Source organism: Leptodactylus fuscus, chromosome 3, assembly GCF_031893055.1.
Source record: "Leptodactylus fuscus isolate aLepFus1 chromosome 3, aLepFus1.hap2, whole genome shotgun sequence".
Taxonomy (NCBI): Eukaryota; Metazoa; Chordata; class Amphibia; order Anura; family Leptodactylidae; genus Leptodactylus; species Leptodactylus fuscus.
The window spans coordinates 8602458-8746636 of record NC_134267.1 but is presented as its reverse complement, the minus strand read 5'-3'; the positions used below and the strand labels follow the sequence as shown (position 1 = coordinate 8746636).

At 47.0% G+C, this 144179-nt stretch overlaps 5 protein-coding genes across 5 annotated transcripts in view; 2 read left to right on the top strand and 3 right to left on the bottom strand.

Moving 5' to 3' along the window:
* PRKCE (protein kinase C epsilon) overlaps positions 1-4082 on the bottom strand; it is a 273352-nt gene extending 269270 nt beyond the window's left edge. Inside the window, exon 1 of the mRNA XM_075267024.1 lies at positions 3076-4082. Coding sequence (XP_075123125.1) covers positions 3076-3423 — 348 coding nt within the window. The 5' untranslated portion in view covers positions 3424-4082. The remainder of the gene's footprint in view (positions 1-3075) is intronic.
* A 45975-nt stretch (positions 4083-50057) lies between these two features.
* On the top strand, positions 50058-78983 carry RHOQ (ras homolog family member Q). The gene is made up of 5 exons (XM_075267050.1): positions 50058-50512; positions 62280-62338; positions 67995-68159; positions 70503-70598; positions 78828-78983. Exons 1-5 carry the CDS (start codon positions 50371-50373, stop codon positions 78981-78983), a joined length of 618 nt encoding a protein of 205 aa, XP_075123151.1. The 5' UTR covers positions 50058-50370.
* Positions 78984-79232: 249 nt separating this feature from the next.
* On the bottom strand, positions 79233-93200 carry PIGF (phosphatidylinositol glycan anchor biosynthesis class F). Its single transcript, XM_075267049.1, has 6 exons — positions 93147-93200; positions 90734-90965; positions 90442-90533; positions 89126-89242; positions 88686-88794; positions 79233-79357 (listed from the first exon to the last, which is right to left on the bottom strand). Exons 2-6 carry the CDS (start codon positions 90959-90961, stop codon positions 79244-79246), a joined length of 660 nt encoding a protein of 219 aa, XP_075123150.1. The 5' UTR covers positions 90962-90965; positions 93147-93200; the 3' UTR covers positions 79233-79243.
* A 45-nt stretch (positions 93201-93245) lies between these two features.
* Positions 93246-102107, top strand: CRIPT (CXXC repeat containing interactor of PDZ3 domain). Its single transcript, XM_075267053.1, has 5 exons — positions 93246-93334; positions 96566-96631; positions 99034-99088; positions 100372-100475; positions 101304-102107. The coding sequence occupies exons 1-5, from the start codon at positions 93319-93321 to the stop codon at positions 101366-101368; spliced, it is 306 nt and encodes a 101-aa protein (XP_075123154.1). The 5' UTR covers positions 93246-93318; the 3' UTR covers positions 101369-102107.
* An 18626-nt stretch (positions 102108-120733) lies between these two features.
* LOC142196519 (GTP cyclohydrolase 1-like) lies at positions 120734-129726 on the bottom strand. Its single transcript, XM_075266479.1, has 6 exons — positions 129398-129726; positions 126090-126199; positions 125098-125153; positions 123299-123330; positions 122430-122514; positions 120734-120923 (listed from the first exon to the last, which is right to left on the bottom strand). Exons 1-6 carry the CDS (start codon positions 129669-129671, stop codon positions 120797-120799), a joined length of 684 nt encoding a protein of 227 aa, XP_075122580.1. The 5' UTR covers positions 129672-129726; the 3' UTR covers positions 120734-120796.
* Positions 129727-144179: the final 14453 nt, after the last annotated feature.

Here is a 144179-nt window from a genome sequence, read left to right as displayed (position 1 = left end):
ACCTGTTGCTACCGTACATCACAGCGGAGACAACCGCCATCAAGTCTACTCATGTGTCCCCAGCCTAAACCCATCCGGTGACTTCTGAATTGGGGTGGCCATTATAAACAGAAATCACAATGCAGTGCCAGACCTGTCCAACAATGGATCCTACCGATTTATAATGGGATCCATCAAGTATTGGTCCGAGCCAGTCAATGGCGGCTTGTTGTTATACAGATCAGGACAGTGCAGCTCCCAGTAATGTCTCCATATATTGAAGTCTATGGGCATCACTGCAGTACCGACGTAAATTGAACGGCAAGTGGACAGCACAGCATGCAAACATTTATGGGAGCCCGCACCGTCCCGGAGAAGTTGATCTGGAGTGGTCCAAGGTGTTAGAATAGGCCAGCAATATTAGAAAGGCTATAAAGAGTTCTCCAATTTAGAAAACTTATTTTTCTATACCCCATTATAACAGTGATAACATTGGTGGTTTTATTCATGATCCTCATCTCTTGACCAATACAGTGGTTACAAAGAGTGTCTACCCCGCTGGAGGACCCGACCTGTCCTGATTTGAATGGGCACCATGTAATACTTCATTTCACCCATAGTGGCGCTGCAGGGAAACTAAATACTTATTCCAATGTTTCCCCATTGATTAGAGCAGATTTCTTATGGTCCCAGTATACAAATATGAATTATCCAAAGCTGAGAACCCCTTTATTGTGGCCCCCAGATTTCTCCGGCTCCTAAAGTCGCTCATACTTCCTCTTTCCTGGATATCTGTATAACATGCTCAGGCACGTATAGTGAAGTGTGTCTATAGCTAAAGGCATGATGGGAAAAGTGTCTGACAGGTCATACCCCAAAAATCAGGGAAAGAAGTCACAAGGAAGAACGTAACAGCAATAGAAAGGCAACTATTGTCCATTAACCCTTTACTAGGAGACATGTCAGGGGTTAAATTTACAAATGGCCAGCCTTAAAGTGACAACCAATAATAAAGAGGGCTGCCACCCGGCTTTTCTAGAGTCCTGAATGGCAGACCAGTTGTACAGGGACTAATCACATGGATATGTATCGCTGCATAATGTTCAGGCACCTGGGTGTGAACCTCGTGGGAGTTGGAATGGCTGACATATAGGTTATCGCCCAGAGACACTCCATACAGGGTAAAAACAGGAATAGATGAGACCGGAGGGGGGATTTGGTAAAAAATAAATCTAAGTCTACGTTCACATCTGCATCGGAGTCCGGCAGAAATCTCCTTACAGGACTTTTTAGTCTGTAGATGTCTGTGAACAAATAATGGACATCCAGTGAACCCCATGATAGGCGATGGGGCGACTCGGGATCCACGGCTGGCCGTCATTTCAAAGACAGATTTTTCAATCCTGCGAGAGAACGGAAACTGATGGAGGAGAGAAGGTAGTGTGAATTGTACTTATCTCTACAGCAGTGAAATATAGAATGAAATCTAAATGATACATTGTATATAGTTATTTATCATTTCTGTATTATGTGTCATTTATGTTTCATTCTATAGCTGTCATTGTAACACAAGGTATTCTGTATAATACCAAAGGTGCCAAATTCCTTCATTCATCTGACCACAGGGCAGGGGGTCACAGTGGTTCACTTGTGTCCCCATCATGCTCAACACATCTTTACGAGGAGCAGACGGAAAAGCAAGAGAGCGAGAGATCTGTCATTACTTGACAGAAGGATTTCCTTCCACAACCAGGCTGGAGAAAGCAAACACGTTACCACTGGGCCACCGCCTGACCCATCACTGGGGATCACCCATGGTCATCGCTGACGTTCACATCTCCTGTCCTTGACTGACACAGGAACATTTATAGACAAACCTCTAGCAATGTGTGCCAAGAGGTTCTGCATCATCTGCACGTGCCTTTCATTCAACACAATACAACCACTGGTAAATACAGGTCCTGGAGTTTGTCATGTCTGCCACCATTATAGTTTCCATATAGGTTATCACTCAGCTTTTCCAGATTCCTGAACAATTCTGCTTAGGTATACAGTAATACTTCTCCTAACCCCTATCACTGCAAAAATAATAAGACGTTGCATCCAAAAGTGGGGGAATACTGGGCAAAAACCCTTATGGGAACTGGAAGGCCAACTAGGCTGGTAACCACCCAGCTTTCCCAAAAACAGATATGACTGTATGCAATTGATATCAACCTGACAGAGCAGGTGGACTGAGCGACTTCTAGTTATTTGTTTCAATTATTTTTTGTATAGGGCCAACATATTCTGCAGCCTATGCATTCATCTCCCCGATACTGGTGACAGGAGATAGAGGGTCAAGGTGGGAATAATTGGGGATGAATTGATGGATAGATAGGTGATAAATAGATATTATATAAATCGCACCAGATAGCAGCCCCAAAGGGTTAAATTGTGCAAAAAAGTTAGATAGATATTAGATAGATAAATTTATCAATTTGCTGACATTTGTGACCCCATGTCATTCCCTTTCTCCATTTCCCCAGTAATCCTATAGCTCCAATTCTCCATTTTTGTCACCCCCAAGTCCTATCGCTATGGACAGGATTTTTAGGAATGGAACTGGTGCAAGATTTATAATTTTTAGCCAATACTGTAAGGCTCAGACCTCAATCTGGCCATGCTGGGGAACAAACCCAACATCTGCATGAAGTTTGCATGTTCTTCTTGCATTGGCATGAGGTTTTTTTTTCCCAGGTACCCTGGGGTAACCCTTGCAAGGACATAAGATTGGGACCCCTGAGACCTTGCTTGGCACAGGGCTGCAGAATATGTTGGTGCTACATAAATAGACAGAGTACAACCCATAAGTGATGGTCAGGGGAGCCTTGGTGTCCCCTGTTGCTCTGCACCTCCCTCCCCCATGTATGTGATGTGTTGATCTCTGGGAGATGTGGAGTGTGCAGGAAGAAGAGCAGGGATGTGTGGCCGTGTCATTCCACACTAGAGGATTTCCTCCACACTCCAGCAGTAAAACAATAGCTCTCTGGACATGTGTGCGACAATAAAGCCTCCGACTACACAAGCAGCGGCTGTAGTCAGCATCTGTCTTACCCAGTCCTCAAAGTGCCGGCTCCCATTCTGCAGCAGGTCCTCGAACTGGATGGTGCAATTAGCCACAAAATCATCGTACCCTATGGGGGCATCATGAAAAACTGCCAGCTCGATCTTCCTGCCATTGCAGACATCAGTGGAGAAGTCATCATGCCAAGCTGGGCTGTTGGTCTTCTGCTTGGTGGAGGTCTGCCCTATCCTGGAGTCATCCACATTGACTGCAATGTAGGGGTCCAGCAGGAAGGTCTGGGGTCGGGGTCCCACCGCATGTCTCAGGGACCAAGCCGTGGGCTTCAGGTTCACAGCCTCGCAGATCCTGATTTTCAGCAAGCCATTAAAGACCACCATGGCGAGCGAGGGGTTAACAGGAGCCGATCCACCTCTCAAGTGTAAATCAATGGAGATCCAATGTGATCTGTTGCTCACTCCCACTCAATCCAGGGATTTCTAACGGAAAACAAGGAAAAGAAGGGGGGAGGCGTCCTCTTCTGCAGGCTGAGGCTCTGGAGATCCTCATGTAATCCCTGCTCCGGCCTGGTGAAGGGTGCTGTCCTCTACCTACCGTCTGGGATCATCCATGCAGATGTTTGGCTGCAGCCAGAAGCCTCCTCAGGCGTCCTACAGAGCGAATGGAGCAGCCGCAGTCCTCCACTGAGTCCGCGCACAACACGTACGGCCGGGGCGCTCACATCCGCACCAGGACTGGGGTCGTGCTCACATCCCCAGGGACGGCTCCAGCTGCTCCCATGCAATATACATGAGCCTGGGCTGGGCTGGCAGGACCTGTGGGCAGATTCCCTGGTGAAGGCTGGTGCTGCTGTAGCTGTTGGTGCTGCTGATGATTAGTAACACCCCCCCCTTCTCCTCCCCTCTCCTTGTAATGCAGGAAATGCACAAAAGACGTCACAGTGTGTGTGCCTGGAAGTGTGTGAGTGTGTGTGAGGCTGCTGACACATCCAGGCAATGGAGGCAGCTCTGCAATCCCTGGACAGGAGGCTCTCACAATATCAGGGCTAGCATTGTCACCCGGGAGGGGGCACAGACCTGGCAGCAGGGCACTAGCACTGGGCAGACACTATCCGACAGGTAGGCAAGTCAGGAATCACAGAAGAAGCAGAAGAACAACAACCCAGTGCTAATATTATTCATGTTATTATATTGTTACATTGTAATTGTTATATGGATACAACTGAGAAGACTAAGAAAATAGCAATAATAACAATAATATCAATAGTATCACTAGTCATTTATTATTATTATTATTATTAATAATGTTATTACTGTTTCTAATATATATATAGTTATATTTTGTGTGAGTCTATCACCAGACCCAGCACATCACCCCAGCCCTGCAGATAGATAGGTTACTGTCACCAGAACCAGCATATCACCCCAGCCCTGCAGATAGATAGGTTACTGTCACCAGAACCAGCATATCACCCCAGCCCTGCAGATAGATAGGTTACTGTCACCAGAACCAGCATATCACCCCAGCCCTGCAGATAGATAGGTTACTGTCACCAGACCCAGCATATCACCCCAGCCCTGCAGATAGATAGGTTACTGTCACCAGAACCAGCATATCACCCCAGCCCTGCAGATAGGTTACTGTCACCAGACCCAGCATATCCCCCCAGCCCTGCAGATAGATAGGTTACTGTCACCAGAACCAGCATATCACCCCAGCCCTGCAGATAGATAGGTTACTGACACCAGAACCAGCATATCACCCCAGCCCTGCAGATAGATAGGTTACTGTCATCAGGACCAGCATATCACCCCAGCCCTGCAGATAGATAGGTTACTGTCACCAGAACCAGCATATCACCCCAGCCCTGCAGATAGATAGGTTACTGACACCAGAACCAGCATATCACCCCAGCCCTGCAGATAGATAGGTTACTGTCATCAGGACCAGCATATCACCCCAGCCCTGCAGATAGATAGGTTACTGTCACCAGAACCAGCATATCACCCCAGCCCTGCAGATAGATAGGTTACTGTCACCAGACCCCAGTATATCACCCCAGCCCTGCAGATAGATAGGTTACTGTCACCAGACCCCAGTATATCACCCAAGCCCTGCAGATAGGTAGGTTACTGTCACAGCAATGTAGGCAGTGATCCACAAGGCAAGAACAACATTTGATTCAGGTGAACTCCAATCTATCAGCATGGCGGCTCAGTGGTTAGTGCTGTAGACTTCTAGCACTGGGGTCCTGGATTGGAATCTGACCAAGGGCAACATCTGCCTGAGTTTGTATGTTCTCTCTGGTGTCCTCCCACATGCCAAAAATATACTGATAGGTAAATTGGCTTCCTCTCAAGACAACTGACTGTTGGGGATGATTGTCTGTATGGCAGTGGAATGAAGTAAGACCAGTAAATACCAGTTGTAATAAATTATCTGCAATGGAGCTACTTACATAGGCATTTTTTTTTCTTAAACAATCCATCCAAGAAAAAATTGAGCTTGTCCTATGTTGGCGCTATACAAGTAAGAGAGATATATAGGGGCATAGTTCTTATGCCTTGCACACCAGTTTTCTGGCATTCAAGACATAAAAAGTTGCACTTCAGTTTTGCAAATCGTTACCTTATTTGCATCCTATTTGCCACTTCCACGAAGTGGAGGACTGGCAATAGCATGCAAATCTGGCATATGCTGAAAATTTCCCTCTAGGCGCACGGTACAGTAGAGGATGGGCCTCATTTATGAGTAAAAGTACACCTTGCCATAAATTAGGCGCATCCTCCAGTGACTAAAGGGTTATGAAAACATCAGTCTCCATAGATCTCTACACAGATTCGAGTTTATTGGGATCAGGATAAAAAAAAATGGAAGCCACGTGAATGCAAATTGGACACAAATAAGGATCCATCTGTGTTGCATGGCCGAAAACTGTCCATGCTCATGTGAATGTACCTTTATTCTGGCATACCTGTGGTATGGAATATATTAGTATCTCTATAACCAGTACTAATAGGACAATAATAAGAAGAAGGGCTCCTGCACATCATAGATCCTTGTACATGGAGGTTTAGACATACACCGTCCAGACAGGGCAGCACAGTGGCTCGAGGTTAGCACTGTTGCCCTACAATATCTACAGTATGTGGAGCGTGCATGTTCTCCTCTGGGTCCTCCAATTTCCTACCACATAGTCCACCAATGGAAATAGGGATCTATGTGAATGATGACAATCTCTGTACACCACCGATGCTGCTAAGCGCTGGAGTCCTGGATCTGAACATCGCCAAGGACAATATCTGCAAGGAGCTTGTATGTTCTCCCTGTCTTTTTAAGGGTTTCCTCCCACACGCCAACAACATAGGGAATGTAGATTGTGAGTCCTATATGGGACAGTGGTGACACCATCTGTTACAGCGCTGCGAAATATGATAGCGCTATATAGGTAAGATAAAGAAATGAATCATCTATGGAAATAAAACCATTACAATAGAAGCTGCAGACTAGGGAGCCTCAGATACTGTTTGTGCCACCATATTGGACCTCCATACAGCACCCTATTCTCCCCAGGTTATATGCCCCGGAATTTGCATCTGATGGATTTTTCTGCATTGTACATAATAGGGTTTTGTGTATGTCTAGTTTTTTTCAAGGTGCAGTTTGGACACTTACACAAGTTTTAAAAATAACCTGCACGGTCTCCATATCATGCCAAGTAGATATTGGCCATATATAATTATTATATCAGTAAGTGCTGCATCAATAAAATAATTACCCATATAATCAGTAGTAGAGATAATGACTCTTGCACAGGTCGTCTGCTGTTATCTCCCATCTGTACTAAGTAACAACTTTTTGCCATAATCCACATTAGTTGGACACCAGATACAATTTGCAGGACTGTGCATCAGAAGTGACCACAGGATCCCCTTTCGCTGGATCTTTTTCCTTGCTCACACCATTTTCTGTATATTCCCGCCACATTGTTGCACGAGAAAACTCTACAAGGTTGGCAGTTTTTGAAATCTTGGCCCCGACTAGTCTAGTGCGGATGACCGTGATGTTGGAAGTCACTGAGATTGCTCAACGTTCCCTTTCTAATGTAAAACTGCTGCACAGAAAACTTCTTCACTTACTGCACCCCGGGGTAACATGTCTAATGTCCATACAGGGGACCTCCAGTTATGGAAGGCAGGTGTCTCTAATAAAGTGGCCATTCAGTGTTTTAACTATTTTTGAGCCCTCTGGATGGACTCAGTGATGTTAAAAGTGGATGTTTCTTCCTGCCACGGCTTCGTCCGCCATCTAGGTCTATATTCTAGGATGCAAACACATGTGGGAATATTTTTCTTGCAAATACACAAAAGCAAACATTCATAGTAAAGATACAAACTGTCCCTGGACAGAAGATTGGAACTCAGCATATGGTGGCTCAGTGAGTAGCACGAGGGCTCAGTGGTTAATACAAGCTGTGAGCTCTCTCTGTGCTTGTGTACTAGTTCCGGTATATTCTGGCATCCTAATGTCACTTCTGCATGTCCAGGATCAGGAAAGTAGCTTAGAAATATGGAGATACATTGGAGGTCATGTATGAATATCAGTGATATTAGTAATAGTGATCATATTAGCTGCACAGTTTTGCAAGAAACTTATATTGATGACTAAGGCTACATGCACACGACCGAGTGTGCCGGCTCAACGGGGACTGATTGTAGAGCAAAATGTTCTCAGGTGACGCCCAAGTGTCAGTCAGCCCTCATTGACTTCAATAGAGCGGACCATTCTGTTCTGATTTCACAGGTTAGAACTTGGTCTACAACCATTGGAAAAGAACGGAGCATTGGACCCCCATTGGAAGAGCCTTAGTTTGCTCAGTCAAGTGCATGAGACTAAGGAATGTATTAAGTGAATTTGTATCTTGTAGAATTCACACCATGTTGGAGCCTTCTTGGAAGTATATATGCTGGGAATCTGTAATGTATGCCAATGTATAGGTATCCAATGCCACCCATCACTCATAGCACCCATTGTATGAGCGCTATACCAAACTATACCAGCACTACGGAGGGCAAAGGACAATCCTTTGTTATATTTCCAGAGACTGAAGCCCTAAGGACATGATCACCATAAAGGACCGAGAGCTTTCTTGGCACAGACACTGAGTATGGGAAAGAAACGTAAAGCAAACAGAACCACGGTCTTCTGAAGATCCAGAATTTCAGGTTTCCATCATCGTCTGGTTATAGATGGTGCCGGGGATGATTGAGAATAGGGAAGAAGAGCCGGACTCACCCACAACAATAAGATCCTTTGGGCTTTCTACGAAGACAAATACACAATATAATATACAGAATGTATGGACATCGTGTTTGCTGACTGGTGACGGCTGGAGTATAATAGTACTGGGGCATTCAGTATCCATAACCCTACAGACAACATGTAAGTGTGTGCTCACGTCTTACGCTGCTGTGTACACACTTGTCGCCGTTACATTTGCTGTACAGAGACTTTGTAGCGAGAAGGTTTGTTATTTTTGGAGCTTTGCCAGAATGATTGTAGAGAAAACAGCAATAGGATTCTCATGGCCGACATGACACTTGCGTCCTAAACAATAAGGAGAATTACACACATATGTGTATAGGGGACGCTTTATGGCTATTGGGATTTTTAAGGATCATCTCCAACACGAGTGTACATAGAAGTGACCACAGAGTCGATATCAATGGGGTCTCCATTGGTATAATGGCCTATGTTCATGGTTGTATCGTAGGTGTCTATGGTTGCACCTTCCAACCATCCCAGATAGAACTGGGCAGTCTAAGATTTTTGGTGCTGTCCCGTCGGCACAAGGGTTGGGCAGTACATCTTGGATTCGACTCTATAAGTATCCTCCTCTTATAGGTAGGGTTGAGTACAATGGTCAATATGGAAGGCATCAGCTCCCTTCTCCACCAGTCACCTCTGTTGTGGATTCGACACAGGCAGGCATTATGTAATGATGTCCCAGTGGGGAAGGGGGAAGGTAAGAAGTACGTAATCTTTCTAGAATTTTACTGTGTTGGGGCAATATGAGGCCATTATAATACGAGAACACAAAGTAAAGGGCATTATACTGTGTGTAGGCCACAGGGAGGGGCCATTATATTGCACAGGAGCCACAATGGGAACATTATACTGGGTGGGAGCCACGGGGGGGATGTTATACCAGTTGGGGGCCAATGTGGGATGTTATACTGTGTTATACAAGAGACATGATGTAATACTATTTGCCATCTACAAGGGAACATGGTATTGTATTGGGGCATTATGCCATGTGATGACTTTATAATGTGTGGGGCACAAGGGGACTGGGCTGGATCGAAGAGGGAATAGGTGGGGTTAAAGGTATGGCGTCCATGCTAGTGATTTTATCCCTCTTCCTGTCGTCTTCGTTCAGACATATGTCTTAATACATAAAATAACATTTTAATATTTTATCTTCCGGCCACCACATATGAGACTCAACCTATTACTGAAAGGGGTATTCCCACATTGCATACTCACCAGTCTTCACTGCTGTAAAATCTTCTTTCTTCCTGGTTTCTTGCATCATTTGGTGGGCAGGGTTTCACATACAACCTGCCGTTTAGCTCCGCCCCCAAATTTGTGTAGCTCCGCCCTTCACATAGTGTGATCCAATGGGGTGGCTGAAGGGCCTGTGATGTCATCAAAGGTCCTTAAACACTATATGCACAATATTGGACTATGAAGTACAGGCAGGAGCAACTCCATTCTGTGTTACATACAGAGACTGCCTGTCTCTGCCATAATGAACACAATTGAATTAGCTAGCCTGATAACTGGGAGAACAGAAGATGAGTTCAGAAATGAAAGCAGCTCCTCTCCCCTATCTGATAGCAGGGAGGTAGGTCACATGGTGCAGACACAGGAATAGCTAGATACACAGGCTGGCTCCCTGCACTTAGCCCCTCCTCCCTCCCCCCTGAGAGCAGCAGATACATCACTTGACTCATGAGCAGCTAAGCCAGGGCTGTGTCAACAATTAATTGAATAAAGTAAGATAGTGGACACACAAAGCAGTTTTGCTGAAGCAATGTATTTAGGAAAAGTCTTACATTCACATTAACAAGCAGTATAGATAGGATCCTTGTGATGGGACAACCCCTTTAAATGGCTACACTAGATGCCAGAAGGAGGCAAACTACCACATGAAGGTGAATAAAAATTGTATATTTATTAAATCACATGAAAACACATTATAACATACAAAAGAAAATTCAGAAGGGAGAAAAATAATACATCCAAATAAAAGTCATACAAGGTATATGGTGAGTTATTTCTCAGATTGGTCCTATATACATAGGTATAAATAATACAGGGGATGATTTAGCGATGCACACGTTATTTACTGACTACATAAATCTAATGCACGAAGCAAGAGGTTTTGTGGAATAACAATTCTTTGAATATTAGCAGGTAGTTATAGCAAAGTGTTACATATAAGGAAGATAAAGGCATAATCATACACCCAAAAAACAATTTGTAAGAATATATGGACCTTAAAGCATTGTGGATATACAGTGTTGGCCAAAAGTATTGGCACCCCTGCAATTCTGTCAGATAATACTCGTTGTCTTCCAGATAATGATTGCAATCACAAATTCTTTGGTATCATCTTCATTTAATTTGTCTTGAATGGAAAACCACAAAAAGAATTGTCAAAAAGCCAAATTGGATATAATTCCACAGCAAACATAAAAAAGGGCGTGGACAAAAGTATTGGCACTGTTTGAAAAATCATGTGATACTTCTCTAATTTGTGTAATTAACAGCACCTGTTACTTACCTGAGGCACCTAACAGGTGGTGGCAATAACTCAATCACACTTGCAGCCAGTTGAAATGGATTAAAGTTGACTCCACCTCTGTCCTGTGTCCTTGTGTGACCACATTGAGCATGGAGAAAAGAAAGAAGACCAAAGAACTGTCTGAGGACTTGAGAAGCAAAATTGTGAGGAAGCCTGAGCAATCTCAAGGCTACAAGTCCATCTCCAAAGACCTGAATGTTCCTGTGTCTACCGTGCGCAGTGTCATCAAGAAGTGTAAAGCCCATGGCCCTGTGGCTAACCTCCCTAGATGTGGACGCAAAAGAAACATGGACGAGAGATTTCACTGCAAGATTGTGCGGATGGCGGATAAAGAACCTCGACTAACATCCAAACATGTCCAAGCTGCCCTGCAGTCCGAGGGTACAACAGTGTCACCCCGTACTATCCAGTGTCAGCGTCTGAATGAGAAGGGACTGTATGGTAGGAGACCCAGGAAGACCCCACTTCTTACCCACAGACATAAAGCCAGGCTGGAGTTTGCCAAAACTTACCTGAGAAAGCCAAAACCGTTCTGGAAGAATGTTCTCTGGTCAGAGGAGACAAAAGTAGGAAAAGGCCTCAACATAGAGATTACAGGAAAAAAGAGAAGAAGACGCCCCCTACAGTCAGACATGGCGGAGGTCCCTGATGGTTTGGGGTTGCTTTGCTGCCTCTGGCACTGGACTGCTTGACCGTGTGCATGGCATTATGAAGTCTGAAGACGACCAACACATTGTGCAGCATCATGTAGGGCCCAGTGTGAGAAAGCCGGGTCTCCCTCAGAGGTCAGGGCTCTTCCAGCAGGACAAGGACCCAAAACACACCAGGTCAGCACTAGAAAATGGTGGTGAGAGAAAGCCCTGGAGACTTGTAAAGTGGCAGCAATGAGTCCAGCCCTGAATCCCATAGGACACCTGTGGGGGAGGGGGAGAGATCTCTTGGTGGCAGTTTGGAGAAGGCCCCCTTCACATCTCAGGGGGGACCGTGAGCAGGAGCCAAAGAAGAAGGGTCTAAGATTCCAGCAGAGCCTTGTAAGAAACTCATTGCTGGTTACCTGAAGCGGTTGTGCGCAGTTATTGTGTCTATAGGTTGTGCTGCCAAGTATTAGGCTGAGGGCGCCAATACTTCTGTCCCGCCCATGTTTGGAGTTTTGTGTAAAATGATCAATGATGTGACTTTTTTTCATTCTCTTTTGTGTTTTTTCATTGCAAGCAAAATAAATGAAGAAATTACCAAAGAGTTTGTGCTTGTAATCATTATCTGGGGGACAGCGAGGATTATCTGACAGAATTGCAGGGGGGCGATACTTTTGGCCAACACTGTATCTATCTGCAGGGCTGGGGTGATATACTGTGGTTTGGTAACAGTAACCTATCTATCTGCAGGGCTGATATGCTGGTGCTGATGACAGATTCACTTTAATAGGACTACGCAAGGACGCCCTAAAGGAATCTTTCGGGATAACTGTAAAACCCAGGGGTGGCCAGGGTACGGTGTAAAATTAAAGAAAGTGAGGCTTACCTACCCCTGGTTTTCTATTTGCGCGGCACATTCCCTGTTCCCTCCGATGCCTGCAATGTTCGGGTTGAAAAGTCCATAGATATAGGTGATCACTGTGGCCTCAAGAAACACAACATTGAGTTCCGGTGATGTATCAGCAGTGACATATCCTGGGAAATTTGGGACAAAAAGTGACCACCCGTGTGCGTCTTCTGCCTGCATGTCCAACTTTGCGTCCGGGTAAAAAAAATGGTTTCTGCATGGACAGGCAGAAGACGCTCACGGGTGGTCACCTTTGCAAACCTATTCAAGTGAATGGGTTAGAAAACTGACCTCTGGGTTTCCAACTCCTGTCCAGTTTCTCAGGGCAGAAGACGGAAGACGTTCGGATTACACAAACTGGATGACAAGCGCAGGTGTGACCCCGCCCTCATCTGTTTGTCTTCATTTTTCAATCCATTTGAAAAAGGTGCGGTGCTATATTTTGGAAGACGGCAGCCATGTGTATTTACAATGCAGGAAAATCCCTTCACAGTTGATGGTAACCAGTGTAAAAGAACTTTCCTAAAACTGGCACTGCGCTAGTTAAATGGTTATTCCTATAATGCAATGTATATTATCTTGCTAATAAAACCACAGACGCTACAAGAACTTTTTCTGAAACCGCCGTCCTTCAGTTTACGTAGCAGACTACTGACTTCCTGTTGGGGTGACCGCCATCACAGCAAGGTAACCACATGTACCAAAGTGGTCAAACTGATTGAAATCACACCAAAAAAAAACTCCATTAAAATTATTGCAACACATAAATGCAAGTCTTCTAATGAAGCAACTCGCTATCTCAGTGATGACAGCACATGGAGGGGGGGTCACCCAGTATTTAAGAGGACTGAGGAGGGTATGAGGTTTTTAAGGAAGGCATATCACACAGTCTATAGATAGAAAAGAACAGGGGGAGAGTAAATCGCACAGGCTGTGCATCTGTGTACAGAGGGAGGAGAGAATGGGCTGGAGGAGGCTGATCAGCGATAAACCAGGACAGGAATGAAACTGTGCAATGTCCTGGACACAAACCTCACATGTCACATGTATTACTGGTGGGGCCGTTTTAAAAATTGGTGGGTAGAGTGCAAAGGTTTCATAAGTGCCCCCCCCCCTCCATCACCACCACTTAGAAATGATAATTATAATGACCCCACATAGTATAATGCCTCCTTAGTGACCCCATACAATATAATGCTCACCAAACAGTGCAAAAATTCCCTCTCTAGTTGTCCCTAAAAATTCATGCCCCTCCAGTTTCCCCCATGGTATGGATCAAACAAAGAAAAAACACATAATACTCACCTTTCTCCTATCCCATGTCCTCTTCTCTCTCTACAGCTTCAGGGATCAATGGCTGGGATGTAACTGATGACACCAAATCAGGGCGCAGACTAGAGTTGTGATATGGTAGATACAGGGGGACAGCACTCTAAATGCAGGACCATCCCGCTGTCCCAAGGGGTCCTGGTGCCAGTATACAGATGACCCTATGGCTAAAGCGGACGCGATTATTGGGAGGAATATATTCCAAGGACAGAAGTCTGAAACTAGGAGAAGGAAGCAAAGTGTATACTAGGGAATCGAATAAGGATACTGTATAGTAACATATAACAGGGCAATTCTGGTGCAGGGGATCTCCCTTAGAGGAGGCCACCGGAATTATTAAGAGGCCAGAACCATTTAACAATTGTGAGGTATCTCCTGTCTGCGGAGGATTGGATTAAGATTGGCGTAAGGAATCTTCAGTTTTAATAAATTGTCCCCATTGTTTATGATCCATCATGGACCAGGGTCGTGCGCTATGAGTAACATGGAGCTGGGAATAAGCCCTAAGTCTCTCTTTGGAGCCAAAAGCCAGAGTGGACTACGGCAGAAGGGAAAAGGAAAAAAACTTTCTATATATTCCCCATTCCTTTTGTAGCCATTAGAGATAAGCGAGTACTCCCGTTTCGAATAGCACGCACCCATAGGAATGAATGGAAGCGGCCGGCACGCAGACTTTGCCGGCCACTTAACCCCGTGCATGCCGGCTGCGCCCATTCATTCCTATGGGTGCGTGCTATTCGAATCGGGAGTTTCAAATAGTACTCGCTCATCTCCAGTAGCTCAAAAAAACGCAACAAAATGCAACAAAAAAAGCAAGGTGGGGCCTCAGCCTTAATCCTGGAGATCGAGGCAATGGCAGAACAATATGCAATCCTTATTAACCTTTAGTTTGCTGGTTCCAAAGTTCTTGCTTTGCTCTATAATATAATACAGAATATTCACAGCAAATCCTATGTCGCCATTCGCCCCTGTCTGCGCAGGAGATTTCGCCGCTCGCTCGGCACTAACATTAACACCATTTCCATAAATATTTGTGCAGCTCGCAGCATTGCAGGCTCCACTGTGTATAGGTGAGAAGTGCACTTTGATCCTTCACAAAAATCCAGTTTCCCAGCTGATGCCGACTACACAAATGAGGGGACATGTCCTTTCATAAAGAGCACACGTAAATGCGTGTAAGTATGAAAGGAAAACCCTGCAGGCATATTAGTACAGCGACCGCTCTGCACAAGACAAATGAGCTCGGGTTTAGTTGCTGTTCTGTGTGCTGTCGCCCGCCTCCTGCTTTATACAGCAGCAGGGATCACATCCCACAGCAAATATATGTACATGCTGTATATTCTATACTGTATAATGGGAGTATGTGGATGGCTGCCTGCTGAACCTGTGCACCGTGCAAATCGCCTGTCACTATAGAAGAGGAAGTGCTGGCCCTGAGGAGTGTGCAACCAGAACCTGCACCCCTGCACCAAGATGGACCCTATGGAAAGGCAAATTGGGCAATGTACATGTGTATACATAGAGATAGAGAATGAAGGAAATAATGATTTGATCCCTTGCCGATTTTGCAAGTTTGCAAACTCACAGAGACAAGAACAGTCTATAATTTTTTGGCTAGATTCATTTTAACAGCGATAGATAGGATATCAAAAATAAAATCCGGCAAACTATTTCCCCAGTAGTTGGACACTAAAAAGCGTACCAGTTGGGATTGAACCAGATTCAACCAGAATTTGCAAAAAGTTTTGGGATTGACCTGAACCCAAAAGTTTGAGTGTCTCTTCAGACTCCAGAGCATAATAGGTGGATGCCATTTTTCTCCTCTTTTGGGCATCCTCGTGGTCTCCAGCAGCCCCTCGTTGTCCTCTTCCAGTCTCTTAGGTGACATCATGCACCCATGGACACCCCAGAAGAACGATTCTTACTATTTTCCGTTTACAGCCACAGGACCCCCATTCACTGGACGTTTTGCCTTGATCACACCATTCTCAATATATCCTCCATACCACTGCACCAATAAAACCCATGTGGTCGGCCATTTTTTTTAACATACCGACATGACCAATGACCAAGCTGTTTAAAGATGAATAGATGTTCCTGTTCTAATATAAATTTACACTGAAACAGTTCCATAGAAACCTTCCACAACTATGAGTGGGTATGGCTAAGACTACTCAGGGATTCTGGCTGCCACTCCTGTTGTGCCACCAAAGATTGCAGGGTCGCCTTGTCACTCTTTCACACGTTAGTGAATAGAGTTGCATTGCAATTCCAGGAATTCTAGTTGCAAAAAAAATCTAATATTGCACTACTTTTTTGCAACAGTCGCAGCAACCTCGGGTAATGAATGAAGGAATCACTGGGCAACATGGCGAACGTTGGTTACATGACGGGAGTTGTGGCCAAAATCCCCATGTATCCCTAGCCCAGTGGTTCTTAACCAGGGTTCGATTGCACCCTAGACCCTATGCACGGTTCATTTTGTGCACCAGTAAAAAAACATAGACCTATGTCTTGAATTTGGAAATAAACCATATTTGAGTTATCACTAAAGAAGGGTTCGGTGAATGTGCAGATGAAACTGGTGGGTTCGGTACCTCAAACAAGGTTCAGAACCACTGCCCTAGCCTTAGTGCCTCTATAGTAGCCATTCAGTGGCCACTTTATACTGCAATTTATTGTTTAAAGCTGCACAAACAAGACCAGTAAGTCAGGCAGAACTCCGGGGTGTGACGAATTAGTAAGTACCTAGGTAATCCGTCACTTCACTTACATTAGGATCACAATAGCCCTCGACTCTCTGTCGTTCGGGTCCAAGGTTACTCGTAGACACCTGCAGGTTCCCTAGACTATAATGGGGTCTGCAGGGTGTTAGTTGGGTTTCCACCGCTTACCGGAAGATTTTAGATGCAACCTAGCCTTACAAATTTGGCACAAGGTTGCCATGATAACAAACCAGCTTACCCTGGTCATACTCGTAAACGTTCCCCAAGGATCACAGATATCATTGTCACTGCTAGCGATTAGAGATGAGCGGAGAATATTCGATCCCTTTGCATAGTTATTGGTGTAATCGGTCGAATACCACGCGGTAAACATTCGATTCCCCTCCCACCTTCCCTGGCGCTTTTTTTTTTTTTTTTTGCACCAAAAACTATGCAGGGGAGGTAATCGATGGAATATACTCGCTCATCTCTAATAGCGATGTTTTCTGCATTAAAGGGGTTTTCCCATGGAAGGAAGTTATCCATAGGACTTGCAGATCAGCAGAGGTTCAGCCGCTCACACCCCCGCTGATCAGGAGAACAGGGTATATTTGTCCCCCTTTCTGAATGGAGGGGAGGTCGGACAGCGCGCTCAGCTCCATTTATTACAATGGACGTGCCAGAGATAGCTGAAGTACAGCATCTGCAAATAAAAATAGACATACTCACCTCTCCATGGCGCTTCAGTCTCCGCGTTTGCTCCTCTTTCTGTCCGGTGCTGAGACTCGCCATGCCAGAAGCAGAGAGGCTCGCAAGACCAATGGTAAGGAACTGGTAACGTATGTGAGTGACATCACCGATCCCTCTCCAGCAACCTGTGAGGTCACTGATTGGTCCCAGTGGTCATCTGATCTGTGAGTACCGGCATCAGAAGGTAAGGGGACCGGAACGGGACAATGGAGCACCAGGGGTAGGTAAGTAAGACTTGTTTTTTTTTTTTTAAAGGGTTAAAACTGTCATTGGCTTTCTGGAAATTGGGTTGAAAACCAATGCTGCCCCCATTCCATTCTCCATGGGACTTGTACGTGGGACTATTCTGCATCATTCTATGACAGGGTGCTACTTTCTTCCATGCAGGTGGGTTATTCGGGGACTTGGTGACTTTCTTTTGAGCCCCTCAGCTCGGTGAAGCCGTACAAGCAGATGTTGAGGAGCGGAGTTGTGACATTGCGTCGGCTGGTCTTCTCGCCTCAGGCGGTCGGGGAGGGAGTGGAAGGACGGCTCATTTCTCTGAGCCTCAAGTACCAAATTCTTGCTGACAAGAACACTGAAGACTAGATTCATTACAGTGTTATTGTTCTGCCATGTGAACTGAAGCCTGCACTAACTTGAGGCATGTCTTATTATATAGACAATACTGAGAATCCGCAGCCACTTACTCCTGGGAGGAAAGCTGGACTTGCTGATGACTTGACTGAAGCCTGGACTTTTACTGACGGACTGTGGAGGAAGGATTTATTCTATATAGTCCAGTCTCGGATGACAGCAACATCATCATTGCAATGGAAGGTCCGATCACATCTGGGCCCTGTACTTGCAATTTAGTAGGTCCCCCTACCAAAGGGGTAGGGAACGTACAGCTCTCCAGTTGTTGCAAAACTACAACTCCCAGCATGCATACTGGCTCTGCTGTTCTGGGAACTCCCATGGAAGTGAATGGAGCATGCTGGGAGTTGTAGTTTCACAGCAGCTGGAAAGCCAAAGGTTCCCTACCCCTACCCTACCACATACTTGTATATGAACAGCAAACAGGTTACATGCAAGAAGACAACTATATGTATTGTCCAAATGCAGATCTGTGATATCGGATAGCATAGGATCGAACTGACCCACCGGAGAGCAGATGACTCCTTATATTGACCCCTGACCAGATCCCATACCCCCTGCACAAACGGTGCATGGTGCACTGTACATCACTGTCCTACATATAGAAATGCAGCATACAGCACATCAGACAGCCTATGCATCCATATCATTACCTGGGTAGGTCACTATTTCACGAGCTGGAAATTTCCTCCATACTACAGGACTGCAAACTGCCAGTAATACTAATCGGATGTAGCAGAGCTGAGTGTGGGTGGAAATGTGGAGTATCAAAGCTGCGTGTGTGGAGGGAAAGGTGGAAAAACAGAACTGAGTGTGTGGTGGGAAAGTTGGAGGTAGTAGAGCTGAGTGTATACTTGCAGGGAGGAAACAAAATAGCAGAGTACAAGGAACATGCAAATAAGTTATTGGTGGAAAAAGAAAAACTTGCTGCAGCGCCACCCTTTGGAAGGTAACTCTGTATAGATCATTGCCTGCTTTTCTAGAGACATTGTCTGGAATTAAAGCAAAACCAGAATTTCTCGTCCAAAAGGAAGAGACCCATCTGCAGAAAGCGGTTTCAGGCTTTTTGCCTCTCATCAATGCAATGCTGGAGAGTGACTTGGCTCAGGGAGAGGTCATGGAGCTTCCGAAGGTTGGCACTACAGTAAGTTTTTCTTTTTCCATCAAGGATAATTTATTTGCATTCCTTTTCCAGAATTCCTAGTAGATGATGTATGGTCTGGCTACTCTACACATCACAAGGTGCCCTGCAAAGGCATTGATCTATAGCGAGTTTCCTTCCGAAAGGTGGAGCTAGAGTAAGCTTCCCTTTTTCTATCAAGGACTTATTTGTATATTGTATATTCCTTTCCCAGAATTCCTAATAGAGCATGAATGGTCTATAAGACTCTAAACAGCACCAGGCGGTCTGTAATGGTGACATCTCCCTAAGGAGGAGTGCAGGTAAATGCAATCATTTGTGTAAATGCTGCAGGCTTTCTGTATTGGTTTGCAAATGGAAAACCTGCCACCATGTAGAAGAAACAGCAACAAATCGACATGCTGCAGAAATTTTCCAACCAGAAATGTACCTACAGTGCAGATTTCAGAATCACATCATGTCACTTTCCGGCAATGTGAGGAGTGATAGTCACTGTCAAAGCTGCAGCAAAATCTGCAGGATAACAATATTGCAGATTGGTTCCAATAAAGTGAACTGTGTAATGAGCTCACATCAGTGTAAAGACTTCACGGAGACCTTCAGGGCCACTGAATATTCAGGCGAGCACCTAAATGTCCCAGATTTAGGAAACAAAGTCTCAGTTTGTGTAAGGAGAAAATACTTGTCTGATCCCGGGAATGTCGCTCACACATTACAGGGATTAGGATAAAAAACAGAAACATCCCCGGTCAGACCATGGTGTGGGATTGTCCATTGTCCATACTGAAGGAGACCAATGTGTGATACAACATATCAATAGGTGTTATATACATGTCATACAACACAGCAATACATGTTATATACTATTGTGTGATACAACATATCAGTAGGTTTTATACACCACAACATATTGATACGTGTTATATACTATTATGTAACACCACATAACAATCTATCTTATAGCAATGTGTGGTCAATGATATCAATACATGTTATATGATACAATATTGTCTATGTATTCCAAACAGAAATAATATGATACAGACAGAATGTAGTTTTGTGCCATTTGCTGATGTCACGTCCAGAGGCGGCGGGAGCTCTGTAGTGAGGAGAGAGGATTTCTATGTCCCACATGTCTCAGTCCTCAGCGGCCTCGCTCTGTGACTTTATGGGGTTGACAGATTGACGGCTGAGCTGCTGCGACTACTAGACACATCCAATTCACACTAACAGGTCACCTGTCATAAAGTGACATCTAGTAAAGGTGACATCATATGACCAGGGAACGTGGAAGTGTAACACCTGAAATCAGGAGGAGGGGGGACATATTCTATCTATCTATCTATCTATCTATCTATCTATCTATCTATCTATCTATCTATCTCCTATCTATCTATCTATCTCCTATCTATCTATCTATCTATCTATCTATCTCCTATCTATCTATCTATCTATCTATCTATCTATCTATCTATCTATCTCCTATCTATCTATCTATCTATCTATCTATCTCCTATCTATCAATCACTATCTATCTATCTATCTATCTCCTATCTATCTATCTATCTATCTATCTATCTATCTATCTATCTATCTATCTCCTATCTATCTATCTCCTATCTATCTATCTATCTATCTATCTATCTATCTATCTATCTATCTCCTATCTATCTATCTCCTATCTATCTATCTATCTATCTATCTATCTATCTATCTATCTCCTATCTATCTATCTATCTATCTATCTATCTATCTATCTATCTATCTCCTATCTATCTATCTATCTATCTATCTATCTATCTATCTATCTCCTATCTATCTATCTATCTATCTATCTATCTATCTATCTCCTATCTATCTATCTATCTATCTATCTATCTATCTATCTCCTATCTATCTATCTATCTATCTATCTATCTCCTATCTATCTATCTATCTATCTATCTATCTATCTATCTATCTCCTATCTATCTATCTATCTATCTATCTATCTATCTATCTCCTTTCTATCTATCTATCTATCTATCTATCTATCTATCTATCTATCTATCATCTTGTCTCATTTCTGAGTTGTCCAGACTCAGTAGATATCATTCAGACTAAATAATAAAATCCTGGTTTTCATCCTCGAGCATCGGACATCGCAGGTTGCTGGACTTCTCCTATAGGTGGTTGTTCCAAACTGGTGAGGGCAGAGACAGATCCAGTAATGTAAGTGCTGCATGCAGAATTCAGTGTACACATGTACCGTACTTTACCATAACCTGCTGCAGCGAGACATCTTATCACAGCACATAACAAAAAACCATTAAAAGATTGAGACAAGTTAAAATTCCATAGCACAGTGTAAGTAAGGTGGTAAGTGTCAAGCTGAACTTTGCTATATCTGCTAGAGAACAAGGTGATGGGGTGCTGGCCCAGGTATATTGTGGGAAGTCTATAGGGCGCCCCCACTTCTGTGCACCCCACTATTACAGCCATTTCGTATGGCTCCAAATGACTCCAGGAAACACCAGAATCTAATAAAGCTGAATGTGACAATGACATTATTCTAGATTTATAAAATGGCGAATTTCTAAAAACTCTATTTTGCAAACTTGAGCGGCGGTCGAAGACGTAATCCTAACCTGGGAAGGAATGGAGCCGATTTCTGGGGATGAAAGGGTTCATTGCAGAATTTCAATGCTGGTCAATTATTAGAAGTGCGCCTATGTTTCAGAATATAATAAAATGTTACACTCTGAAAGCCTGCCACTTATTCTTTGTTATCGAGCACAGCTGTATAACTTATGTGGGAGGGAGAGAAAAAACGCAAACGCAGAAGGGAATATGTGTTATATTGTAAAGTAATCCAGTTCTGCGGCTTCACGTGGCGCAGGTACCTGATGATTGGAACGCAGGATCGCACGAATACTTGGATTTTTTTTTTTTTTTAGCCCATGACCTTTATGTGCCCTGAGAGTTCTATAGGTTCTATTATAGAGAAACTGTGCAACCTAGTGGCAGCGACGTGTAACTGCAAGGGATTTCTGCAAGCGGAGGAGACCCTGCACTGAGCACATCTGCCCAGAAAACGCACCTTAGATACAAAATCTTACTCCTGTCTATTTTATATTATTGCTTTTTTTATTGTGCTCAAGAACTATGAGGTTGCATGTTGAGTAGGAATGCAGAAAATACTTCTTAAAGGGGCAGCACCAACATTATTATACTGTGACCCATCCACAGGATAGGCCATAGGTATCAGATCTGACTTGGTCCCGCACCAATCAAAGCTACTGCACTGGATGGGACTGGACAAGTTTCTATGCAAGTAATAGGTGCGGACCTGCAGTAACCACCACTATACGCAGGTATATACCTATACACGACTTCCAGCCCTGTCCATAACAGGAGGCAGCCGCATCTGCAGGTCGCTGTGGTGTTGGACCCCCAGATATCAAAGACTTTTCCTGAAGGAAGGTCATCACTCTTGGGGTCATAAAACCCCTTTAATAGCACATAGGACACATGAACATCATAGAGGTGACGTCTCCACTCAAAATCCCCTCTATGACCCCAGCTCAGTACACTTTATAGAGTTATTTAGGGTTGTTTTACAAACATAACTTATCCCCTATCCACAGGATCAACCACTGGGACCCCTCCGAGCGGGCCCCATACCTAGCTATTAAATGGACCCCACATCATATAACGCCCCTATACTGTCATCCACACAGTATAAAGCCTCCTTTAGCATAGAACGCCCCTTTAATGGTCCTTGCATCATATAAAACCTCCCTGACTGTCCCTCGCATGATATAACATTCCCTTTACTCACAGCACATGGTATATTGCCCCTTTATTGGCCCTGGCATGGTATATGCCCCCCATTATGGCTCCATACTTACTACACAGTGTATGGGAGCCATTTCTTGCTTCCCATACAGTAAGTGACCCCTTTACAGGGACTCACATGGTTATTGCTTCCCCAGACTGGCCCCTGAAGAGTGACATTACTCCGGCAGGTAATGGGTAATATTCACTCAGCCCTCCCCCGCTCCTGCCTAGGGCCCCCTCCACTTCAGCTCCAGGTTCTGCAGATGCTGTTCAAATTTTTTGGTGCATGCAAGGTGCGGCCGCCCCCTGCCAGAACACCAGTCTGCTCCTGGGCACCCCTGACCTAAAGACTGACAGCTCCCGGTAAGTGATGGCAACCAGAGAGGAGGACAAGTGCTGGGAAAGACACAACCGTGCCCTAGGATTGGAGTAAAAGCTGATTTTCTCTGCAGCAGGGTTGCACGTTGAAGAAAACAAATTGAGTGTTCACTATGGTAAAGCGTATAAGGGGTTTAGGAGAAATTTGGGTGATGCATCAAAAACTGCAAGTTTGAATCTGGTCTGATTGTAGGTTTCCATGTTCATTCCTATTGTCTTGTATCTGTTCAGAAATGGATTATAAATCATTAACAAGGAATATGTTTGCTTTCACACACCCATTTACATGGACAGAACGGAAACGCAGGTGACAGATGTGCAGGACGTCAGGGAATTGGAAAGAAGAGGCTGCAAGAGCTCCAGTGTTTACACAGGCAAGATGGATACTGAAGGCAAAGTGCGGACTGGAAAATGAGCCCCATTGTAACGGCCCCACCATATATTATATTGGTTACACAATATTGTGATATCAACATAATAGAGGACAATAAAAATACATCCAGGAGAGGAAACTAAGAGCAAGTTCGCATAGAACCTGCCTCCAAATCTGCAAAAATGTTGCAGATTTTGTTGCAGTTTTTTGAGCCAAAGCCAAGACTGGCTACAAAAGGAATGGGGAATATATTGGCTCAAAAAACTGCAGCAAAATCTGCAACAAAAAAAGCTGCGTTTCTGCAACGTGAGGCCTTAACTTTACACTTTGTTTCAAAAACCTGAAGCAGAATTTTTCTGGCTGACAAAAACCTCAATGTGAATTTACTCCTGTTAATAATGGCTATTACCATTATGCTCCCCCCTCCCCTATCCCCATCAATAGTTACCAAGCCTTCCGGTGTCTGTGGAACATCTTCTCCCCTCTTCCTCTCTGCTAGTAGTGGGCAGGATCACTACGCTAGGGAGACGGGGGAGGGGCTAGTAGTGGGCAGGATAACTAGGCTAGGGAGATGGGGGGCTAGTAGTGGGCAGGATCACTAGGCTAGGGAAATGGGGGAAGGTGGGAGGGGCTAATAGTGGGGAGGATCACTAGGCTAGGGAGACGGGGGGCTAGTAGTGGGCAGGATCACTAGGCTAGGGAGATGAGGGAGGGTGGGAGGGGCTAGTAGTGGGCAGGATCACTAGGCTAGGGAGACGGGGTGGAGTGGGAGGGATTAGTAGTGGGCAGGATCACTAAGCTAGGGAGACGGGGTGGGAGAGGCTAGTAATGGGCAGGATCACTAGGCTAGGGAGACGGGGGGGCTAGTAGTGGGCAGGATCACTAGGCTAGGGAGATGAAGGAGGGTGGGAGGGGCTAGTAGTGGGCAGGATCACTAGGCTAGGGAGACGGGGTGGAGTGGGAGGGATTAGTAGTGGGCAGGATCACTAGGCTAGGGAGACGGGGTGGGAGAGGCTAGTAATGGGCAGGATCACTAGGCTAGGGAGACAGGGGATGGGAGGGGCTAGTAATGGGCAGGATCACTAGTCTAGGGAGATGGGGGAGGGTAGTAGGGGCTAGTAATGGGTGGGATAGCTTAGCTAGTGAGACAGAGAGGGGGGAGGGGCAAGTAGTGGGCGAGATAATTTAGCTAGTGTGGAGGGGGAGTGTAATGGAGTGAGAGGGAAGCAGTGTAGAAGTTACACAGGAAACTGCACAGCAGGAAGCTAACACCAAATAAACAAAGGCAGAGGATGCAGCAGCCACCAGAGAAACCCAGTAATTACTCCATACACTGCTAACGGTATATGGGTGTACTTATTAACCCATTACTAGCACTAACAGACCTTTCTTTAAAAAAAAAAAAAAGATTTTCTGCCTGGAAAACCCCTTTAAGTTTTATTACTAATGTATTCTCTGGTCCTCTGAAGCCCTGAAGTTCCATATGAGGAGGGCTGCTGGGGAGGACAGAACTCTCACTCTGCTTCTCCCCTGCAGCCACTCCAACTCTCGGTGACGTCACTGACCCCTCTCTTTCTGGGCCACAGTTGTGTGCATTGCCTTTACATACACAGAGACACAAATGGGGCCAACATTGTACGGGTGCCTTCACACGGTGTAGCGCACTGCTCCTTTAGACATGTATACACGTGTCCGAGCGTGGCGCTTCAAAACAGAGCCCATTGATTTCAATGGGTGCCGATATACACACGCTACCCATTGAAATCAATAGGTAAAAAAGCCTCTGATTACACAGTGCACCCTTTATATACACAATGACCTGTGATACAGACGGAAACACTATTGTGACATGTCTACAACTGAGCATCGAGCACTATTGTGACATCATCCCCAAAGAAATGAGACCATCACACACATACTATTGTGATATCAATGCAATAGCTCATGAGCCTATAGATACACGTGTACATGTCTGTGACAATGAGCATGACCAAGAACAAACGTGACATCATTACGGAAGATAAACTATAAGGGATAGAGATGAGCGAACAGTGTTCTATCGAACACATGTTCGATCGGATATCAGGGTGTTCGCCATGTTCGAATCGAATCGAACACCGCGTGGTAAAGTGCGCCAAAATTCGATTCCCCTCCCACCTTCCCTGGCGCCTTTTTTGCACCAATAACAGCGCAGGGGAGGTGGGACAGGAAGTACGACACTGGGGGCATTGAAAAAAATTGGAAAAAGTCATTGGCTGCCGAAATCAGGTGACCTCCATTTTAGACGAATAGTGGATTTCAAATCCGGGTCATATGAGAATGTGAACTTTGTGACTATGAGACAGGGATAGCTGTACAGGCAGGGATAGCTAGGGATAACCTTTATTTAGGGGGGAATGTTATTAAAAATAACTTTTTGGGGCTCTATCGGGTGTGTAATTGTGATTTTTGTGAGATAAACTTTTTCCCATAGGGATGCATTGGCCAGCGCTGATTGGCCGAATTCCGTACTCTGGCCAATCAGTGCTGGCCAATGCATTCTATTAGCTTGATGAAGCAGAGTGTGCACAAGGGTTCAAGCGCACCCTCGGCTCTGATGTAGGAGAGCCGAGGGTGCACTTGAACCCTTGTGCACCCTCAGCTCTGCTACATCAGAGCCGAGGGTGCGCTTGAACCCTTGTGCACACTCTGCTTCATCAAGCTAATAGAATGCATTGGCCAGCGCTGATTGGCCAATGTATTCTATTAGCCTGATGAAGTAGAGCTGAATGTGTGTGCTAAGCACACACATTCAGCTCTACTTCATCGGGCTAATAGAATGCATTGGCCAGCGCTGATTGGCCAGAGTACGGAACTCGACCAATCAGCGCTGGCTCTGCTGGAGGAGGCGGAGTCTAAGATCGCTCCACACCAGTCTCCATTCAGGTCCGACCTTAGACTCCGCCTCCTCCGGCAGAGCCAGCGCTGATTGGCCGAAGGCTGGCCAATGCATTCCTATGCGAATGCAGAGACTTAGCAGTGCTGAGTCAGTTTTGCTCAACTACACATCTGATGCACACTCGGCACTGCTACATCAGATGTAGCAATCTGATGTAGCAGAGCCGAGGGTGCACTAGAACCCCTGTGCAAACTCAGTTCACGCTAATAGAATGCATTGGCCAGCGCTGATTGGCCAATGCATTCTATTAGCCCGATGAAGTAGAGCTGAATGTGTGTGCTAAGCACACACATTCAGCACTGCTTCATCACGCCAATACAATGCATTAGCCAGTGCTGATTGGCCAGAGTACGGAATTCGGCCAATCAGCGCTGGCTCTGCTGGAGGAGGCGGAGTCTAAGGTCGGACCTGAATGGAGACTGGTGTGGAGCGATCTTAGACTCCGCCTCCTCCAGCAGAGCCAGCGCTGATTGGTCGAGTTCCGTACTCTGGCCAATCAGCGCTGGCCAATGCATTCTATTAGCCCGATGAAGTAGAGCTGAATGTGTGTGCTTAGCACACACATTCAGCTCTACTTCATCAGGCTAATAGAATACATTGGCCAATCAGCGCTGGCCAATGCATTCTATTAGCTTGATGAAGCAGAGTGTGCACAAGGGTTCAAGCGCACCCTCGGCTCTGATGTAGCAGAGCCGAGGCTGCACAAGGGTTCAAGTGCACCCTCGGCTCTCCTACATCAGAGCCGAGGGTGCGCTTGAACCCTTGTGCAGCCTCGGCTCTGCTACATCAGAGCCGAGGGTGCGCTTGAACCCTTGTGCACACTCTGCTTCATCAAGCTAATAGAATGCATTGGCCAGCACTGATTGGCCAGAGTACGGAATTCGGCCAATCAGCGCTGGCCAATGCATTCTATTAGCCCGATGAAGTAGAGCTGAATGTGTGTGCTAAGCACACACATTCAGCACTGCTTCATCACGCCAATACAATGCATTAGCCAGTGCTGATTGGCCAGAGTACGGAATTCGGCCAATCAGCGCTGGCTCTGCTGGAGGAGGCGGAGTCTAAGATCGCTCCACACCAGTCTCCATTCAGGTCCGACCTTAGACTCCGCCTCCTCCAGCAGAGCCAGCGCTGATTGGCCGAATTCCGTACTCTGGCCAATCAGCACTGGCTAATGCATTGTATTGGCTTGATGAAGCAGTGCTGAATGTGTGTGCTTAGCACACACATTCAGCTCTACTTCATCGGGCTAATAGAATGCATTGGCCAATCAGCGCTGGCCAATGCATTCTATTAGCGTGAACTGAGTTTGCACAGGGGTTCTAGTGCACCCTCGGCTCTGCTACATCAGATTGCTACATCTGATGTAGCAGTGCCGAGTGTGCATCAGATGTGTAGTTGAGCAAAACTGACTCAGCACTGCTAAGTCTGCATTCGCATAGGAATGCATTGGCCAGCCTTCGGCCAATCAGCGCTGGCTCTGCCGGAGGAGGCGGAGTCTAAGGTCGGACCTGAATGGAGACTGGTGTGGAGCTATCTTAGACTCCGCCTCCTCCAGCAGAGCCAGCGCTGATTGGTCGAGTTCCGTACTCTGGCCAATCAGCACTGGCCAATGCATTTCTATGGGGAAAAGTTAGCTTGCGAAAATCGCAAACTGACAGGGATTTCCATGAAATAAAGTGACTTTTATGCCCCCAGACATGCTTCCCCTGCTGTCCCAGTGTCATTCCAGGGTGTTGGTATCATTTCCTGGGGTGTCATAGTGGACTTGGTGACCCTCCAGACACGAATTTGGGTTTCCCCCTTAACGAGTTTATGTTCCCCATAGACTATAATGGGGTTCGAAACCCATTCGAACACTCGAACAGTGAGCGGCTGTTCGAATCGAATTTCGAACCTCGAACATTTTAGTGTTCGCTCATCTCTAATAAGGGATACTATTGTGAGATCACAGACACAGATCTGGCTCCTCTACTTTAATCTGCAGTCATACTTATTGTGACCAGCAGGTGACAGCATTGCTCAGTTATGGGTGTGACGATTGGAATGAAATTTGGCACATAGATAGTTTGTAACCTCAATTAAAATATCGGCTACTTTTTATCGCGGTAAATGACATGGCTTCACGACTGTTATGAATTTATGTTCACATACTATATTACACTTCTCTTGGCTGCAGCTTATCTCAGAGAGATAACAGACCTGGCAGAAACTATGTAAACACTCAGCTAACCCTCAGTGGATTGTGTACATGCATTTGCATATTATCTGACCTGCTCCAGGCTGACACAATGGATGAGAAAACACCTTTAATCCAAATTGGCAGTTTGCTACTTTTAAATATGCCTGGAAAAAGAAAATCTAATTTGTTGCAAGCAATGAGAGCTCTGAAGGAAGCCAGAAGTCACAGAGTTCTCCTCAAGCGGAGCTGAGGGGGATCATCGGCGCCAACAACACACTCATTATATGCCATCGCAGCGAGCTGCTGAGATGCCAGAACAATCATGGGCACAGCGCAAAGAACGAGTTCAGCAGCAGGCTACACTGTGAGTTTTTGTAGGGCTACTGATTGATTCTAACTATTCAGTGAGCATTGCACCTAGAATATTGCAGACAATGCAATACATCCATATGGATGGCGGCTGTAGTTCAATAGTTAACGTCAAGTAGCGCTGCTACAAAAAGTCACATTGCAGCCCAGGCAGTAGATGCAGTATAACGGTGAACACTAGAGGGCAGACACTGATAATAAAACAACCAGAACCTAAAATCACACAGAATTCTAAGATCAACTTTATTAAAACACCAAAAAATGGAACATAACACTAATGACTAAAATATTACAAATTGTATTAATAAATATAAATATATACAACGATAAAGGACAAATACCGACAGACAGAATAAGGTCCGAACCAAAGGCAAAGAAATGCTCAGTAATAAAGGATAGCGCAAAAAACAAGTAAATTACACAATCAGCAAGGTATGATATGCTCTGTGTGTACAGTGACCAGATAGATGTATCTAAGAATAACAAATAATATAAGTGATACAAACGTCAGTGCTTGAATAGGCAAAAAAGTGTCAGTATAAGAGGTGTCATTAAGCACAATGCATGAGATACGTTCTATCACTGAAGGCAGTAGATATAAAGGCAGCAGTACAAAGAGAAAGTAAGTGAGCAAACATAGCCATGATCGTGGAGTGTACAGCAATGTCTTACAGGGACAGACCCCCCCCCCCCCTTCCCCTATGCGTGTTTCGGCTGTGCAGTGCCTTCCCCTGGGGACCCCCGGTCCTGCTCCTGGTAGAGCAGTAAGCCAAAGGCTGTACTTATCTCCGGCTTGTAGGTCACAGGTGTGTGCCACCCCTCCTAGCCCATAATACATTTACAACCGGGACCGCGGGACATGTCACCGGAATCGTGAATGTCCCGCGGATATCGGGACGGTTGGGAGGTATGTTATAGTTAGGAAATAGCCGGACTCCAAGATCATAAAAATAAGTGACCAAAGTGGATTGTTTATTCCATGAACAGTCTATCTATCTATCTATCTATCTATCTATCTATCTATCTATCACCTATCTATCTATCTATCTATCTTCTATCTATCTATCTATCTATCTATCTATCACCTATCTATCTATCTATCTATCTATCTTCTATCTATCTATCTATCTATCTATCTATCTCCTATCTATCTATCTCCTATCTATCTATCTATCTATCTATCTATCTATCTATCTATCTATCACCTATCTATCTATCTATCTATCTATCTATCTATCTCCTATCTATCTATCTCCTATCTATCTATCTATCTATCTATCTATCTATCTCCTATCTATCTATCTATCTATCTATCTATCTATCTATCTATCCTATCTATCTATCTATCTATCTATCTATCTATCTATCTATCTATCTATCTATCTATCTATCTCCTATCTATCTATCTATCTATCAATCATCTATCTATCTATCTATCTATCTATCTATCATCTATCTATCTATCTATCTATCTATCCTATCTATCTATCTATCTATCATCTATCTATCTATCTATCTATCTCCTATCTATCTATCTATCTATCTATCTATCTATCTATCTCCTATCTATCTATCTATCTGCTATCTATCTATCTATCTCCTATCTATCTATCTATCTATCTATCTATCTATCTATCTATCTATCTATCCTATCTATCTATCTATCTATCTATCTATCTATCTATCTATCTATCTCCTATCTATCTATCTATCTATCTATCTATCTATCTATCTATCATCTATCTATCTATCTATCTATCTATCTATCTATCTATCTATCATCTATCTATCTATCTATCTATCTATCTATCCTATCTATCTATCTATCTATCATCTATCTATCTATCTATCTATCTCCTATCTATCTATCTATCTATCTATCTATCTATCTCCTATCTATCTATCTATCTATCTATCTATCTATCTATCTATCTATCATCTATCTATCTATCTATCTATCTATCTATCTATCTCCTATCTATCTATCTATCTTCTATCTATCTATCTATCTATCTATCTATCTCCTATCTATCTATTTATCTAGTAGAAAAAAATGCAAAAGCAGCACAGCATACAAACCAGGTGCAAAGCCAAACTGGAAGGTGGCTAATCTTCAACTTTATATAGAAAATGGAAAAAAATGGCAGCACTCCAATATTTAGAAAAAGTGTGGGTTTATTCCAAGCAGCGACGTTTCGGTTCTTATCTGAATCTTATCTATCTATCTATCTATCTATCTATCTATCTATCTATCTTTCTTTCTTTCTTTCTTTCTTTCTTTCTTTCTTTCTTTCTTTCTTTCTATCTATCTATCTCCTATCTATCTATCTATCTATCTATCTATCTATCTATCTCCTATCTATCTATCTATCTATCTATCTATCTATCTATCTATCTCCTATCTATCTATCTATCTATCTCCTATCTATCTATCTATCTATCTATCTATCTATCTATCTCCTATCTATCTATCTATCTATCTATCTATCTCCTATCTATCTATCTATCTATCTATCTATCTCCTATCTATCTATCTATCTATCTATCTATCTATCTATCTATCTATCTCCTATCTATCTATCTATCTATCTATCTATCTATCTATCTATCTATCTATTTATCTCCTATCTATCTATCTATCTATCTATCTATCTATCTATCTCCTATCTATCTATCTATCTATCTATCTATCTATCTCCTATCTATCTATCTATCTATCTATCTATCTATCTATCTATCTATCTATCCATCCATCTATGGTATATCACTATATAACTATCAGCTATCTCTCCATCTTTATACTTCCAATCATAAATCTTCATGTCAATTAGAAGATCACTTATTTACTATCAATGTCCCTTTAAGACGACCTCCCGATAACGATATTCCCACATATAAATTATTCACATGACTAATGCGCAGTCCGCAGACTTTATTTTACAGCCAGGTCTTTGATTAAGGTTCATTACTTTTTCATTTCTTGAAAGCATTCCCTCATAGACATGAATAAGACATTTCTGCTATGTCTTCCAGTCTCCTTATGTCCTCACAACAGCAGAAGTGAAGCTCGGATGACGTTGCTTCCATTAAGAATCATGAGAAGTGAATCCCGTATTGGATCTTACCAATGAATGAGATGTCATTTAGTAGCTGTGCTCCTTAGGGCCTGTGCACACAGGCATATTATTGTGTTGTATGGCCTGAACGCTGCCTTATTATGGCACCTAGAGAATTATATGGAACCATATTGTACCTCTATATATCTTACAGACAGAGGAAGGTGTTTGGATGGTACGGTGGTGGAGTGGCCCACCTCCAGGTGTTCAGGATTACTGTGGACCCTCTGTGTCACTCAACCAGTTTGGCTCTGGCCTATTCCTAAAGGAGTTGTCTAAGGAGCCTCCTTGGAATTTACATTTTTACCCCATATGGGGATGTAAACATTGCGGCATTGGGACCACCAGGCCGCTACCTCTTGGAGTGGTCCCAATGTTTATGACAGAAGACCAGGCAGGTCAAGGACGTTGGTGCAGCACCCCATGGAGTGTGTGAATACTGACCAAGGCCATGGGTGACAACATACGTGCAAGGTTTGAGAGCCCCTGTAAACATCCCCAATAAACACTAGTGACCCCGGGCCATCGGAAGCCATGCACCATGTGTTATAGAGCATGTGGTGTGCTTTGGATCCTGAGCTCTGGTGTAGGTTGATCTTCGTTTCCTCCGACCACAGATTGCTGTTCCAGAACTGGGATGACTTCTTTTTTTGCAAAGTCTAATCTGATCTTTCTATTTTTGAGGCTCATGAATGGTTTGCACTTTGTATTTGCTGTCAGGGTAGACTTAGATACTGATACTTCTTGGAGAATGTTCTTCACTTGAGTGGATGGTGTGAATGAGTTTTTCTCTTCACCATGGAAAGGATTCTCCATCACTATTGTCTTCCATGGCCGTCCAGGCCTTTTGGAGTTCCCAAGCTCACCAATGCATTCATTTTTACCAGAATGTACAATGATCAGGCCATTCCTAACATTTCTGATGGGTTTCTTCTTTTTTTTTTCCCAGCCTTATGATGTTCTACTTCACTTCCATTGGCAGCTCCTTTGACCGCATGTTGTGTATTCACAGCAACATCTTCCAAATGCAAATGCCACCCCTGGAATCAACTCCTGACCCTTTACCTGCTTAATTGATGATGGATTAACAAGGAAATAGTCCATGTAGCCCATTTAGTAGCTTTTGAGATAACTGTCCAATTACTTTGGTAAAGGCAGCAGCAGCATATTACAGGGCTCTTAGGATGTGAATACCCTCAAACTATAGCTCAGAATCTGCACTTTAACCCCCTATTGATCATGTAACTTCAATATGTTTTGGTAAACAGATAAAATGCCAAAACTTGTGTAGCAGTCCAAATATTTCTGGACCTGCCTGTGTATACTGGTGTCATATGAGATAGCTGATGGTTGAAGGATCTTATGGGAATGGTCAGCGTAAAAAAACTCAAGGCAGAGGAGGTGGGACTAGTGGAATCCATGTTGTTTTTATGTATCACATTTATGATGAATAACAGGCCTCCCAATTGTCTCCGATTCTGCAGGACTGTCCCTGATTCCAGGCGCTGTCCCATTGCCAGTGGAAGCCATGTCGTGGCTTAAACTCAGAGTTGCATGTGAGGATGAAGCAAGGAGCCATACATCGCTGCTTTACAATTCGGCCCCTGTCTCTGCTCTGGGACCAGTAGGCGCAATGTAGTAACTTGGTGAATATGTGTTTTTTATGTTTTTTTTTAATATTGTGAGGGCACCAGGAAAGGGAAAAAACAATGTGGGGGCACCAGAAGAGGGAAAAAACAATGTGGGGGCACCAGGAGAGGGAAAAAACAATGTGGGGGCACCAGAAGAGGGACATAATACCGGGGGGGGGCAACTGCAAGGGAAATTTATACTGTGGATGTAGCTGGAAGGGGACTTTAGTCTTGTGAGGGCATTGTAGAGGAACATTGTACTATAAGGACAACCGGAGGGGGGCATTATACTATGGGGACAACTATAGAAGGACACCGGGGACAGCTGGAGGGGGCAAAAGTTAAAAGTTAAAGTTCAGTTCACAGCAGTCCTTTTAAAGCTGAGAGGTAGGGAATAATCATTTGTTTCGCGTAGTGTCACATTGTTCCCTTATATTGTATCCTCCTCTTTGTATTACATTGTATTGCATCCAGTTCTATCACAGAGTAACAATTTCACTGTTGGGATTAATAAAGTTTCATTCTATTCTACCAAAAACAAATGCAGAGGAATCTCAGAAGTCCAGGCTGCGGTCACTGGAATCTTTCATGCAAAACCGTCTCAGGTAGATGAAAGCAGATGAAAGTTTATTTAGCAATAAAGTTACAGCAAAAATAGCTTTAGAAATAGAAAGAGAAGATGTGACCACGGAGGCTCTGAAGAGGGCGAGAAAAACCTGGCTCAGGTCCCAAAAACGGAGGGTTCTTAAGCCAAATTTCTGGCAACCCGCCATGAACGTTCTCTTACAAGCAACGTCTCTCTCATAGGAAAATTAGCATACCGTAATTATAGATGTGACATGTAGTTAAAAAACAATGTGTGGTCTAAACATCAAGCTCCGAGGCAGCGCTTATCGGTTTATTTGGACTAAAATATAAAAAAAGGTGCTATGATAAATTCTCTGGCGCAAATATTGCAGGAAATGGTTGACAGCAGAGAGCAGGAGAACTAGCCCATAGGCCCAAATGCCTCCACCAGAGCCAGCTGCGAAGCCAGATAGACTTGTGCTGAGTTTTGGGTCCAAGCTATCACTATCAAGCCAAAGATTGGTATAAAGCAATACAGCACAAACAAGCAGGTAATGAAAGCGACATTAGATGCAACCAATAGCAGGCACCTGGGTGAGGAGGAAGAGGGTTTATGTAAATATGCCTCCTCAGCTCTTACATGGATAAGCATAGGAGAAATCTGTGTAACTGTCATCTTCTGATATGTGATCTATGTTCTATTGTGTAACTTTCACCTTCTGATATGTGATGCATGTTCTATTGTGTAACTTTCACCTTCTGATATGTGATCTATGTTCTATTGTGTAACTTTCACCTTCTGATATGTGATCTATGTTCTATTCTGTAACTTTCACCTTCTGATATGTGATCTATGTTCTATTGTGTAACTTTCACCTTCTGATATGTGATCTATGTTCTATTCTGTAACTTTCACCTTCTGATATGTGATCTATGTTCTATTCTGTAACTTTCACCTTCTGATATGTGATCTATGTTCTATTCTGTAACTTTCACCTTCTGATATGTGATCTATGTTCTATTGTGGAACTTTCACCTTCTGATATGTGATCTATGTTCTATTGTGTAACTTTCACCTTCTGATATGTGATCTATGTTCTATTGTGTAACTTCCCCCATCTGATATGTGATCTATGTTCTATTGTGTAACTTTCACCTTCTGATATGTGATCTATGTTCTATTGTGTAACTTTCACCTTCTGATATGTGATCTATGTTCTATTATGTAACTTCCCCCATCTGATATGTGATCTATGTTCTATTGTGTAACTTTCACCTTCTGATATGTGATCTATGTTCTATTGTGTAACTTTCACCTTCTGATATGTGATCTATGTTCTATTGTGTAACTGTCAGGATAAGGAGTCGCCGCAGTCTCCTTGCTGCGCGGCGTCTCCCTGGGAGACGTGTTAGGAGTTCTATTGGGTGTGCTTAGGTCATTAAGGGTTAATCTTTTCCTTGCTCTCAGTCTCCATGCCATTAGCCATCAGGTGTGTTCTCTGCTGCTATTTAAACCCCACCCAGACATGGATCCTTGCCAGCCATTCACTTTGTGTTTCCTGGTTCCCCTGCTCAGTCTGATTCCCTGTCTGTTTGTATTCGGTCTGTTTCTTGGTTTTTAGACCCGGCTTGTATTTTTGACTATCCCTTGTCTTTTGATTTGGTACCTTTATTATTATCTCCTGGCTCGACCTCTTGCTCGTCTGACCTCGCCTTCTCTTCTGTGTCTAGCTGGGACTTGTGGTCCTCCCTGGTTCCATGCTGTTTAGTCTTTTGTTTTGCATTGCATTTACACTGTGCAGCTAATGACAAAAGGGGTCGCAGGCCCTGCGGCTATGACTATGCTGTAGTATCTGAGATGAGGCAGACCCATGCACTTCCTAATTGAAGTGCGCCTACCGCGACTCCTACACTTCTATCCCGGCGGCTAGGATAAGGGAAGAGGAGGCCCTGAAAGTCCTAGGGACTGGAGTCACGGGGTCACACCTAAACAGAAAGCACAGTGTAACTTCAATGCAAAACAAAAGACTAAACAGCATGGAACCAGGGAGGACCACAAGTCCCAGCAAGACACAGAAGAGAAGGCGAGGTCAGACGAGCAAGAGGTCAAGCCAGGAGATATAATAAAGGTACCACATCAAAAGACAAGGGATAGTCAAAAATACAAGCCGGGTATACAAACCAAGAAACAGACCGAATACAGACAGGGAATCAGACTGAGCAGAGGAACCAGGAAACACAAAGTGAATGGCTGGCAAGGATCCATGCCTGGGTGGGGTTTAAATAGCAGCAGAGAACACACCTGATGGCTAATGGCATGGAGACTGAAGGCAAGGAAAAGATTAACCCTTAATGACCTAAGCACACCCAATAGAACTCCTAACATGTCTCCCAGGGAGACGCCGCGCAGCAAGGAGACCGCGGCGACTGCGTATCCTGACAGTAACTTTTACCTTCTGATATTTGATTTATGTTCTATTGTGTACCTTTCACCTTCTGACATGTGTTCTACTTAATAACTTTCACCTTCTGATATGTGATCTATGTTCTATTTAATAACTTTCACCTTCTGATATGTGATCTATGTTCTATTGTGAATAAAATATGGCTATAGGAGATTTCCAAATGATTGCATCCCTGTTTACACAGCGTCCCAGGTTTTTTGGAATTGGGAGTTCTTATATTGATGGATTATCCTAAGAATAGGCCGGAAATATTAGAAAGTGGATAATCCCTTAAATCCTTTAGAACAAGAGACATCTTGCAATGACTCATTTCTCTGGGTAATACAGAGGGGTCTATACTTAAATGGACGAATTTTCAACAAACTTTGCACAAATCAATAGGACATATGAATATAAAAAAGCCTCTTTCTCCAGTTGTCTGACTCTTTCCTGCTTCCCCTTCTCTGCTAACCTGACATTCACTGTGAAATCTCTTCCAGATTCCGCAGGACATACAGAAGCTCACAGAAGTGTCATATTATTTCTCACTATAGCATACCCCCCAACTTTTGAAGAACCGAAAGAGGGACAAATTTAGCCCCGCCCACTTTTGTCTTGATTGTGTTGACTCCACCCACTCGTTAATTTTTCATGTGCCCACACACAGTATAATCCTCCTACAGTCACCCGTAAATTATATGTCCCCCCTCTATCTCTCCCCCAGTTTCATATACACCCTTCATCTGACCCCAGATTCATGTCCCCTCCATCTCTGCCCCCAGATTCATGTCCTCTCCATCTCTGCCCCCAGATTCATGTCCCCTCCATCTCTGCCCCCAGTGTCATGCCGTCCTCTCCATCTCTGCCCCCAGTGTCATGCCGTCCTCTCCTTCATCTGCCCCCAGTTTCACGTTCCACCTCCACATTACACTTACCTTCTCCTCCGCTCCCTCACTGCTCTCTGTGCGCCTCTCTCGCTGACACATATGCGGCTGAAGCGAGGAGCTGACCTGTGTCAGCTCCTCGCTTCGCCCCCGGCTACTGGCTTGTAGACACGGTGTCACATCTACAAGCCAGTAGCCGGCGGCAGCGGCGAAGCGAGGAGCTGACACAGGTCAGCTCCTCGCTTCAGCCGCATATGTGTCAGCGAGAGAGGCGCGCAGCGGCGAAGGGAGGAGCTGACCTGTGTCAGCTCCTTGCTTCAGCCGCATATGTGTTCAACTCAGATCTGCGTCCTCTGGACGCAGATCTGAGTTGAAATCGGGACATACCTCCCTCCAACCGGGACCACGGGACATGTCACCCAAATCGTGAATGTCCCGCAGAAATCGGGACGGTTGGGAGGTATGCTATAGAATCTATATATCTATGGACAGGGGAGATGGAGGAGCGAGCAGGACAGGAGTGAGACAGAGGAGAGAAACACAGATGGAAACCGATGCTTTGTAAGTCACTCCAAGTCCTTCATTCACATCAATGAGTGCACCATATCTCTATAATGTCCTATGTGATCCTGTTCCTTCTAAGTGAGGAAGTTATGGAGCAGATTATCCTCTAGACTAGTGTATGAAAGACATCATTACAGATAGTTTTCATCCACATGTTGCAAAACAACTAATATTTAAATGGTCACTTAATTTTTCTAACAACTTAGTATCATTTATTAGAGCGTGTCATCCTGGACCGATATGTAGTGCACTTTATTGCAAATGTTGCTGTTTTCTGCCTGAAAAACCTGCCAGTCAGTGTCTCCCTCCTCCCTAATTTGTTATTCATGGCCTGTTACTAGGAAAGGTCCGTCTCTAGAAACTAACAGTCTCAAGACTGAACACAGGAAGGGGATTGCCCAGTAAGACGCTGCTGGTAGTTCAACGTTCCCGACATCTGCCATAATAGTATGGTGGATGCCAGGTATTTAAATATGGCTGCCCTCTGGAGCCGAGCGGCGACTACAGCTGCTGGGTCTCCGCTGATCGGGGGTATTAACCACAGTCAGCTTTGGCCAAGGCACCATTTTTCTGTTCCTGGTAGGGTATGGATGGTGCCATTTTGAGGTGGATTGTTGGCCAAGGAATAAGATCAGTAGGCAGCATGGAAGGCTCTCTGGCATACGTGTGCATTACAGGCGGTTCCATTCAGCCTGTAATACAAGTGCCAGTATTTTACAATGCATTGTATTAGTAATCACGCCTGTGGTTTTAACCCCTTTCCAACATCCGCCGTAATAGTATGGTAGATGTTGGGTATTTAAATATGGCGGCCACTCAGGAACATTAAATATTAAATTTATCCTGCAAAAATGAAGCCCTCATAGACGAAACGGCGTACAGGACCCAGATCAGCTCTGTATGTCTAAAGAACAGCGTGCAGGAGGCCTCCCTCCCTCTCTTATGACCTTATGGGGACACAATCTGAAAAAAAAAAAATAATAAAAAAGTTTAAAAAAAATGTAACTAAAATAATTTTTAAAAAATTAATAAAATAATACGCCAATAAAACGAAATGAAACAATTTCCCTCCTATTTTGTTTATATTTTCCCAGATATAAAAAAAAATAAATTAAAACACATTTGAAAATATAAACAACATAAAAATAAAGCCCTAGGCGTCCCCGAAAAAAGATGCAAAAATTTGTTGAATGAGACGTAGGATAAAAATGTTACAGCCCTCAAAACCGCGCATACCAAAAAAAAAAAAAAATGTATCCACAAATTGTCCAGGTGCTGAAGTGGTTAATAAGGTTTTCCCCTACAAAACTGATGCATCAATAGGGGGTCCGACCCAACGAAGCCACAGCTGTGTGGCCATCAATTTTTTATTCCTAAAAAAGACCAACCTTTTACGTGCCATAAATTTTTGGATCCCCAGATTCCATCAAACATAACTTATTACATTTACATCTATGTGGTTATTTAAGACCATGATTTTCTGCAGATGATTTGTAGATTTTTTTAGGTATTATTTTGCAGTCACATTAAAGGGATCCTATCATTCAGATCGAATTTTTTGTCCCTAACACATAGGAATAACCTTAAGAATGGGCAGCAAGCTATGTAATGTACACCCCACCCAAATTCTGTGCAGATGTAGGAAGACGTCCGAGATATAGAATACTACTTAAAGGGATTCTACCAGTAAAATCTAATTTTTTTGTCATTGACACATAGGAATAGCCTTAAGAAAGGCTATTCTTCTCCTACCTTTAGATGTCTTCTCCGCGCCGCCGTTCTGTAGAAGTCCTGGTATTCGCCAGTATGCAAATGAGTTCTCTCGCAGCACTGGGGGCGGTCCCAATGCTGTGAGAGAACCCCCCAGCACCGCCTCCATCTTCTTCAGGAACGGCCTCTTCACGCGTCTTCTTCCGGTGCAGGCGGTGAAAGTTCTAGGCCTTGGGCAGAGCCGACTGCACATGCCCACAGGACACAACAAAATTGCCACTTATTTACTGTGTGAGCGGCAGTGGTAAGACCCTCTGGTTTATATATACTGGTATTACAGAATTCTGTATTTGACTATTTATATTGCTGTACTAGTTACTATTATACTGTAAGTGGGACCAATGACAACATATTGTTTTATATGTTTCATACGGCAGGATGTGCTTATTACTAGAGATGAGCGAGTAGTATTCGATCAAGTAGCTATTCGCAGTAAAAATTCAATTCAGAGCCAGCGTTGACTGGCCGAATGCTATACACTGTATAGCATTCGGCCAGTCAACGCTGGTTCTGCAGCACGCTCGTCCTTGCTAATCAGGAGAGCTGGCAGCTTGCTGTTACGAGGGAGTGGACTTTTTCTCATAGGAATTCATTGACCAGCGTTGATTGGCCAGTGTACAGCATTCGGCCAATCAACGCTGGTTCTGCCAGAGGCTCATCTGTGAGGAGGCGAAGTCTAAAATCATACCACAGCAGTCTCCATTGTGGTCCGATTTTAGACTCCGCCTCCTCACAGACAAGCCTCCGGCAGAACAAGCGTTGATTGGCCAAATTCTGTACGATGGCCGATCAACGCTGGTCAATGCATTCCTATGAGAAAAAGTAAGCTCCCTCGTAACAGCAAGCTGCCAGCTCTCCTGACTAACAAGGACGAGCCTGCGGCAAATCAACGCTGGTTCTGCAGCAGGCTCGTCCTTGCTAGTCAGGAGAGCTGGCAGCTTGCTGTTACGTGGGAGCTTACTTTTTATCAGCGCAAGTGCAAGCGCTGTGCAGTTAAAGCACACGGACCCCATAGACTATAATGCACAGCGCTCCTCCTAAACACTCTCCTCCTGCTACTCGTGGACTTGGTGACTCTCCTTTAGTCGAATAGTGGTTTCCCCTGAAACGAGCATTTTTTCCCATAGACTATAATGGGATTCGATATTCGATCGAGTAGCTGAACATTGAGGCTCTACTTGAAACAAAAATCAAATCTTGAATATTTCACTGTTTGCTCATCTCTACTTATTACCCTTCTTATCTATCTCCTATCTATCTATCTATCTATCTATCTCCTATCTATCTATCTATCTATCTATCTATCTCCTATCTATCTATCTATCTATCTATCTATCTATCTCCTATCTATCTATCTATCTATCTATCTCCTATCTATCTATCTATCTATCTATCTATCTATCTATCTATATCCTATCTATCTATCTATCTATCTATCTATCTATTTATATCCTATCTATCTATCTATCTATCTATCTATCTATCTATCTCCTATCTATCTATCTATCTATCTCCTATCTATCTATCTATCTATCTATCTATCATCTATCTATCTATCTATCTATCTATCTATCTATTTATATCCTATCTATCTATCTATCTATCTATCTATCTATCTCCTATCTATCTATCTATCTATCTATCTATCTATCTCCTATCTATCTATCTATCTATCTATCTATCTATCTATCTATCATCTATCTATCTATCTATCTATCTATCTATCTATCTATTTATATCCTATCTATCTATCTATCTATCTATATCCTATCTATCTATCTATCTATCTATCTCCTATCTATCTATCTATCTATCTATCTATCTATCTATCTCCTATCTATCTATCTCCTATCTATCTATCTATCTATCTATCTATCTCCTATCTATCTATCTATCTATCTATCTCCTATCTATCTATCTATCTATCTATCTATCTATCTATATCCTATCTATCTATCTATCTATCTATCTATCTCCTATCTATCTATCTCCTATCTATCTATCTATCTATCTATCTCCTATCTATCTATCTATCTATCTATCTATCTATCTATCTATCTATCTCCTATCTATCTATCTATCTATCTATCTATATCCTATCTATCTATCTCCTATCTATCTATCTATCTATCTATCTATCTATCTATCTCCTATCTATCTATCTATCTATCTATCTATCTATCATCTATCTATCTATCTCCTATCTATCTATCTATCTATCTATCTATCTATCTATCTATCTTCTATCTATCTATCTATCTCCTATCTATCTATCTATCTATCTATCTATCTCCTATCTATCTATCTATCTATCTATCTATCTCCTATCTATCTATCTATCTATCTATCTATCTATCTATCTATCTATCTATCTATCTCCTATCTATCTATATCCTATCTATCTATCTATCTATCTATCTATCTCCTATCTATCTATCTATCTATCTATCTATCTCCTATCTATCTATCTATCTATCTATCTATCTATCTATCTCCTATCTATCTATCTATCTATCTATCTATCTATCTATCATCTATCTATCTATCTATCTATCTATCTATCTATCATCTATCTATCTCCTATCTATCTATCTATCTATCTATCTATCTATCTATCTATCTATCTCCTATCTATCTATCTATCTATCTATCTATCTATCTCCTATCTATCTATCTATCTATCTATCTATCTATCTATCTATCTATCTAATCATCTATCTATCTATGGACCAGTGTACAGTATATATTTGTCTTTTCCTTTCACCTTCTCCGGCCTCTTTACCAGATAGCCTGTATTCTGTGGACAACCCCTTTAAATGCACCTAAAATGTAAATCAATTAAACAGTCTTAATTTTAAAAGAATTTAAAAAAAAACACCCCACCACTTTGTGTCTACATGTTCTATAGTCATTTAGAGGGTTTGCAAAGTTCCTTTCTGTTTCATTTTAGATCCAATGGAACAATTTTAAAAGATTGTTGCAATGTAGAGAATTTCAGTCGAGTACGACGGAGAGAAAGAAAAATAATATATCCTGATGAAAATCTTTTTTATTGATGCCTGAAAAAAATATCGCAGTGCTGGGTGTAATAGAGATCGCTTTGTGCAGCACAATGAGGAACGTTCTGAATAATACAGAATTCAATTGTCCTGAAAATTAGGCTCCACTTTAGCGAGTGATTCAGGTAATAAAAGTGTATTAGAGAATTCTTCATAATGTAAATCTCTGATACATTTGTTACCAACGTTCCCTGGTCAGAACGATTTGGGGAATCGGGTTATTTATAGTTTTCTTATTCTTCACTTATGTTACAATCCGTTTTGCGTTGCTTGGATCGATCCTGCGCTGTTTTTGCCAATCCAAATAAGTTCACTCTCTGCAGGCAGATGCAACGCTGCCCAAATGGAGGACAAGAGGAGTCTAGAAACTTCTCATGCTTCATTCTATGGTATCCACCATCCTCTGAAACCCAATATTATAATGCTGGGGTCTGAACTATGACCACCCCCAACTACATAAACGGATCCCGACCACCTACTATGCAACAAATTGCAACACAGCTCCATTCAAGCGCACAGTGCTGCATTGCAATAGCAGTCTATGGGATCCGAGTGCTTTCACTGCACACCGCTTGCAAATGCGTTTGGTAGTCAGAGGGGTCCCCATGCGGTCTCCCCCGAACGGATTACTGATGCAGATGTGAACGAGGCCTTACACTGACTCCGGGCCTGTCAGGTATGGAAGGTTCCAGGTGGCACATGGTTGGTTCAATTCTATCTACAGACATAGGACACAGACTTGAATACAACAGAGGAGCATGGCGGCGAGTTGGTTTTAGATGTTTGGGCATTGGGGTTGTTGGTTTAGGGCCGGGACCATTAGGATATGTTTGAACTGGACCCACTAATATAATAAAACAGCCCTGACTGAACGCTGCCTTGCACTTCAATGATTCATGGTGCATGGAATTTTAAAACAAAAAAATCCAAAAATGCATTCAAAATATTTCCACACTTATCAAAAGTTCCAAAACCCCTTTTCCCCACATATATGTATCCATAAAAGGCAGAACGCTTATTTAGCCTGCAGGAAGGATGCTGCAAAACAAAAAAATATATACATAAAATGCAAAAAGCCGGGAATATTGTTTGGTGGTCACCACAAAAAAAAACTGGAATAAAAGGGATCAAAAAATATTATTATACAGATCGCTCTGCAAAAGAAAACATACAGCAATGAAAAAATAAAAAAATTACAATTTTTAAAGTAAAGCAAAACACTAAGAACTTGGATTATTATAGTTGTAATGACCTGCAAAAAAAAAAGTTATACTTGGATTTTTACCACAAAGTGACATCACATAGAAACTCACAGAATAATGGCAGACATACTTTTATAAACAAACAAAAAAGTTTCGATGAAATCAAAGCTAAACAATATATTGTATGGAATTCACAATGTTGGCATCTAAAGATGGAACTCGTCCTGCAATAAAAAAGCAGCCGCAATGAAGGTGTGAATGGAGAAATACAAAAAAGATAAGGCTTCTAAAATGCGGCAATATGGAAATAAAAAAACAATCACATCACGACACAGGCATTAACCTGAACTAAAGAAGTATCCGACATTTTAAAACGTATAGTGGCGGAGAAGGTATCTCCTCCATGCCGGACATTTCTCACCACCGATTTTCGTCAGTTGTTGCAAAGGTGGTGGCTCCAGTACAGATGTGATCGCAGCCTTACTGACTATGATTTGTGACCAAGTAAAATGGGTGTATTGTGACCTCTAATATATACTAATATATACTGCTGCTCCCCTTTAGCCACGCCCCTGTGCAGGACAAGAGTTGGTCTTTATTGACACCATTTTGGGAAGGTCTGATGGTTTGATCTTTTTTTATGCAATTTTTTTAGGAGACAAAGTGATGCAATACACCAGCCATTTCACCATTTTGCTTTTTCAGGATATTTATATATTTTAATAGTTTGGACATCTGTGAGCGCCCGGTACCTATAGTGTTCATTTATTTTTATATATGACCTAGGGAAAGGGGGATGGAATTTTTATATTTTTTTTGTTTTTTTAACTTTAAAAAAATTTTTCTTTTATACTTTTATTTTCCGACCCCCTAGGAATGTACTACAGCGTTTAGCTAAATCCATTGACTTCTATTGCCCGCGGCCTATGGCTAGTCTGGTTATGTGGACCAGGTGATTTTCATACTTTGGATAGGTCATCAGTATCTGATCTGCTGGGGTCTGACACCGGAGCTCACACAGATCAGCACCTCTGGGTGCTGAAAACTGGTGCAGTGGACAGGGAGCGGGTGCAGGCTGGTTCGATGCTGCAAGAGAAATCTCCAGCGCCGCCTCCATCTTCTTCAGGAACGTCTTCTTCACACGTCTTCTTCCGTCGCAGACAGTCAAACTTGTAGAGCTGACTGTGCATGCCCGCAGCCACAAGAAAAATGGCCACTTACACAGTAAGCAGCCATTTTCTTGTGGCCTGTGTGCATGTGCAGGCCTGAGGCCTACAAGTTTGACCGCCAGCACTGGAAGAAGACGTGTGAAGAGGACGTTCCTGAAGAAGATGGAGGCGGCGCTGGAGAGTTCTCTCGCAGTATTGGCCACACCCCCAGTGCTATTTGAGCGCTGAGGACCGCCCCCAGTGCTGCGAGAGAACTCACTTGCATATGGGATTTCTACCGAACAGTGGCGCGCAGAAGATAACGAAAGGTAGGAGACAAATAGACTTTCTTAAGGCTATTCCTACATGTCAACCAGAAAAAATTGTGTTTTAATGGAAGAATCCCTTTAAATCCTCTGATGAACGAGCCCTAACGTTACTGAAACCATACGCCGCGGATTTATTATGTTCATGTTTTGTATATTTTTGGGGGACTTTTCCTCATTTTCTATTATAAAATGACGTATTAAGTTCTATATAATGATAATATAATGTTCTCTATTATGATATTATGTCAGAAAACTGCAATTTGGGCAATTCCCTGAGGTAAACCTGAAGTATTTCTTTGTTGGCTGATGCTATGGAGGAGACTCGGAGTGCTGTGCAGTATAGGGGTGCTGTGCAGTATGGAGGTGCTGTGCAGTATAGGGGTGCTGTGCAGTATAGGGGTGCTGTGCAGTATAGGGGTGCTGTGCAGTATGGAGGTGCTGTGCAGTATGGGGGTGCTGTGCAGTATGGGGGTGCTGTGCAGTATGGGGGTGCTGTGCAGTATGGAGGCGCTGTGCAGTATAGGTGCTGTGCAGTATGGAGGTGCTGTGCAGTATAGGGGTGCTGTGCAGTATAGGGGTGCTGTGCAGTATGGAGGTGCTGTGCAGTATGGGGGTGCTGTGCAGTATGGAGGCGCTGTGCAGTATAGGGGTGCTGTGCAGTATAGGGGTGCTGTGCAGTATGGGGGTGCTGTGCAGTATGGGGGTGCTGTGCAGTATGGAGGCGCTGTGCAGTATAGGGGTGCTGTGCAGTATGGAGGTGCTGTGCAGTATAGGGGTGCTGTGCAGTATAGGGGTGCTGTGCAGTATGGAGGTGCTGTGCAGTATGGGGGTGCTGTGCAGTATGGAGGCGCTGTGCAGTATAGGGGTGCTGTGCAGTATAGGGGTGCTGTGCAGTATGGAGGTGCTGTGCAGTATGGGGGTGCTGTGCAGTATGGGGGTGCTGTGCAGTATAGGGGTTCTGTGCATTATGGGGGTGCTGTGCAGTATGGAGGCGCTGTGCAGTATAGGGGTGCTGTGCAGTATAGGGGTGCTGTGCAGTATGGAGGTGCTGTGCAGTATAGGGGTGCTGTGCAGTATGGGGTGCTGTGCAGTATAGGGTTGCTGTGCAGTATGGAGGTACTGTGCAGTATAGGGGTGCTGTGCAGTATGGAGGTGCTGTGCAGTATAGGGGTGCTGTGCAGTATAGGGGTGCTGTGCAGTATGGAGGTGCTGTGCAGTATAGGGGTGCTGTGCAGTATGGGGGTGCTGTGCAGTATAGGGGTGCTGTGCAGTATAGGGGTGCTGTGCAGTATGGGGGTGCTGCTGTACAGTATAGGGTGCTGTGCAGTATAGGGGTGCTGTGCAGTATGGAGGTGCTGTGCAGTATAGGGGTGCTGTGCAGTATGGAGGTGCAGTGCAGTATAGGGGTGCTGTGCAGTATGGAGGTGCAGTGCAGTATGGGGGTGCTGTGCAGTATAGGGGTGCTGTGCAGTACGGGGGTGCTGTGCAGTATAGGTGTGCTGCTGTACAGTATAGGGTGCTGTGCAGTATAGGGGTGCTGTGCAGTATGGAGGTGCTGTGCAGTATAGGGGTGCTGTGCAGTATGGAGGTGCAGTGCAGTATAGGGGTGCTGTGCAGTATGGAGGTGCAGTGCAGTATGGGGGTGCTGTGCATTATGGAGGTGCTGTGCAGTACGGGGGTGCTGTGCAGTATAGGTGTGCTGTGCAGTATGGGGGTGCTGTGCAGTATAGGGGTGCTGTGCAGTATGGAGGTGCTGTGCAGTATAGGGGTGCTGTGCAGTATGGGGTGCTGTGCAGTATAGGGGTGCTGTGCAGTATGGGGGTGATGTGCAGTATGGAGGTGCTGTGCAGTATGGGGGTGCTGTGCAGTATAGGGGTGCTGTGCAGTATGGAGGTGCTGTGCAGTATGGGGGTGCTGTGCAGTATAGGGGTGCTGTGCAGTATAGCGGTGCTGTGCAGTATGGGGGTGCTGTGCAGTATAGGGGTGCTGTGTAGTATGGAGGTGCTGTGCAGTATGGGGGCGATGTGCAGTATGGAGTTGCTGTGCAGTATGGGGGCGTTGTGCAGTATACGGGCGCTGTGCAGTATAGGTGTGCTGTGCAGTATGGGGGTGCTGTATAGTATAGGGGTGCTGTGCAGTATGGAGGTGCTGTGCAGTATAGGGGTGCTGTGCAGTATGGGGGTGCTGCTGTGCAGTATAGGGTGCTGTGCAGTATAGGGGTGCTGTGTAGTATGGGGGTGCTGTGCAGTATAGGGGTGCTGTGCAGTATGGGGGTGCTGTGCAGTATAGGGGTGCTGTGCAGTATGGGGGTGCTGTGCAGTATGGAGGTGCTGTGCAGTATAGGGGTTCTGTGCAGTATGGGGGTGCTGTGCAGTATGGGAGTGCTGTGCAGTATGGGGGTGCTGTGCAGTATGGGGGTTCTGTGAAGTATGGGGGGCTGGTATGGAGGTGCTGTGCAGTATGGGAGTGCTGTGCAGTATAGAGGTGCTGTGCAGTATGGAGGTGCTGTGCAGTATGGGGGTGCTGGTATGGGGGTGCTGTGCAGTATGGGGGTGCTGTGCAGTATGGGAGTGCTGTGCAGTATGGGGGTGCTGTGCAGTATAGGGGTGCTGTGCAGTATGGAGGTGCTGTGCAGTATAGGGGTGCTGTGCAGTATGGAGGTGCTGTGCAGTATGGGGGTGCTGTGCAGTATAGAGGTGCAGTGCAGTATAGGGGTGCTGTGCAGTATGGAGGTGCTGTGCAGTATAGGGGTGCTGTGCAGTATGGAGGTGCAGTGCAGTATAGGGGTGCTGTTGCTGTGCAGTATAGGTGTGCTGTGCAGTATGGGGGTGCTGTGCAGTATAGGGGTGCTGTGCAGTATGGAGGTGCTGTGCAGTATAGGGGTGCTGTGCAGTATGGGGGTGATGTGCAGTATGGAGGTGCTGTGCAGTATGGGGGTGCTGTGCAGTATAGGGGTGCTGTGCAGTATAGGGGTGATGTGCAGTATGGAGGTGCTGTGCAGTATGGGGTGCTGTGCAGTATAGGGGTGCTGTGCAGTATGGGGGTGATGTGCAGTATGGAGGTGCTGTGCAGTATGGGGGTGCTGTGCAGTATAGGGGTGCTGTGCAGTATGGAGGTGCTGTGCAGTATAGCGGTGCTGTGCAGTATGGGGGTGCTGTGCAGTATAGGGGTGCTGTGTAGTATGGAGGTGCTGTGCAGTATGGGGGCGCTGTGCAGTATGGAGTTGCTGTGCAGTATGGGGGCGTTGTGCAGTATACGGGCGCTGTGCAGTATAGGTGTGCTGTGAAGTATGGGGGTGCTGTATAGTATAGGGGTGCTGTGCAGTATGGAGGTGCTGTGCAGTATAGGGGTGCTGTGCAGTATGGGGGTGCTGTGCAGTATGGGGTGCTGTGCAGTATAAGGGTGCTGTGCAGTATGGAGATGCTGTGCAGTATAGGGGTGCTGTGCAGTATGGGGGTGCTGTGCAGTATAGGGTGCTGTGCAGTATAGGTGTGCTGTGCAGTATAGGGGTGCTGTGCAGTATGGGGGTGCTGTGCAGTATGGGGTGCTGTGCAGTATAAGGGTGCTGTGCAGTATGGAGATGCTGTGCAGTATAGGGGTGCTGTGCAGTATGGGGGTGCTGTGCAGTATGGGGGTGCTGTGCAGTATGGGGTGCTGTGCAGTATGGGGGTGCTGCTGTGCAGTATAGGGTGCTGTGCAGTATAGGGGTGCTGTGTAGTATGGGGGTGCTGTGCAGTATAGGGGTGCTGTACAGTATGGGGGTGCTGTGCAGTATAGGGGTGCTGTGCAGTATGGGGGTGCTGTGCAGTATGGAGGTGCTGTGCAGTATAGGGGTGCTGTGCAGTATGGGGGCGCTGTGCAGTATGGGGGTGCTGTGCAGTATGGGAGTGCTGTGCAGTATGGGGGTGCTGTGCAGTATGGGGGTTCTGTGAAGTATGGGGGGGCTGGTATGGAGGTGCTGTGCAGTATAGAGGTGCTGTGCAGTATGGAGGTGCTGTGCAGTATGGGGGTGCTGGTATGGGGGTGCTGTGCAGTATGGGAGTGCTGTGCAGTATGGGGGTGCTGTGCAGTATGGAGGTGCTGTGCAGTATGGGGGTGCTGGTATGGAGGTGCTGTGCAGTATAGGGGTGCTGCACAGGGCCCTCTTGTGTGTATATATACAGCAGCACTAAGGACAGGGCACACAGCAGTCCTCTTCGGCCGCCGCCGCGGCAGTCTCTTTACACACGGTCCCTCCAGCCTGCACCCCCCACAGCCAAGCTAGGCTGAGACTGCAGCGCCGGAAAGTGCTGTGCCCTCACAAGTTGGGGGAGGGGGGACAAGTGCACACTTTGGAAGAAATAATCTTATTTTACAGGAGGAGGAGGAGGAGGAGGAGGAAGGCTCGGTGTGTGTGCCCGGCCAGCAGGGCAGTGACGCCGGGAGATGCACAAACTTCCCGGCAGTGTCACCACCATTGTGTCCTCTGTGCCGGGGCTGCTGCTGCTGGGGACGGGCAGAGACTTTTGGGAAGGCTCTGGAGGGCATCATGTCATGCAGGGCATTGTGACCTGGCTCTCCCCCCTAAGATGAGGAGTCTCCATGGCGAATGGCAGTGGAAATAGCATGCTGAAATGTGTGGTGGTGGGCGACGGGGCGGTGGGCAAAACTTGTCTGCTCATGAGCTATGCCAATGATGCCTTCCCGGAGGAGTACGTGCCCACTGTGTTCGACCACTACGCCGGTAAGTCTTACTTTACCATCCGTGTAGTCGTACGCGCTGCCCCCTGGCATCTGATGGTCATGGGTACAGTTTTTCTTTAGTTGCCATGTCGGTTTGTATAGACGGCAACTTTTACGCAACCTGATCGAAATGTGTAAAAGTTGCAGGGCGCGCATGAGATACTTTGTATCACTTTGGTGCAGTTTCAGATGAGAAACAATGTTTCTGTTTCACCATGGCGGTGACTGGAGTGCTGATGGAGAGCGAAGGACCATGGTGGTGAGGTCATGGGTGCCAGTAATGTCAGATCATGTGTAGACATTGTTCCAAATTATTATTTCCATGCCATGGATGTCAGTGGTGCCTATAGCCATAGTTGCCCATAGAAAGAGCCACAGTTGCCCATCAGATAAAGATGTCACATGGCGGCGAACAATTTCAAGTGCCGATGGAGAACAAATGACCATGGTGGACTGGGTCAGCAGAGGCTACTGGTTCCGGTAACGTCATATTAGTCTGGTGCATGCTAAGAGTTCCAAATTATTATTTCCTTGCCACAAATGCCAGTAGTGCCCGTGGCCACCTACAGCCATAGTTCACCATAAGAAGAGCCACAGTTGCTTATAAGTCAATAAAGATGGCGGCGAACCATTTCAAGTGCCGATGGAGAGGCGAATCCGCATGGTGGAGTCCGGTTAGTTGAGGCCACTGGTTTAACATCATATTAGCCTTGTGTAAGAGTTCCACATTGTTATTATTTCCATGCCATAGATGCCAGTGATAGCCATTGCTACATGTAGCCATAGCTGCCTATAGAACATGTGACTGCCCTTGCCCATAGTAGCATGTATCTGTAATTGTCCATTGCAATATGTAGCTACATTTATGTCCATAAAAACAGCCACAATTGCCCATAAGGCATGACACATGGCTGACATGCTGCTTAAAAATTTCAAGTGCCGGCGGAGAAGAAATGGCCATGGTGGAGTGCGGTCACTTGAGGCCATTGGTGCCTGTAACATAATAATAATAATAATAATACATTTTATTTCTATAGCGCCAACATATTCTGCAGCGCTGTACAATTAGTAGGGTTCGAATACAGACAGAAAGATACATTACAAGGAAAGTCATTTCACACAATGGGACTGAGGGCCCTGCTCGCAAGAGCTTACAATCTATGAGGTAGAGGGGGTGACACAAGAGGTAGCAGGGGCGGTATTGCTTATACAGAGGTCAGACAATCCTGTAATAGAGGTGACTGTCATTACACAAACATAAAACTGTATGAGCCATCACTAGTCGTGTCCTGTAACATGTGGATGGAGCTTGGACCTATGGAGTTATCCTGAGATGACATCATATCATGTGGGGTAATGTGGGAGCAGGGACAGAGGAGGGTTTGATTTTAGGGATTCTAATTATAGTACGGAAGGGTTTACATTAGGACATGTGATCGGCCTGTCTGATAAGATGCGTCTTTAGTTTGCGCTTGAAACTGTAGAAATTGGGAGTTAATCTGATTGTCCGGGGTAGAGCATTCCAGAGAAGTGGTGCAGCTCAGGAGAAGTCTTGTATACGAGCGGGGGAGGTTCTGATAATAGAGGATGTAAGTGTTAGGTCATTGAGTGAGCGGAGAACACGGGTTGGGCGATAGACAGAGATGAGGGAGGAAATGTATGGAGGTGCGGCATTATGGAGAGCCTTGTGGGGGAGGGGGAGAACTTTATATTTTATTCTATAATGAATAGGCAGCCAATGTAGTGACCGGCACAGACCGGAGGCATCGCTGTAGCGTCTAGACTGATAGATGAGCATGGCCGCTGCAACATAACATCATATTAGCCTCATGCGTAGAAATGGTTTCACATTATTATTATATGCCAGTGGTGCCCATAGAAAGAGCTACAGCTGCCCATCAGTCAATAAAGATGTCACATGACAGTGAGCAATTACAAGTGCCAATGGAGAGCGGATGACTATGATGGACTGGTCAGCTGAGGCTACTGGTGTCTGTAATGTCATATTAGCCTCGTACATAGTAAGAGTTCCACATTGTTATTATTTCCATGCCATAGATGCCAGTGGTGCCCATTGGTGCACTTGCCCATAGTAAGATGTAGCTTCAATTACCCATAGCAATATGCAGCTGCAGTTCTGCCCATAGAACCAGCCACAATGGATAAGTCATTAGACGTGTTGCATGGCTGCCAGGGAGACACACGACTTCAAGTGCCAGCGGAGAAGAAATGACCCTGGTGGAGTCCGGTCAGTTGAGACTATGGGTTCCCATCTTGTCATATTGTCCTTGTGTAGAACGAGTTCCAACTGATTATTTTGATGCCAGTGGTGCCCCTAGTAGCTCATGGAACATGTAATTGCAGTGTCCCATAGCAGCACGTAGCTGTACTTGGCCATAGAAAGCCGCACAGTTGCCCAGTCCATAGAGATCCCACATGGCAGCAGATGACCCTGTTGGATTGCGGCCAGTTGGTGCCCATCATGTCGTATTAGCCTCATGTGTAAAAAGAAGGCAACGTTATTTTTTCCATTGATGCCAGTGTTGCTCATAGTGACAATAACAAAATGTAGCCACAGTGGCCCTTAAAGGGATCCATAATTGCCCATAAGTCAGTTGAGATGTCACACGGCTGCCATGGTGGCACACAATATCAATATGACCGTGGTAGACTGAATCGCCCACAGTTGGCACCACGTAGCCACAGAAAATGTGTCAATGCTGTCTACAGCAACCAAAGTTCATCATGGTGACTCAGTCGTGATAGACGGGGCCCATTGGGTGACTAGTTACCCATTTCTGGCTGGTCTCTTCTAGCCCTTTAGACGCCATCTACACGGACAAATACAGTCTGGAAAATGGCCATGTTTACTGAACCGCACCTGGTCCAGAGACTGGGACTCCTTCCATTACAGTGACTTATGATTCTAGGAGTTGTCTCCGCGCGCTACTATCTGCAGTATATATAGTCAAGGACGATGGTATGGACTCCTGGCCAAAGTCGCCGTGTAGCCCTAGCGTAAAGGTGTTGTAGATGCGGTAGAGTCAGTGGCCCAACGCCGACTCCTCTGATTCATTAAAAACCCAGTGATTGATTCCTAGGAAAGTAATTATGTAACGAGCTATACATCTAACTCATTATAGTTCTGTGAGGCCAGGGTCACATCTGCGTTCAGTCTCCATTTGGACACTCCGCCGTAGGAACTGCAGTCCTTCAAGTCCAACTTTTTCATTTGGTGCTTTCAATTTACAACAGTGGACACCCAACAGACCCCATTATAGATGATTTAGTGGTCAGTGTGTCTGGTGTTCTGGTCCTTTGACAGACCAGAGCAACGGACACCCAAGCCCAGATGTGAATATTGTGTAATATGTACAGGATTGGAGTAACATGGCTGCCATTTATAAACCGTTCCATGGGTTGTATCTGAATTGCAGCTAAGCCCCATTCACATTAAGGCAGGGACGTTCCTGTTCCACAACGAAAGGTCACAATGTCACCCTGCAACACCCGTACTAATGCTAGTGAATGGGATCACATGGGGATCACATGGGGACCCCTTTTTTATGTAGATTGTGAGCCCCATAGAGGGATCACATTGTATTTTTTAGGTCTTTGTAGAATGGGAGGAAATCCACACAAACCCGGGGAGAACATGCAAACTCCTGGTGGGATTCAAGCTCAGGACTCCAGCGCTGCAAGGCTGCAGTACTAACCACTGAGCCACTGCGTTGCACCCCACATTGGAACCCCTTTGTTGGCCTGAATCGAAAGAGGGATCTCCGCACTATGTTAGGCATCAGGAGTAGCGGCTAAAGTCACTGGATAGCCCCAGACTAATGGAGCAGAGCTGTAATACCTGACAACCCCATGGACAGGTGTGCTGCTCTTTTTTGGAAGAAGGCTGCATGTTTTTCTGATGGCAGACCACTCCTTTAAGCTTGTATTGTGTTACCAGTGATGGTGCACACTTGGCTGGGCCTTCACTGTGAATTTTTGCAGATTGCTCTACAGTCACATCTGCGCTATCTGTTCTCACGGTCCGTCACAGCCAGAAGATTGGAAGAACGGATAGCAGCGGATGCCGGAAGCCGGTAACAAGGAACTAATAGTCAGTGACGTGAACGAAACGATGGACAGGCCAAGGATATGTCCCAAGTCGCTTCATGTTTCTTCACCCTCTTCTCCCTTGCACATGACTGTCATGGCCGCCTGCGATTCACATTGAATAGAGAAGAATGCAACCATTGTGCAACGCCATGAATGTCAGTAGTTGTCTGTCAAGTACCAGTTTGCAGCGGAGGTCAGGTTATCTTTCTGTGGCCTTCCCATGGTACATCCTAGTGGACACCGGAGAGTGACATTGAAGATTTTGCAGTGCAAATCACCATACAGGAAAATAGCTGTGAACTTGCCGGATCTAACCGGGCGTAGTCTATGTGTTGTATATACAGGCCCCAAGGATTCCGGCCACGTCACAACCCCTGGGTTCTGTTATTGGAGGGGGCGCTTTGACTCCCTGGGTCCCTTGAGCTCACAAGTAATCAATTACCTATATTGGGGGTGGAGGGGCCAAGCAAACCAGTGAGCGGAACGTTGCTTCTGATCACACGACCCAGGGGCCGCAACATTGCATCATCAGCATCCCTGGACCAACGGTTAACCCCGTTACATCTGTATGACCCCTTATATGGGAAAATTTGGTGTGTAGCACAGGTCTTTATAGGCACCATAAACACAACTATATGTGGTAGGATGGTGTCTGATTGGCCGCTTTGGAAAAGAGCTTCTGCAGCAGCAGTGCCAAGCTTAAAGCCAGTGGTGGATCTTACAGGAGGGACAAGTCTAAGTCACTCCTTTGGATCCACTAACTTGGGTTGAAAAAAACTGCATAAAAAACTTCTTGTGTGAACCCATCCTTAGGCCTCACTTGTGTGTTTTTGTAGCAGATTTCTCATCGGTCTTTTTGAGCCAAAGTCAGGAGTAAATTTAGCAGAAGGGAGAAGTATAAGGGGGCGGCTTCTTCCCCACAGCGCTGGAGTCTCACCACGGTCACCGCGCGGCACTGACACTTAAAGGGAGACCGAACCCCTCCTCAGCCAATGAAATAACGGTTGCTGGGACAGAGGTCAAGTTTCCTATAGACCCAGCAACCAATCAAAACCATCACTGGGCTAGAGGAAGAATCTTCCCTGCATTGCATTGGCTCACTCCTCAGCCAATCAGAATATCGCTACATCTGCCCGGTGACCAACAACAGTTTTATTTCCCGCCAAAATGACTTTACCTCAGGAAGGAACCCAGGGATAGCAGCAATGGCATGGGTCAGCTTCAGGGGGTCCAGGTTGCCACATTCCTTCTGAAAAAACTGCAAAATCTGCAACAAAAAGCATATCCACAACGTGGGACCTCAGCCTAAGGGCTAGTTCACATGTAGTTTTTGCTTCCTGCGTCAAAATCCGGACCAAAATGCAACTGTCGTGGCTTCTGACAGTCGCTGCTTTCCACTCTGGATTAGGCCCAAATGAATGGGCCTATTCCAAAGGGACTGTCTTGATGCGGACGCCGCAGCGGTTACTGCCGCGGAATCCATGTCAACCTAGGGCAGGTCGCTTCTTTTTTCCACGAGCGGAAGGAAATGACCGGCTCCCATTGAATTCAGTAGGAGGCAGTTTTTTGACGCGGATTCCGCATCAAAATCCAGACCAAAAATCTACGTGTGACCTAGCCCTTATGGAACATCTTCTATTAGTGACTGTGGCTTTCGGACTTCACACTAGCGTTCGTCTCTCCGTCATTTGGGTCCACATGGGAGCCAGAAAGATGTTGAGTTCATCCACTAACGTGGTGGTTACCTGCGGACACCATAGATAATTATTATGGAGTCCGTCGGATAATGGCGGAGAGAAAATTCCTCTGTACCAGAACTTTTTTCTCCAACGCAGAGGTGACCCTAGCCTGAGGTTGTCTCCTGACTATCAGCAGTGGACTCTAGTTTCCCTGACCTCCCACCCATATACACTATAGCAGTGATGGCGAACCTTTTAGAGACAGAGTGCCCAAACTGCAACCCGAAATCCACAAATTTATCACAAACTGCCAACACGGCGATTTAACCTTAATGTACGTATCCACAATTGCACACAATTACAGACCTGTAAAATATGGTTGTATGAATAGGGCTTTATAGAGCTTTCTGCTCCACTGTGACCCTCACACAGTCCAATCTGTTTCATAGTGACCCCCACACAGTATAATATGCTGCACAGTGACCCCCACACAGTATAATCTGCTCCACAGTGACCTCCACACAGTACAATCTGTTTCATAGTGATCCCCACACAGTGTAATCTGCTGCACAGTGACCCACACACAGTAAAATCTACTCCACTGTGACCCCCACACACAGTACAATCTGTTTCATAGTGATCCCCACACAGTATAATCTGCTCCACAGTGACCCCCACACAGTATAATCTGCTCCACAGTGGCTCCCACACAATACAATTTGCTCCACATTGGCCCCCACACAATATAATCTGCTCCACAGATGGGTGCCCAACGAGAGAGCTCTGAGTGCCACCTCTGGCACCCGTGCCGTAGGTTCGCCATCACGACACTATAGTCTTGTTGTCTGCTCTCTGTCCCCGCCCCATGTTTTCCTGGAAAGCTGTGGAATAATCCGTAAAGATATTTGTGATGCCAGTTGTGTCATCCCTGTCTTATGATGTGATGAGACAGACGGTAGAGACTGTTCCTACTACTGAACACCGATAGATATTGGGTATATGCCGTGTGGGGTTTGATATGTTAGGCTGCATGTACACGACCGTGTGCATGTAGTTGGGTTGGGATTGACGGTATGGACGGCCCATGGATGACGTTTGCTCTCATGCACCATTCACTTATCTCAGGCTGCAAAAGGGACAGGAATAGGACATGTCCTGAGTTTTACCCCGGGCTTACAGCCATAGAAATGAATGGGTGAATGTGAGGGCTGAGTCAATTCCCTTAAATTAGCAAGATGACATGGTGATCTTTGGTTGCACGAAGGAGTCATGTCTTCATTTTACGACTGTAAGATATGGATATGGACTTGGATCATCCTAGGGCGTCCATGGATATAAAAGCCTCTTATACCACTAGTAAAGGCAATGTTATTTAGTTTCCTAATTAAAGGGATTTTTGGGATTAGGTGGCAGGCAATTATTTGAAGGAGTTGTGCGTGTGCAGTCGCTGCGGCCTCTTCTTGGTTGGCTTGGATCCATCGACCAGCACAATCTACATGAAGAGAACGAAGCTCCAATATCTGCACTTCCACCAGTTTGTAGATGCAGTACCCCTAAGGCTGGAGCCACGTGACATCCAAAAGTCTTGTGATATCTGCGGTCGGAGGACTTCTATTATACTATCGAGAAATAAGTTGTATTAGCGTTGGCGCTGGCTTCATTACATCGTTCCCAGTTCCATGTTTCGATGGTCTTGAGGTAAAACTTACCCTTGCATGGTACTTGGCTCTGCTGAGACTTCCTCTTTCTAGGCTATATTAGGATGTGATACTGTGCACCGTCTGGCCCGGCCATCATGGGAAAGCTGAACAAGTGTATGACATTGAGCCAGTGTTCTCACGTACTCCGCACAAGAGTCTCATATGCCGGGGAAGCTGTCAGCTGGCGCGCAGGCTTTTCTTGGAGTATGTCACAGCTTAAGTTTTGGTTCATATAAAGACATCCAACAGTTTGAATTGACTTTTAAAGTGGACCTACACCTATAGCCGTGATGGCAAACCTATGGCATGGGTGCCAGAGGTGGCACTCAGAGCCTTCTCTTTGGGCACCCATCCGTGGAGCAGATTATACTGTGTGGAGGCCACTGTGCAGCAGATTATACTGTGTGGAGGCCACTGTGCAGCAGATTATACTGTGTGAAGGCCACTGTGGAGCAGATTATACTGTGTGGAGGCCACTGTGCAGCAGATTATACTGTGTGGAGGCCACTGTGCAGCAGATTATACTGTGTGAAGGCCACTGTGGAGCAGATTATACTGTGTGGAGGCCACTGTGCAGCAGATTGTACTGTGTGGAGACCACTGTGCAGCAGATTGTACTGTGTGGAGGCCAATGTGGAGCAGATTATACTGTGTGAAGGCCACTGTGCAGCAGATTATACTGTATGGAGGCCAATGTGCAGCAGATTATACTGTGTAGAGGCCACTGTGGAGCAGATTATACTGTGTGGAGGCCACTGTGCAGCAGATTATACTGTGTGGAGGCCACTGTACAGCAGATTATACTGTGTAAAGGCCACTACAGCAGATTATACTGTGTGGCGGTCACTGTGAACAGATTGGACTGTGGGGGGGTCACTGTAGAGCTGATTGTACTGTGTGGGGGTCACAGTGGAGCAGATTGTACTGTGTGGGTCACTGTGAACAGATTGTACTGTGTGGGGGCCACTGTGGAGCAGATTGTACTGTGTGGGTGCCACTGTGGATCAGATTGTACTGTGTGGGGTCCACTGTGGAGCAGATTGTACTGTGTGGGGGTCACTGTGAACAGATTGTACTGTGTGGGGGTCACTGTGAACAGATTGTACTGTGTGGGGGCCACTGTGGAGCAGATTGTACTGTGTGGGGGTCACTGTGAACAGATTGTACTGTGTGGAGGCCACTGTGGAGCAGATTGTACTGTGAGGCGGTCACTGTGAACAGATTGGACTGTGTTTGGTTGTCACAGTGGTGCAGAAAGTTCTATAAAGCCCCATTCGTATGACCATATTTTACAGGTCTGTAATTGTGTGCAGTTGTGGATCGGCACATTATTAAAGGGGCTCTATCAGCAAAATCATGCTGATAGAGCCCCACATATGCGTGACTAGTCTTTGGAAAGGCTATTCAGGCACCGCTAAAGTTATATTACACTACCCCCCGTTTTAAAATAATAACCTAAAAAAGAATGTGCTCTACTTACGGATCGTGCACGGTGGGCGGGCATTCATGGTGTGTCTTCATCTTCGTCCACGCCTCTTCTTCCTCCGATGTCCTCCGGTCCCGTCCTCCTCCAGCGCTCGCAAACGGACACTGATATAAAAAAATAGCTTGGGCGCATGCGCAGTAGCATGCAGCTTCTACTACGGCTACTGCGCATGCGCCCAGGCTATTTTTTTTATATCAGTGTCTGCTCGCAAGCGCCGGAAGAGGACGGGACCGGAGGACATCAGAGGAAGAAGAGGCGTGGATGAAGATGAAGACACACCCTGAATGCCCGCCCAGCGTTCACGTTCGGTAAGTAGAGCACATTCTTTTTTAGGGTTTTATTTTAAAACGGGAGGGTAGTTTAATATAACATTTACGGTGCCTGAATAGTCTTTTTAAAGGCTATGCACGCATATGTGGGGCTCTAGCAGCATGATTTTGCTGATAGAGCCCCTTTAAGGTTAAATTGCCGTGTTGGCACTTTGTGATAAATTAGGGGGTTTTGGGTAGCAATTTGGGCACTCGGTCTCTAAAAGGTTCGCCATCACTGGCCTATAGGATTGTCCTTACATAAATGGCGAACAACCACGGCCAGACTGAAGCAGCAAAGATCTGAATCAAAATCAAAACGGGGCCTTATTGTCTATTCATGACAGTGATTCAAAGCCATGTGCTGTCTGTGATCCGGGAAGAAATAGGACAACCTTCATTACATCGGGTTTTTCGGGTCCCCCTTCCCCTGATCGGGTTGGACCCCCAATATCTGACAACCCCTTTAAGCATAAGACATTGATTTCATAAAGGTATAAAAGCCCCGTGATGGGTTTGCACTATATTTTAATCTTCGCACCTATCCCGCCACCAGTCCTAAGGTTACCCCATATGATTGGGGCAATAGTAGAGCGCCCTATCGGCCACTGACTTTAGAGCGGCAGTGGCATAGATATGAAGTGGCCAGGTACGTGTTTGACTGCTATTTCAGTAATATAGGGGATAGGAGCCCGAGGGTCCCAGACGTCAGACCCCCATCAGTCATCCCTTATATCCCATACATAGGTGACACGTTAAACACTTAATGTCCCATTAAGTTGCAATGGGACATTTTGGATGCACTTAAGTAACGTATAGCCCAAGTCTTCTCAGATTGTTGGCTGCCATTATACAATATGTCCCTTTAAACATTCTCCAGGGTATCGACTATTGGACTTTCGATCATTTTCTCTAATTTTCTGGTTTTGTGTCATTCTGATGACCGAGAGCATTGAGTCAGTCCATGAGTCAGGGAACGGACACGTAAGCGGAGTTGTCTCCTACACTCGTAGATTTACAATGCGCTGAGTAAAAAGAAAACCCGTAACATTGAATCAGAAAAGTCTAATGAAGTGAATAAATCATTATTGTGATTATTAATAATTCAGAGGTCACCGGGTATAACTCGGATTACGCAGAAGACTATTTTTTGAAATCCTTAGAGCAATACATTAGGATTTGTGGTGTTGCCCTCTTTCTCAGTTTTTTCCCTCTTTATCAGTTCAGCGAGGACCAAATTGCCTTCTTAATACTCTAAAATGAATGCGTTGACGTTTCTATACGGATTGGTTTTGTGTAAGCCATAGGGGGGCGCTCTTCCTTACCCTGTGCAGTCTCCTTTTCTGAGGTCATCAATTGAAGATCAGTTGTGGTCAGACCCCCACAGATCAGCTGTATGAAGCAGCACATGACCTGTTTGCCACTCAGTCCACTGGAACAAGCTCCAGGACCCAACGGTGGCCTGGGACGCTGAAGCACCTGGAAGAGGTGAGTATCTTGGCCTACCTCTACCCCCTGTCTACATCCATTTAGACTCCATTTTGTCTAACCAGCGCCTTCAATGGCAACCAGTGTATATAGAGTATCTTATAGACCAGTGATGGCGAACTTTTTAGAGACTGAGTGCCCAAACTGCAACCCAAAACCCACTAATTTATCACAAAGTGCCAACACGGCAATTTAACCTTAATAATGTACGGATCCACTATTGCACACAATTACAGACCTGCAAAATATGGTCATACAAATGGGGCTTTATAGAGCTTTCTGCGCCACTGTGACCCTCACACAGTTCAATCTGCTTTACAGTGACCCCCACACAGTATAATCTGCTGCACTGTGGCCCCCACACAGTATAATTTGCTGCACAGTGAACCCCACACAGTACAATTTGCTCCACGGTGGCCCCCACAGTACAATTTGCATCACAGTGACCCCCACACAGTATAATCTGCTGCACAGTGAACCCCACACAGTACAATTTGCTCCACAGTGACCCCCACACAGTACAATCTGCTTCACAGTGACCCCCACACAGTATAATCTTCTCCACAGTGACCCCCACACAGTACAATCTTCTCCACAGTGACCCCCACACAGTACAATCTGCTTCACAGTGACCCCCACACAGTACAATCTTCTCCACAGTGACCCCCACACAGTACAATTTGCTCCACGGTGGCCCCCACACAGTACAATCTGCTCCACAGTGAACCCCAGACAGTAAAATTTGCTCCACGGTGGCCCCCACACAGTATAATCTGTTCCATGGATAGGTACCCAAAGAGAGGGCTCTGAGTGCCACCTTTGGCACCCATGCCAAAGGTTTGCCATTAGGGTTATAGACTGTAGTATAATGGACACCTGATGACGTGGCTCACTATCTCTTACCATGTTCTGCCTGTTTGTGAAAGTATTTTACTGGAAAGTTTCATTACACGCGGTATGTAACCCAATATTGTGTGTTTTGGGTTTTGTTTTTCAGTCAGCGTTACCGTCGGTGGTAGACAGTATCTCCTCGGACTTTACGACACAGCCGGACAAGTGAGTATGATACTTTGGATGAATATTTGCTCTTTCTTCTTCTTCATGGGTTCTCATGTTTGTATAATTTTGCCTACTACTCCTACAATGTCCAGGAGCCTCTTGAAATGGATGCGGCCTACTAGAGCTGAGGGACATTGTGAGCCAGAATAGAGTCACTCTGGTGGACCAACGTCCCCCTATGGCCTCCTTGTGCACTCGCGTCACTCTCCGAGGCCATGGACACAAAGCGCACTGGTGCTCCATTCACAAGGAGGCCTTCGTTGGACGTTGGACGTTCGTCCTTCTGATCACCGGGGGACCTGGCAAACGGCACAACCTCCAATATAGAATTTTAGGGAGAATGTCCCTTTAAACCGCAGATGAGATTTCCTCCTACAGTCCGTGTCAATTAGACTCGATCCGTGCAGGCAGCCACGTGGTTCTATTGCTTAATCCCTGTCATCTGTCATTGTAGTCGCCGTTATAAATGAACGGCAGGAATGTTTTATGACCAACTGCAGCGGAAAAAGGAATTTCAACAAATGCATACAAGGATTTCATTTTGGTTGCCGATTATCCCCTTGGCTGAGCAGCCCTGCCATCACATTATGCAGGGCACAAGCGCAGTCTGTCTGAATGGCTGGCCTTTACATATTGTAATGTGCAGGGCTTATGTATCCGCTGCGTTACTGGAGTTTGCAGAATGGCAGCCGATCAGTAGTAAGTGGATTTCTCCGCTGATATTCCTCGAAGCCCTGGCATTCGTTCAAGGTTGGAATAGAAGTTGCAGTTGCAAAATGTAAGGCAGCCGGTCCTTGGGAATATTTTCCACTGCTGTTTTTGGATCATTGGTTTAGTGTTGAGATGCGATTTTTGTCTTATTGCAAATAGTTAAGTGGTGTCATTGGTCGGGGTTACCTAAGTCCATGGCTGGAGGGGGAGAGATCTACACAAGTGGCATATTTAAAAAATCACATCCCGAATTGTGTTTTTATTTAGTAGCTTCTCATTTTTGTTGAGCTGCAGTATTGGTAGCGTGGACAAGCCGATGGTGTAAAACCGGAGAAATGGCGATTTGCAGCGACCATCAGATAAAAATTAGAGGAAATCGAGAAGGTGGTGAGGGCCGGAGGAAGTGGGTTTCTTGTGCATATAAAGAAATGGTCTTATCTATGCCGAAATCTCTATAGGAAGGATGTTAATACACAATTCTGCAGATTTCACTTCCTAGCACTAATTTGGGGTAAAGCTTTCCAAAGACCTGGTCGACTCCTACTTATTCCTCCTGACTGCCCCAGGCACATGCATGCTCAGCTTATCCAAGTGCCAAGGTTTTCTTTTCTGCAACATGAGCTTGGGTTTTTGAAAGTCTAAAGCAGAAGAACTGGAAGGTCCAAAAATCTGCTGCTTGTGAGGAGTTTTCCCGTTAATTTTTAATGATGACTTGTCCTCAGGACCCGAGACCCTTGCTGATCAGCTATTTGAAGGGGTTGTGGCATTGATATGGCTATTCACAGTTTGCATTTCTCACCATGGATTTCCTTGGAGGATATTTATCAAGGGGTCGTGACATTTGCAGGGATGTCATGTCATTGTATATGGTCGATTTCATAGAGGCTATAGTGTAGTCCAGGGGTTGCAGCATACATGTGATTGCTGTGACCTCTTCACAGTTGACATTGCATACCGTCTAGTTCATTGGGCGAGACTGTAGTATCCAACCCCAGACTTTATGTCCCTAAATGTCGAGAAAAAGCAAAACACGAGTCCACACGTGCTCAATATTCACAGATGGCACGTATTGTGCAGCAGATAATTCAGCAAAGAGAAAGCACTGATGCAACTAAAACATAACATTTAATACATTAAAACCATGCTATAGACATGTAATATAAAACAGTCATACCAAAAAATCCTCACACAGGATCTGCTTGTGCAGATGCCCATAGCACGGACCCGTCGCACGAGACTCCGAAGAGAATCCGCGCATGCGCAGTAGTGCCCGCAAGCCCTACACAGACAACCTGATATGGAGAAGCAAAGTGCTTAGAATAGACAGCAAGAAGGCTCCGCGCCCTCACTTAACTATGCAAAATTGCCTTTATATCGGGGTCAAGGGTTAGGATATCCCAATGGCGCTGCAATATGTTTCGCACCTCGGACGCTCCATTGTCTTAAGTTTCAATTCTTCGGACCGTACTGCCTGAGTCATCTGATTTTTCCTTAACTCTAAGCAGTTGGGTGCGATCACAAGCCAAAGAGGATTTAAAGGCCTCTCTGAGGACACGATCTGGGTAACCCCGTCTTAAAAAATGGGTTCTCAAGTCTGCTGCCTGGTCCACAAACGCCCGCCCCCCCCAGAGCAATTCCTTCTAAGCCTTAGCTACTGACCATGTGGTATACCCCTCTTTATTGGGTATGGATGTCTACTGTCCCATTACATGATTGCAGGAATAATTTGTGGCCGTTGCCTTTCTGAACACCCTGGTGTCCAATGTGCCATTATATCCTTTGGCTATAAGGACGTCCAGAAAAGGGAGAGATGAACCACCAATTTCACATATGAATGATAGGCCTATTATGTTCACACTTAGATGTTCCACGAACACCACAGGACCAAAACATCATCTATATACCGCGCCCACAGTTCAAGCGTTTTTGCAGCGGTTTCATTTTAGATGCAGTGGAGCAATAAAAAAAACATGCAATGGACTTCCCCTTTAATTCCCGTACGACTTGTTTTATTCCCCACTCGCCTATGAACAGGTTGTCTGAAGTCCTCTCTGACCTTGCTCTGAAACTTGGACAAGTGACCTCATCTGGTGACAATCTGTGTAGGTTGCAGATATTTTGCTGGGTGTGTAGATTTGTGCCGGATCCGTCCCTTCGATACGTGATGATCTTGTACTATAAAATGTTTCTATTTCCTTCCCTTGTGTTTAGGTTACTCAGCATTATCAGTCAGTACCTTCCTGCCGTCCCTGGTCTTTATAGGGGCATTATACAGGCACGGGGTAGACTGAATTCAGCTTGAGCCCGGGCGAGGTTACTAGACATGAAACCCAACCAATGCACCACATACTGGCCCTTGTGCACCGCACACGTGTTCAGACCCTACACCATAGGCTGCACTTATCACTGGCCTTTCATGGTTACACATTGGACTAGTGCCCAGCATTTATTTTCGGCCATACCGGATTGTGTCGCTCGCAGGGGCAGACTAGAATTTCTCTTTAAACCACAGATGTAGCAGATGGTCTGTGATTTAAGGATCAGAAAGTACAAGCTGCCAGGTTGTAATAGAACTTGGATGTGACGCCTCAGAACTATTCGCAACTATTGAAGTTCTTTCCTGTGTATTCGCAACGCTGCAAGATGGAAAATTACAGAAAAGACTTTGAAGAGGACTTATCACCAGATCTGAAAAGCCCAATGACATCATCATCTGATCGGCGCTGTCACCCTGAGCATTTTGGTGTTTTGTTTATTGAAATCTGTTTGGCTATTCCAAAGATATAAGCCCTTTTGGTGAGGATACAAATTGGGGTCTACTAGACAAGTGGGTGGTAACACTGCATGACATACAGCACATAGAGAAAGCACAGTGTTACCGCCCACTTGTCTAATTTGTATCACCATTAAAGCTTTGGAATAGCTGAACGGATTTGGGGAAAGAAAACACCAACATGCTCAGGATGATGGCACCTATCAGATGATCGGCTTTCCAGACCTTGTGACAGGTCCTCTTTAAAGCTAAAAATTCAGTCTTGACTGCAGATGATCCCAATATTCAACTCCACCTACCCCGATTATGGCCCATGTCCCGCTGGTGATGGAGCTGAGATGTGGGGGGTTGTTTGGTGTCCTCGAGATATAGAGCTGCTTTAGTGGTCCCGTGATATGGGGAGACTACGTGGACACCAGGGATTTATTTTTTAACCCTTGGCTAATATCATGGCATCTCTTTTGGGACCCTATAAACCTGTTTACTTGTAAGGAGAAAGAAGAGCAGTGGTGTCATGTCCGATCATTCGAGGGAAGACTAAAGCAGCCTCAAACAACCTTCCAAATCTCATATGTCTGGACCTGTGTGTATTTTAGGGGTAGTAGCATATTGGACTAAGTGGAATCCTCTCCATAGACTTATGTGGGGAGGAAACAGAAATAAAAAAAAACCTCTAGTTTTTTTTTTTTCCAATTGACCTGTTAGCTTTGCCTCTATCCATCAGATTTTGGAGGAAGATGAAGCAATACACAGAGCCTATGTAAATCAATGGATGGTCTGTAATGCAGTACTGGTCAGGTCCTCCGGCGAGAGATACTTTGTAACACAGGACAGGTCCTCAAGAGCGAGAGATACTTTGTAATACAGGACAGGTCCTCAAGAGCAATAGATACTTTGTAACACAGGACAGGTCCTCAAGAGCGAGAGATACTTTGTAACACAGGACAGGTCCTCAAGAGTGAGAGATACTTTGTAACACAGGACAGGTCCTCCAGAGCAATAGATACTTTGTAAAGCAGGACAGGTCCTCCAGAGTGAGAGATACTTTGTAACACAGGACAGGTCCTCCAGAGCAATAGATACTTTGTAAAGCAGGACAGGTCCTCCAGAGTGAGAGATACTTTGTAAAGCAGGACAGGTCCTCAAGAGCGAGAGATACTTTGTAATACAGGACAGGTCCTCAAGAGCGAGAGATACTTTGTAACACAGGACAGGTCCTCAAGAGCAATAGATACTTTGTAACACAGGACAGGTCCTCCAGAGCGAGAGATACTTTGTAACACAGGACAGGTCCTCCAGAGCGAGATACATTCTTTGTGACTTCTCTCTTCTGTGGCTAATATATGAGAATCCTAACCTCAGAATTTCCATACAGGGTGTTTGTCAATCTTTTCTAAGTCAGAGAACCCCATAAAGGCCCCCGCACATTAAGACGTTCACGGTTGATCTGATGACCCCACGTCTACACACGACTATTCCGTCATCTGCCTCAGGCAGTCATCCCAGTCCTTGCATCAGTCACTGTCACTCTATAAATAGCCCTCAGCTTCCCAGTCACTTTGTCCTTGTTTGTTTACCACCCATTAAAAATCAGACCCGTCCTCTTCACATTAGTAAACCGTAAAAATGGCCATTAAAATTCGTTCTCGCCGCCCTTTGCGCGCTGACGGCTGAGCCTCTGCTTATCAATACAGTTTATCGGATGAGTCAGAGAATCGCTGCCGTTGCTGGAGTTTGTAGGGTTAAAGGGATAACTTCTATCACTATATACCTGACTTATACTTGTCACAAGGTTACAACTTATCACCTATCCAATGGATACGTAATAAGTGATCGGGGAGAAGCCCCCGCCCATCCCGACAACAGGGCCATGTGTGCTCACAGAAGTGAATGGAGCATGCTGGGAGTTGTAGTTTCACATCTTATGTAGTCACACAAGCAGACGTGGCCCTGGGGATCTGGGATAAGGGACCACACTACGGTATATAGATGACGTTCCTGAGCATGGTGTATATATAAGTCGTCCCCCCCCCGCAGTCTTTCCGTCTTTCCCTTCACACGCGCTCACTAATGTCTTCCTCCTCGGTGTGGGCAGATGATATAATCTCCAGTGTCTGGCCATGTTTCCTTGGGTCTGCTCCGAGCATTAATCATTCCTTCTCCTTCCAGGAAGATTACGATCGCTTGAGACCATTGTCTTATCCCATGACCGACGTTTTCCTGATCTGCTTCTCTGTGGTAAATCCGGCTTCCTTTCAGAATGTGAAGGAGGAATGGGTGCCCGAGCTGAAGGAGTACGCGCCAAATGTGCCATTTTTACTAGTGGGCACGCAGGTGGGTTTTGGTGGCATCAGCCAATGTGATCAGACACTTATGCCCTGTCATGTGGTCAGACACATTCCGTATACTGCGATCCGATCCCTACTGATCAGACACTTATCCCCTATCCTGCAGCCAGACCCCACTGATCAGACACTTATCCCCTATCCTGCAGTCAGACCCCCCACTGATCAGATACTTATCCCCTATCCTGCAGCCAGACCCCACTGATCAGACACTTATCCCCTATCCTGCAGTCAGACCCCCACTGATCAGACACGTATCCCCTATCCTGCAGTCAGACCCCCCACTGATCAGATACTTATCCCCTATCCTGCAGCCAGACCCCACTGATCAGACACTTATCCCCTATCCTGCAGTCAGACCCCCACTGATCAGACACTTATTCCCTATCCTGCAGCCAGACCCCACTGATCAGACACTTATCCCCTATCCTGCAGTCAGACCCCCACTGATCAGACACGTATCCCCTATCCTGCAGTCAGACCCCCCACTGATCAGATACTTATCCCCTATCCTGCAGTCAGACCCCCACTGATCAGACACTTATTCCCTATCCTGCAGCCAGACCCCCCACTGATCAGACACTTATCCCCTATCCTGCAGCCAGACCCCCACTGATCAGACACTTATCCCCTATCCTGCAGCCAGACCCCCACTGATCAGACACTTATCCCCTATCCTGCAGTCAGACCCCCACTAATCAGACACTTATCCCCTATCCTGCAGTCAGACCCCCACTGATCAGACACGTATCCCCTATCCTGCAGTCAGACCCCCCACTGATCAGACACGTATCCCCTATCCTGCAGTCAGACCCCCCACTGATCAGACACTTAATCCCTATCCTGCGGCCAGACCTCCCACTGATCAGACACTTATCCCCTATCCTGCAGTCAGACCCCCACTGATCAGACACGTATCCCCTATCCTGCAGTCAGACCCCCCACTGATCAGACACTTATCCCCTATCCTGCAGTCAGACCCCCCACTGATCAGACACTTATCCCCTATCCTGCAGTCAGACCCCCACTGATCAGACACTTATCCCCTATCCTGCAGTCAGACCCCCACTGATCAGACACTTATCCCCTATCCTGCAGTCAGACCCCCACTGATCAGACACTTATTCCCTATCCTGCAGCCAGACCCCACTGATCAGACACTTATCCCCTATCCTGCAGTCAGACCCCCACTGATCAGACACTTATCCCCTATCCTGCAGTCAGACCCCCACTGATCAGACACTTATCCCCTATCCTGCAGTCAGACCCCCACTGATCAGACATTTATCCCCTATCCTGCAGTCAGACCCCCCACTGATCAGACACTTATCCCCTATCCTGCGATCAGACCCCCCCCCCCACTGAACAGACACTTATCCCCTATCCTGTAGTCAGACCCCCACTGATCAGATACTTATCCCCTATCCTGCAGTCAGACCCCCCACTGATCAGACACTTATCCCCTATCCTGCAGTCAGACCCCCACTGATCAGACACGTATCCCCTATCCTGCAGTCAGACCCCCCACTGATCAGACACGTATCCCCTATCCTGCAGTCAGACCCCACTGATCAGACACGTATCCCCTATCCTGCAGTCAGACCCCCCACTGATCAGACACTTATCCCCTATCCTGCAGTCAGACCCCACTGATCAGACACTTATCCCCTATCCTGCAGTCAGACCCCCACTGATCAGCACTTATCCCCTATACTACGGTCAGACCTCCACCTATCAGATATGTGGTATAACCTCCATAAACATGTCATAGATGCTGGATGACGACCACTAATGGCCACTATTACAGGGCCCATACAGTGTGCCACCCAGCTTTACATGGCCATATAATCCAGATGGATATGGGGTATATGCTACAGTTGCCTTGTTTTGCCTAGTATAGCTATGTGTCAGTCTTCACTGCAATTCTAGAATTCTGTTCATGAATAAGTTTATGGGTTTGGCCGACATCAGCATGTAATAGGACATATTAAGAAATGACACCCGTCCTGTATATAGTTCTGCTCCGTATATAATGGCCCATGTACGGCTGCCGTCAGTCCTAGTCATGGGATGGCTCTATAAATGTATGCAGAGCGGATGTTCGCGTCGGTACAGTATTAGGTCAGGTCATTTCGCCCGGCTGTGCCCGTTCTTTTTGCTTCTCATTAAATGCGTTATTAAATCTAAAATCTTGGCTACGAGGGCGCCGGGGCATCGGATGTTCTCCCGGTCTCTGATGTCTCTCCGCTTCACACGTCTATTTGCTTTTTCATGTTTTAGAATACAAAAAAATGCAAAAAAAAAAAGTGATTTTTATTTTCATGACTTGCAGATCGACCTAAGAGATGATCCCAAGACTCTAGCAAAGCTAAATGATGTGAAGGAAAAACCTATTACTGTGGAGCAAGGGCACAAGCTGGCGAAAGAGGTAAAGACGCTGGCAAAGATGGAGTCATTATGTGCGGGGTGCTGTAGTGATCCTTGTGCAAGTCCATGTCATCTGTACTCCGGTAATGACATTCTTATGGCGCTCCTGCCGCCCGACGGGTAATGGGAAAGGACATTAGACTGGAAATATTCATTCCTGATAAAATAACGCGCACTGGAAGATACAAAGCGTCAGCTCCGCTCTGGAGTCTCCTACTACTAAGGGGTGCGACGACCGTTGTCCAAGGTGTTCGTGTATCCCTAAGGAAATAGAATCCAATTGGTATATAGTCGTAATGGGTAAAGTGACCGGGACAGGAGAAGAATAAAATCTATTCCCTTTTCCCCGCACGGTCGGTTGCACACTGGTTAAAGTGAAGCGGTGAGGGTCTGCATCTCCACTTTAACCAGCGCTAAATCTAGTCAGGCTGCAGGCACGATCTTGGCCTGTAAGATTGCAGCTGCAGAGTTAGAATTGACTGCCATCTTTGCAGTCTCCCTGGACGTATCCTGCTTGGGGTAAACTGTAATGTACAAGTCTGAGCAGGATTCGTCCAGATCTTGCGCCTGGCGTCTGCCCGGTGCCATTCCACCGGGATTCCGTCCTCAGCCCCGAGAAACTGGACAGGCAACGGCTTCCCGGTAGAGATGAGCGACTCGTATTCGATCGAATACCTCGCTGCCATATGAATGCGTGTAAGCGGCCGATCACCAAGGGGTTAAACACATGGAATGTTCGATGCGCTTAACCCCTTGGTGATCGGCCGCTAAAATGCATTCCTATGGCAGCAAGGTGTTCGATCGAATACTAGTCGCTCATCTCTACTTCCCGGAGGTCGGCTTTACAACCCCTAGTGTCTGCCTGCGGCCTCTATCAAATCAAATCAAAAAAGCTTTATTGGCACGTCCGAATAGATATTTGGCATTGCCAAAGCTAGTAGAGTGGGGGGGGGGGAGTTGGACTCGGGTGGGTGGGTGGTGGGGGTGGTGTGGGTGGTTTGGGGTATAACAGTCCATGGAGTCTCATCTTCCTCTTCGTTGGTGACCGTTATATGGGGAGGTGGGGTGGGGCGGGGCAGTTGGTTTGGGGTATAACAGTCCGTGGAGTCTCATCTTCCTCTTCGTTGGTGACTGCTATATGGGGAGGTGGGGTGGGGTGGGGCGGGTGTTTTGGGATAAATATAACAGTCCGTGGAGTCTCATCTTCCTCTTATTTGGTGACAGCTGGACACGTATTGGGCAGTGATCTCCACAGTGGCCTCTTCTTCTCCCAGTAGGATGTAGAGTTTCCTCTTCTCGTCTGCAGATATGAAGTCTGGGATGTGGGCAGAGAGTCTTTGGTAGTAGACGGCCCTCTATACGTGGAAACCGTTTTTTTGGGTCAGACACAAAGTCCTGCGCGTCTGACTTTGTGTCCAGCGGAAAAAAAAACGGTTTCCCTGCGGAGAGGCCACTGGCGGACACCTTTCAAATGAATGGGTTTTAAAGCTGACCACTGGGAATCTGTCCCCGTCCGGTTTCTCGGGGCTGAGGACGGAAACCTGGCAGAATGGCACAGGGCAGACATCGGGTGCAAGGGTGAACGCCTCCTACAAGGAGTCCAAACTAGCTCTCTTTCAGAGTAATGCCCTGTTCACATCTGCTTTTGTATTCCGTCCGGGAAGAGTCCGCATGGAGACCCCCCCGAACAGAATACAAACACAATTGCAAGTGCTGTGCTGTAAAAGCACACGATCCGCATAAACTATAATGGGGTCCATGTGCTTGCCGCACACTGCCCTCACGAATCGACGATTGTCGAAAATGGCCGTCACCACTGCACGGATCACTGAATAGACTCAAGTCTACACAGTGCCACATGGATGCAAATCAGCCACGAAAACTTATGACCACACAACACCCCTGTCAGGGCTCAGGAGGGACGGCACATCCGGAATGATGAGCGATATCTCCTGAGCGCTATCCTCGGACACCTCCCGTACACATCGCAGGGCTATATGGCTATAATGACATCATGTAACTGTAGTCCTGGCCATTTACTGCCAACCTATCGCGCAGGTTTACCAGCTTTGGAGAATGACATCAGTTCTCTGCCAGGAATCTATTAGCGGGCAGATTATCAGAAGGAAATCGGAGATCGGCTCGTTAGATATTGCTCCGAAAATAAAATGAAGAAATCTGCATAAAACATGAGCGGACAGGGTGCAGAGTCACAGTGTGACCATTTCAGGGAGGCAGGGTAGTTCTTTAACTTTTTATATTAAAGGGGTATTCCATCATAGACCCTTATGGTATATCCATAGTGTCCCGTTAACCCCTTCTGCATCTGGCCCTTGTCTGTATGGAGAGGCGGCCATCTTGGCTTTTACTGTAACTCAAGTGGATGTGGCTGTGGATTGGGGTTCCCTGTCCTGTAGACGGGTAGAGGGCCTGAAGGTTTTTGCATTGTTATGCTCTCACCTCTATGGCAGCTTCTGATCCGTTCTGTTCTGGTGAAACGGAGCAAGAGAGAACCTGCTTTGTTTTCATCAGAACAGAACGGTCCATCGGGCGCCCCCTACGAGGGCACATTCGGACATGTACACGAAGCCTACCGCCCTCTAACAATTCAGCCCATGACCGCGCACATTCCTAATATGCCACGGCCGATTATTAGGATTCTTTTACCCTATGCTCCTGACCGTATTTCTGCCTCATCATCTATCGGCTTCCACAACATTTTGTCTCCAATTTCTATTCTCCGTGTATCCCTCAATGACGACGCCTTGTGCACAGGCGGATGAGAACCGCCGCTTGCAATTTTTGCTGCCTACTGAACAGGAAGATAAATTGTCTTTCAGAAAAAAATGGTCCCATTTCAAGGACAATGTATTTCCTTTTATCCTTTCCAGGTAATTTAGCTTTAGCGTCCTCAGCCAGCGATCCTGCACCCACGCTTGTGTCACATTCACCAGACTCGTCCCCTTATTTGGCTGCAGTGGATACAAGGTGTGCGCAGAGTCTCCAAAATCTACAATAATTTACTTTGTAATTGCAAAATGAAGATCTAATTTGCATACTTTTCCCCAGGGTGCATTGTGCCTGGAAGATTCCTGCACCAGCTGGTAATCATTGCATGGAGCGTTGGCTCAAACCCCCCCCCCCCCCCCAGAATTTGCAACGAACACAACTTTTTTGCAAACTGTGAACTTGGCCTTTGAAGGTGATGAGGCTTTAGTAACAAACAAGGGGGTGTTTTTCACAAGGGGAGCTTTTAAAGTGAGTTTTGCTGGAGTCTGTGTCAGGCTAGGTTCACATCTGTCCCCGGGTTTCGGATTTTTCGGTATACAAACGTCAAAAACTTGGCGGACCCCCGTTATAGTCCATTACTTCACTTTTGCTACCTATGTATCTGGTGCACACAGGTACACAGGCTAACCAGGTTCATATTCTCACTTATTTTTTCAATATGTTGCAGTTTTTTTATGCCAGAATTCAGGAGGACAAGGCTTGAAAATTTCTCTCAATGTGCACCAAAATTCTGACCATAGCTGTGTGGGAGGTCCATCGAAAATTACGGTCGTAATAGGTGACATAAGCTAAGACTATACAGTCTAAAGACGTACCAGGTCTATCCTCCACTATCAGCCACTTGCACATTTTAAGACCGTCTAGTCCAAGTGTTCATTGTCCAACTACACAGTCCAGTGACATTCATGTGACCACCTGTCAAAATCCAGAATAACCCCCTTTGTCAGAGCGGACCGCTGCGAGACGTGCAGGAAGAGAGGGGATGTTGTGATGATGTCACTGGGACGTTGAGCCATGCCGACTCCAGTGCCGTGGCCAGCTGCGCTAGGTTACGCGGTGAAGCATTCATAGCGAACAATCCAATGGAGGTGGTCCCACAGATTCTCGATTGGGTTCAAGTCCGGGGAATTTGCTGGCCAAGGGAGTATGGTAAACTCATCCTGGTGCTCCTCGAACCACACACGTACACTGCGAGCTTTATGGCACGTGGCATTGTCCTGCTGGTAGATGCCATCATCCGGAGGAAGAACATTACGCATGTAGGGGTGAACATGGTCTGCAAGGATAGATGCATACTGGTGCTGATCCATCGTGCCTTCCACAATGATGAGTGCACCCAGATGGCTGATGACACGTGCCTTCTGTGATTGGTTATGTAACGTTGACATCAAAAGTAGGCGCTGGTCACATTAATATGACTGGACTGTGTATTATAGAGGATTGGTAAACCTGCCCCATCGTGTAGCAGCCATGACAAGTAAAGGGTAAGTTCACACGGAGGAATTTGACACGGATTCCACCCAGATTCGCCCTTCCATTGTTTTCACTGAAAGCAGAGAAGCGTCCTGCTCAACTTGGCCGTGGATTCTGTGGCTCGAGACTCCCTGCTGATCGGGCCTATTCATGTGGACTTAGTACGCAACGGAAAGCCGATCGGCATCCCGTCACAGATAGGAAGCGGCTGGAAAACGAAAATGAATTCCTCTTCATTTTCCACCGTCTGAACATTCCCTTACTGTATCTCAGCCGCCATTCACGTGATTGAGCTGCGAAGGATCGGCCATCGCTATCCAATCCTTTCATTAGGCCACAATGGCTGTCTATGAGCATCGCCGGGACGTTCTATACCAGCTGATTACAACAGACACAAAGATAACACACAGTAAAAGAGAAGAACAATCTCCAATACGAGAGATACAGGCGGCTTACATAATAGCGACATTAGGAAATCCAACCGATAAACCAACACTTCTCACTTTGTGGCCACGTTTTTGCAGTTTACTCTGAGTAAACCCTTTCCAAAGCAGATCTGAAAGATAACCGGTCACCTTAAAGGGGTTGTGCCATTAAAGACACTTATTCCCTATCTACAAGATAAGTGACTGATCGCTGGGGGGCCTGGCTGACGGTTCCCACACTGACCAAGACGGGGCAACAAATGCCCCCGTAAATCCTCCTTGTGAATATAGCGCCTGTGCTCTTGTGTGACAGACACGCCATTCATAGATAGATAGATATAATTTTTTTTTTTTTTAGCTTCCTCTACGGGGCTTGAACCTGCGATCTTTAGATTACTCGTCCCGTAGACTGCAATACAGCCGTCTATGGAGAAATCCTTCTATACCCTTGGAGACTTATCACAGGCAAGCCTGGATATGTACATAGGGCTCCCAGCTGTCATGAACACTGGATGGCTCCCCCCAATTGCACCATGCGGGAGCCATCTTGGAAAAAGAAAGTAAGACGTAGGAAGCACCAGAGGAGGGGCGGTTGTCAGAGTTTGGGGTGCCATTTGAAAGGGCTAATGCTCATGATTGAGCTAGAATCCAATAGTGGGCGCCAGGTCTCTGCAGTATTAGAAGAGTGGGCACCATATTGAAGTAGTGATATGTCATTCACGAAGAAATCAGCTCCATTTCCTGCGCGGGCGATATCGACCTTTGCCCCCTACATGCCCCCCTCTTTTTAACCTATTCATGGCTGTCTGCCTAACACAGACATATGACCCATTGCTTTGCAGACCAGGATAGCCCTGGAATAAAGGAGGCAATCCTGGGACTATTAGGGGATTGCTATGCATGCACCTCTGATGTCCGACCTCCGCCGGGTTACCTGGATGTGCAGTTCTTACATTTGCCTGCAAAATGATGTCAGCAATGGCTGAAGCGCCCCCTCCTCCCGTCCTCCTGCACACAGTGACTCACAAGCTGCAGTCTGTCTGACGATCACAAAGAGAGGAGCCAGGGGCACAGCAAATATACAAATCATTTCACTGCTATACAGATGGTCAGGAGGACTTATGGAAAAACTGCTAGTGCTGCAGAATGGGAGGGTTAATAGCACAGCGTGCATGCTCATGACTGAGGACATAAAGGCCTACCCAGCGGGCTAGAACCAGCGGATGTCTCTGCAGGCTGTAGGCACATGGTGGCAGAGCTGCAAACAGCTTATGGCGCTTCTGCCTGCTTTGTAGTCTCACTACATGTACCTGGATTACTGTGTCCGGGATTTAGATGCAGCTTTGGATGTGAGTGGAGGTCATCGGGAGGAACCTCACAGTAATGACAATGGCAAATATTTATAATGTGCCGTTATCACGGAGAATCAAAGCATTGTGGAGTTAGTGGCGGCCATACAGGCTCTCAACCCCAACACCCAGTTGTTTGTATGGGAATGAATGATGGGGGATTCGAACCCAGAACCCCAGCGCTGCAAAGCATCAGTGTGTATTCCCACAATAAAAATCTAGCACTTATCCACAGGAGAGGTGATGGTATTTGGATCACTTGGGGGCCACCATTGGATTCACCTTAGGGTGCCAATAAAGGGGTCCCAGCTGTTTCCATTACGGCCATATTGTTTATAGGGCAGGGCAGGGCAGGGTGGGTGCTTGGTCATCACGCTATAAGGACTGTTATTATGGTTATGCTGATGAGGAGGATGAACCCGTTTTAGGGTCAGTTAGGGTTGCTGCGGATTCTGTCCCCGAATATGGAGCTCCCAAATCCGCCTCCCATTGTTTTCAGAGAACTCAGCAGGTCACGGAGGAAAGAAGCGTCCTGCTCCATCTTGCTGTAGATTCTGCCCATGGGGTCCGCGGATCGAGACTCCCTCCAGATTAGGCCCATTCACCCGATGGATGCTGATGCACTGCAGCCCCGCGAAAAAGCCAGCGGTGGAAAATGATGCGGAGTTTCTTCTTCACTTTCTGCCATGTGAACTGACCCTTACTAATTGGTTAGACCCCCACCAACCTAAGGTGAGTGTTTTGGGTTTTTTTTTTTCCCCTGTTCGTGGGGCCTAAACCTTAAGGTCTTTTCTCACTCCTGGTGTGCACAAGATAGTGCCGGCCATGATCCCTGAAAAAGAAGAGCACAATGAGAAACCTGGGCGAGAATTAGCAGGGTTGTGTGACTATAACCTTAGGCTATGGTCACACCTGGTCAGACTCGGTAGGCTTTCTGTATGCTGTTCTTCGTGCAGTTTGAGGAGTTTTCAACTTTTGCTTTGCAAAGGCTGAAAACCGCCATGGAGTCGGCAGCAATAATCGGCATCCTGCAGGTTCCAGACATGTAGCACAAAATACTTGGACTGCAGGTTTTTTCCGCAGCGTGCTTGGGATTTGTTTAACTACTATTCACTATACAGTGGGTTAGCCCGTGGCAATTACACCAGTGGCTAACCGGCTGCAACTAGGCCATGGGTTGCCCCTGGGCTTATAGGGCATTGCAGGGATTGATATCAGGAGGAGGGAGCTCCAGCTCTCCACATCTCCATCTAACTGCTGTTTACAAGGGTCACATCACATACACTGCGGTCCCTTCAAATAGCTGATCTGCGAGGGTGCAGAATCGGATCCCACTGATATTCTGAGGTCATCGATATCTGTATCCTGGAAAAGCCCTGTAAATGGTTCTTCTCATCCTGTAGTTTCAAGGATATCCCACTGCTGTATGATCAACGGGAGCTTATTCTCCAGGTCAGCCAGGACCCAAGAGGTTAAAGTGGCCACAGCATACGTGGGTTACTTAATAACGGTGGTCCGGGGTACTACAGCGTGGTCTCAGTCATTTAAAGGGGTCGTGCAGAACTTTGAAAACATGGCTACTTTCTTTTTCTCAAGAAGTGACGTCGGTCACATGGTCACGCTGCAGCTCAGTCCTGTTCATTGTAACGGGATGGAGATGTGACATTACCATGTGACCGACGCTACCTGCAAGTTATCACTAAATAAATCGCTTCCAGGTAGTCGGACCCATGTAAATAATGAAGGGGCTGCAATGCTTGGCCATGCACAGAAAAACCCTGCTGATCGGTGAAGGTGCCTGCATCTTTTCTGGTGCCCTTATGAAACACATTGGGTTGTAGGTGTCAACAATATATATAGATTTTTCTGTATTGTGTATCGGTGTATGTATATATAAGGCGCTAGTCACACCAAGAACATATATGTAACATAGATATATATGGAAATAGTAAAATATATGAATAAAAAATAAATGATATATATACACACACGCACACTGTAGAAATATATATATATATATATATAATAGATAGATGACCTAGGCACCTGTATGGCGCAGATCAAGCCTGTATGTACTTGGTATGAGCAGTGCCTTACACGTCATAAAGCGAATTTGTTTCATCTTTTCACATTGTAAACCAAAGCTTTATTAAAGATTCCCGCACACCAATGGCTTTCTTTCCCTCCTGACAGATCGGGGCGTGCTGCTACGTGGAGTGTTCGGCTCTGACGCAGAAGGGCCTGAAAGCCGTCTTTGACGAGTCCATTATCGCTATTTTAACTCCAAAGAAGAACCCCATGAAGAAAAGAATAGGCTCGAGATGTATAAACTGCTGTCTGATCACGTGAGACGTGCACCCCGCTCCTAGGGGATGGGCCCCGCGCCCACGACGGTAGCACCACCGCTGCACAAGAGACTTTTATTGACCTGCTTTACGGCGACGTCGAGGACATGACGGCTCACAAAGCTTCTGGAGGAAAGATGTGGTTTCTCAGGGTCTACTTTATAGCGACGCTACGTGTGTGCAGTGTGGCGGCCGCGCTTGGTCTAGTTTCGCACTTCATGTCCCATCGCACAGACAGGAGGCAGAGTCCCTCGCCCGCGACTACTATCGGCTTTTGTAGGTCAGTCGTTTCCTGTTCCAGTAAATCCAGAATGGAGCCAACAGGAGACCGGCGACGTAACCGAACGTGGCGCCTAGCGAGCAGGAGATCGGCCATACCTGCCGGGAGAAATAAGACAAGCTTTATTAGCACAAAAGGAAGGAGCACAGATACAAGCGGTGAATGTTAGTACAGGATCTATCCACTACATACAAGGACCGGCTTCTATTTACTACATTGTAAGAAAACATTAAAATCCTACTTTATAAGGCCGGAGGTCATGAGATGGACTTGGGTGGCTGGAAAATAATCTGCGCGAGTGGCCCCTTCTACCAGGGCCCATGATGGGGAATAGCACGCAGTAAGTGATATGTAGGGATTTCTGCAGCTGTGAGCTCAGGAGGATAAGGTAGCCCTCCGCCCTAACAGATACAACCCTGCATAAAGTCTCCCAAAGAGGTTATTAGGAAAACTTGGATTCCCTGTGATCTACCAATTCTGGAGCGCCCGTCTCCTGTCTCTGCATTGCACTGTTCCTCTGTTATTCCTCCTAGAAATATACGGACCCTTGTAGTATTTTAATCTTAGGCCTCAAATATCTGAAATGTAGATTTTTACAGCAAGGGGAATTTTATTAATCTCATCCCAACATTGTGGATTGAAAAAAGGCCTTGGAAAAAGTTGCTTTATTTTGTAAATTGCAGAATGTAAGTTTTACCCGCGGAATTGCAGGTATTCCTGCCAGATTTATACGCCATTTTTTAGCTACTTAGCGACTTAGCCTTAGGAAGATTTCCCCAAGTCCATAGGACGGGGGATAACCTGTAGTCTGGTGGGAGCCCGACCGCTAAGACCCCAGCAAGCAGGAGAATGGGGAATTTTTTTCCTGCTGTTCTAAGAGGAGTGGTGGTCGGGACGGATCGGTGGTCCGGATACATCAGTGGCGCCCCCCACTGATCTGCAGGTGATCCCATCTCCTAGTTATAGGGAATGACTTCTAAAGATGAGAAACCCCTTTGAACTGTTCATAGATTTCTAGGACGAATAAAAGAGGAATAAGACAATAGAGTTCTAAGACACGCTCCAGACTTGTTACATTGTAGGCAATGCAAGTATTTACTAGACATGATGGGGGGGAGGGAAGGTCCTCTGCAAGTTAGTAAAAATTTGGTTCAGATGTGTCTTGCGCTAGGTTCAGGTGTCGGAGTGGGGCAACACGGTGTCTCAGTGGTTAGCACTGTAGCCTTGCAGCGCTGGAGTCCTGGGTTTGAATCCTGCCAGGCACAACATCTGCAAGGAGTTTGTATGTTCTCCCCGGGTTTGCGTGGATTTCCTCCCATTCTACAAAGACAGACTGATAGGGGAAAAAAGAATGTACATTGTGATCCCTATATCATATATCCCTATAGGGGGCTCACATTCTACATTAAAAATAAAAAATCTGTCTCTGTAGAAATTCCCCCCAGATTTGGCCACACAATGGCAGGCAGGTGACCGCTGTTTTGGCAGATGGATTCTGTGTCACTCATGTCCCCTGGGGAATCCAAATGGCACAAGTGTGAACCTAGCCTTAGCTTTACAGCTATGACGTCCATGATCTCGGAGCCACAGGAGCAGTCGCCCGGCTCTTCCAGATTCCTAAGCTTGTGTATTGTGTAGCAGATGTACGACGTGGGGTGGATGGCGGTATACAGCAGTATGTGGACTGCAGTGCAGACCTATATAGCAGACTGTGATCCCCAATACCAGGGCGCTGTGTTCTTTCCTGCAAGTTTTGCTTTTAAAGAATACCTAACCTGTACCGTGTGCAATGCTACAATTTAGAAACTCCTCAGTGTGCCACCATGTAAGTACAGGGGTACACTGCACATATAGCATTCTAGGGGTGCCGTATGGTGAGATAATACAAGTTATTACTAGCAAGGATTCTAGGAAAGCTGTGAGACCTTGTTTCTAGCAATTGTAATGGCCGCCATATTGAATCACTACCAATCCAAGTGTTCATTCCAACTCTCCCCAACAACTATTTGGCTGAGATGAAGCTAATGCTGACACGTTAGTGGATTGTTAATGCCGCACACCGCTGGAATACAGGAGGCGGCGGCACCATCTTTATTCTGGTGGCCAGACCAGCACAAAGCAATGTCTGCAATGCATCCCCTTTAATAAGACATAGATAAAGTTCCCACTTCAAAGCGTACCAGCCCTTTAAGCGCACTCACCTACAGCAGTCGATGCCTTACATGACATAGAGGGGAGACTTACCAAGCTAAATGCACCAGAATCCTGGCCAAGGCCACACGTTGCAGAAACGCAGCATTTTACACTACCAGCAAAGTGGCTGAGATGTTGTGTAATCTCATCCACACATTGCAGGGGAGAAAAATAACAGAGCGGAAATGCAGAGCGTACGCTTCATCTGCGCAAGCTTATCGGGGGAGGGAACGATAACAATAATAAGTTGCAGAGTTTTTAGCTGCATTCTGCTCTATGGGGCCTTGGCTTCAATCTGCTTTGCACCATCTTTATTATGATTTTAGACACTTTTTGCCCCCAGCTGGACAAGGGAATGCGGTTTTGCAGCATCGGGTGCCACAGTTTTGCCTCAAAGTCCGTCAACCGATAGTTTGCAATGACACAAGCGTGTAAAGATGCGCCAAGGCGGTCAATGGATGACACATCTGGTCTACTTCTGTCCCGGTGGTTCAGTCCTACTGGATTAACCCTCTATGGACAACTTGTATGATGCTCCAGACAGAGGTGAAGACCCCGGTGCGTTTTAGGCATAAACATTGCAGACATTTACTGCACATTCAGCGATTCCCTCAGATCTTATGTCATACACTGCCTGCATTACAGAGTGCCAAAGAGCTCCAGGTATATAGAGAACTGAACGGACAGGTCTCATAGTACACACTTGGCTTCAGATTTCTAGGCTGTGTTGTTCCTCTACTACTCCTCCAGGAAACCTATAAACTAATAGAGTGAATGGAGACAGAGGGGGCTCAGTCTGTATCAGCCTGTTATTCTCAATGTTGAATGACAGCAGTGTGAACTTAGTCTTACTTTTATTGCCAGAACGAAGACGTCAGAAGAGACAACATTCTCTTTAAATGAGTCTGTCGCTTTCATAAGGTCACCCCATGGGCAGCAAGCTATGTAATGTACACCCCACCCAAATTCTGTGCAGATGTAGGAAGACGTCCGAGATATAGAATACTACTTAAAGGGATTCTACCAGTAAAATCTAATTTTTTTGTCATTGACACATAGGAATAGCCTTAAGAAAGGCTCTTCTTCTCCTACCTTTAGATGTCTTCTCCGCACCACCGTTCGGTAGAAATCCCGGTTTTCGTCGGTATGCAAATGAGTCCTCTCGCAGCACTGGGGGCGTCCCCAATGCTGCAAGAGAACTCTCCAGCACAGCCTCCACCTTCTTCAGGAATGGCCTCTTGGGATCTTCAGAAGTCTGCAAACTTCTAGGCCTCAGGCAGAGCCGACTGTGCATGCCCGTGTCATAAGAAAATGGCCGCTTATACAGTAAGATTGGGTAAGCCGCCATTTTCTTGTGGCCCGGGCATGCGCAGTCAGCTCTGCCTGAGGCCTAGAAGATTGAAACCCAGGACGGAAGAAGACACGTGAAAAGGGCCGTTCCTGAAGAAGATGGAGGCGGCGCTGGAGAGTTCTCTCGCAGCATTGGGGACGGGAGAACGCATTTGTATGCTGAAGAAAACCCGGATTTCTACCGAACGGCGGCACGGTTAAGACATCTAAAGGTAGGAGAAGACAAGCCTTTCTTAAGGCTATTCCTACGTGTTAGGGGGAAATCCTATGATAGGATCCCTTTAAATATACATATATCTTTTTGCAAAATATCAGACTTCCATAGACGCACCTGTGAAGAGTATGTATGGAAAATAATGAACTTCACCATCTCGACTTAACTATGGCTATGGATTTGTATCTGACGTCCATGTGTAGGAATACGAAGGGGTACATATAGGATTTGGGATAGGCTCCTCTCTATAATAATACCAGTGTGGCTTTTGTAGACGGCTGCATGTTGTACATTTTAACCTAGATATTATGTCAAGGTATTTTCTATGGGTCTATAACAAGGCACTGTGTTTTTAATATTGCTTCTTTTTTACATTCAAGCGGTACAGAATCAAAGACAAACGCCGGGGCGAGCGATGCGAGAAACCAATCTATAGCATACAAGGAGCGGGACAAAGCGTCTCGTGTATGTGTTATAGTAGGAGGAGAGCGCATTGCCTAGAGCCGAGGTATCGGCCATGTCTTGTGAAAACGCGTCACTTCTTCACTCGCGGGCAAGCTTAGGAAATAAACATTAGCGCGAGCCTCTGCACAACTTGATCACGCCGACGTGCCTCAGCCTTTCTTTGGAGCAGAGATCATTTATCATTGCCTAATAAACCTGTGCAGTGTTTACTACCAGTGTGTACAGACTCTTATTCCTACTAAACTATAGGATATCTATGGGGAAAACGCATGCTACGATTTTCTAAATCGCAATGGTTTTGGAAATCGCTGCAATTTTTCCGCAAAGTGGGCAGGGGATTTGCATGAATCCCATCCACTTTGCAAGTATTGTACAACACCGCCATTTTTTCCATTGCGTTTCCACGGTGGGCAAATCGAGGCGTTTCCGGCCTTAAGCTGAAGCCCCACGTTGTAGAAATGCAGCTTTTTTTTGTTGTTGCAGATTTTGCTGTGATTTTTGGAGCCAAACCCAGGAGTGGATTGAGCAGGTTGGAGACCTAGGAGTACTTTGTATAGATCTCGTTTTGGGGCCATTCTTGGCTCTGGCTCTAAAAACCGCAACAACAAAAAAAAAGTTGGGTTTCCGCAGCCTCAAAGGGGTTTTCTGGGATTTGTTAAAGGGGATGTCCAGAATAACAAGGAAGTCGGGGAATGTAAAATGAACCCAAAAACCCACCTTTTCACCTTCCTCAGCCTTCTTGCCAAAGAGGGGTTATCCTGGACATCCCCTTTAATTCATGAGCCATCCTTAGGACATCTATTGAAGATCAGCGGGGATCTGACACTTGGGGCCTCGCACATCAGCTGGTTGAAGCGTGAGCCCTACTACAGGGGTAGGAAACCTTCAGCACTGCAGCTGTGGTAAAACTACAACTCCCAGCATGCATACTGGCTCTGCTGTTCTTGGAACTCCCATGGAAGTGAATGGAGCATGCTGGGAGTTGTAGTTTCACAGCAGTTGAAGGGCTGAAGGTTGCTGATCCCTGCCACAGAAAGTACTTACCTAATCATCAGGACCAGTAGTATACAGTCACTACCTCTGCAGGTGCGGACGAGTATATAGTGAGGACTACGGCCTTCCCTGGACTAGGAGCCATCAGCCCCAGGTAGGTGATCACAAGTCCTGAGCGATGTGCAATAGGTTGTATCTAGAACTGCTCATCTGGCCGGTCCTGGACATCCAGTTTATGTCTATTTGAAATAACACCGACAACCTGCCGGGGGATCCCAATAACCATCAAACCACAGTAAAAAAATATGATATTAGGATATTAATAATTACAGCGGATCCTTGTGTCCTAGTGCCCGGCCTGTCGTCAGCCTCTGATTCATTCATATTCTCTGACCTTCACAACATACGAGGAATATAGAAGAAGTTGTCAACTTCAATAAATGCCAAGGAAGCAAGAAAGTCAATGTTGTGAAGGAGATCTGATAAAATTCTGCCGCGAGGGCACAGAACTCACAACATGTACTATACTGTGTGGTAGTATTGTGGGGCCACTATGGGGCATAATACTGTGTGCAGGGGCCACTATGGGGCATAATACTGTGTGCAGGGGCCACTATGGGACATAATACTGTGTGCAGGGGCCACTATGGGACATAATACTGTGTGCAGGGGCCACTATGGGACATAATACTGTGTGCAGGGGTCACTATGGGACATAATACTGTGTGCAGGGGCCACTATGGGACATAATACTGTGTGCAGGGGCCACTATGGGGGATAATACTGTGTGCAGGGGCCACTATGGGGGATAATACTGTGTGCAGGGGCCACTATGGGGGATAATACTGTGTTCAGGGGCCACTATTGGGTATAATACTGTGTGCAGGGGCCGCTATGGGACATAATACTGTGTGCTGGGGCCACTATGGGGCATAATACTGTGTGCTGGGGCCACTATGGGGCATAATACTGTGTGCTGGGGCCACTATGGGGCATAATACTGTGTGCTGGGGCCACTATGGGGCATAATACTGTGTGCAGGGGCCACTATGGGGGATAATACTGTGTGCAGGGGCCACTATTGGGTATAATACTGTGTGCGGGGGCCACTATGGGGCATAATACTGTGTGCTGGGGCCACTATGGGGCATAATACTGTGTGCTGGGGCCACTATGGGGCATAATACTGTGTGCTGGGGCCACTATGGGGCATAATACTGTGTGCAGGGGCCACTATGGGGGATAATACTGTGTGCAGGGGCCACTATTGGGACATAATACTGTGTGCAGGGGCCACTATGGGGGATAATACTGTGTGCAGGGGCCACTATGGGGCATAATACAGTGTGTAGGGGCCACTATGGGGTATAATACTGTGTGCAGGGGCCACTATGGGGCATAATACTGTGTGCAGGGCCACTATGGGGCATAATACTGTGTGCAGGGGCCACTATGGGGGATAATACTGTGTGCAGGGGCCACTATGGGGCATAATACAGTGTGTAGGGGCCACTATGGGGCATAATACTGTGTGTAGGGGCCACTATGGGGCATAATACTGTGTGCAGGGGCCACTATGGGGGATAATACTGTGTGCAGGGGCCACTATGGGGCATAATACAGTGTGCAGGGGCCACTATGGGGCATAATACTGTGTGCAGGGGCCACTATGGGGCATAATACAGTGTATAGGGGCCACTATGGGGTATAATACTGTGTGCAGGGGCCACTATGGGGCATAATACTGTGTGCAGGGCCACTATGGGGCATAATACTGTGTGCAGGGGCCACTATGGGGGATAATACTGTGTGCAGGGGCCACTATGGGGCATAATACTGTGTGCAGGGGTCACTATGGGGCATAATACTGTGTGTAGGGGCCACTATGGGGTATAATACTGTGTGCAGGGGACACTATGGGGCATAATACTGTGTGCAGGGGCCACTTTAGGGCATTATACTGTGTGCAGGGGCCACTATAGGGACATAATACTGTGTGCAGGGGCCACTATAGGGCATTATACTGTGTGCTGGGGCCACTATGGGGCATTAAACTGTGTGCAGGGGTTACTATGGGACATAATACTGTGTGCAGGGGCCACTATGGGACATAATACTGTGTGCAGGGGCCACTATGGGACATAATACTGTGTACTGGGGCCACTATGGGACATAATACTGTGTGCAGGGGCCACTATGGGACATAATACTGTGTGCAGGGGCCACTATAGGGCATTATACTGTGTGCTGGGGCCACTATGGGGCATTAAACTGTGTGCAGGGGTTACTATGGGACATAATACTGTGTACTGGGGCCACTATGGGACATAATACTGTGTGCAGGGGCCACTATGGGACATTATACTGTGTGCAGGGGTCACTATGTGACATAATACTGTGTGCAGGGGCCACTATGGGGGATAATACTGTGTGCAGGGGCCACTATGGGACATAATACTGTGTGCAGGGGCCACTATGTGACATAGTACTGTGAGGACACATTGGGTCAGGATTATGACGACTGGCCAGCTGGTCTGTGTGCCTGGAGGGACAATGTACGCCAGCCTTTCCAGTAAAAATCACAGCTCAAAAATGAAGGGAAAATTTTTTTTTTTTTTTGCACAAAATGCAGATTTGGAAGAAGAACCTGCGACTTTTTATTCCTTGTACGCCAGAAGACTCCCCACTGAACGCAGCATGTGACAGTTGTGTGAATAAGAAATCAGGCACAATCGTCTGCCAAAGCTTAGATCTACAGCGGTCAGGATTTGGTGTAGGTTTAATGTACAGGTCACACTAGTTTTCTGGTGCGAATTCTAATCTATTTGTCAGGATCAGGAGCCCCCGAGCCCCCTGTGCTCTCCGCCCTACACAATTTCACAAAACGCAGAGAGGACGACCGCTATGTCACATCTTTGGCGCCATAAAGGACAGTGAACCAATGATGCAGCACAAGGACTCCCCTCTAGAGGTGATAATAAATTCCATCCAATGGGTTTAGAATGACAATTTAACAAATCCAGAACTTAGTCTGGTGCCCCCTGGTGTTCAGAGCGTCCAGTAAACTAGTCCACCCAATGAGCTGCTGGTGGACGCACATGCTCAGTCACTCTCCACAGTGATATATTTGGAGCCTCCATATTTAGCTGTGCTGGGATTATCTAGACACAGATATTACTGGGGGAAACTTTCCATGTAAGAGATCACCAACTAATTTCACGCCATATTATAGCCTAGTACAGGAATAGATAAGTGATTGGCCTGCTCACCTGGATGGATTGCTGGAGCGTTCAGCAATATTCAGAGACTACTGACGCTTATGACTGATGTACCAAACTAAAATCTTATCCCCTATCCACAGAGAGGGGCTAAATGTCTGAATGGTAGAAGCTTGTCTGCTGAGGCCTGCAGTATAGTGTATATGGAGAAATGTGCACGCAGGGTCCACAGTCCAAGTGTCACATCGCTGGGGGGAGGGTGGTGGTCTGATCAGTGGGTCCTCCAGCAATCAGGAGAATGGGGGACTGAAATTTTGCAGTCCCACAAACCTATAGCAGTGAATGGTGTGCCAGGCATGCAAGTGCATTCACTTAATTCACAAGGAGAATGCAGATGGTTATGGAGTTACCCATTCATCCAATCCCTGGGGGACCCATCTGTTACCCCCAGTGACGTGACACTGATTCCCTATCAATAGTGAATAAGTGTCTGTCATATAATTTGTGGTATAGCCCTTTTAAGTGCACCGCAAATTATATAATACAAGGATGATGGTGCAGGAGTGTGCACAATAATGGTTTATTTTCAGAACATTTGCATAGCAGATTCTGCTTCTAAATAGCTGCATGGACTAGTCTTATTGTGTGCTGCAGGGTGCACAGACAGGACCTCGTGCACCGTCTCTCAGGCTCCTGTATACAGTAGGGGATCCAGTGCTGACTCCCACAGCAGGACACGGTCTCCGAGTGCACAGGTAGGAGTAGTCTGCAGCAGAGAACAGTCTATGCAGCACATTCCTGTACTAGAATTGTTTTTCTAGCGTCTCCCCGTAATGTGCACACAGCATAGATCTGACAGTTTTATGTTCTAGTATTTGTATAGCATCAGAAGACATGGTCATTGTGTCACACTGTGCAGCACATGACGTAGAGATAGGGGGGGGGGGGGGGAGCAGTGTAGTATAATATACTACATACAAATGAAGAACTTACCTGCCAAGGTCTGTCCCAGTCCAAGGGTATAGGAAATGCTCCCAGCCAGGCTCCTATTATGCTGCAGATTGTGGTTATTTGTAGACTGTGGTCCCAGACGGACATCGCCCTGAGAAAGACCAGAAAAGAAGGCAATGGCAATTAGCCAGGGAATGTGCCAACACTTACTTCCTACACAGTTCCTTATGTGATGAACCCAAGGGTTTCGGGCTAGTTCCAACTGAATCGTGATCAGAACCGGCACAGAATCCCAAACTGGCTTCACCTCCTCCCTCCTCTCCAGTGTTCACATGCAGTTACTTGTACTATGGGGCTGACTTTACTATTATAATGATGTGATCTGCCATCATCTGTGAGCACGAGAGTCATCACCTCAGGTCGCCTCATGGTAGGTGCACCCCTGAATAGACATCTCTATAAGCAGTAGGTGCAGAACTTACCCATCTTTACTGAACACTCTGATCCAAGCATGAAAGTTTGGTCCCAGGACACAGAGGCAGCGAGAAGTGGTGAAAGAAGAGAGCAGGACTGCAAATAAAAAGGTTTCCCCCACTGATCTGTATGGAAAGCAGAGAATGAATAAAATCAATATCTCAAAATCTAGAACTGTAAATACAAAGAATCAAAGCTGCAGGTATCGGATACTTTACTACCTGGCAAAGGATGCACCTTTATGGCAATCGTACGTGGGCCTTGTTATACAGAGCAGAATAAGCCCTGCCTGGGTGCAAGCACTCTGTTCTGGAACGAGGATGGATTTTTCACACTGATAAAAATATTTGATGTGTGATTTTGTGAGATTCTAACCCAGGGGTAGGGAACGTACGGCTCTCCAGATGTTGCAAAACTACAACTCCCAGAATGCATACTTGCTCTGCTGTTCTTGGAACTCCCATGGAAGTGAATGGAGCATGCTGGGAGTTGTAGTTTCACAGCCCCAGGTCTAACCCCTGAATCTCACACAGAGCAGCTGTTGTTCCCCGTCCAAGTTGATGCAGAGTGAGTTACTGCTGCCCTGTCCATTGCACTGTATGCAAGTCATCAGTATTAAAAATCCATTTGAGGCCGGAGATCCCCTTTAATGACTAGGATCGCAGCCTTTTAACCCTGAGAGTAACCGCGGCATGACCATAGAGTCTTTTTGCGCAACGGTCACTGGGTTTCCATGGAACACATGTGAGGTCGGGGGAACTTCTAAGCTACTCTGGTGCTGGGTAGAGATGAGCGAGTACTGTTTGGATCAGCCGATCCGAACAGCACGCTCGCATAGAAATGAATGGACGTAGCCGGCACGCGGGGGGTTAAGCGGCCTGCCGACGTCAAAGCGGAAGTACCAGGTGCATCCATTCATTTCTATGTAGCGTGCTGTTCGGATCGGCTGATCCCAACAGTACTCGCTCATCTCTAGTGCAGGGTTTTTCTGGGTTCTCCAGTCTTCGGTCATTATTAATATGGCTGTTACCATGTTCACATCTGCATTAGAGACTCCGTCACAGGTTCAGTCAAAAACACCAGACAAACCAGCACAGCAAGCTGCACCATTTTGTTCAGTAACATGCTGGACACCATGACAGTATCATGAAGTACCTCATTACAGTCAATGAGATCTGCTGGAGTCTGTCATATATACCCCAGATATACCCAGGACAGATGTGCATGTAGTCTTAGTGTGCTCTAACAGCAGGTAAGTCTCATCCTAACAATGGCTTGTGTCATAGCGATACCGAAACCAGTATATACAACATGATATACTCACTCTACAAGAGGCGCGCCGTACAGGACTATGATCCCATGGAACAGCACGCACGAAACAAAGAAGTACAGACAGGACCTGTACAGTTTATGGACCTGAAAGCAAAAGAAAACATTACAATTAGCTCCAATGTATTTGGATTAGCCTATCTTTCAGAAACAGCGCCACACTCGGGTTGTGTCTGGTATTGCACTCGAACAGTCTGTAATGCACTGACACAGTATATAGGTAGCAGCGGCCATGTTCATAAGTGGGGAGGGACATTATTTAATCTCAGACAACATTACGTTATTACCTTGTGTGCGAGGGAACTTCTTTTGGTTGAAGGATTTGGTTTCAGCGTTAAAAGTAATAAAACGTTAACAGTAACAACACAAAGGGAGCAGATGAAGAGCCAAGTGAGGTGTGTGCCCAAAAGAGAGAATTCATCTAGGAGGAGCGGCGGGACGCAAAGCGAGAAGAGAACGGCCAGGCCGCACAGGACGTGTCCGAAGGAAAGTCTCCTGATCTCCGTTTCATCCATGATCCTGCCATTAGAAAGAATAATGGGGAAAAGGTAAGAGGGCAATATACACAAATGGAGCATTTACATAATGACAGGTTCGGGGTCTGATAAAGATTTACGTGTCGATACAATATTAGGAATAGGACCGTCACTGTAGTCCTGTCCACTGTATAGCGGTGGTGCTGGGGAACCGCAGTTCCGTATCCGCTCCCCTTCCACTGCTGTGACTTCTGGTGCCCAGAGCATCTGATCTACATAACACATACAGATGCCGCACCCTGTGGACGGGTCTACAGTGTGAAAAATCCATTGTAGGTCAGAAAACCCCTTAACTGGTTTATCAGGTTTTCTAGTATTTCGTTCTCTCTTGGTATCTCATTGCATTTTACTGTGGTTGCTCAGGACTATACAAACATGGCCGCGTTCTTCCAAAAAGATCAAAACATTCTTACATTGCTGGATTTTTTCCCCACATGTGCCCAAAACTTTTGTATAGCACTGTATTCCTCTGAGTGACAACACTCCTTAAGGCCGGTTTCACACTATTGAGTCTCAGACTGGAGCCAGATTTACTGGCCTGTACACTCTGCCAGGACATGGACTCCATTACATCTGAGTTATCTGCGGTGCTCGGAGGCCCTGCCTGTGGATTGCAAACTGTGCTGCAGAGATTACGGTGCAGGGCACTACATAGGGCAAGTAGAGGTGACTATAACACTTGGAGTCCCAACCCCCAGCATAGGGCACAAGACATAAGGCGCATACACAAATTAAGTCTCACATCCAAGACTTAGTAGTGTGACGCCAGACTATAGGGGATGTTTTATCTGCACAGCCCGTCAGACTTCTATATAGGTTGAATTAATGTCATTGGAGTGAACAGAATTACATATTATACAGCACTGTAATATGTCCAAGAGCTGAATATTTATAACTAATGATGATGTTGGCCGAGATACAATGTCACCTACAACTTGCGGACATTTATGATGTGGTTTTTGGAAGAAAGTGTTTGTGTATTTGTAATACTGAACAGCCCCTATAAAATGGCAAAAAACAGCATTTAAAGAGATAGATTACAATATAAGCCCTCTAAGGCCTCGTGAACACAGCACATGCAGGCTGTGGGGTCACTCAGATCACACTCGGATGCTCTCTGAATGTCTTCCATACTTCATTCATTCCTATGGGAGGTTCCGTCCCATTCCAATCTGATATCTCGGAGCAGGACAGGAACTGCCCTATAATTATAAGACCTGAATGGAGCATCAAAGTAACTCTCGTACGGCGCACTCTGTCATGTGTATGGGGTATTAGTGAGAATAGTGCGGACCATTGACATTTTGTAGATGTTTGGAGCTAATTGTTAGATACCTGAGGCTAAAGCCCCACATTGGAAAGCACAGCTAAGACTTAGTTCACACTTGGGGCGGTGACTCAGTCGCAGTGTCTGCCTGAAATCTTCAAACAAAAAAATCCTACAGTTTTAAAACAACAGATACGCAACAGATCATGATGATAGTCAACGGGGTCCGCCAGGCTCTGTGTGTAACCGCTATTACAAGGGTGGGACTCTCCATTGTTCTACTCCTCCAACAGACCAGACCAATGGACAGGCCGAACTAGCATCAAAAACACTGGAAAAAACACAGTGAAAACATTCTGCATTGTGAATGGATCATGGGTATGGGGTCAGAGAGATGAATGGATCGTGTGTGTAGGGCCATAGAGGTGAATGGGCAGTGGGTGTAGGGCCATAGAGGTGAGTGGGTCATGGCTATGGGGTGCATAGAGATGTAAATGATCTTGTGCATTGCTGGTACTATAAGAGATGGACCATTATTGCTGCATTTCCACAACAGGGGGCCTTAGACTTGGGGTGTGTTCAGGATGAGAGGGGCTGTGCACAGCAGCAGCAGCAGCGTCAGGGATGTGTCTGATGGATGGCAGTCACACAGCAGTCACACTAGTCCCCCTGTACACACATGTAACACCACACTACTAATACAGGAGAGGACAGGCCAGGGAGCAGAGCGCATTACAGCAGGACCCGGCCATATACATTGTTATCCCTCACAGCCTGTGTGTGTCCGGGCAGCACATAGGGGGCGCCCCATACACCACTGTCCTCCCCGGTGTCTCCCTGAACCCCCAGCCCAGCACCTACCTCTCACTAAGGTCACCATGACGAGAGAAGACTCACCTGCCGCTCACCGCTCCTCCTCCATTACCTGTTCCCCAGCCAAACTGGACAGCCAATCACGGCCAGCGTAAAACAGCACGTGATTCTGGTGAAGCCGACGGAAGTGACGACACCGGAAGTGCGCGTTGTTTACAGTCTCCGCTGTCTGGATTATAGAGGAAGAGAGGAGAAGATGGTGTGCGATAAATGTGAGTGTCCCCGGCTGCTGTGATGTGGGGGCGGCCCTGGGGGGGGATCTGGGGTCCTTATAGTCAGGGTTTACTATGGTAGGACTACAACTCCCAGACTGCCAGCACATCCAGCTGTCTTACTTCTATTACTTGGGAGCAGGTGTATAAGGCCATGTTCACACAGAGCAGATTATTACAGCAAACACGGTTTAAATAACAATCATATAAAGAGCAAACCCTAAAACTGTGAGACTAGCTATAGATCGTATTGTGTCACCTAAGGGGCCCAAAATATCAGGAGTGCCCTCTTGAAGAGACCCTGACACCGTGTCCACTGATTCCGGTTTTTAGTATGTGTTATTAGTCGCCGCTCCCCTGATTCCAGCACAGTTGGAATTTTCTCTCTCGATCCCGCCATTCCTGAGCCACAAGCGCAGTCAGTTTTGGTGCCTGATGTGCTATTTAAGGGAATCTATCAGGGCAATTTGGGACAGTAACGCACCCGCAGGTCCTTATAAATCAGGGGTTTGGTGACCCAAATCACCCTGTTATAAAGCCGTTGCCATAAGAATTTTAAAAAAATCTCTCTGCTCCCCTTGCCGCTGTTCTCTTCGCACCGGCGCAGCTCTTCACGGAGGCCAAAGAACTTCCCCTCAGCTTCAACTCTCCAGTATTTACACAATGAAGTCAGTGTACATCCTTAGCTTCACAGGAGAACTGCACAATCCCCGCGAGTCACCAGACTCTTCTCTAAATAAATGTAAAGGTGTTTTTTTTTTTTTTTTAATGCAGGCACAGATGGATTTAAAACAGGGTGACTTGGGACACCATACCCCCGGTCTATAAGGACCTATGGGTGGTTTGGTGTCCTAAATCGACCTTACAGGTTCCTTTTAAGTTCTGTAGTGTCAGGTGGGCGTGGTCGGGCAGGGGGTGTGATTCTGAGCTCCAATCAGAGGCTGCCAGTGTCAGAGCTCAGAATCACACTCCTTGCCTGCTCCTGCCTGACCCCGCCGCCTGACAGTACAGAGACTAAATAGTATATCCAGCACCAAAACTAATGCTCATCGGGAATGGTGGGGGTTAGAGAGAAAATTCCAACTGTGCCAGAATCAGTGGAGCAGCTATTAAATAACTAAGGGACTGGACTTGGTGAAGGTGATGAAAGGTCCTCCTTAAATAAGTCTCTTCCACAAATCCTGTAACTAAACCACCCCCGGGATTTGTTGCCCAGGAACTGTAGCTGAAAACCAGAAGTAACTTCAAATGGCTCTAAGACTGAGGCCTCATGTTGCATAATCACAGCTTTTTTTTTTTTCTTTCAGATTTTGTTGTGTTATTTTTTTAAATGTAAATTGTGAGCCCCATATAGGGGTATATGATAGAGGGATCACAATGTACATTTTTTTCCTATCAGTATGTCTTTGTAGAACGGGAGGAAATCCACGCAAGCACAGGGAGAACATACAAACTCCCTGCAGATGTTGTTCCTGGCAGGATTCGAACCCAGGATTCCAGCGCTGCAAGGCTACAGAGCTAACCACTGAGCCACCGTGTTGCCCCTATTATTGCTGTTTTTTTTTTTTTAGCAAAACCAAGTATGGAAAAAGGAATGGAAACTATAAAGGAAGTTCTTCTACTTCTCCCTTCTGCTCAGTCCACTCTTGGCTTTGGCTCAAAAAATTGCAACAAAAAAAAAATCTGCGTTTACGCAATGTGGGACTTTAGCCTAATTCTGGTGTGACAGGGGGGAGGATTTGAGGTGAATTCTGTCCAGAATCTGCCTCTCGTTGTTTTCAGAACCTGCTGTCTGAGTCTGGAGCTGAATTGCCCCATTCTATGTGAGGACAGTCAGTGAGCAAACCCACAGAGGGATACACAGCACCAGAAAGGGGGAAGGAGTCTGAGGAAGAAGATCACCTTAAAGGGATTCTACCATTAAAACCTATATTTTTGTGGATAAGACGTCGGAATAGTCTTTAGAAAGTCTATTCATCTCTTACCTTTAGATGTGATCTCCGCTGCGCCATTCATTAGAAATACTGGTTTTTACTGGTATGTAACTTAGTTCTCTCGCAGCGACGGGGGCGGGCCCCAGTGCTGAAAATGCGATGGGGGTGTCCCCACTGCAGCTTGAGAACACGATCCTGCGACGCCTTTATCTTCGGCTGGATCCTCCCCTTCTCTGTCGTCTTCCTCCTGCGTCACCTCTGACACCGGCGCAGTTGAGACACTAGTAGAGCCGACTCCGCATGCTGGCCGGTGACCATTTTTGGGAGGTTGCTCTTGTTCTTGTAGTTCAATGCAGGAGCGGTCTCCCAAAAATGGCCGCCGGCCGGCATTCGCACTTGGCTCTAATAGTGTCTCACTGGCAGAGCCAACTGCGCAGGCGTTGGAGGTGACGCAGGAGTAGGACGACGAAAGAAGGGGAGGATCCAGCCGAAGATAGAGGCGTCACAGGATCGTGTTCTCGAGTAGCAGTGGGGACGCCCTCATCGCTGCCAGAGAACTAATTTACATGCCGGTAAAACTGGTATTTGTAAGGAACGGCGCAGCGGAGATCACATCTAAAGGTAAGAGACAAATATACTTTCTAAAGGCTATTCCGACGTCTTATCCACAAAAAAAGAGGTTTTAATGGTAGAATCCCTTTAAATCTCTCTTCAATGTCCAACATGTGAACAGACCATTAGGACCAAAACAAGTTCTCCTCTATTCGCAGGATTAGGGCTGATCACTGGAGCTCTGACCACTGGACTTAGCTCTCCCCAAATTCCCATTGAGATGAATGAAGAGGGTGCATTGCTGACCACATTTCCATTCAAACTGGGTTGCAAAATACACTTCTCATGATCTGTGGGGTCGCAGTGGTCAAACCCCTCATTGATCAGTTTAGGGCTGGACAGTTAATCAGAATATAACCAAGACATACGGTTACTTCCGTTATTACAGTACTCACCTGCCGTTTGGTTTGCACCGAACCCAACCAGGATTGCTGAGATGAGTGTGACGCTTTGCCGTCTTGTCCGCCATTCTGAATGGTTTTAAAATAGTTTATTTTTGGCTGGACATCTCCTTTAATGGCAGAATTCCGCTGCTACTTCCATGTCCTTGCCACGTTTTGCTTTAGATGACCTCTAGGTAAGACCTGGCCACAGAACCCGTGACCTCATTATAATGGTTACTGGTATGAGACATGATGGTTGTATCACAGTGACTAGTATATGACATGTGATGTCTGTCTTACAGGTGAGAAGAAGCTGGGCACAGTCATCACCCCCGATACATGGAAGGCCGGAGCCAGGAACACCACAGGTCATTGTACAGTCATTCTTTTTTGTCTCGTTTTTATAGTTTTCACTGCATTACAAATAACCTGGTGCCTTTATCTGACAGGTCCTTTCCATCCTGGTGATACCAGATTTATACCAGCTGTATTCTGTATACATATTACTACATAATACTACATATTACTGGCCATAACTTCTTTTATGTGGGACAATCAGATCCATTTTGTGTCTGTCAGTTTAAGCAGACACAAACACATGGCCGCCATTTAGATGGCGACAAATCCATTTTTTTCTAATTCTGTTTGGATGGACACAAACATTTCGTCTACTTCCTTTTTTATCTCGCTAACATTCGCAACCGTTAAAAAAACCTGATATGAATGGAGGCTAATATGGCCCTGGTACCTAAAGTATTACGTTTTTTTTGCATTGGGGAAACTTTTTTCATTTTTGTATACAAAAAATGTTGTATACAGGTAGTCCTCGGGTTACGACGTTTCGTGGTTACAACTAGAAATGAGAGCTCCCTTGTAACAGAAAACTGCCAGCACTCCCGAGTAGCAAGGACTAGTCTGCGGCAAATCAATGCTGATTCTACAGCTGGCTTGTCCTTGCTCATCGGAAGAGAGCTGGCAGCTTTCTGTTACGAGCCGCTGCACACTAAATCACTGTGATCCATTCCTATGCGGCGTCGGTATGGTAGGTTTCCAACTTACGTCGAAATTCGGTTTACGACGCCGCGCAAGAACGGATCAACGTCGTAAGTCGAGGACTACCTGTACCTCCCTAGGTATAATCAGGAAAAAATAGCCAGGAGGTCATTCATTGTCCTGGCTGCCCCGGGGACCCTACAAACTCATCAGTCCTATTGCATAGGACCTGAGGGGGTGGGATGGAGGATGCTCATTCCCCCCAACCATTCAGATGGTTTACACAACACCACCCAGGGGAAGGGGTAAGCTACCAAAGTCTGAGCATTTTCCCGGGTCCTGGCTATATAATACAATTGGGACCCAGAAGCCATGTAGCTGGCTAACTATCTGCTTACTGTTACTGCTGGCCCTGCACCTTATAGCTGTGAGCCAAACAAGCCTGATAGTTCGCAGCATTTAAAGGGGTTGTCTGGGGAGTTAGCATTGCCTTAATCCATCCTGCAGATTTTTGATGATGGAGCCGGGGATGCCAACCCCCAGGTCATGTGATCAGAACCAGCCCCCGACCTCCTGGTCGCCCTGTCACTCCCTCTGCTCCTGATCTCACAGGTCATTTATGTGCTATAGGGGCTGGCTTTAGTATAATCCGCCATCCCCCATAGCTTAGGTAAAATAACTGTGACACCAGAAGAGGAGGGAAGGGGTGGAGCTGATTCCGATCACGTGACCTGGGGATTAATACCAGACCGGTGAGGTTTCATCAAGAATCCGCCACGAAGATCATTTTTACTCCCTGGCCAACTCCTTTAAAAGTCTGCAGCGCACTGTGAGATCTGTAGAGCGGCCATTGAAGGTGCATTGTCTGATGACACCACGTGGGGTCAGTATTGGTGGTAAGGTCAAGAAGAGCCCTGTATACAAAACAAAAACCAATGTAAGTGAACAGAACTTTACAAAACCACACAGCACAAAAATAAAATTTTTTCTGAGTTTCTTCGTTTTGCAGAGTGCTGCATATACAGGCTTATGGTTGCGTCATGGCTGCTTTTACATTTGCTGACATCTAATGATCAGCCAGTCTGTTTACAGAAAACGTAAGATAGATTTACAACCTGCTATGAACATCTTACCCCATTCACTGCTCATTGGAGGGTTCATGACATAAAAGCAACTATACTTCAGTGCGTGGCCTGTGATTAAAGGGATCCTATCAGTCAGACACAATTTTTTTGTAGGTACCACGTTGGAATAGCCTTAAGAAAGGCTATTCGTCTCCTACTTTTCGTTGTCTTCTCTGCGCCACCGTTCGCCTACAATCCCGGTTTTTCTTGGTATGTAAATTAGCTCTCTCGCAGCACTGGGGGTGTCCCCAATGCTGCGAGAGAACTCTCTCCAGAGCCTCCTCCATCTTTGTCAGCAGCATCATCTTCAGCTTCTTCTTCCGGCGGTGGTTTGTAACTTCTAAGGCCTTGGGCAGAGTAGACTGTGCATGCCCACAGGCCACAAGAAAATGGCCGCTTGCACAGTATTATAAGCAGCCATTTTCTCGTGGCCCGAGGCCTTAGAAGTTACAAGCCACCGCCGGAAGAAGAGGCTTGGGCATCACATGATAAAGTAATGGCTGCCTTGGTCGTGTTCATGTATGAGGGGTATCAGATACTAGTGGTATTATCTTATATGTTGGCCCCATGTAGTGCACATGTGCAGTAAGTGGTCGGGATTCTTTCTGACTTGTTAATTATATAATTAATTTATTTTATCATTAAACTTGCAGAAAGTGGTGGCCGAAAACTGAATGAGAACAAGGCCCTGACGTCAAAGAAAGCGAGGCAAGTCTTCAGTACGCCGGTCTTTGTAACCCTACAATTAGTGTTGATTCGAATACCTCGCCCCATAGGAATGTGTGTCAGCGGCCCGCGCTTAACCCCTTGGTGTTCGGCCACTTACACGCATTCCTATGGGAGCGAGGTATTTGAAACTATCTGCCGAATATGATTCGCTCATCTCTACCTACGATGGCGTCACTGAGAGCAGGAGATTGTACTGGTGGATGTAAAATCCCATCGAGGTACAACAATGTGTCCGGCTTTACCTAACATAAATGTTCCTGCGTTAGTTTCGTGAGGATGTAAAGATGGTAACAAGTAATCGCTCTGATACCAGTAAAGTTTTCTGCTATTTCTGGCCTGTAGAATAAGACAAAGCTTCGATGACTTCTGATATTCTTTCATAGACATGAACATTATGAGGGATTTACATTAAAACATGACTATGTAGAAGAACTACAGGAAGATGAAATATCAACGTGTGCAACTAACAATTTTTATTTAACTAAAATTATAGCAGCTGATAACTCACTTATTTATTCTTTCTTCACAGACTGAACCCATTAAACCGAGTGGGTTCAGTCTGTAAAGAAAGAATAAATAAGTGAGTTATCAGCTGCTAAAATGTCTATACATTTTTTAGGACACCCTGTATAGATATATATTATTATTATTATTATTATTATTATTATTGTTTTTTATTATTATTATTATTATTATTATTATTATTTTTTGATTCAATTTTGGTTGCAATTATCAAAATATAACCAAAACCAAATGTTAACCAGGATAACCAACATGATTTTGTGCACATCGGTTAGCCTAGGTTCACCCCTGTGCTGACTTTCTGTTGTTCGGTTCTACTAGGGGACCTGAATGATGGAGAGCCAGACTGCCTAAACATAGAATACGCATGGACCGCATAGACTATAATGGGGTCTGTCAGGTTTCCGCCATTTTTATACTGAAGTCGATTTTTCTGGAGACTCAGCCGCAGATGTGAGCCTAGCTTTATGTCAGTTCAGGTATTAAAATACTTGTGAGGTTCCACCTACAGTTTAGTTCGGATTAAACATGTCCAAATCAATAATGCTATTCTTATACGGTGGAGTCTGAGCGCTCAGAGACTGTGAGTTGGGATCCCTGTTTAGCTTCTCATCATGTTGAGAGGTGAAACCCATTACATGGGCCTTGATAGTAACTAGTTCATGTACCAGGTCTATCTAGACCATAAAATGGAGAATATAGCATTTATTTATTTATTTTTTGTTGTTGTTTTCTCTTAGGTTTGACCCCTATGGAAAAAATCGATTTGCAATATGTCGTATCTGCAAAAGTTCTGTTCACCAGCCAGGATCTCACTACTGCCAAGGATGTGCTTATAAGAAGGGTAAGTCCAAGGAAACCCTTCTGATTCAGAGGAGCTGCATGAACTGAAACTGTTGGATATGAGTGGGTATTGCCATGGCCAGTAGAGGGCGCCGCTACTGGTGAAACGCAAACATGGCACTATAAATAAATGAACCACGCAAGGTCTTGAGCAAAACCCTCCGGAGCAGAGCACATAGTGTAGGAGCTCGTATCTTTCATAGAAGGTTAAAATAGTGAGTGTCTCAGGACGGCGGTAAATAAAAGACCATGTGGGATCCGATTGCACCTTCCCTCTACTGCTCTATTCACAGGGCGACTCCATTTTTGTGATCAGTAAGGGAGCCAGACTCCTAGTGATCGTATATTTATCACCTGTCCTGAAAATATATGATTTTACATGAAACTCCTTGTCTCGCTGTTATTTATATGCAATGAATCTGTGGATAAACTACAATTCCCATGATCCATCTGCCTGCTCTGACTCTCTGTGTACCCCGGCAATGAAATGAGTGATAATAAATCACTGCCACATCCATGGTCACATGCAGTTCATGTTCACTCCCCCTTGTGAGCGGTAAACCTACAGAGTGAGAGCAGGCAGATGAATCCTGGGAAATGTAGTTTGTCCACAGATTCACTGCAAGTAAAATAAAGCCAAGCAAAGGCTGCACAAGAGAATAGCGAGGATTTAGCACTGCTGGGGATGTATTTGCAGATGGTTTTTGGAAGCTGGAGAACCCCTTTACTGCTTGTTGCTGGATTCCCCCACGTCTGTACTTGTATAGATAAAGTTAAAGTGACAGTAACCTCTTCTTCACTCCCTGACGTTTCCTCTCTTGTCTTCTAGGGATCTGCGCAATGTGTGGAAAGAAAGTTCTGGATACAAAGAATTACAAGCAGACCTCCGTGTAGAACTGGATCCTAAGAAGCCGACGGAACGTGCGGAGGATTCACTTGTGTATTATTCTTGTAAATATTCCATGTCGCTCTTAAGATGTCGCATTCTACAAGGCTTTCATCGGCGAACAAATTCTCAGTTTATTATCTGGTGATTGTTAGCGTCAGCAGACCCCAGCCCCGCAGATAGGGGTCACCTGAATCATGGTGACCCCTATCTTATGAATCGCTCCCTCCGTTGTTGATTTTGTCAATATGCAAATGAGCTCTTTGGAGCAATGTGGGCGTTACCATTCACCTCCCTGGAGCAATGGCCACACTCATTTGTAACAATGACCTCTCTGTAACAAAGACACCGATTCACAAGGGGGAAATTGTTTGATTCAGGTGACCCTAACCTATTCATCCTCGGGGCTGGGGTCTCCTGACAGACTCCCTTTATACATTTTCTTCTTACTTTAGGTTTCTTGTGTTATTGCTTTTATTTTGGGCAGGCTCAGGTGTCGTTCACATTGGTATCAGTGCTAAAGAATCCATGATGGATCTCATTGGCTTATAATGTGATCCTTTAGATCTTAGGATCCCGGGGTTGGCTAGCCTGTATGGTGAACATTAGAAATCTGATGAAAGAGAACCTGAACATCAGTGTGAACAGAGCCTAATATTGTCTGATCCATGTGCCACAGGAATCCTCCATAGTCTGGACTTAAGAGTTTTGTAAATTAAAGATAATAAATGTTTTTAACCCCGTGAAGTGTGATAATGTTCGCTATGTACGACATTTGTAGTGTTATGGATGCCCTTATGACTCTTGTGCTACTATGGGAACGAAGGGTAAGCTGATATACAGGTAGTCCTCGACTTATGACGTTGAGCTGTTCTTACGCGGCGTCATAAACCGAATTTCGACGCAAGTCAGAAACATACCATACGACGCTGCGTAGTAACGGATCAACATGATTTAGTGTGCAGCGGGAAGACTGTACCATATACAGTACAGTACAGTACAGTCTTCCTCGGTTCCGAGACGCTGCACACTAAATCACGTACTGTACAGGGAGAGTTGGCAGCTTGCTGTTACGAGGGAGCTTACTTTTTCTCATAGGAATGCATTGGCCAGCGTTGATTGGCTAGTGTGCAGCATTCGGCCAATCAACCCTGGCCAGGAGGTGGAGTCTAATATCGGACCACAAAGGAGACTGCTGTGGTCCAATCTTAGACTCCGCCTCCTCACAGACAAGCCTCCGGCAGAACCAGCATTGATTGGCTGAATGTGTACACTGGCCAATCAACGCTGGTCAATTCATTCCTATGAGAAAAAGTAAGCTCCCTCGTAACAGCAAGCTGCCAGCTCTCCTGACTAGCAAGGACGAGCCTGCTGCAGAACCAGTGTTGATTTGCCGCAGGCTCGTCCTTGCTAGTCGGAACGGAGGAACAGCCAGAGAGAGAAATCTATTATCTGATCTGGGGAATGAGGATGGACCTGAGTGCTCTGGCCTCGCACGTCCCTTGGGTTACCTGATTAGAAGATGTGCTCTGCCCCTCCTCTCCTGACCTCTCAGGTAATTATCATCATTCACCTGATCAGGTAAGTGACTTTAAACTCCCCAGACAATCCCTTTAAGGCTAAGGCCCCACCGGCTGTAAACGCAATGATAAAGCGCTGCGGAAAGAACCGCCGCGGTTCTTTCCGCAGCGCTTTTAAGAGAAAGTTCACAGAGTTTTCCTCCGCGGACTTTCTCTTAACATTATATATACCAGAAAGCTGCCGGCGTTTCCGTAGATATACAGTCCTATGAAAAAGTTTGGGCACCCCTATTAATCTTAATCATTTTTAGTTCTAAATATTTTGGTGTTTGCAGCAGCCATTTCAGTTTGATATATCTAATAACTGATGGACACAGTAATATTTCAGGATTGAAATGAGGTTTACACAGAAAATGTGCAATATGCATTAAACGAAAATTTGACCGGTGCAAAAGTATGGGCACCTCAACAGAAAAGTGACATTAATATTTAGTAGATCCTCCTTTTGCAAAGATAACAGCCTCTAGTCGCTTCCTGTAGCTTTTAATCAGTTCCTGGATCCTGGATGAAGGTATTTTGGACCATTCCTCTTTACAAAACAATTCAAGTTCAGTTAAGTTTGATGGTCGCCGAGCATGGACAGCCCCCTCTCAAATGATCTGAAAACAAAGATTTTTCAACATAGTTGTTCAGGGGAAGGATACAAAAAGTTGTCTCAGAGATTTAACCTGTCAGTTTCCACTGTGAGGAACATAGTAAGGAAATGGAAGACCACAGGGACAGTTCTTGTTAAGCCCAGAAGTGGCAGGCCAAGAAAAATATCAGAAAGGCAGAGAAGAAGAATGGTGAGAACAGTCAAGGACAATCCACAGACACCTCCAAAGAGCTGCAGCATCATCTTGCTGCAGATGGTGTCACTGTGCATCGGTCAACTATACAGCGCAGTAGCTGTCAGGACGAGCAGACGTGCTAGATAGAAGCTCTGCTAACTACAGACTTACTCCATCACCATCTACCCGATCCAAGCCACTAAACTCAAGACCTGTGCTCCAAGGGACATCCCCCAACCCTACAGCTACTTTTGGGGCGACTTCAGGCACCTCCGAACAGAGCCTGCTGTCTTTGAATCTCCGGCCTACCTGTCCGGATTGAAGCCTTCCGCCATCTTGATTCCGGCTGCTGCACACACACGGAGAGTCCTCTCGCAGCACCTCTCCTCCACTGCACTGCCTTGCTGTTCCGTTCTCTTGCCCAGTGACAGGGGGACAGTGGGCCTTCTACAGACTGCACTGCTTCACTGGGACATCATCCTCAGAGAGGGAATCCTGCGGAGAGGCCTGCTGGAAGTGTCAGCCTGAAGGCTCTGACCTGCATCTGACCCCAGCCTGCTGAAGCGCTCAGGTCGGTAACACGGGGAGAGACACAGACGCACCACCATCCTCCCAGGCTGCATAGTATACTAACAAGGCTCTGCTACATAAACGTCACCTGCAGCAGACACCAGGAGCCACTGCAGCTACAGCCTAAGGGGGGAGGGGAACCTGGATGTACGGACTGATACTTCTCCACTCAGGACAACAGTAAACTTGCTATACTAGAGGGCCATAGCTGAAGGTCTGAGAACCCTTGCTCTGTCTGCACTATTGATGTGAGCCTCCCTCCCCCTCCCTTTACATCTGGCACACATAGACAGTGTCCCTTGGGACTAACTGACAACACTTCCACTGGTGAAGGGGTTAATGCAGTGTGTAAGGGAACTCTTCTGCTCTCTGAACCCCTTGCTCTACCTGCTGCCTGGCCTCCCTGCATTGCCTGAAGTGGAGACACCTCACCCCCCCCTGCTGTTTTGGCTCCCATCCTGACACTCTCTGCTGGGACATTCTGCTAACTCTGTGAGTACTCCCTACTGTTTTTTGGACTTTCTTACCCTCTTCAGAGACCTTTCTAGCAGGGAAATTTTTTTTTTTTTTGTTGTCGTGCACTGCAGTGGTGTGAAGGGAGTGCTGAGCCCCTACTCCACCATCAGGGGGGGCTCCTCACCTTCCTCCACTTGCTGTGTGTTCCACGTTCTGCAGTATATCCCCACGGAACTAGCACTTCTCCCATTGCTCCTTTTGCACCTCATGGGTACCAGGTTTGATTATGGAACTGTGTGACCGCCTCATGTAAGGCCTGGTGATACTGCGAGTGTACCTTCCTTACCTTCTATGGTCGCTTCTCATTGTGATATGTCCAGAAGACGTCCTAACACCTCTACTGCTCCTTCCCGCACGCCGAGTCGCTCTCTTACTCACTCACCGTCAATCTCTACCTTCCTGTCCCGATCTGGAACCTCGGCTACTGGGTCTGGCACTGATGACATGGCTCCTCCATCTCCTCCGCTTCGCCAATCGCAGCCACCTCCTTCACTGTCTGCCACCCTCCCTGGACATGACGTGCAATCCATGGATTCGGCCTCCCTGCCCTGCTCGGCAGCCCATATTGCCTCTGCGGACTTTCAGCTACTTCGGGACCTTATTCAAGCTCTGCCCACTAAACAGGACCTGGATGCGGTAGTTTCCCGAATGGAACAATCCCAGGCACAGGCCCTCGGTGCGATCCAGTCTGATGTGTCTCAACTTACTACTAGGGCTGACGCTACTGATCAAACACTGTCCTCTTTGGAACAACGCCTGTCTGCAGTGGAGAGCAATCAAACCCACTCTGAGGCCCGCCTTCAACAAATTGCCTTGCTCCTGGATGACCAGGAGAACCGGGGTCGCAGAAATAATATTCGATTACGAGGAGTGCCAGAAAAAGGCCCTCAGGATGATCTGATCAGCCGTATTAATACCATTTTCAATATGGCGACTCAACGCCCGCTGGATGCTACCTTCATGATGGACCGTGTGCATAGAGTCCAACGTTCTGGCCCGCTTGACCCTGCTAATCCTAGAGACGTTCTGTGTAGACTACATTACTTCACGGACAAGGAACACATCCTGAGGTGTGCCTGGGATATGGGATCGGTGCCTTTTGAGAATGCCTCTGTCAAGCTCTACCCAGACGTCTCATCCCGCACATTGGCTATGCGCCGTGCCCTTCAGCCGGTGTTGACTCTGATTAAGGACTGTGGAGGTTCCTATAGGTGGGGTCATCCCTTCCATTTGATTGTTCGTGTTGGCTCGTCTTCGATTGTTGTCCGTTCCCCGGCGGACTTGCCTGATTTGTTTGCCTCCCTGGATGTGCGCCCTGTCTCAGTCCCGAACTGGCTTGCTCTGGATTCCTCCCGCCCTACTATACCCAGGCGCGGCCACGGTTCCAGGCGTTCTTCTTCGGCTGCTTCCAGAGAGAGACCTCGGCGAAACTCAACTCCACGACGTCTTCCAATACCGGATCCGCCTGGGTCTCCGCTCCGTCAACCAGATCTCTCAGCTCAGCTTCCCATTGAAGCATGAGCCCTCATGCCGCCGGTCTTTGATCTGCCCACAGGACAGTGTTAATATCCTTTTATGTTGAGTGGTCTTGGACTTGTTTCGCGGTTGGTGGACATTTTCACTATGTTTATTTTGTTTTGTGACTACTCTGTTCCTCTTGATCCTGTTCCTGCTGGGCTTTATAGATGGCCCTTGTTGTTGGTATTGCTGTGTTTTTATACAATGTTGTTATTTGGACCTTAGAGTCAGTTTGTAGCCCTGTGCTTCCTATCCCTTTACACTTTGTTGGGGGTGGGGGCATAGGGTCTTCCTTACCAGGTACACTCGTGGTGCTTGCGGGCCCACTTCTCCCCCCATCTTTTCTTTTTTTTTTAATTCAGAAATTTTTATTGGTTTTCAAAATTTAAGGGGTACAGAAGAGAAAAGGGGAAACACAAGAAGGGGGACAAACACAAAAACATAAATCAAAGAAAGAACATATTACCTAGAATTGGTCAACAATAAACATTTGCTGTCATATCAATCATCAGACGAGACATGTGTCTATGTAAACACAAGTCTCGAAAAACCATAATGAGAGCACAAATTCTAGAGCAAGGGAAATATCAGGATATAGAATGGGACTGGGGGAGGGAGACAGTGTTTAATGAAAAACAAGCATATTCAGAGGCCTGATTACGTTATTTCAAACAGACCAGGTTAGGGAGGCAAGTAGTAAAGTAGTGATAAGTTTATACAGTATGACCTGTTGACCTAAGGCAGGAGACCTAACTGTTTCGGGATAGCAGCCACGGGGACCATATTTTCTTGTATCTGTCAAAAGTCCTATTGGACCATCCAAGTAGTTCTTCAAATCGTGAGATTTCGTGGACCTTAGCGGACCATTCCTCAAGCGACGGTGTAACGGGTCGGAGCCAGTATCTGGGAATAATAAGCTTGGCAGCTGTCAGCATCTGTGTTGCTAGGACGTCTCTCTTTGGAGAATATGTCTCATTTGGTAGGGCCAAAAGTATTGCTTCTGGAGGGAAGCGAAAGGGTTTCTTGGTTACATCTCGTATCTTTTTTATGACGGATTCCCAAAAAGTAGCGATGAGTGGACAGGACCACCAAATGTGCAACAAAGTCCCGGTATGGGCTGAGCATCTCCAGCATCTATCATTATCAGCCAGGCCTCTGCGATACATCCATTCGGGGGTCCTATACCACCTAGATACCACCTTGTAGTGCGTTTCTTTCATCCTAATGCAGGTGGAGAATCCCTGAGAGGAGTTCAGCGTCTTCCTGATCTCGTCATCCGACAACTGGATGTTTAGATCCATTTCCCAACTATTCAAATAGGCTGGTTTATATTGGACCAAAGGAGAGATGAATCTTCTAAGTAGGTTCGATATTTTACGCAACATCGTGGTCTTAGACTGTAGTAGTTTCTCAAAGACCGTTGGCTCAGATCTGATCCTAAACTTCACCTTTAGTTGTTTACAGAAGTACTTTAAGTGCTGACAATGTAAAAATGAGATCCGAGACAATGACCCCAAGGGCATTTCGGGGCCTCCTGAGGGCTCTGTTGCGTAGGCCAGTAGATCCTTGAGAGGTATGGCTTTCAAGTGCAACCACAAGTCATCATAAGGAGTTTGTGGAGAGCCTAGCAATGCTGGAATAACACTTGGAGGCATTAAGGGTGAGGGCGTCGGAGCAAGTGTGCGGCCATAGTCTCTCCAGACTTCTAAGGCACCTCTGAATAGTGGGTTCCTGGCACTTACTGATTTAAGAATTTTTGGTGGGAGCCAAAGGTTTTGTAGGTCAGCAAGAGAAGGTGCGAACTCATGTGGGTTAATCGGATGAGTGAGATGTGCCCACCACCTGAGTTGGATTGCTTGGTAATACTTCCTAACGTCGGGTAGGCCAATTCCTCCCTGAGATCTGCTTTTGGTTATCAATGACCACGGAAGTCTTGGGGGTTTTTGTTTCCACACAAAGCGGGAGAACATGCTTCGGACTGAGGAGAAGAAAGATTGAGGCAAGTAGATTGGCAGCATGGACATTTTATATATAATCTTAGGAAGGAGATAGGTTTGCAAAAGATTTTTCCTGCCAAACCAAGACAGGGGTAGGTTTTGGAACGAGTCAAGATCCTTTCTAAGTTCTCTTAAGAGAGGCAAGAAATTATGCGCATAGAGATCGTCAATGCGTGGAGTTATATTGACACCCAGGTACTTTAGAGACGATGAGGCCCACTGGTATGGCGAGGACTTTTTTAAGGGGCTGATATCTTTCTCCGGTAGGGAGACATTTAGGATCTCTGATTTTCCTAGGTTGGCTTTATACCGAGATACTTCACCAAAATGAGTCAGTTGTTCTGTTATTGCCGGGAGGCCGCGGTCGGGGTTAGTTATAACGAACAATACGTCATCCGCAAAAGCGGTTGAAGAAGTCATCGTATCCCCAGATTGCATGCCCTGTATTCTGTCGTCTTGACGTACCGATTGAAGTAAGGTCTCAAGCACAAGTATGAACAAGGTGGGGGATAGAGGGCACCCCTGCCTAGTGCCATTAGTTATCATAAAAGTGCTAGACATTGTGCCATTTACTTTAATTTCCGCGTGGGGACAGCCATATAGGGAGAAAATAGCATCTATGAATTGGGCAGGGAAGCCAAATTTAGCCAGTGTAGCTCTCATAAAGGACCAGTCCACTCGGTCAAACGCTTTTTCAGCGTCAACCCCAAGGAGTATGAGAGGTGACCGAGTGGACCGGGCCCCATTCAGCAATAGGAGAAGTCGAGCAGTATTGTCTTTCCCCTCTCTCCCTGTCGTGAAGCCGGATTGTTCCGCGTTGACGAGGTGGGGGATCAAGGTGCGCATTCTGTTAGCTAGTATCTTTGCCCATATCTTGAGATCGAGGTTCAGTAGAGATATAGGCCTGTAACTCCCACAGGCCGTTGGGTCTTTACCTTCTTTTGGTATCAAGGCTATGTGTGCCTCTTGAGTTTGTTTGGGGAGTATTCCGCCATGAAGTAGGTCGTTGAATAGTACTACAAGCTTCGGGGCAAGGATGTTTTGGAATTTCCTATAGTAAATAAGAGGCAAGCCATCCGGGCCCGGGCTTTTCCCCGGTGGGAAGCTACTGATTGTGGTTAGCACCTCCTTCAAGGTTATTGGCTCTAGAAGCACATTCGCTTGGTCTGTAGATAAAGTGGGCAAAATGAGCTTGGAGAGATAATTAGATATTACCTCCATCCTGGATTGGCGCATGTCTTCCGAGTCTTCATCCTTAAGATTGTAGAGACCGGAATAGAAAGAAACAAACTCATCAGCTATGTCTTTAACTTCAGAGGACAAGGTCCCGTCCTTCCTCTTGATGGTCGAAATATGAGATCTGGATTTAGCTTTGTGAATCAAGGTAGACATAAGACGCCCACCTTTATTGCCATGCGCATACAACAATTTTCTGTAATGGAGATGGTGTTTGGCCGATGTGGTGTTCAGGATATCCAGTAAACGTTCTCTCAGAGACGTCAACTCTGACAATACCACAGTGGCCTTGGTCCTTTTGTGTGTCCTTTCTAGAGCAGCAATACGAGTGAGCAGCTCATCAAGTTGCTTTTGTTTAGCTTTCTTAGTCCTGGAGGCCACTTCAATTAGAACACCCCGTATGTAAGCCTTGTGCGATTCCCACAAGATGGAAGGGGATATCTCCGGGTTAGAATTTAGCTGAAAAAATTCTGTAAGATGATTAGCCAAAGCATCTACAGTTGTGTCAGCACTCAGAAGAGATTCATTCAATCTCCATGACCATGTTCCTTTCGGTACTTGTTTGAGTTCAATGTTGGCAGTCACCGGAGCATGGTCCGTAACAGTTATGGAACCTATCGAGGAATTACACACAAGCGGAAGAAGGGCATTCGAAACGAATATATAATCAATTCTATGATAGGAGAGGCCAGTGGGGGAGTAGAATGTATAATCCTTTACAGAGGGGTGTTGGGTTCTCCAGATGTCTATTAATTTTAATTCCTGCAAGGTTCTTGTGAGGGCACTAATGGACCTCTGCGAGAAGGGAGCTGCGGAGGACGAAGAGTCAAGTGCATGATGGATAGCTATATTTAGGTCGCCACCCAGGATCAGTTGTCCTTCACTGAACAATTTTAAATTATGAAGGGTGTCGATGAGCCAAGATACTTGGCCTCTATTTGGAGCGTAAAGATTCGCAAAGGTGAAGCGTTCTGTGGCTATAGAGCCTTTGACAAAGACAGCTCTTCCTTCTGAGTCCAACCATTTTTGCGAGAGTATAAATGGAATTTTCTCTCCTATCAAAATGGACACCCCTCTCGAGGCTGCTACTGGATTCGTGCTATGGAAGCATTGCGAAAAGGGTTTTGTGGGGAGTCTTGGTATGTGTGTGTTTTTGAAATGTGTTTCTTGAAGAAACACCACATTCGACTTTAACTTATTTAGGAGGAGCCATATGTGATGACGTTTGTTGGGGGAGTTTAGGCCTTTCACATTAAGGGTGGTGCATGTCAGCAGGGTAGGAAGTACGGTATCAGGGGTAGGCATAGCGAACTTCTTCTGGTGGTCTCGTCAACTAGGTCAAACCTGGAAAGTGCAATATGAGGGTACGTATAGAAGCAATTAGAGGGGGAGATAGAAAAGAGGGGGGATGACAGACACAAGGGGAAATGAAGTTGAAATAGGGAGTAAGAGGCAAATATATGGCAAACAGTTAAGCAAGTAGAGCAATGTTATTATCTAATTTCAAATAACAGACAAATATTAATCAAGTATCGAGTATCAATGAACGACACTTAGTATCGGCCAGAAAACAGGAACAATTACTATGGTAATGTGGGGTAAACCAAATTGGGCAAATAAAATAACATACGAGCAAGTAACACCTATCCACTTGCAGTAAGCAGACATTTGAGAAAGTGTTATATCTATGGAGCAAATTATAAGATCAATACACAGTGGCGTGGAACTTCCGAGGTTAATCTCAGACAACCGAGAGGTCGTCTAACGGGAACTACAAATTACATAGCTTATAAAACATCTAGTAAAGGCAAGCAAAAACAATATTTCACGAAGAATTCAAACAAGGTTGAATACTGTTGGCAATAGGAGATGTAATGAAACAAGTTCAACAAGGAACAGTGTCTAAAGTTGTAACGTTAAGTACTGTTGACATATAGTGCACCTAGGTAAATATGCTATATAACAGGTGCTATTGAGTCCATCAGTTCCAATATTACATTAGCCTAAGCATAACTGGCTGTTCCAGGTGTAACAGCATCTTACCCGATGGAAGCATCAAGAGTCTTACAATATTCCACGTCTAGCATCCGGTGTTCTTTGCATGGACCTTCTGGCCTTAGGAGACTTGAGACGTCCAGGAGTGTGTGGCGTTTCTAGAGCTCTAGCCACAGCAGTTGAAGAGGACTCTTCGCTCATAGGAAGCCAAGAGGGAACCTCTACCGGATCAATATTCAAAGAAGTCCAGGCAGCATCAAGATCTCTAGGGGTGTAGATGTTGATTCTTTTTCCATTTTTAAGGATTGAAAGTCCAAACGGGAAGAGCCACGAATATTGTAATCCATTTGCTTTTAGGGTATCGAGAAGTGGTTTCATAGTGCGTCTTTTTTGCAATGTGGCCGGAGCTAGATCTTGGTAAAGCTGTAAAGGTGCTCCTTCATAAGAGAGCTCTCGATTGTCTCTGGCTGCTCTGAGAATATCAGTGGAGTATGCAGATGATAATAGCGCACAAATGACGTCCCTGGGAGGGTCATTCAAGTCCGGTTTGGGTCTGATTGCCCTATGTATTCTCTCAATCTGTATGCCCCCAGCCTTTTCCTCTCCTAACAATGTCTTAAATATCGCAGCAGCTACAGAGTGTAGTGAATCAGGTGCAAATTTCTCCGGGAGACCTCTTATACGTATATTTCTTCGCCTATTTCTATTTTCCAAGTCCTCCAAGAGAAGATAGGTTTTATTTAAATGTTCTGCCTGCGTGTCTACCTTTTTAGCCAGGATTTTGCTAGTTTTCACTAAACCAGATTGGCCCTGTTCCAGGTTGTCTACTCTGGAGCCCATTGCGTTCATGTCCGCACGCATGTCACTAATCTCTTGCATGATTGGAGCTAGAGCTTGAGCAAGAGTTTTGCGCAAGAAGTTCCTTGTTATCACTGTAGAGCTCTTGTCTGGTTGGGTGGATTCGTCATCTGAATCCATGTTTGTATCACTTTGGCAGTAACTAGCGTCTTGTGTCGATTTGACTAAAGGAGACGTTGCATTCGTATTTTTCTTTTTAAGAAATTTCTGCATATCCGCTTGTAAAACTGGTAGTTTGGAGGTCGCTCCTGTGTCACAGGGTTTATCTCTGCCAATTTTAACCATTATAGAGAGAGAGAAAAATAAAATAACCATCAAAGCTAATGAGTGGATAAGTGTACCCGCAAGTATAGTAGGTTTAAGGCATCATCTGGTTTAAACTAGGATCCAAGAGAAGCGAAATCAGTAACAAGTGAGTTCCTTTAAGAGACTGCAAGATGTTATACGGTGAAAAGTCTGTTCAAAAAACCAAATATAGAATCAGGAGTGACTGTGTTTAAAGTTCAGGGAGAAGGAGTGTTGGCAATGCAGCCCTTTAATAAGCCAAGACAACGATTTTCTGGTATCTGCTACTGTGAATGATGATAGGGCTTGGAGGACAGAGTCTCTATTATCTGCAGTGTCTTATAGTCGCTACATGCCTGTATCCCCTATTCAGCGTGTAGAAAAAAGAAAATGGCGCCTACCCTTCAGGGAAAATGGCTTCTGCTGCTGCAGGTTTTGCAGGTACGATGGAGAGTTGGCAAATATCCGTCCGTCGTCCAGTAGGTGAGGAGAGTCGCACTCGGGGCCAGTGCAGGGCTGTTGCCGTTGCGGAGGAACTCACTCCCGGGATGCTGGTGAGTATCACTAGGCCTCAGGCTGGTGTAGCGAGGAGCCGGAAGTCGCGATGTCTGGGTTGGGGACAACGCCCGCGGCGTCGGTGTAGGCCGCAACAGTCACGGCTGATTCCCAGCAGTCTGGGAGATCCAAGTGCCGCTCCAAGAGGTTGTAGGGTACGGGGGGATACCCCAGAAGCGGGGACACCTGTTTTTTTGTGGCTGTGGATGTCCGATTTCCAGCGATGTGTAGGATGCAGCAGCGGAGCTCACACACGCACGTCTGCTTGCATCGCCGGCTAGCCACGCCCCCCCCCCCCCCCATCTTTTCTTACTCCCTCACTCCTTCCTGTCTGTTGTTGTGCCCCTGGCCCATTTGTCTAGGGGTAGTTAGATTTGTTCTACTCTTGGTTCTTTTTCCCTTTCCTTTCTCCCCCCCCCCCCTCATTCTTTACTGCTCTCCTTCCTCTACTCTTTTACTTTTCCCTTTTTTTTTTTTTCTTCTTTTTTTTCTTCCCCTCCCCTTTACCCTCTTCAATTCTTCGCCCTCTCCCCTTCCTCCCCCCCCCCTTTTTTTTTTTTTTTTTTCTCTCTCTGCTCCTAGGGTGTGAGCTGGGAAAGCCCGTCTCCCTCCATGCCTCCGCTTGATCGCCTTTCCTCCATCGCCGTGGGCTCCCTCAATGTGAGAGGCCTTCATAGTCCAGAGAAGCGCTCCGTACTCTTCAATCTGCTCGAAGGTAAGCGCCTTCATGTTGTGTTTTTGCAGGAAACTCACCATTGCTCTACCAAGCCATACAAGTTGACTAATGCTTGGTTTCCTCATGCATATCATAGCTCCTCTCCTGACCCGAAATCCAGAGGGACTAGTATCTTGATTTCTCGCTCCCTGCCTTGGGAACATTTGGAGACTCGCACTGATTCTGAGGGGAGACTTGTTATGGTCAAGGGTCGTATCTCCTCTCAGCTTTTTACTTTTGCCTCTTTGTATTTGCCTAACTCGGGACAGGGTCGTGCCCTTAGTTCTTACTTAGGGCTGTTGGACGGCTTTGTGGAGGGCTTCCTGGTGGCGGGGGGTGATCTTAATCTGGTCCTAGACCCTTCATTGGACTCTTCTGCTGGCGTCTCTTCTCACCCTTACTCGCTCATCAGGAGGATTAAGAGGGACCTTCATTCCCACCAGCTTGTGGACTCCTGGAGGTTACTCCACCCATTGGATAGGGATTACTCCTATTACTCTCCGGTCCATCACCGATACTCTCGTATCGACTACCTCTTTATCCGTCACCAACATCTCCACTCTTTGTTGGCTGCGGAAGTCGATAACATTACTTTCTCCGACCATGCTTTGGTTACTTTGTCTGTTTCCTTGTCCTCTCCTATTCCCTTCCAGCGTCAGTGGAAACTTAACGCATCACTTCTTGATGACGTAACCATCCTGGATGACATTAAGACCCGTTTGGGGGAATACTTTGAGAGGGAGGAATTGTCGGGGATTGCTCCTCCAATGGTGTGGGAGGCTCACAAATGTTTTATCCGGGGTATCCTGTTGCAACATGGTTCCCGCTTAAACAAGGAACGCCGGGCTTGTATTGAATCTCTGCTGCAGCGGATCCGCTCATTGGAACTTCTTCATAAACGCCAAATCACTCCTGATGTTTATTCCCAGCTTGCCAGCGCCCGAGAGGAATTGCGTACGCTCGTCACTGATAGGGTGAAGGGTACTCTAGCTAAATGCAGACGTCATTTTTATGAGTTTGGAAATAAGAGCGGGCGTTCACTAGCTAGGGCCCTTCGGGTTCAGCAGTCCTCCACCTACGTTCCATGCATCAATTCCGCCCAGGGTACTCGATTACACATGCCCCTTGATATTGCAGCTGCCTTTCGGGACTACTATGCCTCTTTGTATTCTGTAAACTCTGGCCCTTCTCCTCTCCCTGAAGCGGAGTTCCGAGATCGCATTCGTTCTTATCTCTCCTCCTCTGGTCTCCCGTCGTTGTCTCTAGAGGAATTGACGGCCTTGGAATCTCCTATTGTTGAAGAGGAAATTTCTTTAGCTATCTCCAGTATGGCAACGGGTAAGGCCCCAGGCCCAGACGGCCTTACCTTGGTATACTATAAGAAACTTGGCCCTGAACTCCGCCCCAGACTGTTGAAAGTTTTCAATTCTCTCACCGATGGCTCGGCCCTTTGTCGTGACTCCCTGCATGCTCACATAGTGGTTATCCCCAAACCCGGAAAGGACCCTCTTCTGTGCTCTAACTACCGCCCCATTTCGCTAATCAATGTTGACCTAAAAATTTTAGCCAAGATCCTTGCGACGCGTTTATCGCCCTTGTTAGGAAATATTGTTCACGCGGATCAAGCTGGATTTTTACCCGGCCGTGAGGCTCGAGATAATACTACCAAAGCTATCAACCTCATGTATGGGGCTAAACGATCGGGCTCTCCTCTCATGCTTCTTTCAACTGACGCCGAGAAAGCCTTCGACAGGGTCAACTGGCGGTTCATGGAAGAGACCTTGTTACATATTGGTCTTGGACACCGCATGATGAGTTGGATCATGGCTCTATACTCTCTCCCTACAGCGATGGTCAGGGTGAACGGTTTATTGTCCCAGTCCTTCCCTATCCGAAATGGCACTAGGCAAGGATGCCCCCTTTCGCCTCTCATTTTCGTCCTGACTCTTGAACCCTTCCTCCGCCAGGTTCGAGCCGACCCGAACATCTCAGGCGCTGCTCATTCTTCCTGTTTATACAAAGTGGCGGCTTATGCAGACGACTTGCTATTTTTTCTCTCCTCCCCTCATGTTTCTCTTCCAGCTCTGATGTCTGCCTTTCAGGTTTACTCGACCCTTTCGAATTTTAAAATCAACTTTTCGAAGTCGGAAGCCCTTAATGTGACCCTTTCCTCCTCGGCGGCCACCTCCTTGAGTCAATCTTTCCCTTTTCATTGGGCCCCCACTTCTCTCAAATATTTGGGGGTTTATCTTACTCCGGACCCGAAAGATCTCTTTCGTTGCAACTTCCCCCCACTTCTGGCGTCTATCAGGGCTGATTGTACTCGATGGTCCACTGGAGCCTTTACTTGGTTCGGGAGATGCGCGATTTTTAAAATGAACATTCTCCCTCGTCTTCTCTACTTGATGCAGGCGCTTCCCATTCACATCCCTCTGTCTTTTCTTAGATCCCTCACTTCCGTCCAATTGAAGTTCATCTGGTCGGGCAGACCCGCCCGAGTGAGCAAGGCTTTTCTCTTTCGTCCCAAGAGTTGCGGTGGTTTATCGCTTCCGGACCTGAAGTCCTATTACTTGGCTACCCACCTGACTCGTGTCGTGGACTGGTGTAGGCATGCTGTTTCTAAATCTTGGGTCTACATCGAACAGGCATTCTCTCCGATCCCTTTGCAGGTTGCCCCATGGCTGGACTCCTCCTCATTGTCATCTCTCTTTTCTCACCCTACCCTTGGTCCCACGCTTCGGATTTGCTCCAGGGGCCTTGTTCGCTCCACTCTCCTCCCTAAGGATTCCGCTCTTTTCCCAGTGCTGGGCAATCCTGCCTTTCCACCTGGAATGTTTGACCGAGTTTTTCGTAATTGGCGCCGTCATGGGATTTTCCGTGCCTGTCACTTCCAGGACGCTGGGGGATGGACTACACTTCTGAATTCCCAGGCCCCTCCTGAGCTGCCCCCTTTGGATGCTTGGCGGGGGATGCAACTTCGTCACTTTTTACATTCTCTCCCTGCTCCTGCAGAGTTCCGCGTCGAACCTACCCCCTTGGAGAAGATTTTTGTTGGTGCTGGCCCCCTTCGCCACTCCCTCTCGCTCACTTACCGGATCCTGGTTGAACCTCCGGAGGACTTTGTTCCGCCGTTCTTGTTGAAATGGGAATCTGACTTATCCCTTTCCCTCTCTCAGGAGCAGCGTAAGCGCATTTTTCGCCTTTCTCATGCTGCTTCCATCAGCTCTCGCCACCAGGAGGCCAGCTACAAAATCTTGTCCCGATGGTATAGGGTTCCTACGAGACTCCATGCTATGTTTCCTCAGGTCTCCCCATTATGTTGGCGCTGTGGCGACGAGGAAGGCACGCTGCTACACATTTTTTGGTCCTGTCCTGCCCTTTCGTCCTTCTGGGAGGGGGTCAAGCGGATAACCCTCCAGCTTACTGAAACTTCTCACCATTTGGGCCCTGCCCTGTTCCTCCTTAATCATTGTGAGTCTTCTGTAAAGGTCTTTAAGCGCTCCCTACTTAGATTCCTGATCCTCGCTGCCCGGGCTTGTATCCCCCTTTTTTGGAAACGAGTGGATCCTCCTCCTCTCTCCCTCTGGATTTCGAAGGTCAACAAGATAATGCGCATGGAAAATCTCACGTCTTTCCTGCATGGCACGACTGAGGCGTACATCAAAACCTGGTTCTACTGGTTCAGGTTTCAACAGTCTGCAGAGTACCGGACGCTCCTGGGCTCTGACCCCTCCTCTGATTGATACTCTTGTTGTTCGTCTCAGGTATTTGACCAGTGGTTGCTCCCGAGCCCTTCCCAACTGGCTGTGGTATGGATGACCTGGCGAGCGCTCTCACTGGTTTCCTGACTGCTCACACTCACCCCTACCTACCCTTTCACCCCCCACATTTAGTCCTCTCCCCCACTCATCTGTCCCACTGACCCCTCCCTCCCCCCCCCTTTTTTCCTTTTTCTTTTTTTTTCTATGTTGCTTTCTTTGTCTTTAATTTTTTTTTTATTTTTTTTTTTTTTTTTTTATTTTATTCTTCTGATTGTATTTTGTGTTGCACTGTGTGCTTTTTCTGTTCGCAGGGCGGGTGTTCGCCTTGTAACTTGTAATTGTTTTTTCTTTTCTTATTGTTTAAAAAAATTTTCAATAAAAATTTGAGTTATAAAAAAAAAACTATACAGCGCACTTTGCACAAGGAGAAGCTGTATGGGAGAGTGATGAGAAAGAAGCCGTTTCTGCACGTACGCCACAAACAGAGTCACCTGAGGTATGCAAAAGCACATTTGGACAAGCCAGCTTCATTTTGGAAGAAGATCCTGTGGACTGATGAAACAAAGATTGAGTTGTTTGGTCATACAAAAAGGCGTTATGCATGGCATCCAAAAAAAAACAGCATTCCAAAAAGAACACTTGCTACCCACTGTAAAATTTGGTGAAGGTTCCATCATGCTTTGGGGCTGTGTGGCCAATGCCGGCATCGGGAATCTTGTTAAAGTTGAGGGTCGCATGGATTCCACTCAGTATCAGCAGATTCTTGAGAATAATGTTCAAGAATCAGTGACGAAGTTGAAGTTACGCCGGGGATGGATATTTCAGCAAGACAATGATCCAAAACACCGCTCCAAATCCTCAGGCATTCATGCAGAGGAACAATTACAATGTTCTGGAATGGCCACCCCAGTCCCCAGACCTGAATATCATTGAACATCTGTGGGATGATTGGAAGCGGGCTGTCCATGCTCGGCGACCATCAAACTTAACTGAACTTGAATTGTTTTGTAAAGAGGAATGGTCCAAAATCCCTTCATCCAGGATCCAGGAACTGATTAAAAGCTACAGGAAGCGACTAGAGGCTGTTATCTTTGCCAAAGGAGGATCTACTAAATATTAATGTCACTTTTCTGTTGAGGTGCCCATATTTTTGCACCGGTCAAATTTTGGTTTAATGCATATTGCGCATTTTCTGTTAGTACAATAAACCTCATTTCAATCCTGAAATATTACTGTGTCCATCAGTTATTAGATATATCAAACTGAAATGGCTGTTGCAAACACCAAAATATTTAGAACTAAAAATGATTAAGATTAATAGGGGTGCCCAAACTTTTTCATAGGACTGTAATTGACATGCTGCGATTTGCAAAGCCGCAACGGCTTTTCAAATCGCAGCGTGTCCGCGCTGCAATTTCTTCCGCAAAGTGGGGATGGGATTCGCACTGCATTGCATTGTAAAATGTCGGAATTTTTCCTGCAGTTTCTTCACTGCGGGCAAATTGCGGCGTTTACGTCCCGTGGGGCCCCGGCCTAAAGAGGAACTCGGGCACATGCGGTTTGCATATACTGCTAGAAAGCAGAGAGTGCGCCAAATTCATCGGGGGAAGAGATATTGGTGCAGTTACCGGAACGCCTCTCCTGACTGTACTCGTCCGTGGACTAATACTAGGGGGGTGTTCCTCATCGCTCCGCGTCATCACTGTGCTGTAAGGAACGCCCTCTCTGACAGTATAGTGCTATGGACAGTATTGTCAGGAGGCGCATTCCCAGCTAGACTGTCAGGAACAGCCTTCTGACAGTGAAGGGCTATTAGTAACTGCACCGATATCTCTTCCCCTAGGGCACATAACGGGAAAGCCAATAGTGCACTGAATTCATCCCACTGTCTGCTTTCTAGCGGTATATAAAACTGCATGTGCCCGAGGACATGAAAGGTCCTATTTTAGGCGGAGGCCCCACGTTGCGGCAACGCAGCTTTTTATGTTGAAGATTTTGCTGTGTTTTTTTTTTTTTTTGAGCCAAAGCCAGGAGTGGATGGAACAGAAGTGAGAACTTCCTCTATATGTCCCCATTGTGGGACTATTAAAGGATTATCTTATCTCTTATATGTCCCATTCCTTCTGTAGCCATTCTACGCTTTGGCTGAAAAAACTGCAGCAAAATCTGCAACAAAAAAAGCTGTGTTTCCACTATGTGGGGCCCAAATCCTGTAAGCTGAGAGGCGTGACTGCCATGGATCTCATTTATTCTTACAGATCTTCGATAAAATCTGATAGATTTGGGGTCACGTCATCATCTTGATCTTTGTCCTGTTCCTCAGACCGTTCCTGAACAACGTTGCAGTGTGGCAGCAGTGATATTAACCTGCTAAAGCAGGGGTAGGGAACGTCCGGCTCTCCAGCTGTTGCAAAACTGCAACTCCCAGCATGCATACTTGCTCTTCTGTTCTTGGAACTCCCATGAATGTGAATGGAGCATGCTGGGAGTTGTAGTTTCACAGCAGCTGGAGAGCCAAAGGTTCCCTACCCCTGTGCTAAAGGAAGCCTCTGCCATTAGGGGGCGTTGCTGCTATGAAGGGCTGTATCTGTCTGCAGCAGTGTTTGTCTCCTGATTTCACTATAAGGGTAAGTTCACGCTGAGTTTTTTGGTCAGGATTTTGAGGCCGTACCCGCCTCAAAATCCTCACCAAATAGACGGCTCAGGAGTTTTTTCCGGGAGCCGTTTCTTCCAGCTCCTGAAGACGCTCCCGACTAGGCCCATTTATCTTGAATTTACAGCAAATTTTTTTTTTCTGCTTGACAAAAACCACCTCCGATTTTGATGCGCACTGATGGAAAAGTTGTATTTCCCACCTCGTATTCATTTCAATGGAAGTTCTCAGATTCGCCGGAGGTGAGTGATTCCATTACTATAATGACAATCCACCATGACAGATATTACTAAGGAAAGTGCAATGTTTTATTTTATTTTTATTTTTTTTACTATAAACAATTTTTTCCTAAATGTGAGCACCATATATCAGTGTATCCCCAGTCTGCTGCTGGTTGTGTTCAGTGTAACACTTTATTGCTGACGCTTCATTGTTTGATCAGTGAGAGGAATTCTTCCCGGGTCTTGGGGTCATCTCTGAAGATCCCGTACATTGTGCTGGTGACCGTCCTGCTGTTCATCTTCTGCACGCCTCGCATGACCATACACATGTGCCTGTGACCGAGAACACAAAGCAGACGTTACGTGTGGGCCCTGCTACATAGACGGAGCGTTAAAAACACTGGATATTTCTAGTTGCCCACAGTCACCACTAGAGGGAGCTGATTGTATACCACGTTATTGATTTTAAAGGGGTTGTCCAAACTTGCTTTTTTATGGACTATCCTATGATTGATAGAGGGGGCAACATCCAACGCCCAGACCGATCATCTGTATGGAGTCATTTCCTCCGCCCATCCAGTACACAATACGACTCCATCCGTTATCTAGCGGAGTGGCAGTGAAGGCGCTGGGCCGCCACACAACGGATGGAGCTTTTTATGTTCCGGCCCCCTATTGTTTGCAGGACAGCACTGGAAGGGGCTCCATATAGGGCAGGGGTAGGGAACGTACGGCTCTCCAGCTGTTGCAAAACTACAACTCCCAGCATGCATACTGGCTCTGCTGTTCTTGGAACTTCCATAGAAGTGAATGGAGCATGCTGGGAGTTGTAATTTCACAGCAGCTGGAGAGCCAAAGGTTCCCTATCCCTGATATAGATGATTGTTCTGGGGGCCGGGTGTCGCCCCCTATATGAATGGCCTATCCTAAGGACAACCCCATTAACCCCTTCCCATCGCAGTCAGTTTTCTTTATCTCTCAAGGGCCAGTCCTGTTTTATTTTCTCATTGATGTAGCCCTATGGGAGCTTGTTTTTTGCAGGGTAGGTTTTGTGTTAAATGACTTTATTTTGGGGTACATACAAAGTATAGTAAACTCTCACCTTTTTTTGGGTGGGGGGAAAGAAGGGTGTAGCAAAACCCAACCTCCAAGCGTTTCCACAATTTTGGGGGAATTTGTTTCTTGGGTATTATTTTACACCGTATTCACCGTGTGGTATAAAGATCACATTACCTTTTTTTTTTGTTGTCCGGGTTGGTACCAAGTTTATAAAGGTTTTTTTTTTTGTTTTTTTTTTTACTGCACAATAAAAACACTTTTTAAAATAATCATTTGTTTTTGTGTCAATGGACTCAAAGAGCCCAAAATATTTTTTTTTTTTTTTTTTTTTTTTATGATGGACCTGTGTGAGGACTTGGTTTTTGCAGAATGAGTTTCCATTGTTACCACTTTGGGGTGTAAACTAATTTTTGAGTCCATTTCTTGGGAGGCGAGGTGACCAAAAATCAGCAATCCTGGCCTTGTCCTTTAGTTTTTTAAATTTTTTTTACCTTTTAGTATGATCTAAAATAAAATGAGAAATGTGCGTCCCTGATCCCCTGAAGATCTCGGGTGACCAGACTTTAGACATATGACATGTCGACATGACTTGTCCAATGGCAGCTGCAGCAGTCACTTGTCACCCTGCTACAACCTGGGGAAAACTGAGCATGTCAGTGGCAGGGATGGCATTGCTCTTTTTGTAATTTTAGACAATTGCAAAAAATTGGGGCTAGAGAACCCCTTTCGTTTCATTGGTATAGGATATGTTTATATCTTGCAAGGAAAGATGCAACTTACGAAGCCTCCATGACCACGGCCACTCCCATTGGCTGCAGGGCCTCATTGATCGCAAGGGCAATTTGCTTTGTAAGACGTTCCTGAACTGTAAAAGATAAAAACGTTATTATCGCTGCAAGTTACAGATTGGATCGTAGAATATAAGAGCAAATATAGGCCCAGATTTATGAAGCCTGGCATTCGTCACACCGGTCTTCATAGCCCCTCTGCCGGTCGGGTGCAGGCGCCCCCTTCACCCGTCCATGTGCTTGGAGGGGAATACGCCAGCTCACAGATATCTGGTGTAAATTATGGCAGGCCCCCTGCCTGCGCCCTCCACCTCCCTTATGCAGAAGCCAAAAATTTTCATTTTTTTTTTTTTGCACAAGCTGGCAATTTTGTTATACCTTGTTTGCTAGAAAATTGTCCTACAAGGCAAAATACATATGTCCCAATTGGTAGTATAGGATTAAAGGGGTTGTAGAGGATTAGCAAAATATGGCTGCTTTCCTGCAAAATCGCCACCCCAGGGGTCTTTAGATTGTGTCTGATACTGTAGTTCAGTTCTATTGAAGTGAATAGGGGTGAGCTGTAATACTAAACATCACCAGAGTAGTGGTGGGGCACTGTTATGGGAAGAAAGCAGTCACATCTTTCTAATCCCTGCAAAACCCGAGTAATGTAATGTACGATAAGTATTGTAATGCTTTTACACATTTTAATGCAGATTTTATTTGTTAACACATTTATTAAGTAAAATAAATGAAATAACAAATTAAATTAATTAACATTTATTTATTAATAAATATGATGTATTTTTTTACCCCTAAAATTCTATAGACATATTTAGATTCCAACAATCCTCCACATATATAACAGGATCGCTTTACCTTGTAATCTCCGACTGAAGATTTCAACAATTCTGAAAGAAAAAAAAAAGACACATAAATTGTCTGACGGATGGAAGTGTCCTATATGGGGACTAGGGTTGAGCTGATCTTGACTTTTCAGGATCGATTTTGAAATCTGATTTCCGATCGTTTTTCATTCGAACCCGATCTCGATCCCAATTCCGATCCAAATGCAAGTCAAATGGATATTTTTTACTAATCGGAGATCGGATTTTAAAAACAATCCTATTCACTATATAGCATGGAATCTAACAATGGAACGCTTTCATTGTTAGAATCCGCGCTGTGTAGTGATTTTTTTAAATCCTCTGGCTACTTAGTCCCCCCTGGTGTCCACTTACCTGCAGAGATGGCTGGTCCGGTGCCCGGTGTTCTCGTTCTTCTTCGCCTTGCTGCCCCCGCCTCCCAGGTTAGAAGAGTGTGGGCAGGTACTGGGAGGGGAGACATCAAGTCTCCCCGCCCTGTACCCGCCCACACTCTCCTAAGCCACAAGCCTCGCCTTCTTCCTAGCTCTTTAACACTAACCTGGGAGGCGGGGGCAGCGAGGCGAAGAAGAACAAGAACACCGGGCACCGGACCAGCCATCTCTGCAGGTAAGTAGCTACTAGAGATGTTAGCTAGTCTCCCATTAGAATGAATGGACGCAGCCAGCACGCAGGGGGTTAAGGCTGTGTGCCAGCTGCTTCCATTCATTCCTATGGAACTGCAGTGAGCCTTCACACTGAGTATACACTCCGCTCAGAATGAATAGAGCGTATACTCAGTGTGAAGGCTAACATTGTTAGCTTTTCCCACAATAGTTAGCCAGTAGCAAAGAATGTGGGAAATAATCACCGATCTCGATCCCACCTAAAAAGATCGTGTTCGGAATTCCGATCGTGGTCGTGAAATTTTCTTGATCGCCGATTGGAATCTGATCTTTTCCAAACACGATCGCTGAACCCTAATGGGGACATGACTGCTTGGGAAGGGGAGATTTCGGTAGTGCAGAGGTGCTCGGTGTTTTCCTCTGGCTGGCAGTGGTTTCGGCCTATACTATAGTATACATGCTCAGCTCTCTATCTGAGGTGTCGTTGTAAGGCTGATGTTCTATTCCATCTACACTAATGTTCTGCCATAGATGGGTTTAGCTGTGGCGAATCTTCTTTTGCACAGCTTTCAATCTTGATCTCTGTCTGGCCATTATGTGTTATATAGAAAAACCGCGCAGACTGCTCCTATATACATGTCTACTGCAAACAAAACAAAACATACAATGGGACACTGGGGCCCCATGTACACGACTGAGTGTGTAACCAGTGTGGGGCCGAGTTTGCAGAGCAATGCAGTCACATAGGTGCATTCCATGATGCATTTACCTCTATGGGGGCTTCCAATGTCTTCTGTTCCAATAGAACCTGCTCTATAATCATCCGTGTCAGCGGAACAGCGTGAATTGTAAGTGCCATACACGTGAATGCATCACCAAATTTCACTGCAAACTCAGCCCTACATTGGATGCACACTCGGTCGTGTGCATGGGGTCTAGGAGTGACAGTGCCGCTGTATGGCGTTCATCACAAGCCTGCCAAGTGTATACGCCCAACACAGCGTATACAGAAACTATTTGCCGCAGTCTGTTCATGGTCATCTCTGGCTATATGGTACAGTGTACAGGACCATATTATATGTATATATCGCTTGGTAGATTTCATCCTGTAGATTCCTGATCTAGATCAAGGTTCACATCTTGGGGTAAACATAGGCACATATCTGACCAATGACTGTTTCAGACTTACCGCGCCAATTTACTCAACCCGACGACTTTTTTATTTGGTAGGTAGCCGATGTGCACCTGGAAGTAGAAGAACAAGAAGACTTACTAACATGTCCTTCTACATTAGATTAGGACCAGTGAATTTGGGAGTTGATTTGAAACCTTTGGGTATTGATTCCTGGAGAACAACATGGCCCCTTTCTTGTGATGTCCCCTTTTGGGCCGAGCAGATTTTCCAGCTCTTCTGGGAGTCCAGGAGGTCCCATCTTATTTCTGGAGACGTTCCAGAGGAGTTGGCTGTATAGGGGTATGACTATAGCATGCAGAGGATTCCTTTGCACCAGGACCCTATATCTTATAGGATTATACGATGCACTTGATAGATTTGTGTCTTTATCCAGCCTGGTCAACTATGTCCTTGGAAAGAAGAATGGGGCATGTTGGATTCCAGTATACCAAATATTTTGCTGTTAGCTGTCGCCTAATGGAGTCTGGCAAAGGGGTTGGACACTACAGACCGGATACGTGTCTGATGTCTGGAGGCCGGAACGCTAGGACCCTCAACAATCATGGAAACCTACAAGCATTGATGTGCATTTATGGCCGCCACTCCTTTCACATATATGGGACTACAGGGACAGCAATCCCATAGACGTGAATGCAGCGATGGCCAAGTCTGTGCACAATGGGACACAGGGAACGTTGCAGGCCCCGTTCTCCTGATTGCTGGGAGGAGGGGGTTCCAGCCTTCAGACCCCCCACCATCATAATAAGATCTGCTATTCTATGGATAGGATATAAGAGCCTACAGGGGGGACATCCCTTTAATAGTATCGGACAATTCGCCTTATGAGACAAGCCCTCCTGTCACTTCTTGGTTGCCCATTCATAGCTCTTATTTCTTATGGAGCACCCGAAAAATACTGCAATTGGTTGCTACTGGCAACAATGAGATTTTTTTTTTTTCATAAATCTGTCCTTTTATGTATTGTCTATAATGGTTTTGGTACATACCTTTCCAAAAAATGGTACCAAGTGGTGTTCACAGAGCGAGAAGACATCGATATCCTTCACAATGACAATTTCATCGTGGTTTTCATCAAATATGGCGTTGTTGAGAATATCTGAAATGCACCAAGACACAAAGCAAATGTGGTTAGCACAGAAAATCTGCAAACCTTAAGGGGTTTTGTGGACGCCAATCCAGTGTAGATCAATGGGGTCAGACACGCAGACCTCACACAGATCTGTTCTTGTAGCCTTCGAGTCTCAGAAGCTGCTAGTGGACAGGGAGCGTGTTCATCACCGGTCCTATAGAAGTAATAGGAGTGGTGCAGGAGCCCGATCCAGGGCATACAGGGCTGCTCTAACCATAGGGCAAATGCTGCATCTGCCCCAAGCCCTGCAGTACCGGGGCACCCTCTAGCCATCCCAGATCAAGAGGGACAATCCTGCATTTTTGGCACCGTCCTGCTGTTCCAGGCAACTGCTGATGAGTCCTGAACCAGAGTCAGCCGGAGCCTGCAGGTAACTTTGTGGGAACAAGATTATGGTGAGTATAATTTTTTTAAATGCAGCATATAAAAGTTGTAAACTGGTTGTACAATGAAATTTATACAATGTTCTAATAAAACTTTATGTATCAATTCTGCAATAGCGTCCAGATCTCTGCAGATCTGATTTCCTCTTTTGCATTGTTGCCTGATCAGCAGCATTTCACACACGACTTAAAGAAACCAACAAGGCGCAGCAGTTATTCGGCGTTTTTTTATGCAGTCTTTTGAGCTATAGCAAAAATAGTTTCAAAATGAATTGCAAATTAAAGGAAGGACTCCGACTTCTTACTGCTGACTTTGGCTAAAAAAAAAAACCTGCAAATAATGCTGTGTATGAAGCCCAAGGGTAAAAAATTTGCATGGTCATATAAACAGGGTTCTCTCGGTACTAAGCACATGGATTTTTGCATTCCGTCTCTTTAAATCCTTATTTAAATATTCAATAACAAAATTGTAGCTGTCAATGGTACATGGGAAGGCAACAAACTAATATACAGTCCTATGAAAAAGTTTGGGCACCCCTATTAATTGTAATCATTTTTAGTTCTAAATATTTTGGTGTTTGCAACAGCCATTTCAGTTTGATATATCTAATAACTGATGGACACAGTAATATTTCAGGATTGAAATGAGGTTTATTGTACTAACAGAAAATGCGCAATATGCATTAAACCAAAATTTGACCGGTGCAAAAGTATGGGCACCCTTATCATTTTATTGATTTGAATTCCCCTAACTACTTTTTACTAACTTACTGAAGCACAAAATTGGTTTTGTAACCTCAGTGAGCTTTGAACTTCATAGCCAGATGTATCCAATCATGAGAAAAGGTATTTAAGGTGGCCAATTGCAAGCTGATCTCTTATTTGAATCTCCTCTGAAGAGTGGCATCATGGGCTACTCAAAACAACTCTCAAATGATCTGAAAACAAAGATTGTTCAACATAGTTGTTCAGCGGAAGGATACAAAAAGCTGTCTCAGAGATTTAACCTGTCAGTTTCCACTGTGAGGAACATAGTAAGGAAATGGAAGACCACAGGGACAGTTCTTGTTAAGCCCAGAAGTGGCAGGCCAAGAAAAATATCAGAAAGGCAGAGAAGAAGAATGGTGAGAACAGTCAAGGACAATCCACAGACCACCTCCAAAGAGCTGCAGCATCATCTTGCTGCAGATGGTGTCACTGTGCATCGGTCAACTATACAGCGCACTTTGCACAAATAGAAGCTGTATGGGAGAGTGATGAGAAAGAAGCCGTTTCTGCACGTACGCCACAAATAGAGTTGCCTGAGGTATGAAAAAGCACATTTGGACAAGGCAGCTTCATTTTGGAAACAAAAATTGAGTTGTTTGGTTATAAAAAAAAGGCGTTATGCATGGCGTCCAAAAAGAAACAGCATTCCAAGAAAAACACATGCTACCCACTGTAAAATTTGGTGGAGGTTCCATCATGCTTTGGGGCCGTGTGGCCAATGCCGGCATCGGGAATCTTGTTAAAGTTGAGGGTCGCATGGATTCCACTCAGTATCAGCAGATTCTTGAGAATAATGTTCAAGAATCAGTGACGAAGTTGAAGTTACGCCGGGGATGGATATTTCAGCAAGACAATGATCCAAAACACCGCTCCAAATCCTCAGGCATTCATGCAGAGGAACAATTACAGTGTTCTGGAATGGCCATCCCAGTCCCCAGACCTGAATATCATTAAACATCTGTGGGATGATTGGAAGCGGGCTGTCCATGCTCGGCGACCATCTAACTTAACTGAACTTGAATTGTTTGTCCAAAATACCTTTATCCAGGATCCAGGAACTGATTAAAAGCTACAGGAAGCGACTAGAGGCTGTTATCTTTGCAAAAGGAGGATGTACTAAATATTAATGTCACTTTTCTGTTGAGGTGCCCATACTTTTGCACCGGTCAAATTTTGGTTTAATGCATATTGCGCATTTTCTGTTAGTACAATAAACCTCATTTCAATCCTGAAATATTACTGTGTCCATCAGTTATTAGATATATCAAACTGAAATGGCTGTTGCAAATACCAAAATATTTAGAACTAAAAATGATTAAGATTAATAGGGGTGCCCAAACTTTTTCATAGGACTGTATATATATGTATAACATTGGAGCATAATGCCTCTTTCGCTACTTATTAGGGTGCTGAGTCTATCTTGGTTTCCCAAGATGGACTGTCAGCTCCCTGAAGTATCAAATTACATGAGTGCACAGAAGTCTATGGAGAGGAGTTGAAGCAGAGGCCCCTATATAGAGACTGTAATGTAATGTTCTATATGGTGCTTCTACTTGTAAATGAGTGAGGAAGAGTTATAGAGCAGAATCTCCGGTGATCTGTATGGGCAGTGTGCAGAAAACTTCATGTTTGCTAACCAAAACTTGGACAGCTGAGAAGGGAAACCTTGCTAAAAAAATCAGAATACAAGTCATATAATAGAAAGAGTCTACTCCAGGTTTACATTTGTGATTGGGTTTCCATTCTTCTGGTCTACTTGGAGACCTGAAAAACGGAAATACGATCTGCTGCAAAAGTTACCTGCAGAAACCCACAGACCTGATAGACTATAACAGGGTCCCCCAGGTTTCCAACCGAAAAATGCAGAGAGAAGCGTTCTTCTTGCAGGACTTTTTTCTCTACATTTTTCATGCGGATTCGGAGACAGAATTCCCAAATGGAATCCAAGTGCTTTACAATTCATGTGCAAACACATTGCAGCTTATCCTGGAAAGCAATGTCTGCATGAACTCACCAAAGACGTTCTCCTGATATCCCTTGGTGAAGAACTGCATGGCTTTGGCAGCTCGGAGAGGAGTCTTCAGCAAGCCTTCCCTTTCAGGATTCTCCCCCAGTTCTTTTAGGATGGTGGTGTAGGAGCTTTCCAGTGCGGGCAGCTTATCCTCTTCATGGTTCTCCTTGTTGCACTGCTTCAAACTTTGTTGCATCAGATTCTTTTTGATATCCATGGATCCATTGTAGCTGGTGATATAGTTGCAGTTGACTTCTCCATTCATATGGTTGTTCATGGTTGATGTTGTTGCACGCAGGACTGTGAGATGACTGCTCTGATGGATCAGGTACCCGAGTCAGTCAGGCAGTGTTCAGACAGATTAATACAATCTGTAGCTTTATATACCCCCAATGCACCAATCTCAGATGACTATCTGTGACGTCGAAGCCGTCAGATGTTACACTACTATTTTCCAGTGCCATGGCCTCTTCTCCCTCCGGCTAAATTGCAGATGACTGATGCACATGAATGGAAGTAAGTGGGTGTCTGATAAACAGGTTAGCTATGCTGCTCCTCCAGATCAGCTGGCCATATGCCCTCTCATTCATGAGGCTTTCATGGATTTTGTCATTAACACGCTAATGATATACATGGACAAGTTACAATCGCCATCAGTTATATGGAGTCTCGCCGCAAATATGCAAGAAAAGACATTAATAATGGAAAGAAAATTCAGTTTCATGTATAAAGTGAGGAAGACAATAAAAATGGATGTTCCAATATCATGCTTGTCCAAGTTGTGTACCCCAGTACAGTGCCGGGACCTATGGTATATGTGGTGTACCCCAGGGGTCAGTGCCGGGTCCTCTGGTATATGTGGTGTACCCCAGGGGTCCGTGCCGGGTCCTCTGGTATATGTGGTGTACCCCAGGGGTCAGTGCCGGGTCCTCTGGTATATGTGATGTACCCCAGGGGTCAGTGCTGGGTCCTCTGTTATATGTGATGTACTCCAGGGGTCCGTGCCGGGTCCTCTGGTATATGTGGTGTACCCCAGGGGTCAGTGCCGGGTCCTCTGGTATATGTGATGTACCCCAGGGGTCAGTGCAGGGTCCTCTGTTATATGTGGTGTACCCCAGGGGTCAGTGCCGGGTCCTCTGGTATATGTGGTATACCCCAGGGGTCAGTGCCGGGTCCTCTGGTATATGTGGTATACCCCAGGGGTCAGTGCCGGGACCTATGGTATATGTGGTGTACCCCAGGGGTCAGTGCTGGGTCCTCTGGTATATGTGGTGTACTCCAGGGGTCAGTGCTGGGACCTATGGTATATGTGGTGTACCCCAGGGGTCAGTGCTGGGTCCTCTGGTATATGTGGTGTACCCCAGGGATCAGTGCCGGGTCCTCTATTATATGTGATGCACCCCAGGGGTCAGTGCTGGGTCCTCTGTTATATGTGATGTACCCCAGGGGTCAGTGCAGGGTCCTCTGGTATATGTGGTGTACCCCAGGGGTCAGTGCCGTGTCCTCTGGTATATGTGGTGTACCCCAGGGGTCAGTGCCGGGTCCTCTGGTATATGTGATGTACCCCAGGGGTCAGTGCCGGGACCTATGGTATATGTGGTGTACCCCAGGGGTCAGTGCCGGAACCTCTGGTATATGTGGTGTACCCCAGGGGTCAGTGCAGGGTCCTCTGGTATATGTGGTGTACCCCAGGGGTCAGTGCCGGCTCCTCTGGTATATGTGGTGTACCCCAGGGGTCAGTGACAGGTCCTCTGGTATATGTGGTGTACCCTAGGAGTCAGTGCCGGGTCCTCTGGTATATGTGATGTACCCCAGGGGTCAGTGCTGGGTCCTCTGGTATATGTGGTGTATCCCAGGGGTCAGTGCCAGGTCCTCTGGTATATGTGGTGTATCCCAGGGGTCAGTGCCGGGTCCTCTGGTATATGTGGTGTACCCCAGGGGTCAGTGCCGGGTCCTCTGCTATATGTGGTGTACCCCAGGGGTCAGTGCCGGGTCCTCTGGTATATGTGGTGTACCCCCGGGGTCATTACAGGGTCCTCTGGTATATGTGGTGTACCCCAGGGGTCAGTGCTGGCTCCTCTGATATATGTGGTGTACCCCAGGGGTCAGTGCCGGGTCCTCTGGTATATGTGGTGTACCCCAGGGGTCAGTGCAGGGTCCTCTGGTATATGTGGTGTACCCCAGGGGTCAGTGCTGGGTCCTCTGTTATATGTGATGTACCCCAGGGGTCAGTGCTAGGTCCTCTGTTATATGTGATGTACCCCAGGGGTCAGTGCCGGGTCCTCTGCTATATGTGGTGTACCCCAGGGGTCAGTGCCGGGTCCTCTGCTATATGTGGTGTACCCCAGGGGTCAGTGCCGGGTCCTCTGGTATATGTGGTGTACCCCAGGGGTCAGTGCCGGGGTCCTCTGGTATATGTGGTGTACCCCAGGGGTCAGTGCCGGGTCCTCTGTTATATGTGGTGTACCCCGGGGGTCAGTGCTGGTCCTCTGTTATATGTGGTGTACCCCAGGGGTCAGTGCCGGGTCCTCTGGTATATGTGGTGTTCCCCAGGGGTCAGTGCCTGGTCCTCTGGTATATGTGATGTACCCCAGGGGTCAGTGCCGGGTCCTCTGGTATATGTGGTGTACCCCAGGGGTCAGTGCCGGGTCCTCTGGTATATGTGGTGTACCCCAGGGGTCAGTGCCGGGTCCTCTGGTATATGTGATGTACCCCAGGGGTCAGTGCCGGGTCCTCTGGTATATGTTGTGTACCCCAGGGGTCAGTGCCAGGTCCTCTGTTATATGTGGTGTACCGCAGGGGTCAGTGCCGGGTCCTCTGGTATATGTGGTGTACCCCAGGGGTCAGTGCTAGGTCCTCTGTTATATGTGATGTACCCCAGGGGTCAGTGCCGGGTTCTCTGCTATATGTGGTGTACCCCAGGGGTCAGTGCCAGGTCCTCTGGTATATGTGGTGTATCCCAGGGGTCAGTGCCGGGTCCTCTGGTATATGTGGTATACCCCAGGGGTCAGTGCCGGGTCCTCTGGTATATGTGATGTACCCCAGGGGTCAGTGCCGGGTCCTCTGGTATATGTGGTGTACCCCAGGGGTCAGTGCTGGGTCCTCTGGTATATGTGGTGTACCCCAGGGGTCAGTGCTGGATCCTCTGGTATATGTGGTGTACCCCAGGGGTCAGTGCCAGGTTCTCTGTTATATGTGGTGTACCCCAGGGGTCAGTGCCGGGTCCTCTGGTATATGTGGTGTACCCCAGGGGTCAGTGCTAGGTCCTCTGTTATATGTGATGTACCCCAGGGGTCAGTGCCGGGTCCTCTGCTATATGTGGTGTACCCCAGGGGTCAGTGCCAGGTCCTCTGGTATATGTGGTGTATCCCAGGGGTCAGTGCCGGGTCCTCTGGTATATGTGGTGTACCCCAGGGGTCAGTGCTGCTCCTCTGGTATATGTGGTGTACCTCAGGGGTCAGTGCTAGGTTCTCTGTTATATGTGATGTACCCCAGGGGTCAGTGCTGGGTCCTCTGGTATATGTGGTGTACCCCAGGGGTCAGTGCCAGGTCCTCTGGTATATGTGGTGTACCCCAGGGGTCAGTGCTGGATCCTCTGGTATATGTGGTGTACCCCAGGGGTCAGTGCCGGGTCCTCTGGTATATGTGGTGTACCTCAGGGGTCAGTGCTAGGTCCTCTGTTATATGTGATGTACCCCAGGGGTCAGTGCTGGGTCCTCTGGTATATGTGGTGTACCCCAGGGGTCAGTGCCAGGTCCTCTGGTATATGTGGTATATCCCAGGGGTCAGTGCCGGGTCCTCTGGTATATGTGGTGTACCCCAGGGGTCAGTGCTGCTCCTCTGGTATATGTGGTGTACCTCAGGGGTCAGTGCTAGGTTCTCTGTTATATGTGATGTACCCCAGGGGTCAGTGCTGGGTCCTCTGGTATATGTGATGTACCCCAGGGGTCAGTGCCGGGTCCTCTGGTATATGTGGTGTACCTCAGGGGTCAGTGCCGGGTCCTCTGGTATATGTGATGTACCCCAGGGGTCAGTGCCGGGTCCTCTGCTATATGTGATGTACCCCAGGGGTCAGTGCCGGGTCCTCTGTTATATGTGGTGTATCCCAGGGGTCAGTGCTGGGTCCTCTGGTATATGTGATGTACCCCAGGGGTCAGTGCTTGGTCCTCTGGTATATGTGGTGTACCTCAGGGGTCAGTGCCGGGTCCTCTGGTATATGTGATGTACCCCAGGGGTCAGTGCCGGGTCCTCTGCTATATGTGATGTACCCAGGGGTCAGTGCCAGGTCCTCTGGTATATGTGGTGTACCCCAGGGGTCAGTGCCGAGTCCTCTGGTGTATGTGGTGTACCCCAGGGGTCAGTGCCGGGTCCTCTGCTATATGTGGTGTACCCCAGGGGTCCGTGCCGGGTCCTCTGGTATATGTGGTGTACCCCAGGGGTCAGTGCCGGGTCCTCTGGTATATGTGATGTACCCCAGGGGTCAGTGCCGTGTCCTCTGCTATATGTGGTGTACCCCAGGGGTCAGTGCCGGGTCCTCTGCTATATGTGGTGTACCCCAGGGGTCAGTGCCGGGTCCTCTGTTATATGTGATGTACCCCAGGGGTCAGTGCTGGGTCCTCTGGTATATGTGGTGTACCCCAGGGGTCAGTGCTGGGTCCTCTGGTATATGTGGTGTACCCCAGGGGTCAGTGACAGGTCCTCTGGTATATGTGGTGTATCCCAGGGATCAGTGCCGGGTCCTCTGTTATATGTGATGTACCCCAGGGGTCAGTGCCGGGTCCTCTGGTATATGTGGTGTACCCCAGGGGTCAGTGCCGGGGTCCTCTGGTATATGTGGTGTTCCCCAGGGGTCAGTGCCTGGTCCTCTGGTATATGTGATGTACCCCAGGGGTCAGTGCCGGGTCCTCTGGTATATGTGGTGTACCCCAGGGGTCAGTGCCGGGTCCTCTGGTATATGTGCTGTACCTCAGGGGTCAGTGCTAGGTTCTCTGTTATATGTGATGTACCCCAGGGGTCAGTGCTGGGTCCTCTGGTATATGTGATGTACCCCAGGGGTCAGTGCCGGGTCCTCTGGTATATGTGGTGTACCTCAGGGGTCAGTGCCGGGTCCTCTGGTATATGTGATGTACCCCAGGGGTCAGTGCCGGGTCCTCTGCTATATGTGATGTACCCCAGGGGTCAGTGCCGGGTCCTCTGTTATATGTGGTGTATCCCAGGGGTCAGTGCTGGGTCCTCTGGTATATGTGATGTACCCCAGGGGTCAGTGCTTGGTCCTCTGGTATATGTGGTGTACCTCAGGGGTCAGTGCCGGGTCCTCTGGTATATGTGATGTACCCCAGGGGTCAGTGCCGGGTCCTCTGCTATATGTGATGTACCCCAGGGGTCAGTGCCAGGTCCTCTGGTATATGTGGTGTACCCCAGGGGTCAGTGCCGAGTCCTCTGGTGTATGTGGTGTACCCCAGGGGTCAGTGCCGGGTCCTCTGCTATATGTGGTGTACCCCAGGGGTCCGTGCCGGGTCCTCTGGTATATGTGGTGTACCCCAGGGGTCAGTGCCGGGTCCTCTGGTATATGTGATGTACCCCAGGGGTCAGTGCCGTGTCCTCTGCTATATGTGGTGTACCCCAGGGGTCAGTGCCGGGTCCTCTGCTATATGTGGTGTACCCCAGGGGTCAGTGCCGGGTCCTCTGTTATATGTGATGTACCCCAGGGGTCAGTGCTGGGTCCTCTGGTATATGTGGTGTACCCCAGGGGTCAGTGCTGGGTCCTCTGGTATATGTGGTGTACCCCAGGGGTCAGTGACAGGTCCTCTGGTATATGTGGTGTATCCCAGGGATCAGTGCCGGGTCCTCTGTTATATGTGATGTACCCCAGGGGTCAGTGCCGGGTCCTCTGGTATATGTGGTGTACCCCAGGGGTCAGTGCCGGGGTCCTCTGGTATATGTGGTGTTCCCCAGGGGTCAGTGCCTGGTCCTCTGGTATATGTGATGTACCCCAGGGGTCAGTGCCGGGTCCTCTGGTATATGTGGTGTACCCCAGGGGTCAGTGCCGGGTCCTCTGGTATATGTGCTGTACCTCAGGGGTCAGTGCTAGGTCCTCTGTTATATGTGATGTACCCCAGGGGTCAGTGCTGGGTCCTTTGGTATATGTGGTGTACCTCAGGGGTCAGTGCCGGGTCCTCTGGTATATGTGGTGTACCCCAGGGGTCAGTGCTAGGTCCTCTGTTATATGTGGTGTACCCCAGGGGTCAGTGCTGGGTCCTCTGCTATATATGGTGTACCCCAGGGGTCAGTGCCGGGTCCTCTGGTATATGTGATGTACCCCAGGGGTCAGTGCCGGGTCCTCTGCTATATGTGGTGTACTCCAGGGGTCAGTGCCGGGTCCTCTGGTATATGTGATGTACCCCAGGGGTCAGTGCCGGGTCCTCTGCTATATGTGGTGTACTCCAGGGGTCAGTGCCAGGTCTCTCTGGTATATGTGGTGTACCCCAGGGGTCCGTGCCGGGTCCTCTGGTATATGTGGTGTACCCCAGGGGTCAGTGCCGGGTCCTCTGCTATATGTGGTGTACCCCAGGGGTCAGTGCCGGGTCCTCTGCTATATGTGGTGTACTCCAGGGGTCAGTGCCGGGTCCTCTGGTATATGTGGTGTACCCCAGGGGTCAGTGCCGGGTCCTCTGCTATATGTGGTGTACCCCAGGGGTCCGTGCCGGGTCCTCTGCTATATGTGGTGTACCCCAGGGGTCAGTGCCGGGTCCTCTGGTATATGTGATGTACCCCAGGGGTCAGTGCCGGGTCCTCTGCCATATGTGGTGTACCCCAGCGGTCAGTGCCGGGTCCTCTGGTATATGTGGTGTATCCCAGGGGTCCGTGCCGGGTCCTCTGGTATATGTGGTGTACCCCAGGGGTCAGTGCCGGGTCCTCTGGTATATGTGATGTACCCCAGGGGTCAGTGCCGGGTCCTCTGGTATATGTGGTGTACCCCAGGGGTCAGTGCTGCTCCTCTGGTATATGTGGTGTACCTCAGGGGTCAGTGCTAGGTTCTCTGTTATATGTGATGTACCCCAGGGGTCAGTGCTGGATCCTCTGGTATATGTGGTGTATCCCAGGGGTCAGTGCCGGGTCCTCTGTTATATGTGATGTACCCCAGGGGTCAGTGCTGGGTCCTCTGGTATATGTGATGTACCCCAGGGGTCAGTGCCGGGTCCTCTGGTATATGTGGTGTACCCCAGGGGTCAGTGCCGGGTCCTCTGCCATATGTGGTGTACCCCAGGGGTCAGTGCCGGGTCCTCTGCTATATGTGGTGTACCCCAGGGGTCCGTGCCGGGTCCTCTGCTATATGTGGTGTACCCCAGGGGTCAGTGCCGGGTCCTCTGGTATATGTGATGTACCCCAGGGGTCAGTGCCGGGTCCTCTGCCATATGTGGTGTACCCCAGCGGTCAGTGCCGGGTCCTCTGGTATATGTGGGGTATCCCAGGGGTCCGTGCCGGGTCCTCTGGTATATGTGGTGTACCCCAGGGATCAGTGCCGGGTCCTCTATTATATGTGATGCACCCCAGGGGTCAGTGCTGGGTCCTCTGGTATATGTGATGTACCCCAGGGGTCAGTGCTGGGTCCTCTGGTATATGTGGTGTACCCCAGGGATCAGTGCCGGGTCCTCTATTATATGTGATGCACCCCAGGGGTCAGTGCTGGGTCCTCTGTTATATGTGATGTACCCCAGGGGTCAGTGCAGGGTCCTCTGGTATATGTGGTGTACCCCAGGGGTCAGTGCCGTGTCCTCTGGTATATGTGGTGTACCCCAGGGGTCAGTGCCGGGTCCTCTGGTATATGTGATGTACCCCAGGGGTCAGTGCCGGGACCTATGGTATATGTGGTGTACCCCAGGGGTCAGTGCCGGAACCTCTGGTATATGTGGTGTACCCCAGGGGTCAGTGCAGGGTCCTCTGGTATATGTGGTGTACCCCAGGGGTCAGTGCCGGCTCCTCTGGTATATGTGGTGTACCCCAGGGGTCAGTGACAGGTCCTCTGGTATATGTGGTGTACCCTAGGAGTCAGTGCCGGGTCCTCTGGTATATGTGGTGTACCCCAGGGGTCAGTGCAGGGTCCTCTGGTATATGTGGTGTACCGCAGGGGTCAGTGCCGGGTCCTCTGATATATGTGATGTACCCCAGGGGTCAGTGCCGGGTCCTCTGGTATATGTGGTGTACCCCCCCCCCCACTTTACTAGCTTTGGCAATGCCAAATATCCATTCGGACGTGCCAATAAAGCCTATTTGATTTGATTTGATGTGGTGTATCCCAGGGGTCAGTGCCAGGTCCTCTGGTATATGTGGTGTATCCCAGGGGTCAGTGCCGGGTCCTCTGGTATATGTGGTGTACCCCAGGGGTCAGTGCCGGGTCCTCTGCTATATGTGGTGTACCCCAGGGGTCAGTGCCGGGTCCTCTGGTATATGTGGTGTACCCCCGGGGTCATTACAGGGTCCTCTGGTATATGTGGTGTACCCCAGGGGTCAGTGCTGGCTCCTCTGATATATGTGGTGTACCCCAGGGGTCAGTGCCGGGTCCTCTGGTATATGTGGTGTACCCCAGGGGTCAGTGCAGGGTCCTCTGGTATATGTGGTGTACCCCAGGGGTCAGTGCTGGGTCCTCTGTTATATGTGATGTACCCCAGGGGTCAGTGCTAGGTCCTCTGTTATATGTGATGTACCCCAGGGGTCAGTGCCGGGTCCTCTGCTATATGTGGTGTACCCCAGGGGTCAGTGCCGGGTCCTCTGCTATATGTGGTGTACCCCAGGGGTCAGTGCCGGGTCCTCTGGTATATGTGGTGTACCCCAGGGGTCAGTGCCGGGGTCCTCTGGTATATGTGGTGTACCCCAGGGGTCAGTGCCGGGTCCTCTGTTATATGTGGTGTACCCCGGGGGTCAGTGCTGGTCCTCTGTTATATGTGGTGTACCCCAGGGGTCAGTGCCGGGTCCTCTGGTATATGTGGTGTTCCCCAGGGGTCAGTGCCTGGTCCTCTGGTATATGTGATGTACCCCAGGGGTCAGTGCCGGGTCCTCTGGTATATGTGGTGTACCCCAGGGGTCAGTGCCGGGTCCTCTGGTATATGTGGTGTACCCCAGGGGTCAGTGCCGGGTCCTCTGGTATATGTGGTGTACCCCAGGGGTCAGTGCCGGGTCCTCTGGTATATGTGATGTACCCCAGGGGTCAGTGCCGGGTCCTCTGGTATATGTGGTGTACCCCAGGGGTCAGTGCCAGGTCCTCTGTTATATGTGGTGTACCGCAGGGGTCAGTGCCGGGTCCTCTGGTATATGTGGTGTACCCCAGGGGTCAGTGCTAGGTCCTCTGTTATATGTGATGTACCCCAGGGGTCAGTGCCGGGTTCTCTGCTATATGTGGTGTACCCCAGGGGTCAGTGCCAGGTCCTCTGGTATATGTGGTGTATCCCAGGGGTCAGTGCCGGGTCCTCTGGTATATGTGGTATACCCCAGGGGTCAGTGCCGGGTCCTCTGGTATATGTGATGTACCCCAGGGGTCAGTGCCGGGTCCTCTGGTATATGTGGTGTACCCCAGGGGTCAGTGCTGGGTCCTCTGGTATATGTGGTGTACCCCAGGGGTCAGTGCTGGATCCTCTGGTATATGTGGTGTACCCCAGGGGTCAGTGCCAGGTTCTCTGTTATATGTGGTGTACCCCAGGGGTCAGTGCCGGGTCCTCTGGTATATGTGGTGTACCCCAGGGGTCAGTGCTAGGTCCTCTGTTATATGTGATGTACCCCAGGGGTCAGTGCCGGGTCCTCTGCTATATGTGGTGTACCCCAGGGGTCAGTGCCAGGTCCTCTGGTATATGTGGTGTATCCCAGGGGTCAGTGCCGGGTCCTCTGGTATATGTGGTGTACCCCAGGGGTCAGTGCTGCTCCTCTGGTATATGTGGTGTACCTCAGGGGTCAGTGCTAGGTTCTCTGTTATATGTGATGTACCCCAGGGGTCAGTGCTGGGTCCTCTGGTATATGTGGTGTACCCCAGGGGTCAGTGCCAGGTCCTCTGGTATATGTGGTGTACCCCAGGGGTCAGTGCTGGATCCTCTGGTATATGTGGTGTACCCCAGGGGTCAGTGCCGGGTCCTCTGGTATATGTGGTGTACCTCAGGGGTCAGTGCTAGGTCCTCTGTTATATGTGATGTACCCCAGGGGTCAGTGCTGGGTCCTCTGGTATATGTGGTGTACCCCAGGGGTCAGTGCCAGGTCCTCTGGTATATGTGGTATATCCCAGGGGTCAGTGCCGGGTCCTCTGGTATATGTGGTGTACCCCAGGGGTCAGTGCTGCTCCTCTGGTATATGTGGTGTACCTCAGGGGTCAGTGCTAGGTTCTCTGTTATATGTGATGTACCCCAGGGGTCAGTGCTGGGTCCTCTGGTATATGTGATGTACCCCAGGGGTCAGTGCCGGGTCCTCTGGTATATGTGGTGTACCTCAGGGGTCAGTGCCGGGTCCTCTGGTATATGTGATGTACCCCAGGGGTCAGTGCCGGGTCCTCTGCTATATGTGATGTACCCCAGGGGTCAGTGCCGGGTCCTCTGTTATATGTGGTGTATCCCAGGGGTCAGTGCTGGGTCCTCTGGTATATGTGATGTACCCCAGGGGTCAGTGCTTGGTCCTCTGGTATATGTGGTGTACCTCAGGGGTCAGTGCCGGGTCCTCTGGTATATGTGATGTACCCCAGGGGTCAGTGCCGGGTCCTCTGCTATATGTGATGTACCCAGGGGTCAGTGCCAGGTCCTCTGGTATATGTGGTGTACCCCAGGGGTCAGTGCCGAGTCCTCTGGTGTATGTGGTGTACCCCAGGGGTCAGTGCCGGGTCCTCTGCTATATGTGGTGTACCCCAGGGGTCCGTGCCGGGTCCTCTGGTATATGTGGTGTACCCCAGGGGTCAGTGCCGGGTCCTCTGGTATATGTGATGTACCCCAGGGGTCAGTGCCGTGTCCTCTGCTATATGTGGTGTACCCCAGGGGTCAGTGCCGGGTCCTCTGCTATATGTGGTGTACCCCAGGGGTCAGTGCCGGGTCCTCTGTTATATGTGATGTACCCCAGGGGTCAGTGCTGGGTCCTCTGGTATATGTGGTGTACCCCAGGGGTCAGTGCTGGGTCCTCTGGTATATGTGGTGTACCCCAGGGGTCAGTGACAGGTCCTCTGGTATATGTGGTGTATCCCAGGGATCAGTGCCGGGTCCTCTGTTATATGTGATGTACCCCAGGGGTCAGTGCCGGGTCCTCTGGTATATGTGGTGTACCCCAGGGGTCAGTGCCGGGGTCCTCTGGTATATGTGGTGTTCCCCAGGGGTCAGTGCCTGGTCCTCTGGTATATGTGATGTACCCCAGGGGTCAGTGCCGGGTCCTCTGGTATATGTGGTGTACCCCAGGGGTCAGTGCCGGGTCCTCTGGTATATGTGCTGTACCTCAGGGGTCAGTGCTAGGTTCTCTGTTATATGTGATGTACCCCAGGGGTCAGTGCTGGGTCCTCTGGTATATGTGATGTACCCCAGGGGTCAGTGCCGGGTCCTCTGGTATATGTGGTGTACCTCAGGGGTCAGTGCCGGGTCCTCTGGTATATGTGATGTACCCCAGGGGTCAGTGCCGGGTCCTCTGCTATATGTGATGTACCCCAGGGGTCAGTGCCGGGTCCTCTGTTATATGTGGTGTATCCCAGGGGTCAGTGCTGGGTCCTCTGGTATATGTGATGTACCCCAGGGGTCAGTGCTTGGTCCTCTGGTATATGTGGTGTACCTCAGGGGTCAGTGCCGGGTCCTCTGGTATATGTGATGTACCCCAGGGGTCAGTGCCGGGTCCTCTGCTATATGTGATGTACCCCAGGGGTCAGTGCCAGGTCCTCTGGTATATGTGGTGTACCCCAGGGGTCAGTGCCGAGTCCTCTGGTGTATGTGGTGTACCCCAGGGGTCAGTGCCGGGTCCTCTGCTATATGTGGTGTACCCCAGGGGTCCGTGCCGGGTCCTCTGGTATATGTGGTGTACCCCAGGGGTCAGTGCCGGGTCCTCTGGTATATGTGATGTACCCCAGGGGTCAGTGCCGTGTCCTCTGCTATATGTGGTGTACCCCAGGGGTCAGTGCCGGGTCCTCTGCTATATGTGGTGTACCCCAGGGGTCAGTGCCGGGTCCTCTGTTATATGTGATGTACCCCAGGGGTCAGTGCTGGGTCCTCTGGTATATGTGGTGTACCCCAGGGGTCAGTGCTGGGTCCTCTGGTATATGTGGTGTACCCCAGGGGTCAGTGCTGGGTCCTCTGGTATATGTGGTGTACCCCAGGGGTCAGTGCTGGGTCCTCTGGTATATGTGGTGTACCCCAGGGGTCAGTGACAGGTCCTCTGGTATATGTGGTGTATCCCAGGGATCAGTGCCGGGTCCTCTGTTATATGTGATGTACCCCAGGGGTCAGTGCCGGGTCCTCTGGTATATGTGGTGTACCCCAGGGGTCAGTGCCGGGGTCCTCTGGTATATGTGGTGTTCCCCAGGGGTCAGTGCCTGGTCCTCTGGTATATGTGATGTACCCCAGGGGTCAGTGCCGGGTCCTCTGGTATATGTGGTGTACCCCAGGGGTCAGTGCCGGGTCCTCTGGTATATGTGCTGTACCTCAGGGGTCAGTGCTAGGTCCTCTGTTATATGTGATGTACCCCAGGGGTCAGTGCTGGGTCCTTTGGTATATGTGGTGTACCTCAGGGGTCAGTGCCGGGTCCTCTGGTATATGTGGTGTACCCCAGGGGTCAGTGCTAGGTCCTCTGTTATATGTGGTGTACCCCAGGGGTCAGTGCTGGGTCCTCTGCTATATATGGTGTACCCCAGGGGTCAGTGCCGGGTCCTCTGGTATATGTGATGTACCCCAGGGGTCAGTGCCGGGTCCTCTGCTATATGTGGTGTACTCCAGGGGTCAGTGCCGGGTCCTCTGGTATATGTGATGTACCCCAGGGGTCAGTGCCGGGTCCTCTGCTATATGTGGTGTACTCCAGGGGTCAGTGCCAGGTCTCTCTGGTATATGTGGTGTACCCCAGGGGTCCGTGCCGGGTCCTCTGGTATATGTGGTGTACCCCAGGGGTCAGTGCCGGGTCCTCTGCTATATGTGGTGTACCCCAGGGGTCAGTGCCGGGTCCTCTGCTATATGTGGTGTACTCCAGGGGTCAGTGCCGGGTCCTCTGGTATATGTGGTGTACCCCAGGGGTCAGTGCCGGGTCCTCTGCTATATGTGGTGTACCCCAGGGGTCCGTGCCGGGTCCTCTGCTATATGTGGTGTACCCCAGGGGTCAGTGCCGGGTCCTCTGGTATATGTGATGTACCCCAGGGGTCAGTGCCGGGTCCTCTGCCATATGTGGTGTACCCCAGCGGTCAGTGCCGGGTCCTCTGGTATATGTGGTGTATCCCAGGGGTCCGTGCCGGGTCCTCTGGTATATGTGGTGTACCCCAGGGGTCAGTGCCGGGTCCTCTGGTATATGTGATGTACCCCAGGGGTCAGTGCCGGGTCCTCTGGTATATGTGGTGTACCCCAGGGGTCAGTGCTGCTCCTCTGGTATATGTGGTGTACCTCAGGGGTCAGTGCTAGGTTCTCTGTTATATGTGATGTACCCCAGGGGTCAGTGCTGGATCCTCTGGTATATGTGGTGTATCCCAGGGGTCAGTGCCGGGTCCTCTGTTATATGTGATGTACCCCAGGGGTCAGTGCTGGGTCCTCTGGTATATGTGATGTACCCCAGGGGTCAGTGCCGGGTCCTCTGGTATATGTGGTGTACCCCAGGGGTCAGTGCCGGGTCCTCTGCCATATGTGGTGTACCCCAGGGGTCAGTGCCAGGTCCTCTGTTATATGTGGTGTACCCCAGGGGTCAGTGCCGGGTCCTCTGGTATATGTGGTGTACCCCAGGGGTCAGTGCTAGGTCCTCTGTTATATGTGATGTACCCCAGGGGTCAGTGCTGGATCCTCTGGTATATGTGGTGTACCCCAGGGGTTAGTGCCGGGTCCTCTGTTATATGTGATGTACCCCAGGGGTCAGTGCCAGGTCCTCTGGTATATGTGGTGTATCCCAGGGGTCAGTGCCGGGTCCTCTGGTATATGTGGTGTACCCCAGGGGTCAGTGCTGCTCCTCTGGTATATGTGGTGTACCTCAGGGGTCAGTGCTAGGTTCTCTGTTATATGTGGTGTATCCCAGGGATCAGTGCCGGGTCCTCTGTTATATGTGGTGTACCCCAGGGGTCAGTGCCGGGTCCTCTGGTATATGTGGTGTACCCCAGGGGTCAGTGCAGGGTCCTCTGGTATATGTGGTGTACCCCAGGGGTCAGTGCCGGGTCCTCTGGTATATGTGGTGTACCCCAGGGGTCAGTGCCGGGTCCTCTGGTATATGTGATGTACCCCAGGGGTCAGTGCCGGGTCCTCTGGTATATGTGGTGTACCCCAGGGGTCAGTGCCGGGTCCTCTATTATATATGGTGTACCCCAGGGGTCAGTGCCGGGGCCTCTGGTATATGTGGTGTACCCCAGGGGTCAGTGCTGGGTCCTCTGGTATATGTGGTGTACCCCAGGGGTCAGTGCGGGGTCCTCTGCTATATGTGGTGTATCCCAGGGGTCAGTGCCGGGTCCTCTGGTATATGTGGTGTACCCCAGGGGTCAGTGCGGGGTCCTCTGGTATATGTGGTGTACCCCAGGGGTCAGTGCCGGGTCCTCTGGTATATGTGGTGTACCCCAGGGGTCAGTGCCGGGTCCTCTGGTATATGTGATGTACCCCAGGGGTCAGTG

Coding starts and splice junctions, on each gene's coding strand:
- CRIPT (XM_075267053.1), top strand. Junction 96,632..99,033: donor CGGAGCCAGGAACACCACAG/GTCATTGTACAG, acceptor TTAAACTTGCAG/AAAGTGGTGGCCGAAAACTG. Junction 100,476..101,303: donor AGGATGTGCTTATAAGAAGG/GTAAGTCCAAGG, acceptor CTTGTCTTCTAG/GGATCTGCGCAATGTGTGGA.
- LOC142196519 (XM_075266479.1), bottom strand. CDS start 129,671: ATGAACAACCATATGAATGGAGAAGTCAACTGCAACTATATCACCAGC. Junction 125,154..126,089: donor TGGTACCATTTTTTGGAAAG/GTATGTACCAAA, acceptor TTCTACTTCCAG/GTGCACATCGGCTACCTACC. Junction 123,331..125,097: donor GGGTTGAGTAAATTGGCGCG/GTAAGTCTGAAA, acceptor TTTTTCTTTCAG/AATTGTTGAAATCTTCAGTC.
- PIGF (XM_075267049.1), bottom strand. CDS start 90,961: ATGGATGAAACGGAGATCAGGAGACTTTCCTTCGGACACGTCCTGTGC. Junction 90,534..90,733: donor GAAGTTCCCTCGCACACAAG/GTAATAACGTAA, acceptor TTTTGCTTTCAG/GTCCATAAACTGTACAGGTC. Junction 79,358..88,685: donor ACTGGGACAGACCTTGGCAG/GTAAGTTCTTCA, acceptor TTCTCCCGGCAG/GTATGGCCGATCTCCTGCTC.
- RHOQ (XM_075267050.1), top strand. CDS start 50,371: ATGGCGAATGGCAGTGGAAATAGCATGCTGAAATGTGTGGTGGTGGGC. Junction 50,513..62,279: donor TGTGTTCGACCACTACGCCG/GTAAGTCTTACT, acceptor TTTGTTTTTCAG/TCAGCGTTACCGTCGGTGGT. Junction 62,339..67,994: donor TTTACGACACAGCCGGACAA/GTGAGTATGATA, acceptor TTCTCCTTCCAG/GAAGATTACGATCGCTTGAG.